Source organism: Pinus tabuliformis, chromosome X (genome assembly GCF_031772625.1).
Source record: "Pinus tabuliformis cultivar Carrire ecotype Pingquan chromosome X, CPIR1, whole genome shotgun sequence".
Lineage (NCBI taxonomy): Eukaryota > Viridiplantae > Streptophyta > Pinopsida > Pinales > Pinaceae > Pinus > Pinus tabuliformis.
The window spans coordinates 1025450417-1025585464 of NC_142308.1; the positions used below are offsets into that span (position 1 = coordinate 1025450417).

The 135048-nt window shown below is 37.0% G+C and overlaps 4 protein-coding genes and 1 pseudogene across 4 annotated transcripts; 1 reads left to right on the forward strand and 4 right to left on the reverse strand.

Annotated features, from left to right (window-relative positions):
- Window positions 1–25451: 25451 nt before the first annotated feature.
- LOC149143245 (glyceraldehyde-3-phosphate dehydrogenase A, chloroplastic-like) lies at window positions 25452–51011 on the reverse strand (annotated as a pseudogene).
- A 10098-nt stretch (window positions 51012–61109) lies between these two features.
- On the reverse strand, window positions 61110–70143 carry LOC149143246 (glyceraldehyde-3-phosphate dehydrogenase A, chloroplastic-like). The gene is made up of 9 exons (XM_089451738.1): window positions 70030–70143; window positions 63611–63733; window positions 63356–63517; window positions 63046–63231; window positions 62778–62938; window positions 62408–62472; window positions 62112–62161; window positions 61480–61901; window positions 61110–61245 (listed from the first exon to the last, which is right to left on the reverse strand). The coding sequence occupies exons 1-9, from the start codon at window positions 70141–70143 to the stop codon at window positions 61110–61112; spliced, it is 1419 nt and encodes a 472-aa protein (XP_089307864.1).
- A 15238-nt stretch (window positions 70144–85381) lies between these two features.
- On the forward strand, window positions 85382–86619 carry LOC149143247 (zeatin O-glucosyltransferase-like). The gene has a single exon (XM_089451739.1). It carries the CDS (start codon window positions 85382–85384, stop codon window positions 86336–86338), a length of 957 nt encoding a protein of 318 aa, XP_089307865.1. The 3' UTR covers window positions 86339–86619.
- Window positions 86620–107405: 20786 nt separating this feature from the next.
- On the reverse strand, window positions 107406–108436 carry LOC149143248 (zeatin O-glucosyltransferase-like). Its single transcript, XM_089451741.1, has one exon. The coding sequence runs from the start codon at window positions 108434–108436 to the stop codon at window positions 107489–107491; it is 948 nt and encodes a 315-aa protein (XP_089307867.1). The 3' UTR covers window positions 107406–107488.
- A 463-nt stretch (window positions 108437–108899) lies between these two features.
- On the reverse strand, window positions 108900–117178 carry LOC149143249 (glyceraldehyde-3-phosphate dehydrogenase B, chloroplastic-like). The gene is made up of 7 exons (XM_089451742.1): window positions 116921–117178; window positions 110589–110711; window positions 110390–110491; window positions 110190–110287; window positions 109557–109621; window positions 109285–109334; window positions 108900–109091 (listed from the first exon to the last, which is right to left on the reverse strand). Exons 1-7 carry the CDS (start codon window positions 117176–117178, stop codon window positions 108900–108902), a joined length of 888 nt encoding a protein of 295 aa, XP_089307868.1.
- Window positions 117179–135048: the final 17870 nt, after the last annotated feature.

The following is a 135048-nucleotide window of genomic DNA, read 5'->3' on the forward strand; positions in this document are numbered from 1 at the left end:
AGAGAAGTACCAGGATCCTGCCGATCCTTGCAAGGTATAAGGGAAAAGCCTGACAACAACATCTTGTTCTGTCACTCCTTTTAAATTAACTACTAACATGAAATTGTTAATATGTTCTTCAGCTTGTGTTCCGTTATCTGGATTAAATTTAGGCAACCATTTTTCGGGAGCATCAGGTAGATCATGTAATGGTCCGGGCATATTGACTGCACCTGGCGTAGTCCATGGATCTTCCATTATGCTGGCGATAATAGTTGTTACTACTGTTGGTATTCCAGATGACTGAGGAGATGAAGTTGTTGGAGAGAGAGTAGCTTGAGATGCTGTAGTACTTATTCCCTGATGAACAACAATGTGTAACGGAGGAGTGGATGGTTGACTTCGCAGAGGAGGAGTTGAGATGGAAGATATGGAAGAAAGATCTTCACTATCAGAAACTTCAGTAATCTTCTTAGCCTTTTTTCTTTTCGGTAAAGGGAACTCAGTAGGTTCAATACCGAGTTTTTCGCTCTGAAGTCTGGTAAGTGGATGGGATAAGTTTAACTGCGAGGTCACGCTGCTTTGTGATACTTCAGATTTCTGAGGTGAAATCGAGAAGCTCTGAAGTTTATGGATAAGAGACTGAACTTCAGGGGATTCAAGACTTAAATGTTCTGAAATATGATGGGTATGAGCAGTGGTGGTTGATTCCTCTTTTTCTCGATTGTGTGCCGGAGAACCAGCATGTGATTGAGAAGGGGAAGAGGATTTGGAGGGAGAATTACTCTTAGAATGGTTTGCAGATTTGGACCTACTTGCCATTCACAGTTGAAGGCCCTCCTTCTAGCGCCAAAAATGTTGATGCCCCGAAATTCGTTGCAACAACATCGGGGAAACCACCCGGTCCGGAACTTAGTGCAGCTCCTTTTCCGTTTGGAATAGTGGCTCCGACTGGGGATAATGGGACCAGTTTCCCAAAGATTATAAGTAAACGGGATGGATGAATGATTTACGATATAAGGTGATAATAAATAAATAACTAAACTACAAAAGAAATATAATAACTATAAGCTAATCCCGGGACTTATCGATTCATTTGAATACAGCGTTTGATAATTTAGGCTTACTGGCAGGCATATAGATGACACTAAAAATAAGCATAAATGTTTAAATCATTTAATATTGCTCTGCATAAGTAGTTATGCAGAGCGATAATAGCGAATTACTGCACTCAGTCATTTATATCATTGTTACGCGCATGATTAAAAGAGATAACAAATCACAAAACATTCAATAGTGATATGAAATGCAGACTTGTTGTTATATTGCATACATGTAATCAACGATAGCAAAAGTAATAACACAACAATTCATATAATAGGAAAGAGAACAGATACAGATAATAGTACCATGCAAGCTGTTTGATCAATCCAATATATTAATCGCTATGTCGCGGTTCTTCCTTCAGACCAGAAAGCATTCCAAGCAAACGACAATAGTGCACAATTTACTTAAAACAACCTTCCAAGTAAAATTAAGAACCAGTGGTCGAGTTTCAAAAAGAATATAGACTGAAGCACAATAGTGCAAACTTCAGCCTTTAAGTATTTTACAAAATTTTACGACCCTTTCCAAAACAATGAAAGGGTCTATAAATACTATGCTAATCTAAATATCTAAATATCTAAAACTGAAAACTAATAAATCGGCATTAACAAATATCATTTTTGCATTTGGGTGATTCGGCAGTCGGCGGCGATGCTTCAGTCAGAGGTCTCTTTGCCTTTACTCCTTTGCTGACATATCGCCAGCATTGGCTCTACTTCTGGTGGAGTATTGAGGCGTGAAGTCAGCTGTGCATCATATGTGGCATCTCGAATATCGGCAATCAGGTATCGGAGAGCATCTGTTAGACAATTAAGAGCCGACCTTTGAGAATGTGGTTTAATCAGGAAAAGCCAGTATGCATCGGCGGTCAAGGTATTTACTCCAGTAATTAACTGCCCTTGTTTCTCCAGATCAGGGTAATTCCTGTGCTCCAGCATGTTTGCCGTTGTTATGTTTCCAGGTGTGCATTGTGAAATCATGTTTGCCAGATACAATGTATCATTGACTAGATTGATTATGTTACTGGCAATCATTTTGCATCTGGAGGCTGCTCTTTCTGCTTTCATCATCTGTGTGTTCCATTCCATGAAAAGTATGTCCTTGTATGTTACACAGATTCGGGAGAAATTTGCGGCTTGCCCTTCTGGAGTGTCTTGCCATTCAATATACTCTGTTATATCGTCTTCAGCCTGATCCAACTTACTTCTGGCTTTCTCGATTTGTTCACACACTGCTGTAGATGTTTCACACAGTGATTCAGCTTCAACAAGTTGTTGGCATAAGATCCTGATTTGAGATATCAGTGCACTGTTTATTCGAGTTGCCTCTGCTCTGAAATCATTGATACTCTTGGTGCTTTTAATACCTTCAAGCTGAGCTGATAGCTGAATTATTTGCTCATCTTTAGCTTGTATCACCAGCTCATTCGATGCCCTCAACTGGGATAATGCCTCTGACAATTCTTTTGCTTTCTGAATGTCACTCTGGTCTATCCTCAGTTGTTCAACTTGCTGGGTTAACAAATGATTCTCTTGTTGTTGGGCCAGCAATTGTTCCTCTGCCTGCGCTACCTTATTCCTTGCCTCTATCACTTCTGCTTGTAATGCGTATATCTCATGTTCTTTAGTCTTCAAAAGAAGACTTACTTCGGATGCTTTGTCAATAGTTGCCGCTGAATAAGCTCCCGTAAATTGCGATAGCTTTGTCAAATCTTCAGAGGGATCCAATTCTCTCTTCCAGACGACATTGCCCGTGACTATTTGCTCAGATGAAACCGAAGGTTGATCAAGCCTTCGCCTTTTCCTCGAGCGCCTTACAACGGCTCTATGCTTTGGGCTGTAGAAAATGTCTAGAGGAGGAATTTCCTCCACCTGAAGATCAATTTGATCGGATGGGTCTTGAGTGATTACCTCTACATTCTGTACCATGGGTGGGCCGCTGGTTCCTTCTAGAACCGGAGAAGAAGTAGTATCGGGAGTCTTAGAGGCGTCTGAGTCTTTGGAGGCTTCCTTACCACTTATAATGGAATCGAATTGGTTCCATTCTTTAATTAATTCAGAATCAGTAGAGATTTGCTCACTTTGTTCTGTGTGAGCTTTACTCTGTTCTTTCTCCCGTTGAATCCTCTATTGTTCCTCCAATGCCTTTCGCTGTTGCTCCTCTTGTGCTCTTTGCTGCTGTTCCTCCAATTCCCTTTTCTGCCTATTGTTATAGACATTTTTGTGCCTCGCAGCATGGAGCATGAAATGTCAATAATTACAGGGATCCTCAATCCCTAAACATGTTGTTCTTACCCCTAGAAGAACAAGGTCAGCAAACCACAGCACTTCCCATCAGTTCCCCACCTGAAAACACTCAGAAACGGGCTATTTTTGGATCATGTCAGCTGCTCCACTGAGCATCTGCGCTGGAATGCAACTGCTCCTCCTTGTACCTGCGCTGAAAGTCAAATCTAATGAAGGCTACCTACGCTGGGCGAGATTGGCCAAGTGGCACAGTCATTCTGCAAGGTGTCAATTGCCCAGGAAGCTTCCAAACTGACACTTGGTTCAAGAGATTCGCCCTGTGATGAGTAAGATGTACTTGATCTCCATGTGTAAGCAAGGATCTCCAAGTGGACTCAAGAACTGAAGATTAACTGAAGAGGGAGAGGACACAAGGCAGCTTTATGTCAGTCTCAAGCTGACTCATCCTCTCTTCTTCTTTCCTATATATAGAGCTCTTCTATGAGGTCTAAGGAGGCTGGGAATTTTGTGCAAAGCAAGGAAGTGTTGTTGGTTTACAGTTAGAGCTATTGGGTGATTGCTTTTATAGAGGTGAAGAGGAGATTTCTTGCTGTTGGGGAGGTGCTGCTGGATTGGAGCCATTGATGGTTGTAACCTTCTCAGAACCCTTTTACTTCTATCAATAAAGCTTTGAATGTTCTCCTATATACTTGTATTGCATTGATGTATTGTATTTACTTGTATATCTGATTCACTCTAATCCATGCATCAGTTATGAGTACATGTTTCTTGTAGTTTTCCTTCTCTTGTCTGTGCAGGATCTTTGTGTAGCTGGGCCGGCAAAGGGAGCAAGGAGCTGGGAACAAGAGACAAAGAGAGAGGACAGGATCGACAAAAGCGAAAGACACCGGTTGGTCAATCTTTTCTTCCTTCTCTGTACTTTCATAAAGGAAAATATCAAAGCTTTACTTTCAGTTGTTGCTAAGGACTGTCACCCTTAGAGTAGGGATAGGGTCATCCGAGTCGGATACTTTTCCCCACAACAAACTGGCGACTCCGCTGGGGAGCCTAGTATCTTTTTGGTGTTTGTAGTATCTTTGCTATTCATTTCCTGAACCACAGAGTACCGAATCGAAAAGCTTTTGACTATATCAAAAGCGAAGTAGAGGGACTGCTACTCTTGCTCATTTTTTAGCAGATTCATGATTTGAAGAGCTGATCTACAAAAGACTCTTGTACTCTTTGTGATAGCTTTTCATCCTCTTGATCATCCCTTGGCTTGTACTTGACCTATAGCTTTTTATTTCAGCAAAAACAGTGCATTTTTTAGCTTTTTATGACCCGAAAATCCTTGTAAACGCAACTCTCGTGTCTCAGTGCAGGCTGTCCACAGGCAGTCTGCATTCCAGCGCAGGTACTCCCTTCGTGAACTGCGTTGAGAGTCAATTTGACAGACCAGAGCCTGCACTGATCCAGTTAGGCTATGTCTTCCTGAGGTTTCCCACTGTGTCTTAGCCCTGTTTTCACTGTTGTTTTGCTGCTGATTGCTTGTCATTGTACTTGCTGTAAACCAATTTTCCTTGACATTATTCCGCCTCAGTTGTGTGATGAAACTGTGATTGTTCTTTCAGTATTTCTTGCTTCAGTTACAGTTTCCCATTGTGAAAAGCGAACCAGTATAGCTGTGGCCTCTTAGATCCTGAACTGTAAAAGTGTCTTTGTGATCTTAAGAGCTAGTTTTATTACTGTTCATGGCTGTTTGAGTTTGTTTGTCCTTCATTTTATGGTTTGAATTCATACATTTTTAGTGTCGAAACAAGTACCTGTAAAGCGTCTTTTGATTTTAGACAATACTTGTTTGTTTACGCTTCAAATTGAATTCGAAAATTACACGACAATTTCCTTTTGTCTACATCAACATTAAAGGAAAAGAAAAGAAATACATGCATCTTGCATTTGCATATTTTGATAAGTTTGCGTGATTGATCTAGGAGAAAGCACATTAGTTTGTGCTTTGTGCTCTGTGTGGAAAGATAATGTTTTTCTCTCCCCTCAGTAGTTAGGATTTTCAAAGCTAAAAAGATTGTAAAGCTTGCTTATCATTTTAGCTGCATTTAGGAATGTGTACCAATACATCTCGTGGTGATCCTGAAAGACAAACTGCTAAACAAGATCAACTTAAAATATATTGAATGAATCTAAAAACGCATTGTAACATAACGCTCACAATAGAGGTCTAGGTAGAGACGTGTTCCGGCGTCGTTAAACGTAGTGATTGTCGATCTCTACGAAGGTGGGTGATTCCTCCTGAGGGACGATAACACTAATACGGACTTGTGCTCCCGCGTACCGTCGCGTATATTGGGAGACCCCTATAGGCATTTATCCTTTATCCTTAGGAAGCCGTGTCGGCCGCCCTACTGATCGCGATGCAGTGAACACAGCATTCACGAAGATCGACCACCCGTACCGTAAAACGTATTCTGTGGTTTCGCGAAAGGTTTGGCACACCCTCTGCCTAGATCTCCAGAGCAGTTTCTTTTGGCCCTTTTCAAACTCTATAACTGAAAAGGTCCAACCGAGCATTTGTCACTTCGGGCTCGTTAATACATCGAAGGCGACTAGAGTCATCTTTAGCTTTTTCTCGACTCTTAAAACATGAAAAAGCAAAGTTGTGTCTACAAGCGTCTAATAAAATTCATTCAATACGGAAACATAATTCCCCTTTTTGTATTTTAGTTGATCAAGTAATCCGCAACCATGGAGGAAAGTCAATTAAAACTCCGTCGTTCAAGGAGACTCGCGAGTCAACCGTCTTTGTCTCCGGAATCGAGAGTAGTACGGACGAAGCGAACTCGCTTGACCGGGTCAAAATCTCCCATTAAAGTTAGAACAACAGTTCCGACGACATCTGAGATTCTGGTCACTCCTGATATTTCTCGAATCCCTGCCTCTATTGAAGAAGTTCAACAGCAACAGAGGGACAGTTGTACTGATCCTAGTCTGAAGACAAGTACTTGCATAACTGAACCAGTTCCATTTGAAACCGGTCCACAGAGTCTTGTTGTTCAAACACCTGTCGTTGTCGAAGCAACCCCTTCTTCGGCACCAGAAATCTTTTACAGACCTGACGGTCTTCCTCTTCCTCCTGGTCTGATTGCAATAGAGGAAATCGTAGAGGACCAGCAATCAAATACTCCAACTCATTTTGGAGTAGGCGCCACTCTTTTTCCTTCTGCATCAGAAGTTTGTCCATCGCCACTGGAAGTTCCTGTAGAATCGTTAGGCATTTTATTGGATAGACTTAAAATGTCTGAGCAACCGTCGACATCTAGGACTGTGCCAAATGACACAGCGACAGCAGAAGCTCCTGCTGTCAATCCAACGATGTTTGCCGGCATACCAGCTGTCCCGACTAGCTCTCATCAGCTAGAAGGAGTCCACCCAGGGACTATTACGACAACTTGGTCTGTTCCAGTTTGTTCTTCCGGTATAATACCCGGTAATTATTATGTTGAAACCAGACAAATTGATCCCTTTGGGAATCAGTTTGGACCATCCAGTCCTCAAAGGCAATCTATACCCTTGAGCTCCAGATTGTTACCGTATGGGGGGCAATATGCCCTTTCACTTCCCCTTCCAGGGGGATACCCATACGGCAGTTTTCAACAACATTCAGGTTTGACTGAAGTAACGACGAGTGGTTGGGTACCTATGTTACCCCAACAACCAAGAGTTGTATATTCTATGCAACAATGTGTACCTATGTCTAGTATCCCGACGACGCCAGCAATTGTAACCGTGTCGCAAGTTTAATCAATGCCTGTTGTATGTCAACCCCAAGTTGTAATGCAACAGCCCATTGACCCTGCAACACAACCACAATCGCCAACTGCCGGGACGACACAGATACAAACGGGAACCATAACCCCGCATCTTGGTCCGTCGGTTAGTGTCGCACAGCAAAACATGGCTTCACAACCATGGATGGTGCAATACCAACAACCTCAGTTTCAACAGGTGTACCAGGGATCTGAGCAACAGATCTTTGCAAATAGTGGGCAACCCTATATTCAGAACAGGTTAAATCGACCACTTTACAATGGCCAAGCCCACCAGCCGTATCAGTCATATCAACATCAGTTGCACTATGCTGGTATGCAAAGGCCTACTGCTCAGGCGATTCCATCGTATCCCGGGTATGCCTCGCCAAACCTGAATCAACAGTTGCCATTCGTGGCGACCCTAGAATTACCAGATTTACATCGATTGACGAACGATCCAATCGCCTATGCCCATTGGTGGCCAGTGATTCCTCACAAACTTCCTTCGGACATTCCTAAATTCAATGGAAATCCTGGCGAAGACCCGTCGAATAATGTGATGACATTCCATCTGTGGTGTTCGTCGAATACCTTGAATGATGATTCGATAAGGCTTCGCCTTTTCCAGAGGAAATTGACTGGTCCGGCGGCTAAATGGTATATTGAATTACCTAGAGCCTCTTTCGACAATTTTAGTTCCCTAGCCACGACTTTCTTAACACACTTTCAGTTACCTATAAGGTACGAAACTGGAACAGAGATCTTGACCAATTTCAAGCAAACAACAGCCACACATATATCAGATCATATACATGAGTGGCGTCGTCGTCGCAGAATGGTAAAGACCTATGTTCCAGATCAGCTATTAGCTGAGTGGTTTATAAAGTCGCTTCTTCCTGCTATAACAGAAGATGTGGCCAAGGGAGGCGTCGTAACAGAGGAGCAGGTTATTGCTCGTGCTCAATATTTAGACTTAGTATATACTCAGTCGGGCACGCTCTATGATAAGATACCTGACGCCCCCAGACCGGAATTTTCAATCCCTCCTCCTCCCGGATCGAATAGTGACTCTCATGCCGGCGATGGCGTGATTGGAACTGCAAACGCTAAGTCGACAAGGGATTCAAATAAGAAAGCCCGTAAGACTTCGAATCAAAAAGCAAATCAAGAGATTCTTGCTTCGGAGGTAAATGCTGTATCTACGGATAAAGGCAAAAACTCCAATCAACCAGGAAGCAAGAAGAAACAAAACAAAGGGAAGAAGAAGAAGCAGGGTGAGTCATCCCCTCAAAAAACTTCTTCAAACCCTCCTGGGCAAGGGAAACAATTTTATCCATGTCAGATATGCGATGAAAATCATTCGACAAAGAACTGTCCGTTCAAAGCTGAGTTAAAGAGGTTCTTTAAAAGTTCCCAAACTTCAGCAGTGTTGACTGATCCATTTCCCACCCCAGGTCAAAATATGGTTGATAGTGGAAATGCTTCCCCGTCTCAAGTGCTTATGTTGTCGGTTTCTAAGCAAAATGATGCTTTGATCTCGACCAGGAATAAAGATTATGGGAATCCGCCGGTGTCGAACGACAAAGGGAAAGATCAACCCAGTAGTTCGACAACAACTTCGGCAGAAGTTGTACCCCCCCTCACGCATGAATTAACAATAAAGCCACCTAAGGGAGTAGTACACAAGTCGACATTTAATCCTCATGCCAGAGCGGCGCAGCATTATAACATAGTGGAAGATTTGGCCCAATCGCCATCTGCTATGTCGACTCTTGAGGTACTACAAAATTGTCCATCCCAAAGGCAGGCATTGTTATCAGCAATTGGTGGAGTGGATCCTAAATATTCCAATCTTGTATCCTTTGATCACAAAGGATATAATCCTCAGTTACCAGCGCAACTAGCTTTCCTTATTCAAGTGAAAGCACTCAACAAAACTGTTCATAGAACGATTATTGATGAGGGAGCATCGACATGTATCATGTCGATGAATTGCTAGAAAACTCTTGGATCTCCAACCTTGTCGCGATCTTCGACGACATTGAAAGCATTTGACGGTAGGACGTACACTCCATACGGTATCCTAAATAACTTTAAGATTGAACTAGGAGGAAAGACAGTGGAAATTGATGTTGAAGTCATTGATGGAAATCTTGACTATAACATCCTACTGGGAAGACCATGGATATATGCCATGGCAGCTATAGTGTCGACATATTTTAGGAAGATCGCATTCCCTTTTGAAGGAGGGATTACGATCGTCGACCAGCAGAATTTCCTCCCTAATGGTTCACAAGTTACTGGAAGCATTCCCCTGATCCATGGGAGCGACCATTCAGTGCAAGATATCGGAGTAGGTTTGCTGAAAGATCCCACAATGATGGGAACTTTCGCATTGCCACCTCCTTTCCATGTAGGGAATATCCCGTTTGTAGCAACATGCAACATGGTATCTTCTTCGAAGGTCGCAGGAGACAAAGTCGTCATGGATTATCAAGTGGTTTTGCCACCTAGCCCTATAGAAATATTGTAGCAATCAATGTTTCAGGCATGGGAGGCGAGCCCAAATCAACGCTCGTCAAGCGTTTGGGTAGATAGGTCTGGAGAATATGGTACCCCATTAGATCCATGGTCAAAATTTCATGGGACTGACGAAAGAATCTTACAATCAATGATGATTGAGGGGGCACCATGGAATGATCACCACCATCGTTCCCTTCTTCCAGAGTGTGAAGAAGAAACTCATCACAACGTGTATCACCCTTCAGTGTTTGAATTCCTAGCAAATACTGTAAATACGGTGGATTCAGAGCGAAACCTATCCAATATTGAAGAGACCGTAGCCATAAACATCTCGACAAAATCTGATGTTGTAGAGAATATTCATGTCGGCAAAAGTTGTTCCCCTTCAGAACTAGAAATATATAGTGCTCTCTTTCGCGAATTTAGAGATGTATTTGCATGGTCATATGATGAAATGCCAGGCATTGACTCGAGCATAGTTGAACATGAGATTAAAATGTATCCTGATGTCAAACCAGTAAGACAACGGCTTCGGCAGGTGCACCCCAAGAAGGCCGCTGCCATTAAGGCAGGAAGTTGAAAAACTTCTCCATGCTGGATTCATCTACCCGGTTCCTCTAACCGATTGGGTATCGAATATTGTCCCTGTTATGAAAAAACAAGGGACGATAAGAGTGTGCGTCGACTATAGGGATGTAAACCAAGCTTGTCCAAAGGAAAACTACCCTACACCCTTCATCGACCAGATAATTGATGAATGCGCCGGATGTGAAATCTTTTCCTTTATGGATGGATTTTCCGGGTATAATCAAATAAATATCCGCCCACAGGACCAGTCTAAGACTGCATTTATTTGTCCGTGGGGCACATTCGCTTATTGAAAATTACCCTTTGGTTTAAAGAACGCAGGGGCGATGTTTCAGAGGGCAATGAATTATGCCTTCCATGACATCAAGAACATCGTTCAACCTTACCTCGACGATCTTCCGGCTCATTCGCGGAAGCGGACTGATCATCCGCGGCATTTGGGAGCAATATTTCTACGTTGCCGACACTACAAGATAAGACTCAATCCGCACAAGTGTGTGTTTTGCGTCGGTTCTGGTCGTTTACTTGGCTTTGTAGTCTCTAAGGATGGGATTCGCCTCGACCCTTGTAAGGTTCAGGCAATCATTAATTTGCCTCCACCTTCAAATTTGCTTCAGATTCAGAAACTCCAAGGGAAAGCAAACTTTCTGAGGAGGTTCATTCCAAATTACGCAGAACTTGCCAAAGGTTATACTCGTCTTTTGAAAAAGGATGTACCTTTTGTCTGGGACCAGGTTGCGCAAGCTTCCTTTGACGCTCTGAAAGATTCTCTAGTAAAAGCGTCATTAATGTACGCCCCGGACTATCAAAGAGATTTTAACCTGTATCTAGCTGCAGCAGATACGACCATTGCGATGGTCTTAGTGCAAGAAGTCGATGGAATCGAACATCCTATTTATTATTTAAGTAAAAACTTAAATGACACAGAAAGTAAATATTCCTATGTTGAAAAACTAGCGCTTGCTACTGTTCAAGCGATTCAAAGGTTTCGACATTATGTCCTCTTTAGGAAAACTACCATTCTGTCAGATTGCAACCCCATGACGTATATACTGTCGCGACAGTTGCTTGGGGGCAAATATTCGAAATGGATAGCGATCCTTCAAGAGTTTGATTTGGATTTTGTAAAATCCAAATCGAAGAAAGCTCTAGTTTTCGCGGAATTATTATGCGATCTCCCATCGTCGTCCAACGATGAAACATCAGAAGAGTCAATCGTGGATGAAAATTTGTTTTTGATATCAGTAAGCGATGAGTGGTATGGAGACATCATTGTGTATCTCCAAACCCAAAAATTTAGGCCTAATACCTCACACTCGGAACGGAAACGTATACGATACCAATCTAAAGACTACATGATCGTCGGTGATACGCTTTACCGTCGTGGTGTCGATACGGTTCTGAGGAGGTGCCTTACCCATGAGGAGGCAGAGAAAGTCCTGAATGATTGTCATTCAGGCGCGTGCGGGGGGCATCAATCTGGATATGCAACAGCACAAAGAATCTTACGAGCAGGATATTTCTGGCCAACTATGTTTAAAGATTGCATAATAGCTGTCAGAAGTTGCCATGCATGTCAGATCTTTGATAGCAAAACCAGGAGACCGCCCGCACCCTTGCAGCCTATAGTTGCTGTTGGGCCTTTCGCCAAGTGGGGCATCGATTTCATGCAATGTAACCCCACCTCGACCGGGGGGCATGGGTATATTATAGTCGCTGTTGACTATTTTACCAAATGGGCCGAGGCGATGCCTACATTGGATAACACTGGTGAAACAGCTGCCCTTTTCTTTTTTAATCATGTAGTCGCCAGGTTCGGCGTTCCGCAGGCTATAGTGACAGATCATGGATCGCATTTTCGCAATCACATGATGGTTGAGTTAGCTGCCAAACTAGGGCTATCGCACGACAGCTCTACCCCATATTATCCACAAGCCAATGGACAAGTTGAGGCAATCAACAAGGTCCTGAAGCGTATGTTGCAAAGGATGATCGGGGTTCACAAAAGAAGATGGCACCTACTCCTGTACCCAGCATTGTGGGCTTACCGAACCTCGGTAAAGAACGCCACTGGGTTCACACCATTCCAATTGGTGTATGGCCTGGAGGCAGTCCTACCGATCCAGTGCGAAATTTCGTCTCTTAAACTCGCAATTGACCTCCTCCCCGGAACCTCAGAAGAAGAGGCTTGTTTCTTGGAATTGATCCAGTTGGATGAAAACCGTCGTGACGCCGCTTTGGCGAATGAAGCCCATAAGAAACGAGTCAAAGCGCAGTTCGACAAGAATGTCAAACCTCGTATCTTCTCTGAGGGTGACTTGGTTTTGCTTTACGACCAAGAATCCGACAAATTAGGAGCAGGAAAATTTAAGTCCTTATGGATGGGTCCCTATGTTGTTAAAAGGGTGTTAGCAAAAGGAGCCTACGAGTTAATGGATTATGACGGGATACCACTGGCGCAACCCCGCAACGGGTTGTACCTCAAGCGTTACTATGCCTAAATAGTAACCTGAATGCTTTTGTTGTATTTTGTTTTCGCTAAAGTGTTTGTTTCGGTTTCGTAATCCACCCTCCTCATTTGTTGCAGATGTCGAATTATTCTGAGACATATGTGGGATATGCCGACGGAGCGAGTCGTAGTACGCGGAATTTGTCCTCCGCAGCCTGGGCCATTTTTTATCCAAGCGGCGAGTTAGTGAGTTTCAGAGGTGTGTGCATTGGACAGTCAACGAACAACATCGCTGAGTATAGCGCGTTGATTGAACTCCTCTCTGATACCATCGCTCATGGTATACGCCGACTAATTGTTAGGCTAGAATCACAACTTGTGATACTACAACTCACTGGTATATATTCAGTCCGCAATCCAGCCATTTATCGAATGTTTCTAAGGGTTAAGATTTTGGAAAGAGAGTTTGATTCAATTCAATACCAGCATATTTCCAGAAACTTGAACACATTAACAGATTCATTAGCAAACTATGTATTAGATAGACATTTGCAACATATATAAAAAGAGATGCATCGGTGCTATGCAAGTGGATCACAAATAAACCAAAATAAACCCCGAAAATAAAAATATATAAAGCTGTTTATAGTTTGTACATAATGTGCTGTAATCAAAACAAAATTGGTCGTATGACCTAGAACTCAAAAAGATGCTAGGGGGCACCCTAGCCTAGTGGTGCTCATGATAGTACGTCACGGTCTGTGCAATCATGCGCAAGAGACGAGTCCATCGTCTAGGCACGCCAATAGTGTGCCGCTGCAACTGTAAAGGTAACTCGTCAATCTGTACATCCGGAAGACCACGAGTAAGGCTCTCGACCTGCTCCTGCACAGCTGCAAGTATCTCAGTATCCCCAAGGTCGCGAATAACGACTCGCCTAGCAGGCTCTGCTGCTGGGGCAGCAACTGGCGATCGTGGACGAGCTGCTGGACGAACAGGACCAACATCTGCATGCACCCAAGAGTTTGATCAGTTTTGCACAGTAACATCATGAGTAAAAACAATAAACAGTAACATGGTCAGAGATTTTACCAATAGCGCCCCATTGCTCGCCATCCGGTAGCACCAAGTCCGGGTCACCTCAGTAGTCCATACCCACATATGGATACTCAGAAAACGCCATCTCCTGACGCTCGAACCACCTAAAGAAGGCCTCAGTGAAAGTAATCTGAGGTTGACCAGCATGTCGGGACATGTGGTCAACCCACCTCTGCATGCGTGGCTCGGTCGGAGAAGGCAAGTCAAGTATGATGTACTGAGGCTGCATCAATGGGATTTTCTCCAAGGCAAAGGTAGTCAGAATAGAACCAAATCCAAAGTTCTTCAGCCTCCCGTCCTTTACCTTGGTCAATTGACTTTTCATCTGAACAAGTACTGCATCACACCAGTTAAACACTTTCGGTTGGAGACACTCCAAGGCGTGCTGCATATAAGATCTGTTGGCAACATGTAAAGCTGCGCTACCGGCCATCCTACCAATAGTAAATAGAATGGACCTAAGAGACCTGTCAGTGATGTCACGGATATTGATCTTGCCGTCTTTGCTCGGCTGTGAACCTTCCCGGCAATACTGACGGATATAGTCTCTGGTGGAAGTAGTCCCTCGAGCCGTACCTGACAAAGAAATGGGGGCACCACGCCTTGACAACCCAGTCAAGAAGTACATGTCCTCTATGGTCAAGGGGATGGTTTTCCCCCTAATCTGGAATACTTGGTTAACAGGATCCCAAGCATCAAGCATATACTGCAGTAAAGAAATCTGTGCTGTCATGCTAGAGATACGGAAGAACTTCAGTAGGCCACAGTTCCGAAGCGCATTCACCGTGACCGGGTCATGGAGTGCAACCATGTCCTCTGCTTCATGTTCTCGTTCTCACCATGTAAGGGACATTTTGTTCAAAGTTCCCTGCAATCAAATAAGAGAAGGAGTAAGTTCCTAATTTTGATGAAAATCTGGCGAAAAATCATCAAAAATCACATGCAGGATCAGTTTTTCTAGGCCCAGCGCAGGCAGAGAGTCTCTCCCTTGCGCTGAGGCACAGTCTGCCTTAAGACCACCTAACATACAGCGCAAGTTTCGAAAGGAGGACCTGCGCTGATGCCAGGGCGCCCTGATGAAACCCCTAGGGCTCAGAAACCCTGAAAAATGTGCATGAAACTGAAAAAGGAAACCATGAAAGTGAAGGGCTAAGGTTTAGCTCCTACCTGGTCCAAACGGCGCCGAAAATCGTCCACAGAATCTCCCGAAATCAGCTGGTGAAAATCAAGGAAGAAGAGGCACCTCCAGAGCTCCAACAAGCAAAATGCAAATGAAATGGTAAATGAGAGGTAAAAACACCTTTTTATGACTTTTTACACAGTTTAAAGTTAAATATTAGGGTTATAATCTCATTTTCATGCAAATATTGTCCATTTCTAACAAAATCTGTTGCAGCAATTGATGGTGAAGTACTACATTTGAAAAGAGAAAAGCTAGTAAAAGTAAAAAATCAAATATGACCATGAATCGAGCAGTTTTACCATGGAATTTATGCTCGTTAAAAAACAGAAAAGTGTGAGCAAGAGTTTCCACCAGAGTTCAAGCTCATTAAAAAATGAACCTATCTCGGTAAATAACCATTGCGATCGTAAATTTATCAGCCTTAAAAGCCTTGGTCGTGTTTTCATCCATCACCTCCACTGTCATTTGGCCGGTCGTTCACCCCCATATGTGTGTTTACCCATTTTGAGGAGCATCTGCGAAGAGTGATTTCATCTAGCCATCCTTGTGACACTACCGTGATTGGAAAATTCCAATTTGTACCTGGAATCTGCTGCTATCTCTGTTTATCACTCGTTCCTCAAAAGACGAGTCTTCTTTGAGCTCTTTTCACTGACTCGTAAAATATGAAAAGTTTGTCGAGTTTTGGCCTTCCAGCTCATTAAACGACCGGAACACCATCCCTCCTCTAGATTTTAATCTTTTGGACCTGAGGGATTATTGCACAAAAAGATCGAGCGCTTGTTTTGTTTGGCTCGTTAAAGCAAATCGAAAATTCATCCCTTCTGTATTGTTTTATACTTTTTCGGACTTAAGGGATTAGATGACGAAAAAGGAATTCTGGAGTTGACTTTATGTACCTTTTCAGACTCTCTAAAAATGAAAAGGACCGAGTTTTCCTTGTCGTTAGACTCGTTAAAATGATTAAATAGCGACAAACTTGTCTTTAGACGAGAACGAGTTTCCCTATCGCTAAGCTCGTTAAAACATAGCGATGGGCTTGCCCGAAGGGCAGGTTATAGAACAAGCATATGTTATCCTCCTCAAGCTTGACAAAAATAAAGAGGTACTGGTCAGAAATGACTGGGGAAAAATTGGGAGAACATCAAAGTTTAATGGTAGCAAGTCACTCTTGAACATGACACTTTTCCTCCGTTCCACATCGGGTTGGGTTGTTTCATTCACCGGTCTCATCACCATGGTCTTCGCCAAACCATCCACATTTTGGGGTAATGCTACCGATCCATCACATCAGTGTCGTTATATGTTCAAGAGGGGTCATTCTGAAAGTGTCAACCGTGTCCCATCCACTGCCATACATTATCCTTCATCCATTCATGATCGCCACCCTGAATCATATGTCACAGTTTGTTTTCACCTCCACTAAAATCATTAGCTCCGTTCCGTGTCATTGATGTGGGATTCATTAAGGCCCTCCTTTGATGGATCGCTTCTTGTCGACTTCAGCTCATTATCCAAGAAGTTGATCTAGGAACAACCCCATCAGTACTTTGAAGCTTGCATGCCTCAATGGCAAGTTTCTCACTTCCGGCGACAGGTATACATCAATGACCTTCGACCAGAAGATTTTGCGTGGCGTTCGACGCCAAGTCCTTTATTCACGCCACGTGAATTGTACTGCAGTACCTTGAGGGTCATTATCATTATCGGTGATTCCTCTCGCGCTTGTTAACGGTTTTCATTATTGACCGGTAATCAAGCGATGTCTTTCCTGTTCGACTTCAGCGCAATTCTCACATGGATCGACTTGTACTTAGAGTGAAGATCGAACGAGTTTGAAGACCCCGGATCTAGTTTCATCCATCCGGGCTGCGATATATATTCAGGAAATATAAAAGCATTTGTCATGTACATCATTGCAGCAGATGATCATCCTATTCAAAGGATGATAATTTCAGCAGAAAATTATCAGTCTATCATCAGACGATCGTCTGTTATATGTACCAAAATGTATTTATAAAGCTGAGCATGGGAATGCCCGCCTCAGCTAGATCATGAAAAATAAAATGAAAAATAATGTATTGTATTGTATTGTATTACAGAGCGCCTCCTCAGCACTGGAATGAACTTCGGACCCTCTAGATAAAGCATTTCACCCGATAAACGGCCTCATACTTTAGGGGGCAACTGTTATAGACATTTTTGTGCCTCGCAGCATGGAGCATGAAATGTCAATAATTACAGGGATCCTCAGTCCCTAAACATGTTGTTCTTACCCCTAGAAGAACAAGGTCAGCAAACCACAGCACTTCCCATCAGTTCTCCACCTGAAAACACTAAGAAACGGGCTATTTTTGGATCATGTCAGCTGCTCCACTGAGCATCTGCGCTGGAATGCAACTGCTCCTCCTTGTACCTGCGCTGAAAGTCAAATCTAATGAAGGCTACCTGCGCTGGGCGAGATTGGCCAAGTGGCACAGTCATTCTGCAAGGTGTCAATTGCCCAGGAAGCTTCCAAACTGACACTTGGTTCAAGAGATTCGCCCTGTGATGAGTAAGAGGTACTTGATCTCCATGTGTAAGCAAGGATCTCCAAGTGGACTCAAGAACTGAAGATTAATTGAAGAGGGAGAGGACACAAGGCAGCTTTATGTCAGTCTCAAGCTGACTCATCCTCTCTTCTTCTTTCCTATATATAGAGCTCTTCTATGAGGTCTAAGGAGGCTGGGAATTTTGTGCAAAGCAAGGAAGTGCTGTTGGTTTACAGTTAGAGCTATTGGGTGATTGCTTTTATAGAGGTGAAGAGGAGATTTCTTGCTGCTGGGGAGGTGCTGCTGGATTGGAGCCATTGATGGTTGTAACCTTCTCAGAACCCTTTTACTTCTATCAATAAAGCTTTGAATGTTCTCCTATATACTTGTATTGCATTGATGTATTGTATTTACTTGTATATCTGATTCACTCTAATCCATGCATCAGTTATGAGTACATGTTTCTTGTAGTTTTCCTTCTCTTGTCTGTGCAGGATCTTTGTGTAGCTGGGCCGGCAAAGGGAGCAAGGAGCTGGGAACAAGAGACAAAGAGAGAGGACAGGATCGACAAAAGTGAAAGGCACCGGTTGGTCAATCTTTTCTTCCTTCTCTGTACTTTCATAAAGGAAAATATCAAAGCTTTACTTTCAGTTGTTGCTAAGGACTGTCACCCTTAGAGTAGGGATAGGGTCATCCGAGTCGGATACTTTTCCCCACAACACCTATCTTCAAGTTCTTTCTTTGCTTTCTCTTCTTCTTCTCTTTTCCTCTGTTCTTCTAACTCCTTCTGCCTTCTTTGCTCTTGTTCAATTTGTGCTTTTTGCTGTCTTTCTATCTGTTCCCTTCTATGCCTTTCTGCCTGCAGCTTGTTTTGTCTTTCCTCCTGTTCTTTAATCGTAATAGGAGGTGAATTTATTTCCTGCTGATCTGGCTCGCTTGAGGATGATGTTGGGGTTGTGGATAATAAATTTAGAGGCAAAGTTTGCAACCTTTGCTTTCTAAGTTTATTAAATTCAGTTAACTCCACATCTTCATATCTCAGTGAAGCAAGTTGTCTGACTTGGCTTATTGAATCGGCACTCATGAACAGGTCGTCAAACTGGTCTTCTTGATGAACAACCTTTGACAGCTTGGCTTGTTCTAAGGCAATAAAAGCAGTCTTTTTTGGATCATAGAGTCTATTTGGAATAGAAGCTAGAGATATCAATTGGAGTTTTGCTGCTTCCTTTTCTGCATGTTTGTAATTTAGCAGCGTATATACTCCAATTCTTAAAGGAAAAGAGGGCCATCCTCTCTTCTTCTCCTCCTTGAGAGTTTGTGTGACACTCTCGGACATAATCTGGTAGGAGATTTCTCGGGCTAACAGTTTATCTGGGACGTACAGGGGAAGGACATGTGGCCTAGCCTTGCTTCCAAAAACTCTAATATAAGTAAAATGCTCTTCGCCGAACCAATGGGCTACGGCTGGGAGGTCAAAAGAAGCTTCATAGGAAATTCTAGGGATAGGTCTGTCAAAAATAGAATAGTGAACGGGAATCATAAAACCATTGCAAATTTGATACAGATGGTCTTTGTGGGAAGGTTTCCACAATTTCCGATGGTACAAGTGAATGGGTGTTGGGTCATGGGTTTTCCATCTCCAACCAAGGACAGGAAACTCAGAATTAAAACAAAGGGTATCCATAATGTAAGCAGAGTAATAGAAGGGTGGGATTTTTCTCTCAGTGACTCTGGTTTTGGCCCTAAACTCACGAATAGCTATGACCGATTTATCAGACAAAATAGTGGCCCAATCCATGATTATACTATTGACGGCCGCTTCCATTAAAGGAACCATATCAATATGAATATTTGCAGAGTCATGAAATCCCCACAATCTACACATCATAATCCCGGCGTAGCAATAAGGTGAAGCCAAAGAAGCATTGGAGTACTTACCCGACATATCATGCTTGTGTTTAGCTGGATTCTGCCTCCAATCTCGGAGAGGTTCGGATGGCGATTCATTCTCCTTCGCGAATTTCTCTAAAAAGGCTCTATTATAAACTAGCTCGGGTTGAGGCAAATGATACATCCGTCTCAAGTCGTCAGGCTTGAAGGAACCGAAAATCCTTCCATCCTTAGTATGGAAGGTTCTATCAGTAAGAGTAATTTCTTCAATTGCCCAACGTACCACATCAGTATAAGGCAAGACTTGTTCTCTGGCTGCTATTCTGTGCAGAAAGGAATCAGCCAAATCTTTAAGAGTTGCCTCAGACTTTCTAAGTTCATCCACACTAGCCTCCGTTACTGTCTTTTCTGGTTGTTCTGCTTCTAGCAAATTGTATGTACCTTGCCATGTAGTACCAGGAAGACCAGTGCATGTAGTATCTGAGATTAAGCCTTTCTTTGAAACCATAGCAGCTTGGCCTGAGACAGGTGTCGGAGTAGAACCTGCCACCTTTTTGAACTTCTTTCCCATCATATTCAGACTTCTCTCGGTTGAATTCTACACAAATGCAAGAGAAATCGTAATCGAAGAAATAACAATGACGATCCATAACGGGATAGATATATAACTTGAAGCGTGGTGAAATTAATTCTAAAAGTGGCTGCGGATCTAATGATTTGAGAAGGCACCGCAGATGCAATGATGGTGATTTTACAGCCTGCAGCTCCATAAATGACTATTACTTAAGTTATTAAACCGAATGACCCCTTAAAGCGTGCAATAGATTTCTTCAAAGGTCTAATCGTAATTGCTCGTTAATTCGAAGGGGCAAAGCTTTAAATACGCATGCATTACCTTATCCCTTTACTTAACGGCATTTTGAAATTTGTGCTTTTGTCAAATCGGATTTAAATATAACTTTAATGCTTTGAAATAATCACCTTTGAGGAATTTAGGTCATCATTAAGCGTCATCGCATCGCATCGGGAGTGTGAGTGACATTATCATTTGGGAGAGATCTTGGCGAATGCCGATTGCGACATTGTATCATATTAACGCGCGAACTTAATCCCTAAATGCATATCAATTGATTTACCGACTACCGATAGCGATATCACATCGCATCGGGAAAAAGATCTGAACGTCTTATGAAGATGTATGGGATTCTGCCGACTACCGATAGCGATATCGCATCGGGTCGAGGCTTAAAAGACTTTTCATAAGAGGCAGCGCCGATATTTGATCACCGATATCGTATCGCATCGGGGAAAAGATATGTGCTTTTTTCTGTGTGTGCATTGGCTATCGCCGATGGCCGATAGCGATATCGCATCGGAAAGAACCAAGGTAGCAAACGATCTTGTGATTGCTTTTTCGGACTTAACCAAAAATTGCTTATTTATTTGTTCAAAAAGGCTTTTGTTAACAAATTCATTTGATTATCATACCTTTTTCGAACAAATTCATTAATGCCAATTAAAATTTTTAAAAGGGACCCATTTCATATGTTAATTGTTTGTGATAAAAATGTTATGAAATGGGGGGTTGTTGTAGGGCACAACAAGGAGGAAGAAACTACACCTCAAACTTAGAGGAGGTCCACCTGGAAAAGAAGACAATTACGATAGTATAATTATAGCCATTCTTAATTTTGATATATATTTTCTTTATGTAATAACATTAATGAGCCTATAACTATGAAAGAGAAAATGGAGATGGAAGACGAGGAGTTGTAGAGAGTAGCCATGGATGAGGAAATGGATGCAGAAAAAAAATGATACACGAGACTTAGTCCCATTGCTTGATGGAAGAAAACACATTAGATGTAAATGGGTGTTCAAGAATAAGATCAGTTTGGATGGCATTGTTGAAAAGCATAAAGTAAGGTTGGTTGCAAAAGGATATTCCCAAGTTGAGGGAATACATTTTGGTAAGATATTCCCAAGTAATATTAAGTTAACATCTATTAGTTTTCTATTATTTGTTGCATAAATCCTTGATTTAGAGATAGAACAAATGGATATGAAAATTGCATTCGTTCATGGTTACTTAAAGGAGGAGATCATCATGACACAACTAGAGAACTATATTGAAATAAGTAAATAATCATTAGTTTGCAAGTTAGAATAGTATTTATATGGTCTCAAATAGTATCCTAGAATGTGGTACAAAATTTTATTCCTTTGTGTTGAGGTTAGCTTTCTAAGGTTCAAATCAAATCATTGTGTGTATTACGAAAATGAAAGTGGTTGTTTTCCTATTATCATTCTATATGTTGATGATATGTTATTATTTGTTAATAATAAGGATGTGATTTCTAATTTAAAGTCTTGTCTTTCAACACAATTATAAAATAAGAAATTGGAGGTTGTAAAATGTATCCTAGGAATGGATATTAGTAGAGACAAAGGAAATAAAATAATTTGGTTGAGCCAAAATAGATCTGTAAAAGTTGTGCTACAATGTTTTTAGATGGTAGATGGAAAACCATTAACAACTCTAATTTATGTGGGTAGTAATGTTTCAATTGTGTAGTGTTCTACTACACCCATACATATGCAAGATATGAGTTTTATTCCAAGATGTTTGGAAATTTTACTAACAGCTATGGTGATACCTCTCTATCTACTTGTCTATAGTTGGATGATAAATTGGTCAATAAGTATGCTAGGTACCACAATAATGATGTTGTCAAAATAGTGTTTGACCAAATATTTACATGAATTATGACCTTCATGACAACATATATTGTAGGGTATAGGATGCTTGATGATTTCATATAGGATAACCATTATGCTACTCCTATTGTCAACATCAATTTTGAGCAATATCAATTTTGAGGAAACCATTTGTTAACCTATTTTCTTAGTACCAAAGAATTGAAGCTTCAAGACAAGCGTTTGACAAAATACCTAAAGAAAACATGAGGATTTTTAAAATATTGATGTAATCATATCAGGGTAACACAATCAATTTTCCATTTAAGTCATTGGAACATGTTTCCTCCATTAAGCTTACATTATATTAAAGTTGGGGATATCAATGACCCAATAGTTCCTTCTATATGTTGGTAAGTCATAAAATGACCCTTGTTTGCTTCTAGACTATGGTATTAGTATGAATTCAATGTTATATCTAGTGTTGCAACTTTATGGAGGATGAGGAAAGGCCATACCCTCGATATCTAAGGGCCACTCGTTTAAGGACACTGTTAATAATAAATTCATTGCATTAGTGTAGATCCTCAGTGCAATGTGTATATTGTCGAAAAAAATGAGGATCCAATAATGGAGGACAAAGGAAATATTTTTTACCTTTCCATACTACTAGTCCAAGGAATTAATATGCAAGCATAATGGTTTCTAAGTTTCAACGTTATTTTTGTACTAGTGACTATATTCATGTTGTACAAAGGATTTTGAGGCATATCTTATTTTCAGAGATCCTTTTAGTATCTAATATCACAATCATGTTGAGGATGTGGTAATGTTAAATCACTATTGCTCAGTGGATGTACATTGTGCAGTTCCAACAATCAGGAGGGAGAGCTTGATCTTTGAGACTACACAGTGCGCAGCTCAAGGAGGCTTGAAGGACAAGACTATGCAGTTTCTAAGGTAGTGGATTCAAGCTAAGGGAAAGGACACTAGAAAATCCAACTGTACAGTTTTGGATGCCAAGAGAGGTTGGGATTCTGCGCATTGTGCAATTCCAATAGCCAAGGGAAAAGCTTGAGGGTTGAAGATGCAAAATGCGCAGTTCATGCCAGTTCGTGGGACATAACTGTGCAATTCTAGGGGTCAAGGTGGGGAGCTGGGTACAAGAATTGCACAAAGAAATAGTCCTGGGGGACAGGGACTACGCATTGCGCAGTTTCAAGTAGAAAAGACACAACTTAGAGGGTTGATACTGCACAGTGTGCAATTTAGTTGGGGCCTGGTGAAGCTAAGTTGCTCGGTCATGAAGGTTTTCCAAAAATGGCTAAGTGTGGGATAGGTAATGAACTGTGATGAAGCTTGACTGTGATCACACACTTAGCATACTTTGATGACACGACAACATAGATCATCAGAACACATGAAAAAATCATTTTCCTTTATATGACTGCCTCATGACAAGATACAACAAGTGCGACACTTAATATATTTAGGACGACAGTGACGACACTTGTGCGATAGCGCTCAAGAATTTATGTATGAATGCAACATATTTTTACATTGTTAGGACACCTCATATACACAAACACCGACCTTTGAAAGCATTAAAATAGACTTGCTAACATTGCACGACAGAAAAACATGCCAAAACATAATAGTTAGCCCAACATGAAAAGGGGACCAAAGCACTACAAGAAAGCTCATGAAATGAGCTCTAGTGTTTGCAACAACAATATATAAGACCAAGGAAGGCTTCGAAACTGAGTGTAAGCCAAAATTTTGGAGGGTGTTGCAACAGCTACAACAGGTTCCTCCTACATTGAATGATGAAGAGGTTGGTGAGGTGTTCGAGAAGAAATATAGAACCTCTTCTTCTCCCCATTCCTATTTAGATGTGCTTACACATCAATTTTCTTCCCCATCGGTCATAAGAAGCAAGAAATATCATAGTATAGAGAACTTGGGTTCTGAGCCCTATCTTGCTTCATCAGTCCAGTTGTGGACCATCGCCTAGCAATTTGTAGAAATGCCTTGTTTCTACATTTTCTATAAGCATTTTCTTTAGGAATAAACATTTAAAGATTTAGTTTTCGGCCTTTGGCCCCATGTTCTTATTGGGAGGAGATTGGTTTTTAACCTTTCTAGAATTTTGTGAGGGAAAAGTAATCTCTTGATGTACTATTGATGTACTTGCCCCATTGAGGTGTTGGATTTTAATATAATCTATATACTCACTCTTACTATAAGAATAATAAAAATAAAAAAACAACAATATAATAAAAGAATTAATTAAAAATATTCTTTTTTAAATTTAAAAATATAATAGCACAATCATATTAATTAAATGATTTCATAAACATGAATTTATAATCAACATTAAAACACTTATTTCACTATATATTTCATATTGCCAAAATTTAAAAAATCATAAATACTAACTAAATTATAGTTTTATTTTAAATTATTTTTATTTTTATTAATTATAAAAGAATTAATATGACTTATTTCACTATATATTCCATATTGCCAAAATTTAAAAAACCATAAATACTAACTAAATTATAATTTTATTTTAAATTATTTTTATTTTTATTAATTAATATGTGAATTAATATATATATATATATATATATATATATATATATATAGATATAGATATATATTTAAAAATATTTTTAATAATAAAAATTCACTTCATTTTATTATAGATATTTTTAGTGCATCAGTATTTTTTATTAAAAAATACCACATAATTGATCAATAACAATCAAAATATTTTTTATATTTAATTTGGTAAATTTTTTAATTAAATTGAAATTTAAAATCTTACACGCCATAATCTTGCCTATCAAAGTCATCCATCTATTAATTGCGGATATTTGAAATAAGGTTTTACATTAAACGGTCATAATACCATCCTTGATAATGTGTTCAGATTTTTAAATAATAAATGTATTATTTATATGAAAATATATTATTATAAGCCTATATCAACGCTGCGTGACAATGGAGAGGAGCATCAAACATGTCTTTGGACGGTATCAAAACCATAAAACTAAAACGATCCCAGGGTGTAGAAAATCTCAGAATAAACTGGCACTTCAAATAACAGCTTTGTTACGGGTTTTTTCTTTCCTCCCACATGCACTTATTTCTAATTTCGCAGAGTAACTACAAAGATGAGGGAACATTAACAACAATGGAGAGGAAGGAGTATTACAAATATCTTTATCATCACACCGAAACAACACGAAAACATAAATTTATTTTATTTTCTTCCTCTTTCTTTTTTATTTTGCACTGTGACTAAAAGATATGGAACGGGAGGGTCGAAAGAGGGAGTAGCCAACGCTAGAATTAGATGTCGTATATTTTGCATTCAACGTCCTCTATATCGACCCTGCACATTTCCTCTACCTCAAGAACAAGAACTTTGCCCAAGGTCGCTGCATATTTTGCATGCACCGTGTGTGCAAACTCTACAACTCTTTGGCTGTTTATTACAATCAAAACCAAACAAATAATCGAAGTTAAATAAGCATTTATCTAAAAGTTGGGTAAATAAAATAGACTGAGAAGGCAATGCATAACAGATTATCTATCTATATATATATATATATATATATATATGTTTGTGTATATATCCAATGGTTTAATTCTCGACCTGTTTGAAACTTTCAGTTGTTTAAAATGATAAATGAGCAATATTTATTTAATACACTGCTGCTAAATCCATAATATTTGTGTTATGAGATGAATACCTGTAAGCCCATTCATTGTCAAACCAAGCGACCACTTTGATCATGTCCTCTCCCATGACCATGGTGAGTGTTGTATCTACAGTTGCCGAAGCGTGGGAACAGAGAGTCCACGGACACCAAGGGATTGTCACACACTGCAACAATACCTTGGAGGGGTCCATCCGAAGCAGCTTTCTTGAAGGCTTTCTTCACATCATCTACGGTGAACCCCTTATTCCCCACATTGACCACCAAGTCCACCACAGAAACGTTGGGGGTGGGCACGCGCATAGCAATGCCGTTGAACTTGCCCTTGAGATTGAGAGTGCTGGGCAGCACTCGAGAGAGTGTATTAATGGATATATCGATGTTTGTTGGAACTATGTTTAGCGTTGCCGCCCTTGCTCTTCTCTTGTCACAGTGTATTGCATCCAACAGACTCTGCATTGAGTCACCCAAATTTAAATGAAACCTTTCCATAACCATTCATCTAATTATATGAAACAATAAGAGTTGTCTGGTTCGAATTCTTTATTAACGTTAATAACATCAATTTAGTGGAACTAGATTTATTAAAATGTGATGAAGAACTGTGGAATCCATCTATTCAAAATTTGCCACTAGTTTTCTTTCAAAAGGTTTTACAGAATCCAATCACCTGATCGCTGGTGTATGAAAGTGTTGCAGTCACACTCCCTTTCGCTATACCTGCAACATCGACATGACACCATTCTTATGTTATATTGGTAAGCTCGACCGATTTCGACGACATACAATTATAACCATGTAAAATTTCCATGGATACCTGCAATATAGCTGGGCCGATTTTGTTCTTGTTTTAATCAATTAAGCACTTAGATAGATCTATGAAGCCCTTAGCGAAATATTTGTAGCCACCCTAACAGAATTAATCTCCTAAAACAAATACCATAAATCAGGAAGCAATTACTTACCACCGAACTCGTCGTTCAGTATTTTGATTAAGGGAGCAAGGCAATTTACTATGCCAGATCCATTACTGCAAAACGGAAGTTATGTTATGTCAAAATCAAGTGAGGATTCCTATTATTATCATTTAGTGTTTGTAAGGATTGGGAAAGAGAAAAAGATTTTGGTGAGAAACCAGAAATCAAATATCTTCTTTAACACACACACAAAATAATTCTACACAACTAAAATTTGAATCGGAACTATCTATGACGAATATTATTGGAACACGTTCGGGCCACCTGCAGATCTTTCTCCGTTTTTCCCTGGTAAAATCAATGGTCAAAAGATTATAAAGATTGATGAAAGTGACATGCCTCTGAGAAAGGAATGAAATGATGGTTTGCTTTTTTAACCTAATGAGGTTGCTCGTCGTGAGAGTATTCGCTGTCATTGATTCCCACAACATGTGTGGGAATATCGTCGCCCCTACCAGGTGCTGTAATGATCACCTTTTTAGCCCCCGCTCCAATGTGCTTCTCAGCTAGGGTTCTCTCTGTAAACTTTCCAGTCGCCGGCATCATTCGATTGCTTTAATTCAAGCTCAACCAAATCTTTGTCAACTATAGTTACTAAGTATTCGAAGCATATATATATATACATGAAAATATATATGCTCCTACCTCGATGACAAGGTCAACACCGAGGTTCGACCATGGCAATTGCGAGTGGTCTTTCTCAGAAAGAACATAGATTTGTTTCTCACCCACGTGCATGCTTCTGTACCCATTCACATCAGCTTTAAATACGCCCTCCACATCAGCATCAAATTTACCCAGTTTCATAAATTCAAAGTAAAACTATACACTCAGTTTCATAAATATGGAAAAGAAATGGCATCTAAACATATATATATATATATATGAACCACCTCCCCTCCCCTATTATAACCTACATTTTCAACACCAGTAATATCATTGATGGCGACGATTTCAAGGGGCAAGCGCTTGTGGCGAATGCGTCCAAATCCGTTGATAGCGACTTTCATCTTTGCAACGGTTTCTCACGGCTCCCGAGTTTCCAGCCTGATTATTTCAGTTACCAGATAAAAAAATAATCAGCAAATACGAATGGCGACGCGAGCTGTGATAAGTGGATACGATTGGGAATAGTATTGATTCACCTTAGCTACAACCTGTGTGGCAACCGCATCAAAGAGACTGAGGTTCTTCTCCCGTACATGTCTTCCATATGTGATACAACTAGATGTAGACTTCAGCCCCGCAAACTCTGATATTTCACCTCTCTGCAATGCACACAAGATATATGGTTGATAACAGATTTTAGTTTTTTAACTCTGATATTTCAGCTCTCTGCAATGCAAACAAGATATATGGTTGATAATAGATTTTAGATTTTTATGATTTATATTGATAATATAATTATTTTTTGGATTAATTATATCATAAAGATTTAGTGGACATTTTAAACTATTTAATATGATTTAATGTAATTTGATTTAGTGGACATTTTAAACTATTTAATATGATTTAATGTAATTTATCCTCGAAACAAAAATTTGAAACTCAAATCTTCATAATATAATTAAACCAAAAAAAATCGGTATGTGTCTCTATATATAGAGACGTGCAGAGAGTAGAGTACCCTAGGCAACCTACCATATGATATTGGATATGCTTTACTTCTGTTACAACGATATTCGATATTCGGTGTTCTTTTCTTTGCAGAAGGTTCTTTTGTTTGCAGGAAGCGTTATTCTCGGTTTCTTCCGCGCGACCGTGGAATTTTCTTTGATTTTTCCATGTGAGTGTCTATAAATGACACACTAAAGTAAAGCGTGTGCGTGCCTATAAATGGAAATTTAAAGTAAAAGTATGTGTGCGTCTGTAAATGGGACATTAAAGTAAAAGTCTGTTATCATCCTGAAGGTCGGACATCAAAGCGAAAGTATGCTCTCGGGCTTAAGATGGGAGGCTAAACTAAAAGTGTATTATTTTTATAAGGAAAACGAATAAGCAAAATATACAACTTTATCACTAAAGGTTGTCATTGAGATGATGGTGTAATAAAATATTATATAATAATTACCAATCATATTTAAAGTACGTTAGGATTTCAATGGAAGTCGATGGTATATAGAAAAAGTATATTATCGTGGTTTTTTTTAAACATTGGTTTATATAAATTTATTATCAAAATAAAATGATTTTACAAAACACACTTTCTTGTGCATTGGTAAAAGCAAAGAGTTGTTGAACAAAAGGTTTTTGGGTTCAATCCTTATCTGGATGTTGGTCTTCAAACTTTGCATAAAATCATATCTTTGGTCAGATTTACACTCCAAATATAAATTGCCAGCACTTGTTATTTCAAGTAGTTTGGTACCATGTTGGTTAAGTCTAAGGTGAGAGAGGTTGCATGGTTGAACCCGTTGACCTTGATAATTTTGTAGTTTGGTACCATGTTGGTTAAGTCCAAGGTGGGAGAGGTTAGTTTGGTACCATGTTGGTTAAGTCCAAGGTGGGAGAGGTTGCATGGTTGAACCCGTTGACCTTGGTAATTTTGTGGGCTAAATTGAGGTCACTTGTTTTTTCAAGTAGTTTGGTACCATGTTGGTTAAGTCCAAGGTCCAAGAGGTTGCATGGTTGAACCCTTGACCTTGCTAATTTTGTGGGCTTTGGTCAGATTTACACTTCAAATATAAATTGCGAGCACTTGTTATTTCAAGTACTTTGGTAGCATGTTAGTTAAGTTATTGGACTGTTGGTGGGAGGTCACACGGTCAAGGCCGAGGTTGGTCCATTTTGGGAAATTAGGTAAACTTTAAATATAGATCCTTTAAGCTCACTACCCAATTGTAACCATTGATGCATTAGTAAGTAAATTGGTTTGGACTATTATGAATCAAATGGGAGGAGTAGCAGGTTACACTTCAAATATAAATTTCCAGCACTTGTTATTTCAAGTAGTTTGGTAGCATGTTGGTTAAGTCATTGGATTGTCGGTGGGAGGTCACAGGGTCAAGCCCGAGGTTGGTCCATTTTGGGAATTTAGGTAACAATAAACTTTAAATATAGAACCTCCATTTTGGGAAATTAGGTAACAATAAACTTTAAATATAGAACCTTTCAGCTCACGACCCAGTTGTAACCATTGATGCATTGGTAAATTAGTTTGGGCTACTATGAATCAAATGGGAACAGTAGCAGGTTAGTATCATGTGGATATGATATGATATTATGTGCTTATGCTTTTGTTTATGTTATAGCCTGTAATGCTTAGGGATATATCAGCGGAATGATGACAGTGCGATCTGCGGCATGCTGGGATAAGCATAGATAGTGGAGAGATACTAGAAACAAGGTTGTTTGGTAGAGAGTGTGTGGTCTCTAGATGTGCAGTACTGGTGTACATATGGTGCTATGTACATGTTGTATAACCGGTACTGTGTACATATGGTGCTATGTACATGTTGTATATGCAGTGTTGTGTACATACGGTACTGTGTGCATGTTATATATGTGGCATCGTGTGCATGTGGTGATGTGTAGATGTGGTACATGTGTTGTTGCGTGCATGTGTTTTTGTGTGCACATTGTGCAAGTGGTGTTGTGTACACATTGCGCAAGTGGTGCTACGTAAATAAGGTGTTGTGTGCACATTTTGATGTAGTGTTATGTACATGTGGTACTTTGTTATAGGTATTGTGTAGTCATTATATCATGACATGTGTATTCATAGTATTGTATAGTGTGTAATTATATGTTTTGGGTTGTACACTAGTTGTAGGTGTATGTGTAGTGTTGTACACCAGGTGTAGTTGTATGTGTCGTGTTATGAAACGAGTGTAGGTGTATGTGTCATAATGTAGTGTAGGTGTATGTGTCATTTTGTGCACCAGGTGTAGGTGTATTGTTGTGTTATACATCAGGTATAGGTGTATGTGTTGTGTTGTACATTATGTATGAGTATGCATTTTACAATAATATGATGGGATAGGCATGTATGGGATTGTCTAGGCCCTTGTTGTTAATATTAAGGGTTGAGGTGGTTCAGTCTCTGGATGTCCTTGTTGGTATTAATGGTTGAGGTGGTTTAGTCTCAAGATACTCTTGTTGCTATTAAGGGTTGACACAGTTGATCCGAACTTAAACATAAACACAACAAATTATAGATATAACCATAAACAAAGAAATGCAACAGAAATAACATTTTATTTCATTAATATCAAAATACTAAAATATGCTTACAAACACAATGGAAATATAATAGCTCGAGCGATGGTAGCTTATCTCTTAGAAGAGATGTGGCATCTACATGCCTTTGAACTGTGTTACAGTGAGGCTCAAGGGCCTATTTATTATTGAACGACAAGGGAAAACCATAAACAACCAAAACCCTAACCCCAGGAGATGTAACACTAAGATTTTGTTGGCCCCATTGGGGTTAGTTGGGCAACCAACTTCCCTGGGTCATATCTTGGTCATATTATCTCCGTTTTGCGCGTACGATACCTTGTTTGAAAGGCCTCTTTGAGTACTACAAGATTTGTAGCAGGCCTCTAATTATGGTTATGGGCCTGTTGCGGACCTCAAAAAAATATCGTTTAGGGGGTCAAAACTGCTTCGGAAGTTCAAGACCTAAAAAACTGCTAAAAATACTAAATGTTAAAAGAAACAAGGAAATAGAGGAAACCAACTGGAGGGCTAGGTGGAATAGTTGGGTGGCCACCAATATCCACCTAGATCAGTCCTCCCCTCTTAGGAAGCAATGGTCCCCATTGTGTGCAGAGCCTCCATGAGGTGAGGAAATTTTTGTTGAACCTGGTCCCTGGTGAAGGAGTTGGCCTGCTTTAACAACTCGATATAGCTGGGTCCTTTGTTGGCATGATCCAGGTTCGGCTGTGACAAAGGACCCTTTCAAGACCTTTTACTTTCGTGATGTGTTAAATTTAATTTTTTAAAATAACATCAATGAATACATGTGCATGTTGTAAAGAAGAAGGAACATGACAATCATCAACACATGAAAACATAAACCATTGATAACAGAGTTTATCCAGGAGGGACTACGTCTCCGGGCCCCGGTGTTAAGATGGTGTAGGCTGCTACATTAAGTGTTGTCAATAGTGATGATTTACATAAGAGGTGATGTCGCTATCATACAAGGAAAATTCCCTCACGTAGGAGCGGCTCAAAGAGATGTTCCACTACAGGAACTCTCAATCAAAAGGACTCCTATCAGTATGACACAAAACTCATGCATGATGATCATACCGCCAACATGGCATAAAAGGGATCTCAATGCAAACATACATGGTGCCAACATGAGTATCCCATCAACATGACGACAAAGGGATCTCGAACAAAACATGACAAATCATGACAACAAGTACATCACACAAATGATTCCGCATTACATCAAGTAGGAATCATGAAAATGGGTAAGAAAGAAGACCCCACATCAAACGTCAAACAAGGATCTGTGCAGCACAATGCATAATAAAAGAAGTACATGAACATATTGCATATCCATCACATCCAGGGGCCATCTGAAGAAAAGGATGTCAAACTGTTAAATTTGTTTGTACCATCGATCTCACGTCGTCGAATCTCATGAAAATGGTTGCTCGCACATGAATGTTGACACCTGCACTCCACTTAGAAAAGTGGCCGAAAAATTAAATGAGAAAATGGAAAATCTGAACACACCATCAGATTTGTGGTGTCGAATAGTGCAAAATCGACTATCAAATTTTTGAATTCTGGGAAAGTGAAAATCTGGGGCTCAAGGAATCTTTTAGATTCCCCCTAGATTCCTCCAAGATTTCCTCCTCTAGGTCCTTTACAAATCGGCTGCTCAGATCAGGAAACTGACTGCGCCATCGGGTTTGTGTTACTGAGAGGTGTAAAATCGACATAAATTTTGCCCAATTTGGACACTGCAAAAATTTCACCCTCCTGGAAGTTTCGCTCAGTCATGGTCCACTTGCAATAAATTAATTAAAAAAATATCACCTTGATTTCCGTGCCCACTCCTATTTCCTCCATGCTACCTAGGCACACTATGCAAATGAGGTTTATATAAATTCTCCGACAGATTTCTCAACAAAGTAGTTTGGTGTAATGGTAAATAAGGCAATTTATTGAGGAGGGGTCGGGTGGTCAAACCCCGCCCCTCCCATTTTAATATATTGCAGTCTTTCTTAAATCCACAACATTATAGTTTTGGGGGGGCCGCCAGGGGGAGTGTCGGGCCTGCATTGGGTAGCCCACCCCATAACTCTCGCAATGTTGTTGGCACATTAAATGGGGCGTTGTCATATTAACTGTGGGTTCGTTGGTACATGGTTTTGGTGTTACATGGTTTAATGGATTTTGTGCCGTGGAGCCGGCCCTCCTGCCGGTCATGGGTTCAACTCCCATCGGCCTCCTCAATTTGATATGTATGGTGTATAATGGAGAGGCGTGGTTCAACTCCCATCGGCCTCCTCAATTTGATACGTATGGTGTATAATGGTCAGGATCGCGCTCAGTTATGGCTTCCTTATCAGTTTTGGAGGGGTTTGATTGTCTAATAGTTACTGAATGCTTTATGTTTGTCTTTTCAGCAGACCAAAATTGGAATCGAAAATAGGGCAGCGAAGCGCAATAGGCCCATGGATAGCAAAGGTATTTTACAGTATTCTATTGTCCAGACCCCATACCAAAACCTAATATCAACAAATATGTAGTACATGTTTATTAGTGTTTATATGAATATCGATGGCTCTATATGTATAGTGTAAAACAAATATCGATCTGATACAGGTTATATGCATCCTCTATGATGTAGTGGTGACACAGGCCAAAACGAGGCCTAGAAGGGTTTTATCAGAAATTGGGAACCTAGGGTGCCATGCTTCAAAACCCAATGGGGGTGATGAGATCAAGCTAGAGTAACTAGGCTTTTTCATTCCACAGGAAATCTAGGAAGAAAAATTAGCTTGTTGATAAGCAAATGCCCAGGTAGTTTCAGCTTCCCAATATGATGCTCTGGTCTTTTGTAGATATTTTGGGGTTTTTACCAGTTAGAGTTAACAATTAGAATTGGGTGTGTAGGAGGTTTGGTGTTGATGTTAAGAATACGAGTGCTACAATAAATTCATCGTCCATGGTATGTACATCATCCATGGTTCTATAGATTGTGTGTGATTAAATAGCCGTTTGATTTATTTATCATATATCGATCCCCAGATGTTAGTATGCAACATGAGGTGAATGATTTGAGTTCACTACTACTGGGATTTATACATTGGCCTCTGTTTCAAATCGGTAACTGTGTGTGGATATATTGAGGTCAATAACAGGGCTCTTTGCTTGCATATTTAGTTGGGATGGTTTACATGTATTTATGTTACTTCTGTTGGTTTTGTTTTGCTGCCATTCAACCATTGGGGCCACAGAGAAACAAATATGAAAAGGGAATCATTAGATCAACTTTGGTTTCAAAATCTAAGCATGTAGCAGGTTCAAGAAAAGCACCTGGTATTTCCAATGTTGGACCCTACATACACGTGAACCAATTTCAACGAAACTTCCCAGGGTTTCGAATGTTGAGGTCTCAAGTAATGATCCATCGAGTTCAAGGATACAACATAGTCCTTCTACTATTGGTCTCTCTGGTAAAAACATTTCAGCTTCAGGGAGGTCTTCTACTACGTAAACATTCTTCAGCTTCAAGGAGGCCTTCTACTACTGGCCTCTCTAGCAATTGTACTACAGCTTCGGGGAGACCACCAAGGCCTTCAAATGTTGACATCTCAGGTAAAGGTGCTTCAAATGCATCCAAGGCTAGGTTCTACCCACCTGTAGCTAAAGGTGTCTCAAGAAGAATGCCATTGCCTGATTCATCAAAAAGGAAAACAAGGCTTCCAGGAGCATTTGGTCCACTGCCCTTATTTTAACATGTGTAGATGGTGCTTTTTATTCACAAATTTTTACTTTGTTATTTTGCAAAAACAAGTGAAAATTTCCATCCAATGGTTTCTTTTAAATAGCTTACATTTGGAGCCATTAAGCGGGATGTCATGGAAGAGGAAGGGGAGTTTCCCAACATTGACAAAGGAGATAATGAAATTCAACTTGTTGTAGTTGAATATGTTCAAGACATTTACCATTTCTATTGGTATACAGAGGTACGTCCCTTTTGTCATGGGAGCCTTGTAAACTGTTTTTGTTCTATTCGAAATAACAACATCTTGTCTTGGAATAATACACTTCATTTAAACAATTTAATCAGACGCTATCTTTTCACCGCATATAGTATGCAGTGATTACATGTGAGTAGCGTGTGTCTATGCCATACATGAATATCTCCACTGGAGAATTAAAGTGCCCACTTAAGCATCATGGAAGGTTATAATTTATGAATGAGGACATTAGGTCAAGCATTGATGCAAGCCTTGATCCATGTCTATAGTTTAGATTCAACTCTGAATAAATAGTTGTATGTCTAATTTGTTTCTATTTTGGTCTATTATGTTTGTTGTATTACAGGCATGCAACAATCTCTCATCAAACTACATGTCAAGCCAAGTTGATATCAACCAGAAGATGTGAGAAATACTTATTGGCTGGCTGATTGATGTACTTGATTAATACATATTGATATCTACCCGTTCTTCTAATAATATTTTTTTTTGTACCTTTCCATTGATAATTTTCTAACATAAACAATTTGCAGTTACAGGTGCATCTAAAACTTGACTTAATGGATGAGACACTTTTCTCATGATTAACGTTATTGATAGATTTGTTTTTGTGGTGTACACTATTACAAGAAAGGATATTCAACTAGTGGGGTTGACTGCCATGCTAGTCGCTGCCAGATATAAAGAAATTTAGGCTCCCAAGGTGGTAAACAATGGCAAGAGGGAAAGTTCGTTGTTAAGATGAAATTTTGTATTGATTTGTTTTGACTAAAAACTTGTTTCTTGTGCCCTTGATTTGGCATATAGAACAAGGCTTCACATTCTAACTCATTTTCCTTAAGGGCTTTACAAGTTAAGGAACTGATTACAATCTCAAACAATTTTTACACATGTGGTGAATTTCTCTCCATGGTGAGATTTTGTTTTCTCACATTATTATGTCATACTTGTCTCCCATATTTCGAGCTTTATATTTCTAATTGTTTAAATAATTCATATTTGGAATTGTTATCTTTTCTCATGTTCATGGTATGCTTCTTTTTCTTCAGGAGAAATTGATGCTCAACAAATTAAGATTCAATTTGGCTGTACCAACTCCCTTTGTTTTCATGTAAAGGTTTCTAAAGGTTGCTCAGGCTGATAAACAAGTATTCTACTTTGCTTGAAATTTTGATGAATATTCAAATGGCATTGATCCTCACTTATGTAATGAAATGCATTGTATTTTCGATGCGTTACATGAGAGACATCATGCACTATTTTGTTCTAACTCTAATCTTCCATAAATGGGATCTTTATAAATTTAATGTTCTTTTGGGTTTGTTTCCATGGATCAGCTTGAGAAGCTGGCATTCTATATTCTTGAACTATGCCTGGTTGAGTATGAAGAATTGAAATGGAAACCATCTATGCTGGCAGCCTTAGCTATATAGATGGCACAATACATCCTGCAAAGAATGCCAGCTTGGACAAGACTGCTTCAGAAACATGCACACTATAGAGAATCTGAACTCAAGTAAATCTTGAATACCCATTTTCTTTTACATCCTAGTATTTCCTACATGATTTTATTCAAGTACAGGGTCTGTAATAGTTTATGGTGCATGCAAACACGCTAGAATTACATGCTTTCTTTTTATGCAGAAAGTTTTTGAACTTCTTGTCATTTGTTTTTTATATGATTTGATTCTCTCGTATATGAAAGAGGGTTTGAACATTTGCTTTTCTTTGGGCAGAGAATGTGCTAAGATGATTACAAGGTTCCATAAGAATGTAGAAGAGGGTATTGCCATGTATATTGGCATGTGAGGATATTGGCATGTATCTTTTAGAAAATATAATTTGACATTTTCTTTATAACATAGGTGAGGTAACACCAACAAGGATATCTTCAAGGATAAGTGAAAAAGTAAAGAAATCACCAGTCAAAACACCAGAAAGTGAATCGAAGAAAAAACCAAAGAGATCTAGAAAATCAAAAGGAGATTCAGAAGATGCAGAGAAACGAGAATCACAGGTAGAATCTAGTAAGGAAGAGGAAATGCATGATACCCATCATGGGGAAGATATGGCTGAAACAGGGGAAGATGCTGATCACAAAAATGAAGAAGAAGGGAAGGGAGAAGATGATCTTCATAAGAAGTAGGAAGCAGAAGAAGAGAGTGATGACAAAAGGGAAATAGAAAACAAAGAAAAAATACATGGGTCCAAAACTGAAGAAATAAATAAAATGGATGGGAAGGCAGAAGAGATGGCACCACAAGGGGCAGAAGGTGCCATAAAGAAAGATCCAGTACTGGGGTTTTGATGGTATAGGTACATTTTGTGGCCACCAGCAACCCCCTCCTTATTTAGTATTAGCAATAACACTATGTAAGTGGGGACCCTTAGTCAAAAAATTCAAAAAATCAATTAGTTCTCATATATGTCACTCCTTAAGAAATATCGCATCGCGCAAAGAATGATAGGGCATTTTCTTATGAGTCAAAATGATAAAATGCGAGATTGCAACGCGAACTGCATCGCATCGCATTCATTAATAAACACTCACATTGGAAGACCTTAAAAATCACCGATATGCGATATCGCATATCGCATCTCTCAAAATTTCATGGAAGACACATAACGATTAAACGATTAAGCGATCTTTGATCTTGCGATACTACGATCCGCGATCTTGCGATACTGCGATCTGCGATAGTGCGATCAAACATCCTTGCGATAGCGCGATCAAAGATCCTTGCGATAGCGTGACCAAACATCCTTGCGATATTGCGATCAAGCAACCTTGCGATAGAACAGCGCGATGAAATTGTGGTAATGCGATACAGTGAAATGCGATACTGCGATGCAGATCGCAGAAACATTCCATCGCAGATTTTCCTGGCTCAATATTCAAGAAAAAGTTTTCCATAAACCAAGAACTCGATACGCGCTTTAATGATAATTAATGAATTACAGGCCAGTTGTTAATAAAGTATGATTTTGTGTTTTTCAAAGAGCCAGTTCACATCATATGGCATGTTTTTGCATATCCGTGGCATTTAAATCTTTCCTGTCATTATTTATTATCATTACTCTCTCACTTGTGAACTGCAGGAACGAAAAACAAAAGTTACACAAAGCAATGTGCAGGAAGCTATGAGGAAAAAGGGTAGAGCTCCAATGTCTAAAGACAGAGAAAAGACGCCCTCATAAACAGATACCGCATGTGACAGAGCTACAGATTCACAAAATGCTGCCGAGCCATCCATTACAGGTCTTTCATATACAACCATGGTTAAATGGGTACTGAATGATGCTGATATCAATAGGCAGTTTAATGCTCAGGGTCAAGAGCTCACGAGGTCATTATTTTTACAAATTTTGAAGCTTTATACCCGATAAAGATGAAGAGGCACAAAAGGTGAAAAACACATCAGAGAAGCCCGGATCAAAGAACGGAGGCAGTTTCTGATGCACGATTAGCGCCTAGTGCTAATCGCGCATCGCTGAGAAAATTGCTCAAGAAGGAAAGCCTCTAACTGCTCAGTCACCTGTAAGCCCGAAAAATGCAAGAAAGCAATGGTAAAAAACAAACTGGAAACAGAAAGCTAAAGAAAAGGCAGAAGCAATCCAAAGGGTTAACCAAGTTGAACTAAGATTATTACTGGGCATACGCGGTAAAGCCACATAGTCAGAGGATGACTCTCAAGTATATCATCGATTTTCCTGAGAAGATGGTGCCAGCTCTTGCCAATTCTGTTTGCTTAGCTCAACCAAAAGCGGAAGACAGTCAACCGACTTCACTCAGGCAAACACTGAATTCTTGCAATGTTAAGGAGAAAATGAAGAAATAGTTAGATATTAGATTTAATTTTTATAAATAATTTTGTTTTATTTTTGCTTAGAAAAGGGCGGTCATTTAAACCGTATCCTGAATCTATGTAATTAAGTTATTTAGTTAGTAGTATTTAAACCCTTCTCATGCATTTAGAGAAGGGTCCAGAAATTTATCAAAAACTTGTCCTCAGAACATGCACTTTTGCACCCTTAGAGGAGGTTTTGGTGAATGAATGGAACAGGATTTGTTGATGTTTGCATTTGATATCTGCTACTGATGTTGCACTTCTGTACTCTTAGTTGATGTTAGAGCAAAGAGAGATAAATCATTGTCGCTTGAATCTCATGAGTAGGACTAGTCATAAATGGTACTTTTATCTTTTGACCATTTCTGCTTATGTGTTAAAGTGATATACAATTTTTAGATGTTTATGTATTATTGCATGAATGCATGAGTTATCATTTGGCACTTTTGTACGGTGATAGCTATTTATTTATGCTTAATGTATGAATAGCTCATTATGCGATATGTTTTTCACAACTGTTTTGTCTAACTTTTTATGTGAAGTGGTTCATCCTTATTGATTTCTTTTCTCATAATCGTTGAATGATATTTATTACCAGTTGTTATTTGAAATCTTTCTAGATCGCATAATAGAAGAATTACATCTCGGGTTAGTATAGACTTAGATGTTGCTTCTTATTAGATTATAATAGCATAGCATTAGATTAAATTTAGAATTAGAATATCTTAATTAGGAACTGTTAGATCAGGAACATCAAATTATACACACACACACTCATAGATTGGGAAACTGAACCCATATCCCCAGTCGGACACGCTATACCAAACGGATAAGGAGCTGCCAACCAAGGTCCGGACCGGGCGGGTATCCCCTTGTTGTAGACCCGATTTTCAGGGCTTCAACATATTTGGCGCTAGAAGGAGGGCCTGAACTATGAATGGCAAGTAAATCTAAATCTGAATACCATTTTGAGAGTAAATCGCCCTCACCATCTCCCCTGACTTCTCCATTACACTTAAATCGAGGGTTAGAAGTTGCTCGAGTATCAATCGCTACTACAAACTCTGACATTTCAGAACAATCTACCGTTGAACTTCCTGAAGTCGAATCTCTGATTCACAAACTTCAGCGATTTTCCATTTCTCCTCAAAGGTCTGATAAATCTCAAGGCAGCGTGACTTCGCAATATAACCCTACTCATCCCCTGACCAGGCTAAAGAGTGAAAAGTTTGGCGTTCAGCCAACCGAATTACCTCTTCCCACCAAGAAAAGAGCAAGGAAATAACCTAAGGAGTCTGATAGTTAGACTCTTTCGTCAGCATCATCCATCTCAACTTCTTCACCGCGAAGTCAACCATCCACTCCGCCACTTCAGATTATCGTCCATCCGTCCACTGGAACCCCCACAACTCTTCCTCAATCATCTACAATTGTAGTATCCTCATCTTCCCAACCACAGGGATCATCTTATGCACTTTCCTTTGTTAGTAGTTCAGCAATGGCCCAATCTCCATGGAATAACCCAGGGGCAGTCTTGATGTTTGCACCCTTGAGTCAAATACCGGCCCATCCTGAGAAATGGCTGCCTAAATTTAATCCTGAGGCAGGCATGCTAGCAGAAGAGCACATAAACAACTTTATGCTATCCATTAATCTCAATGGGGTTACTAATGAAGATGCTGTTGTTCGACTCTTTCCTTATACTCTGCAAGGAACAACCGGATCATGGTATTTTTCATTACCCTCCGGATCTATCACTAGTTGGGATATCTTCCAGGAGAAATTCCTGACCAAGTTTGGTGATGACAGGTCTACGGCAACATTAATCAATGACCTATCCAACCTTAGGGCCGAATCTAGAGAGCCTATCAAAGATTTCAATTTATGTTTCAATAAAATCCTAAACAAAATTCCTACTGCTTCCCAGCCTAGCGAAGAAGTACGAAGTGAATGGTATATCACTGCTCTACCATCAAACATAGCAATCTTCATGGACAGGGCTAATAAAACAACCTTAGCCGAAAACATGAAAGAAGCAATAGCAGTAGAGAAACATATAATAGCCCTGGAAAAGAAATCCGCGATAGAGGAACGTAAATCCAAGAAAGTCACCTTCAAGGAAGACTCCAAGAAGAAACAAGCAAAAGATCCATTCGATTTGGAAGGATTGCAGAAAGTTCTAAAGACCATGTCCAATGAAATGGTCGACATAAAAAAGAAAGTAGTAGAAACTTCTTCAAAAAAGCCCTACAGAGCTTTTAAAAGAGACCCTTCAACAGATTCAAAGCCACCCAATGCTATTTCAAATGCTGAATCCGAAGAAGAGGAAGAGGAAATTGCCACTGAAGGGAAAACTGATGAAGAAGAAGTTGTGGAATTACAAGGAATGTGGGATTTCATCCTCCCACAAGAAGAAGATCAAGAAGTATTCCCAGTTAGCACACGAAGTAAAAATCAGCTTGATCCTCCCTAAACTATCCCTAAGCCAAAGAGCGCAAGCTCTGAAATAAAGGATAAAGTTGCAACAAAGAAAACGACATCTAAAGTGACTCAAACCAGCCCAGTCCAAACAGATGAATCAACTCCATCTAAAACACTGATCGTGTCAGATGAAATGGAGTACAATATTATAGAAGATATGAAAAAGACTAGCGAAAACATCACCCTTTACGAATTGAGCAAGTTAAAGCATCAACAGAAGATAATGATGAAAGAATTACATGATGTGCTAGTTGCACCGTTGCCTGCCGTTGTACTTTCTCAAGCTTCTCATAACATGGGAAGACCTCCAACTAATGCGATCAATAAGATTAATCCAAATGACATCGCTCTAATTGGAGGAAGATCAAGATCTCATACTCCCCCGTTTCTCCTTACTTATGAAATTTTCAATAAAAATGTGCACAATTGTTTGGCAGGTTCTAGTGCTTCATCTAATATTTTACCAAAGTCCATATGTGACAAGTTAAACGTTCAACCACAAAAATCCGTTGTGCGCATAGTTCAGCTAGATCGATCTCGATTCGAAGTGATTGGCGAACTAAATCAAGTAACCATATGCCTGTCATCCAACACGAAGGTATGTCAAGTTATTGACATTTTAGTTGCTGATATTCCAGAATTTTATGGCTTAATTCTTAGCAGGGTTTCGTCAGAAAAACTTCATGGATACTTGGCAACCGACTGGTCGCACATGTGGCTGCCCTACAATGGTAAACCAAATCAAATAAAAGTTGAATGAGAACTACATCAGAAATACATAGTAACGGAGCTAGAGGGGGAAAATGAACCAGTCGCATATAACAATAGCATTATTGGCAATTACTCGGTAGATTATTTCCTCGGAAATTTCAATGCTCATGCATCACCCTATTTAGAACACTCTGTTTTGTCCCAAGTCGAAAATTTTTCTCGAACTGATAGTTTGAAATGTATGAATTTTTTAGATAGTCCTGTAAATAAATCTTTGTTTTGGAAATTATTTTTTGATGGTTCTAAATCTAACGAAGGAGTAGGAGTAGGATGCGTTCTAATTAGTCCAGAAGGGGATAAAATCATGCTAACATGCAAACTCGAATTTGATTGCACCAACAATACAGCAGAATATGAGGCTTTGGTCCAAGGGTTGTACAAAGCAATCGGGTTAAACATCAAGTACCTTCAAGTTTTCGAAGACTCTGAGATTGTGGTCAGACAGGTACGTAATACTATACATTGCTTATCAGGTCATTTAAAACATTATCAATCCTTAGTTCAAGATCTGACTGAGCATTTCATAGCATTTAATATCTCTTCAATTCACAGACTCCAAAATGCAAGTGCAGACCTTTTGGCTAACGTAGATTCTAAGCTTATTCCTTCAGAAGATTTTAGTCCAGATAGATTCTCAATAGAATTAATCTTTAGACCATCCATTCCTGATAACATCACAAATTGGAGAGTATTCAATGACAATCCTAATATTGCAAATTTCCTCACATCTGAAGGATCATACTCCAATCAAATAATTGATGAAGACCAACATGATCGACAATTGCAACAAGATAGCACTAACAATGTTATACCTAAGTCGGTAGTCAAGTTAGAAGACATGTACGATTTGAAGGATCGGTTTAAAAGGTCTACCAATTCAAAACTCCAAAGTTCAACCCTGAACTATGAATTAGTAAACCTAGGAACCGATGCTAAACCTCAAAACATTAATCTAGGTCTCGGCCTAGCCCCTAAAGAAAAATTAGCGTATATTCGTCTTTTGAGACAATATAAAAATATTTTTGCCTGGAATTATGATGAGCTCAAAACATACGACACTTCCATCATCCAACATACTATTCTCATGATCGATAATGAAAAAACTGTCCAACAAAAGCTGAGAAAGATCCATCCCAATTTAGAAAATCAGATAAAAACTGAGCTCAACAAGTTATTGAAAGCTAGAATAATCTTTCCCGTCAGACATTCTAAATGGGTCTCCAATATGGTACCTATTAGAAAGACAAACGGAGATATTAAAATTTGCGTTGAATTTCGAAACCTTAACAAGGCCTGTCAAAAAGATAATTTTCCTTTACCACCTATGGAACAGATATTGCAGGCAGTGGCGGGCTCAGAATTAATGTCTTTCTTGGATGGATTTTCAGGATACAATCAAGTGTTGGTACATCTTGATGATCAATTGAAAACCACATTCAGAACTAAATGGGGCACATATGCATATCGAAATATGCCATTTGGTTTGATTAATGCTGGTGCACATTTCAGAGAGCCATGGACATCGCATTCAAAGGTTTATTCAATAAATCTGTAGTAATTTATTTGGATGATATAATGGTGTATTCCAAGAAACGAAGCTACCATCTTAGAGACTTGAAACAAATCTTCCAATGGTGTTTAAGGTATGGAATTTCACTTAACCCAAAGAAATCTTTTTTCGCATTAAGTGAAGGGAAACTTCTAGGATTCATAGTGTCAAAATCTGGTATTCACATCAATTCCGATAGAATCAAAGAGATTTCTGAAATATCCTTACCTCACAACAAAAAAGCCATGCGATCTTTCCTTGGTCAGATCAACTTTGTAAAGAGATTCATTCCAGATTTTTCACGAATCATCTCTCCTTTGCAAGACATGATTAAAAAGAATTCAAATTTTAAATGGGGCCAAGATGAACACGAAGCATTCAACCTGATCAAACAAGCTATTATTAATTCTCCATCGTTAGCAACTCCAAATTTTTCAGAGCCTTTTATTTTATATACATTTGCCTCAGATAGGTCATATGCTGCAATACTCACTCAAGAAAATCAAGAAAAAGCGGAAGCCCCAATTGCGTTTTTCAGTTCAAATTTACAGGGCGCTGAATTAAATTATTCAAACATAAAGAAACAGGCTTATGCTGTTTTCAAAGAGGTCAAATACTTTAGAACTTTCTTACTCAAAACCCATACTAAAATTATAGTATCGTTTCCAGCGATAAGGAATCTTCTAGTACAGAAGGATGTGGGTGAGAAAAGGGCCAATTTGGTTACTGTCTTACAGGAATATGACATTGAGATTAAACCAGTAAACATTGTAAGAGGCCAAGGCTTTTGCAAAATGCTGGCTGGAGCATCGCAAATTTATGAAATTCCATCTGCAGAGGTACAAATGTGCGAGGTAAGCCTAAATGATGCAGAGTCATTATACATTGATATCATTTATTATCTTAAGAATGGGTATGCTCCTTCACACCTCGATCATACTAAGAAAAGAGCTCTAAGGTTGAAAGCCAAACAATATCAGCTCATAAATGATATTCTTTTTAGAATAAATTATGATTCTGTTCTTCTTAGGTGTCTTGAGAAATCTGAAGTTGAAAAAGTTTTGCAGGAACTCCACGATGGGCCAGCAGGCGGACACTATGCTGGAGATGCTACTGCACATAAAATCTTGCACGCAGGATATTACTGGCCCACGTTATTTAAAGACTCGCACAGTTACGTGAGGAAATGTCAAGTCTGCCAAACTACTGCTGGAAGACAAAAGAAGCCATCCTTGCCACTACAGCCGGTTAACATTGAGCAACCTTTCAGTCAGTGGGGATTGGACATAATAGGTGAGATTGTTCCTCACTCTTTTAAGCAGCATAGATATATCCTTACAACAACAGATTATTTTACTAAGTGGGTAGAAGCAGTTCCACTCAAGATGGCTAATGCTGAAAATATAATTGAGTTCATAGATCAATTTATAATCACCAGGTTTAGATTGCCTTCCACTTTAATGTTTGATAATGCATCATACTTTTTTGGAAATGCAATGATTGAATTTTCACTTAAAAGAGGATTCAAACTTAAATATTCGGCCAATTATTACCCACAAGGCAATGGGTTAGTTGAGTCCACAAATATAAACCTAATCAGGATTATCAAAAGAACAGTTGACCAAAATCATAAAAACTGGCATAAGGCTTTGATATATGCTTTATGGGCAGACCGAATAACGCAAAAATCTTCTATCGGCACTTCTCCCTTTAATTTAGTTTATGGAAAAGAAGTGGTTCTTCCGACTCATTTGGCAATTCCCTCTTTGTCTCTATTTCAATACATTGATGAAGTACCCACTTCCTCCTTACAGCTAAGGCAAATGGAAATAATCAAATTATAAGAACAACGGGAACAGGCTAAGAAAACCCATGCTCATCATCAAGCACTAGTAAAATCCTCTTTTGATTCAAACATAATGACCAAAAAAGATTTTCAGATGGGAGACTTAGTTTTAAAATGGGACAAGGCTCATGAAGAGAAAGGCAAACATACCAAATTTCAAATAATGTGGCTTGGTCCTTTTCAAATAGTAGAAGTCGTAGGTCCATCAACGTTTGTGTTATAGGATTTAGCAAGTAAGAGAGACTCTTTGCCTGTTAACGGACAAATTCTCAAGAAATATTTTCCATAGAAGATTATTCTTCTATTTTTGTAGAGTATTGGTTTTTATTTTTCATAATAAAACCAATTGTGAGTAGTTACATTAGGTATTTACGAAAAAGACACCAATTCTCTTTCAGATTTTTAACTTTTCGCTTGTATAAATAGTAAATCTTTTGGAAAAACTGATCTTTATTGTTGATAGATACAGTTAAAGACTCTAGCCTAGATATGATACTAGTTTCAAATTCAAAAAGTTTGATGAAAACAACCTTTAGTGAAGAAATTGTTTTATCTCAGTACAATGAAAGGTATCAATAACAAAATAAAGATTCTCTGTAGAACAGCTATTTCCAAAAACTCTATTATTGTCGTCCAGAGCTATCTTAAGGAAACAATGACTTCCTCCCTGCTAAGGAGATCACAACTTTCAGAGGAACAACCCAAGGATACACTTTATCTTGAAGAATAAGAGGTCTCATCACGAGCAGACTTATCATAATCATAGATATTATAACTTGCTAACTTTGCCAATACTGTACACCATAACAGGGCAATGACTCAAGATTGTTGCAATCAAAAGACAAGGGATCTCATCACGAGCCAGCTTGTTCAGCAAAGTTATAAATCAATTGAATGACTGTGTCATAATTTGGCTACCAAACCAAGACATTTTTCTTTAAGAGTAAAAAAGAAAATCAAAGCAATAAGTGTGGATATGGATTTTTCTTTGAAAGTTGTAGGCACAAGTAGGATACAGGATCATTGTTGGGTAACAGGTAACCCTGTCGAGGCTATAAACGCCTGCTGGCAGCAGAGGCTCTACCTATGGCAAATGAGCATATTTAAAACTGGATTACAGAGAAGACTTTGTTTTATCTTTACAAGACCAAGTAATGACTGATGTAAATACAAGGACTAGGCTGAGGAAGCAAACAATCAAAGTTGAAAATAGTTGAAACAAAATATCATTGACAGGTTAGAGAATAATGTACTTTATCTTTCCATAATAAAGTTTAATTTTCTAAACAAATTTTTGTTTTGGAAGTTTAGAAAATTCAATAGAAAAACAGAGATAACTGGTTCTTCCAAGTGAATCGCCAATTGTTATGGCCACCAACAACCCCCCTCCTTATTTAGTATTAGTAATAACACTACGTAAGTGGGGACCCTTAGTCAAAAAATTTAAAAAATCAATTAGTGCTCATATATGTCACTCCTTGAGAAATATCACATCGTGCAAAGAATGATAGGGCATTTTCTTATGAGTCAAAATGATAAAATGCGAGATTGTGACGCGAACTCCATCGGATCGCATGCATTAATAAACACTCATGTTGGAAAACCTTAAAAATCGCCAATATGCCATATCACATATTGCATCTCGCAAAATTGCATGGAAGACACATAACAATTAAACGATTAAGCGATCTGCGATCTTGCGATACTGTGATCCGCGATCTGCGATCCTTGTGATAGCGTGATCAAACATCCTTGCGATAGCGCGATCAAACATCCTTGCGATAGTGCGATCAAACATCCTTGCGATATTGCGATCAAGAAACCTTGCAATAGAACAGCACGATGAAATTGTGGAAATGCGATACTGCGATGCACATCGCAGAAACATTCCATCGCAGATTTTCCTGGCTCAATATTCAAGAAATTTTTTTCCATAAACCAAGAACTGGATGCGCGCTTTAATGATAATTAATGAATTACACACCAATTGTTAATAAAGTATGATTTTGTGTTTTCCAAAGAGCCAGTTCACGTCAGATGGCATGTTTTTGCATATCTGTGGCATTTAAAGCTTTCCTGTCATTATTTATTATCATTACTCTCTCCTCACTTGTGAACTGCAGGAACGAAAAGCAAAAGTTACACAAAGCAATGTGCAGGAAGCTTTGAGGAAAATGGGTAGAGCTCCAATTTCCAAAGACAGAGAAAAGACGCCCTCATAAACAGATATTGCATGTGACAGAGCCACAGATTCACAAAATGTTGCTGAGCCATCCATTACAGGTCTTTCATATACAACCATGGTTAAATGGGTACTGAACGATGCTGATATCAACAGGCAGTTTAATGCTCAGGGTCAAGAGCTCACGAGGTCATTATTTTTACAAATTTTGAAGCTTTATACCCGATAAAGATGAAGAGGCGCAAAAGGCGAAAAACGCATCAGAGAAGCCTGGATCAAAGAACGGAGGCAGTTTCCAATGCGCGATTAGCGCCTAGCACTAATCGCGCATCGCTGAGAAAATTGCTCGAGAAGGAAAGCCTCTAACTGCTCAATCACCTGTAAGCCCGAAAAATGCAAGAAAGCAATGGTAAAAAACAAACTAGAAACAGAAATCTAAAGAAAAGGTAGAAGCAATCCAAAGGGTTAACCAAGTTGAACTAAGATTATTACTGGGCATACGCGGTAAAGCCACATAGTTAGAGGATGACTCTCGAGTATATCATCGATTTTGCTGAGAAGATGGTGCCAGCTCTTACCAATTCTATTTGCTTAGCTCAACCAAAAGCGGAAGACAGTCAATCGACTCTACTCAAGCAAATACTAAATGCTTGCAACGTTAAGGGGCAAATGCAGAAATAGTTAGATATTAGATTTAATTTTTAGAAATAATTTTGTATTATTTTTTATTAGAAAAAGGGCGGTCATTTAAACCGTATCCTGAATCTGTGTAATTAAGTTATTTAGTTAGTAGTATTTAAACCCTTCTCATGCATTTAGAGAAGGGTCCAAAAATTTATCAAAAACTTGTCCTCAGAACATGCACTTTTGCACCCTCAGAGGAGGTTTTGGTGAATGAATGGAACAAGATTTGTTGATTTTTGCATTTGATATCTGCTACTGATGTTGCACTTCTGTACTCTTAGTGGATGTTAGAGCAAAGAGAGATAAATCATTGTCGCTTGAATCTCATGAGTAGGACTAGTCATAAATGGTACTTTTATCTTTTGACCATTTCTGCTTGTGTTAAAGTGATATACAGTTTTTAGTTGTTTATGTATTATTGCATGAATTCCTGAGTTATCATTTGGCACTTTTGTACGGTGATAGCTATTTATTTATGCTTAATGTATGAATAGCTCATTATGCGATATGTTTTTCACAACTGTTTCGTCTAACTTTTTATGCGAAGTGGTTCATCCTTATTGATTTATTTTCTCATAATAGCTTAATGATCTTTATTACCAGTTGTTATTTGAAATCTTTCTAGATCGCATAATAGAAGAATTACATCCCGGGTTAGTGTAGACTTAGATGTTTCTGCTTATTAGATTACAATAGCATAGCATTAGATTCAAATTAGAATTAGAATATCTTAACTAGGAATTTTTAGATCAGGAACATCAAATTCTACACACACACACTCATAGATTGGGAAACCAGTCCCATATCCCCAGTCGGACCCACTATACCAAACGGATAAGGAGCTTCCAACCAAGGTCCAGACCGGGCGGGTATCCCCCTTGTTGTAGACCCGATTTTCGGGGCTTCAACAGTACATTGGAGAAATGTTCCCAGGTCAAACATGCAGAGCCAGTGAAGGAAGTGCATGACCCGATGGAAAAAATACTTGAAGGTCAAGAAGGACAAATGGTAGACGAGATTGGTTCACTTTCCAACCACACTGCAGTAAAACAGACCCCTGATCCCCCACTTAATGCATCTAGTTGAACTTCTATGGTTTAAATTTGTGCATTGTTGGAGGTTAGCTTATTAATTCACACATTATTTATTGGGAGTTCTACCGCAGGTTTAGATTTTGAAGAGAGGAGGAAAACACTATGAGTGTTTCTTTAATATTGCAATGATAGCTATCCTACATATCATAGCGAAAATGGACCCTGGTTTTCGCAAAGACTCTTGCTACAGTTGCATAGTCACCGATTAGTTTCCATGGTTTTGGTTCTTTGACTTGCATTTCTTATCAATTTACTTTTTGTAAATTTAACTTATCTAGTTCCTTTTATAAATGTTCACTACAGTTTTTAGCTTCTTGCATATGATTTTATTAATCTTTTCTTTATGATGTAACAAATTATCCATGAATTGTTATGTAGCTATATTTAGTTCTCAATATATTCAATTTATCAGTAGTATTGAAAATGGTTAGGTTTAGATGCTTTGTAGTTCTTATTGCCTGTTATTCATTCTCTGAAGCAAGGAGATGCAAAATGTTATTTCTTAGAGTCCATTATATCTGTAGCTTTGAAAGCATAGAGGTGCTTGTGTGTACCCCCAATATTCTAATTTTCTTGTTCAAGATTTTGTTGATTTTAGTTTTTTAACCTAGACGAGGTCTCTATCTTGTTGCATCTCATGAAGTTTGAGACCTAAACAGAGCAGGATTCAGGAGCAAATCTCAAATGTAACATTGATGCAGAATCTATTTGGGGTGAGTCTTTCTGGGATTTATGTGTTGCTAATACCTTCTTGATTATGGTTCATTTGTCTTTATTATTCTACAAAGATAGGCTTCATTATATTTGTTTTAGCATCAATTTTAAGTTGTTGGATCATGTTCTTTGTTTTAATGAGATAGCTGATTTATTAGGAATTTTATTGGGAACCCTTAAAGCATCTTGAAAATTAAAAATAAACAATTCCCGCATTTTTTATATCTATTTTACTATTGGAGCGGGACCTAAAACTATTTTTTTGTGTTTAACCTTGAATGCTTTTGATTTAGTGGTGCATGATTTGTTGATTTGAAATCTAAAGCTACAAATTTTATGCCTCGAAACTCTTCTCCCTTAGAATTTTGGAATCTATTTACTTGTGACTTATTATACTATTTCAAACTGGTAAAAATTTGTGCTAGGCTTGCTCTTTCTCCCATTGATGAATATGTAGAATTTGATGAAAACTCTGTTTCCCGCTGCCTCCAAATGATCTGTCACGTTTTTTCATAGTTCTTCAATTCATGCATTTGGATTTTTCTATCCTTCCTGTAAAGTCATTCATAAGGTTTCCATCCTCATCCCGAATCACAATGACTTCACATCCACGTACATACTGGAGTCCAAACCTTTATGGGACACTTAATTTTGATGCTTCCTCACCACTAAGCGACTCTAAAAAAGGACATACATATAACAAAAAGAGAACATCATGTTCCGTGAGTTCATTCCATTCAAACCTTATCTGTGATGTGTTTCTTGATAACATTGTATGTAACCTCTGCAGTAACAGTAGATGGTTTCACCTCTCCAATGTTTGGTTGCTTTACTTCGGTGATTTTTAACTCCTTGATTGGAACATCCATCCTAGACCATCCTTGAAAGTGAGTTTCTCCCTCATTATTAAAATATGCTTCCAGTCAAGGAAACACGTCTTGGATATCTTCTTGAATTTCATATGTTGATTCCAAGCGAAAAAGATTGAAATTCTTAGGAGGTAGTCATGGAGAGTTAGAAATTGTAGATTACAATTTGGAAGAGGCAAGCATCCTTCACCAGTGTAATTAATGTTGGGTACAATGCTTTCATCACACATGACTTGTTCATTTGGATAAAGAGGGAGAGAATTTATCGCTTCCTTTTGATACTGTCATTTCTCAAAAGTAGAAACCATTGCCTCGGTAAGGAAATCCATTCTTTCAACACATGGATCAGTGTCCTTAAGCAATTTAAGCTTATTACAGACAACATCCTTAAGTTATTCTCCAAATAAAACAAAAAGCTTCTTACAAATTTCTTTACGTTTTTCAATGGAGCCCACATTAGCCAATGCTAGATCTTAGAGCTTAGGAATTTCCTTAAAAGCCAAAAGTTGAAAAGATTGCAGCTGAGAGAAATGAGCGAGAAAGAAATCATCATCACTATGTTGAGTGCCAACATGGTCATCTATCTATGTCTGTTTTGCAACTGTTGCAACTTTCCAAGCAGGTGTCAGTTGCTTTCCCCTTACAGATTGTCGAGAGCCATCATCCTTAATGTAAAAACAAAAGGAATCATGACCCCTTCTCTCTATTTTGGCTAGTACGCATACAAGAAGGATTGGAGGTGCATCTTTTGCAATACTCTGTAAAAGAGTACAATTGGCAACTTTCACAACAACAATTTTAATAAGCTGCATAAAATCACTATTGCCTCTTACAGTTGCTTTATCATTATGTAGATCACCTCCAATTTTATCTTCACCAGTAGTTTCATCATCCTTCTCTTTATTGAAATCTTGGATTAACTACTCAAAAACCCCTGAGATTATACTTGTGTTTTCCTGTTCTAGAGTCACAACTTTCAACACCTTGAATTTTAGGCCAGGCATCCCAACTTTAATAAATTTAAGAACTCATCTCAATCCCTCATCTCCCACATCTGCATCATCATTGTTCTCTGTGTCAGTATTTGAGTCTTTAGTAGCTTTAGGTGATACTGAAAAGGAAGCATATGGAGATTGTCCATTCCACTACAAGTAGACCACCTGCTCCTTGTATTTTTTATCACTGTCTTTTGTTAAAAAAAAATCAAACAAAGGAACGCCTGGATCTCCTGCAACCAACTGCCTTGCAGTGTAACCCTTGGCAACAAATCTCTCATGTTGAGAATCAATATGGATGGTTATGTCATATGGATCATTTGCACCCTATGCCAAACAAGCCCACCATCCAACGTCATCTTTAATCATTCATTGTAAACCTAGAGTACAATGATCATGTGATGGCACCATTATAGGATCTGAAATGCATGAATAGTTCCCTGAAACATAATTAGCCCAATTTGAAGAAGTGGAATGTTTCTCAATAATCTGTAATGCTTCCATTTGGCCTCCTATTTCCTTTGAATCTGGATGAAATCTTCCTTTCACCATATAATTTCTTCGCAACACCTCGAATCTGGATCAGAAGCCCAGAATTTTGGAAACAATAGAGCTCACCCAATGCAAGAGTTTCATTGGGTTGCAGTTAACATGATAAACTAAACCATGAGAGGTAGAAAGAATCGATGGTATCTTTGATGATCTATGTCGTGATTTGGAGTGTGGTCGAGAACTAGTAGACATGGGAGATAATTGCAAATTTGAAAACCATCATAATAATAATCATGTGTAAAATACTAAGAGAAAGTGCAACCTTAAACACCAATTTTTTTCCCATATAAATCATTTTTAACAAAAATCTATATGTGATAACAGGTCTGAGGTAAGGTTTGAGGGCCACAGGTGCAACACTACATGGAGGACTGTTTGAGGGTTGAGAGACCTATTGTAGGGCCTTCTCTTCAAGTTGCAGGTGCACAAATACTAGCGCAGGTGGAGAAAAGGATGTTAACCCTTGAACAAATTTTGGAGCTCTTGTTGTAGCAAAACCATGGGTTGTAGGGTGCCTTGTGTAGGTTTCCAAACACTAAAACAGTGAGTGGGAAGGTCTAGAATGGACAACAAAAGAGAGTCAGTTGTGTGGAGAAGGGTAACATAGATTTGGAGCATACTTTAGGGAGAAATTGAAGTTTGTGAAGCTTTGTTGTGAACACAGTGAAAGACACACATTTTCAAAGTAAATAGAAGGTCTTTGAGAGGAGACTAAGGACATGATCTTAGTAAATGCAAAACTCATATTTCAGTCATCAACATATTTTGGAGTTTTTCAGTACAACAGACCTGTAGGTTTTTAGTCTAACAGCAGTGAGCCCCAGTAGCCTTTGTCATCCTCTCCCTCTCCCTCTCTCTTAATACTCAATACTTATAACTCAATACTAAATAAGCAGTTATAAATCCATGCTAAGAACCAAACTATCATAGAATATTAAATAACTCTGCAATAAGATAAAGAAGGTGTTCCCAAGAAGGTATTGATGAAAATGGAGGTCTTTCTATAGACTAAGCTCAGAGCCCTTAAGGAAAGCAGTTCATAGGGCTTGAACTCTACAGTTTCTTAAGACAATCTTCACTCCAATGGATGCTTTCTTAAGCTAGTTTTTGAACCAAGGCTAGTAAGATGGAATATTGATATAGACGGGCTTGTCTCTTTAGGCTTTCCACTCTCTTTATTGTTCAAAGAATGGATATTATGTATTATGGCTAGTCACCTACGACTTAGGACTACATCAACAGGTCTATGCTTATTCTGCCATGCTCTAGGGGTCTATTTTACGGTTACAACGAAATTAAATTAGAGTTGTCAGAATCTATTAGCTCGGAATTATGTTTTCAACTTTTGCTTGAATTAGAGGCAACTAAGTTGGACTAAATCCTGTGTTTTACAGGCAAATAAGTTATACTAGAGTTGTTCAAAACCTTTTTAGTGTGGAATTTTGTTTCCAACTTCTATTTTTTTTAGATTGTACAACAAAGTTTGATCAAACGCTGCATATTTCTCCTGTCTCAGACTAAGTTCAGAGGTACTGAAAGAAAATTGTGTGCCTTCTCTTCAAATGATTCTGCCATAGCCATTTATTGCAACTTATTCTGACATATTGGTAAAATTATCATTATTATGATAAATAATTTGTGTTTTTAGAATCGCTAGCTGCTGCAAAATTATCTTTGGACATGTCAGTAGTTTCACAATTTCATGTAGCAAAATCAAGGACAACTGGTTTAGCTTTGAAGATTCTATAATATATGTCATGGAAGGTGATGTGAGTCCTACTGGTCCTGTCCAACTTGAGCTTCCAAGGTAATAAGAAGATTCCTACACTTGTTCTTTTAGAAGTCCTCAAACCTCATTGGCCTTTTATAACCTCTGGTCTACAGGTTTTCCATAGAAGCTTTGGGATATTTGTAGTCATGGTTGTATATAGCGAAAATGTTTTTTCTCTATTCTAATATTGACACTAAGAAGACAATATTAATTGAAGTGCTATGCAACAATATTAACTAAAGTGTTTATATGAACAACTGGCTTAATCCCCTGGGAAAGAACAGTGAAAGGATTATTTTCAATTTTTGGCAAAGATTTTCTCCTAGCATTTCCTCCTTGGATATTTAAGTCCATCTTGTGAGCACCTCAGTTCATGTAATCGTTATATAAAAACTTGGAAGTTTTTCTCATGCCTCTCAACTGGTTTTTGAATTTGAAAATCCCATATCATGCTTTTCAACTGATTTTCAAATTATTTCAAATTATAGATGTTTTCTCTAGCAAAATTGTGTACATGGATGTTCTCTGGCAGGTCTTTTTTGTAAATTTGATCTTGCATAGGTTGGTTCGTTATAGCGCGATAAGGATCTTGGTTATTGGTGTTCAAGACACTACTTTAATATTGTTTAGCTTAAATTTCCAAGTGATTCTTTGATTATAGAAATTCCAGGGTCATTCTGATTTCAAGGAAGCGATATTAGTTCTTAATATTGTTTCTAGGGTCATTTCTATTTCCTATATAATGTTAGTTCCAATGTAATCGCTCATTATTTAAAAGAGACCTTAAGGAGAAATCCACTATATCTAGCTTGAGTGGGCCTAATGGTTAAGAACATGTGTTTCCTCCTAAGAGGTCACAGGTTCAAAACCAGAGGGGGTAGAGTATGTATGCCTTCATTGACTTAGCAGTCAAATCACTGTGTGGAGGTGGGTCCCTTGTTGCACAAGTAAGGGGGTCTCATACACCAATATGGTGTTTGGCTTGGTTGTGACCTTAAAATTGGATAATCAAAATATCCTCTAGAAATTTTAGAATTGTATTTCAATGGTATGAGAGTGCAAGGAAGCCTTGTCTTTAGTGAGGTGCATGATAAGGTAATTCTTGTCTTCAACATGTAGAAAATCTTGTAAGTGTTTGGAGGTTTATTTTGGAATACATCACTATTTTGAGCTAGCCAAATGGAGCAAATCACCTCTACAGCCAAAATGTTGTCTTATGTTCTAGTTGTAGTCCATTCATTTAATGCCTATGTGTTATCTCCAATCCATTGTTTCATTTTACATGGTCTATGAGTGATACCCCATATCTCATTGGTGAGATGACAGTGAATCAAAATGTGATTTCATGCATTCGTGTTATTCTATTAAGAGCGCATGCATTGGGACTTGTCCGTCCTCTTCTTCTAAGCATGTCTAGGTTGGGATTGCACCCTTGATTTGAGATTTGGGGCCCCAAACTTGGTTGTAGATAGTTGTCTTGCATCTAGAGGGTCTAGACTTGTGCTTGAACACCTTATTTGGTACACACCTATTCATAAAGATTCATCAATTGATTTTTCATCATCCTATAGATCAATTTATATTTCATTTTATATGCATGCACATAATCAATCTTCCTAAAACATGGTTGATCTTTGTGTGCCTTAGACCATTAAATGCTACAAATCATAGTGAGATGTGCTTGAGTGTGGGTTAAGTAATTGCATTGTGGGAGAACTAATATGCATTTATAATGTATATCAAAAGAAGAAAGGTGCAACTAATATGCATTTAAAATGTTTATCAAAAGAAGAAAGGTGCATTGTAGAATGCATGTGGGGTCATAAGAGAGGCATCATGTCACTATACTAGGGATATAAAAATAAAAGGGTATAAAAAATGTGAATAAAAAAATGGATACATAAAATATTTAGTGAAAATAAGGATTTTTTACATTGGGAAGGTGTATTGGATATATATTGGTAGGGGGTTAAATAATGGGATTTTTAGAGGTATTTTCCAATATGTAGTCAAATTAAGGGTATTTTTTAGTATGCCACGAATGCACGTGCTATGTCATAGGTTCAGTGAGCGCAACCCCCATGATTTACATGGACCAAGATATGGATGCACATGCTTATGTCTAGTGCTTCCATATCGCTCTAATTTATGATTAGATATTGGCATTGTTGCTTAAAATGCATCAAGAGAAATGTGATTCTTGTTTCGTGGCAAGAATATTCAAAGACTTCTTCTAGCTTGTATTTTTTTTCTTGTTGGTTGGTTGGAAGTTTTCAAGGAACCCCCTGCCCCCTCCCTTGGAACTATGTTTGTATGTAAATATATTGGTGGCTTCAATATGATGTGAACTTTAACACCCAAGCATAGGGCTTTTGCAAATTTTTTCATCTTGAGAATCTTCTATCCTTTAATTTCAAGGAAGTGTTTCTAGCTCTTGAAACTGAGACATTAGAAAACAATCAAGAAATAGAAAATATGAAACATAAAGTTGGAATTAGACTATAAGAATTTATAGTAGAAAGAGTTAAAGATATTGGGTATTTTTTGAGTTTTAGAGAACTCCCAAAAAAAAATTACTAAGACCTTCGAAATCATAAGGGACATATCCATTACAAAATAATTCAATTCACATTTTCACATCGAAAAGGGAATATAAAACATCAAATCACACCATAAATAGAATCATGGGGTCTCTCACATAATTGAAGTAGTAGTTAGTATTTTTTTTTTGAAGCATAACACAATCTCCTATGCAATTTGGTATTCAAGTTGATTAGAAGACATCAGTCTATATTCTTTTAAAAAAAATTCATCCTAGATATAACATGTGGGAAACCAAATGAGAATGAAATGATGCACCAACTTAACGAGGAAATAAAGCTCGTAAACTAAGATCATAAAGCTCTCAATATAATTATTAAAATAGATCATCACTATATTTATTATTAATTACTATAGTTATCACTATATTTATTGTTAATTACTATAGTTATCACTATATTTATTGTTAATTACTATAGTTTCATTACTATAGTTTCAGGATTAGAAAATCCCTAGGCATGCCCTATTAAAAATATATATAATATTAAGATTAAATCCAAACATTGATTTCGAGTTGTAATGAAACATTTTTAAAACTGTGAAATAATAATAGCATACAATTTTTAATTGCAATATTACTCAAGTTTTATTAATATAATTTTAATAATTACATTTTATTTTTATAAAAACGAAATAAAATAATTAATATATTAATATATTATTTTCTTTTAATATATTATTATTAATGAGTGTTTTTTCCTAACATACTTAAAAGTCTTATTTAAGAAAAATTATATGGTTAGAAACCATATTTGAAACGCGTTTATATTATATATATATATATATATATATATATATATATTTGGTATTATATTTAAAATAAATATATTGCGTTTAATTATATTAAATTTAAAAAAAATATGAAAATTATTATTTTATTAAAGGAAAAAGTTAATATTGAGAAGATAATAAATTTGAATTTGTCTATTTTATAATAAAATTGGATATATATATATATATATATATATATATAATTTTGAAACACTTTTGTTTTAGAGAAATAAAATTATAAAGAAATTTTAATAAAACTTTAAAAAATATATTTTAATAATAAAATAAAAAATATATTTTAATAATAAAATTTTGATTAATTAATTAATTGGATATATATATATATATATATATATATATAACTTTAAAAAAATAAATATTTCTAAAATTTAACTAAGTAACTTCTCACTACACTACATTAAAAATTTAGAATTATTCAATATTCCTAAAATAACTTTATTATTTTAAGATTTTCATAATTCAACCAAATAATTTTGTGTTTATGATAAAAGAGTTTAAGTAGTTTTGTAGTTTGGGTTATTTTTATGGAGTTCTTGCTCCATTGCGGCTAGGGTTTCTCTAATGGTCTATGCTTGGCACTGAGCTTCCATAGAGATTCAGGAACTCGCATCATGAAAATTCGTTTTCCCTTGTTTCATAGCTATCCTCTACAAATGAAATGACTTACAAACTTTGTTTTCCTAATTCTTTAGCGTTGTTTTTTGCATTTTAAAGCCTTTTGTTAAGTCGCTATGTTTTATATGTATTTTTTTACTTTCTCAAAATGTCCAATATTATCCAAATTGGATCTCTGTGGGTCTGTTATGTCATGGCTAAGGTTTCCATAGCTACTTGAAACCTCGATGTTGAGCTTCCATGGAGACTCTTAGGGAAACTTCACTATCGATATCTAGTTCGTCATTGCTCATGGATAAGGTTTAAAGGATATCACGTGGGTGTTGGGTTTGTTGTTTGGTTTAATGCATGTATAATGACTTTTTGTCAATTGGGAAAATCATGAACCCTTGGGTGTTTTCTATTCTGGAAATTGGTATTACACATTCCTTTTTGAAAAGCAGGGAGATAGAGACCATATCTATAAGTCAGGGCCTTATTTCATGGGTAACAGAGGTTTGTTTCTCATTCATTGGTATATGGAATTTGATTCTATGATGGAAATTTCATCTGCACTTGTGTGGATCAGAATGTGATTTCTCCCTCTTCTTTGTTGGGGAGAACATATTTTTAAGGATATAGGAGATAAACTAGGTCAATATATTACTAGTGATGTGAGACATGGGAACAACTTTACATGTGTTGTAATTTGTGTTGAAATGGTTTTCTCAAAAGGCCTCCTTGAGGCGATTCAACTAAATCTAGATGGTTGGTCTCATAAACAGGTTCGTTTCAAGTGTAATATCTGTCATGAGTATGGACGCTTTGAGAAAAATTATACAAAAGCTTCATTTTATTGAAGTTCTCCAAATCCATTGCCCCCTCCTAAAGAAGAGGAATGAAAAAATAAGCAAGGATACATTCTAGTTAAAGGGAAACATAAGAAACATGGAAATAAGAAGCAACAAAGATGTATGGTTGAATCTCTGCATTAGCCCCTTCATAATAATAGCTTTGAAGTCTTAAAGGTCCTTGAGGAAGAAGGTGAGAACCTTGAGGTCCAAGCATATCAACCAGTACCAGATCATTTATCTTTAAAGAATACTCATGTTCCAAAGGTCCATCCTAACGAAAGATGAAGAAAATCCAAATTAAAACTCTCCAAAGAAAACTTTTGTGGTGGACAAGTTTTCGCCAAAGGTTCCTCCTACATTGAATGATGAAGAAGTTGGTAAGGTGGTCAAGAAGAAATACAAAACTTGTTCTTCTCCCCCTTCCTATTTAGATGTGCTTACAAGTCAATGTTCTTCCCCACTAGTCACAAGAAGCAAGAAAGATCATAGGATAAAGAACTTGGGTTCTAAGCCCTATCTTGCTCCTTGTGGGTCCAACTGTGGACCATCTTCTAGCAATTTATAGAAATGCCTCTGCATTTTCTGTAAACACTTTCTATAGGAATAAACATTTGAAGATTTAGTTTTTGGAATTTGGCCCCCATTTTCTTATTGGGTGGAGATTGATTCTTAACCTTTCTAGAATTTTATGAGGCAAAAACAATGTATCTCTTGATGTACTTGCCCCATGGAGGTGTTGATTTTTAATATAATCAATATACTCATTCTTGATATCATAAATAAAAATAAAAGAAAACAATATAATAAAAGAGTTAATTAAAAATATTCAATCTTGAATTTAAAAATATAATAGCACAATCATATTAACTAAATGACTTGATAAACCTCAATTTATAATCAACACTAAAACATCTCATCATACATCCCATATTGTCAAAATTAAAAAAATCATAAATACTAACAAAATTAAAATTTTATTTTAAATTATTATTATTTTTATTAATTATAAAAGAATTAAAAAAATCATAAATACTAACAAAATTAAAATTTTATTTTAAATTATTATTATTTTTATTAATTATAAAAGAATTAATATATGAATTAAAGATATATATTAAAAAATGTAAGAATATTTTTAACAATAAAAATTCACCTCATTTTACTATTGACATTTTTAATGTATAAATAAATGTTATTAAGAAATCAATACATCCCTTATCAATATCAATCAAAATATTTTTTTTAATTTTTTTTTGTTATTTTTTAAATTAAATTAAAAATTAAAATCTTAAATTAAGATTGAAAAAATATCAATATCAATCAAAATATTTTTTATATTTTATTTTAATTTAATTTTGTTATTTTTTTAATTAAATTGAAAAAAAAACTACACATCATAATCTTGCTTTTTAAAGTCATCCATTATTAAAATAAAGTTTTACAATAAACAGTGATAATACCATCCTTGATAAAGAGAAGCTACACACCGTAATAATGCTTTTTAAAGTCATCCATTATTTAAAATAAGGTTTTACAATAAACAGTCATAATACCATCCTTCAAAAAGTTTTCAGATTTTTAAATAACGAATATATTATTTATATGAAAATATATTATTATAAATCTATATCAACGCTGCGTGACAATGGAGAGGAGCATCAAACATGTCTTTCGACTGTATCAAAACCATAAAACTAAAACGATCCAAGGGTGTAGAAAATCTCAGAATAAAGTGGGACTTCAAATAACAGCTTTGTTACAGAGTGACTACAAAGATGAGGACCATTAACAACAATGGAAGGGAAGAAGTATCACAAATATCTTTAACATCACACCGAAACAACACCAAAACATAAATTAATTTTATTTTCTTCCTCTTTCATTTTTATTATGCAATGTGACTAAAGAGGGTCGAAAGAGGGAGTAGCCAACGCTAGAATTAAACGTCGTATATTTTGCATTCAACGTCCTCTATATCGACCCTGCACATTTCCTCTTCCTCAAGAACAAGAACTTCGCCCAAGGTCGCTGCATATTTTGCATGCACCGTGTGTGCAAACTCTACAACTCTCTGGCTGTTTATTACAAAACGAAACATACAATCAAAGTTAAGTAACCATTTATTTAATCTAAAAGTTGGGTAAATAAAAAATATGGACTGAGAAGGCAATGCATCAACATATTATCTATATATGTTTGTGTATATATCTAATGGTTTAATTCTTGACCAGTTTGAAACTTTCAGTCGTTTAAAATGATAAATGAGCAATACTGCTAAAAGCATAATATTTGTGTTACGAGATGAATACCTGTAAGCCCATTCATTGTCAAACCAAGCGACCACTTTGATCATGTCCTCTCCCATGACCATGGTGAGTGTAGTATCTACAGTGGCCGAAGCGTGGGAACCGAGAAAGTCCATGGACACCAAGGGATTGTCACACACTGCAACAATTCCTTGGAGGGGTCCATCCGAAGCAGCCTTCTTGAAGGCTTTCTTCACATCATCTAGGGTAAACCCCTTATTCCCCACGGTGACCACCAAGTCCACGACAGAAACGTTGGGGGTGGGCACGCGCATAGCAATGCCGTTGAACTTATCGTTGAGATTGAGAGTGCTGGGCAGCACTCGAGAGAGTGTATTAATGGATATATCGATGTTTGTTGGAACTATGTTTAGCGCTGCCGCCCTTGCTCTTCTCTTGTCACAGTGTATTGCATCCAACAGACTCTGCATTGAGTCACCCAAATTTAAATGAAACCTTTCCGTAACCATTCATCTAATTATATGAAACAATAAGAGTTTTCTGGTTCGAATTCTTTATCAACGTTAATAACATGAATTTAGTGGAACTAGATTTATTAAAATGTGACGAAGAACTGTGGAATCCGTCTATTCAAAATTTCGCACTCGTTTTCTTTCAAAAAGTTTTCCAATCACCTGATCGCTGGTGTATGAAAGTGTTGCAGTCACACTCCCTTTCGCTATACCTGCAACATCGACATGACACCATTCTTATGTTATATTGGTAAGCTCGACCGATTTCGACGACATACAATTATAACCAAGTAAAATTTCCATGGATACCTGCAATATAGCTGGGCCGATTTTGTTCTTGTTTTAATCAATTAAGCACTTAGATAGATCTATTAAGCCCTTAGCGAAATATTTGTAGCCACCCTTAACAGAATTAATCTCCTAAAACAAATACCATAAATCAGGAAGCAATTACTTACCACCGAACTCCTCGTTCAGTATTTTGATTAAGGGAGCAAGGCAATTTACTATGCCAGAGCCATTACTGCAAAAAGTAAGTTATGTTATGTCAAAATCAAGTAAGGATTGATATTATTATGTTTTAGTGTTTGTAAAGATTGGAAAAGAGAAAAAGACTTCGGTGAGAAACCAGAAATCAAATATCTTCTTTAACACACACACAGAATAATTCTACAGCACTAAAATTTGAATCGGAACTATCTATGACGAATATTACTGGAACACATTCGGGCCACCTGCAGATCTTTCTCAATGGTCAAAAGATTATAAAGATTGATGAAAGTGACATGACTCTGAGAAAGGAATGAAATGATGGTTTGCTTTTTCAACCTAATGATGTTGTGCTCGTCGTGAGAGTATTCGCTGTCATTGATTCCCACAACATATGTGGGAATATCGTCGCCCCTCCCAGGTGCTGTGATGATCACCTTTTTAGCCCCCGCTCCAATGTGCTTCTCAGCTTGGGTTCTCTCTGTAAACTTTCCGGTCGCCTGCATCATTGGATTGCATTAATTCAGGCTCAACTATATCTATGTCAACTATAGTTACTACGTATTCGAAGCATAATATATGTATTTCAAGATATATAAGCCCTTACCTCGATGACAAGGTCAACACCGAGGTTCGCCCATGGCAATTGCGAGGGGTCTTTCTCAGAAAGAACATAGATTGGCTTCCCACCCACGTGCATGCTTCTGTAGCCACTCCCATCAGCTTTAAATACGCCCTCCACATCAGCATCAAATTTACCCAGAATTGAGTCATACTTCAGAAGGTGAGCAGCCTGCATTCACAATTCAAAGTAAAACTATACGCTCAGTTTCATAAATATGGAAAAGAAATGCCATCTAAACATATGGAGAATATATATATATATGAACGGCCTCCCCTCCCCTATTATAACATACATTTTCGACACCAGTAGTGTCATTGATGGCGACTATTTCAAGAGGCGAGCGCTTGTGGCCATGCCAGCAACGCATAAAATTGCGGCCAATGCGTCCGAATCCGTTGATAGCGACTTTCATCTTTGCAACGGTTACTCCTCTCACGGCTCCTGAGTTTCCAGCCTGATTATTTCAGTTACCAAATAAAATGCATCAGCAAATATTGGCGGCGCGAGCTGTGATGAGTGGATAAGATTGGGAATAGTATTGACTCACATTAGCTACAACCTGTGAGGCAACCGCATCAAAGAGGCTGAGGTTGTTCTCCCGTGCTTGTCTTCCATATGTGATACAACCAGATGTCGTTTTCAGCCCCGCAAACTCTGATATTTCAGCTCTCTGCAGGGCACATAAGATGATTGTTAGTAGTATTATTATTATTTTTAAGGTGAAAGTTAACCTAAATTATTATTTTACTGGTTTGTAGGACCAGGGATTGTTAGAAATCTGCTATTGGAAACAGTAAATGCTTTTAACGTTAAAGCAATTTCTAATCTTAATGTGACCCGATCTAATCTTAAAGCATTTAGATCTTATCTTAAAGCAGTTTCTAATCTAAAGCATTAGATCTTAAGCGTTGAATTGGTATATGATGGACGTACCAGATTAGAGTTAAATAATATATAAAGGATTGGGTCCTCTCTCTCCCACACAAGAGTTGTATTCTTCTTCATCAAGAAACACATAAAGGAAGTGAGGGCAAGAGGAGAGAAACCGAATTCTGAGAAGAAGACAGAAGATGGCAGCCATTACATCTTCCGCTGTTAGTCAAGGTATGTCATCTTAAACAACATATTAAGTTCTGAATGTGAAATATTTGGTATTGATAATCTTTGGCTGTTAGTAGCTATATTTTACATTTGGTATCAGAGCCACAATCAATAACTGAATATTTCCTATGATTGCAATTGATCTGTTCTGTGCTTTACTCATGTGATTGAGCCTTCGGGAAACTGTGGGGGTTTCATGAAATGATCACGCATTCATGAGTCCTTTGACTATGCGCCTATTGACCCCTGTTTGCATCCTTTCGTTGTTAACCAAGTCCTGTGCATGCTTCACAAAAGGGGTTAAGAGCTTACCTCTAGGTTTTCGAATGAACCCATTTCACTTCTCGAAGATATTAGGCTGCTATTTAGTGGCTGTAACGTGTTGAATTTTTCTTTTGACCAAGAGACTTACGACTGGCACTTATACAAATCAAGGTCATCGCTATAATTATTATAAGAACAATAGGGGCGCGTATTAAAATACGACTCCAAATCCCACAAAATTATGAATCCCGATGGCTAGCCGTTTCTGTGGTTCACTTCGCTGTATAGCCTGTCCGGTTCCATTAAAGCTGCATGCACATAAAACCCCATACTCCATTTCCTTCATTATTGATTGGTGAATGCTCGAAAGCCACAATGACTGATCAGTATATGCTTGTTTCGAAAGTTATGTCATAAGCTTCTAGGATCTTCCCTCCTAAATAAAATAATTTTGGGTTTCTTTACATGCTACTCTTCACGCATGTCATGGATGCTATTCTTGGTTTATGATTAATATTATTGTGATGGCTTTGAAACAAACCGTGTCGATTCCAATTTTAAAATGTAACGCCCAATTGAAATTGAAACGCTGAATCTTTGCGTGGACAAAGGGCAAAAATCCCAAATACGAAACGTCCGAATCGTATACGATGCCTATACGGTAAAGCTTCAAAATTGACACTCGCTTGCACGCTTTTTAGAAGCTTTCCAATATGGGATTAGACCTGAGATATGGGATTGGTCAGAAACATTTTGATAAAGGGGATCACAAGGCAACTGTGTACGTCGTATGACTGGGAGGCGTGGCCTGTTCATTACTAAAATTTTCTCGCTTGCAAAAGTTGAGTAGAACTCCTGTAGGAAAGTTACAGTTTCGATTGACGTTTGAAATTTGGGCATAAAAGTAATTGCTCTATGACTGATTGTTTTGCATAAGGTATGTGTTATAAATTATTTATGCACATGAGATTTATGATTTTGTTAATCACCAAAGTGGTCAAAATCAGAATGTTGTTCTGCATAAGGTATGTGTTATAAATTATTTATGCACATGAGATTTATGATTTTGTTAATCACCAAAGTGGTCAAAATCAGAATAATCATTTAGTGCATAAATGACATAATGATTATTGATAGAAATTGCCAGTTATAATAATACCAATTAAAAACTGGCGTCACTAATGATAGAACCTGAGAACTTACCCAAAGGAAAGTCTTGTTCTATAACTAGTTGACATGATGAGGTTTGATAGATATTTTGATTAAATAAATATTGATCATCCAAAGATATCAGTTCTATTTAATTGAATATATGTATTACCTACTTATGTTTTGGTATTTAATTATGTTAAGTATAAGATAGTATCTACCCAAAGGAGTGCTATATTATACTATTATGTCTACATCTGAATCGCATTAGTTATGAGCTTATAGTTATTTCATTTTTGATTTGCAGGTTATCTATCTTTCGTATGTTTTGAATCAAATTTAGTTGAAGTTCCTATTAATACATGGTGGCTTGATACTGGTGCTACAACTCATGTTTCCAACAATATGCAGGGATTTCTTACAATCCGAACCATAAATCCAAATGAAGATCGTTTTCTCTTTATGGGAAATGGAATGAAATATTAAATTAAAGGCATTGGGACTTATCGTCTAATTCTAGAAAGTGAATATGTATTAGACTTATACAGTACCCTTTATGTACCTTCATTATCTAGAAACCTTATTTCCGCAAGTAAATTGGATATTTCTAGTTTTAGATGTATGATTGGATCTGGCTGTTTTGATTTATATAAGAATACTGATAATGTTGGTTCTGGTATTCTAATTGATGGTTTATATAAATTGAAACTGAATGACACTTATGCGAATTCCTTGTTGAATGTAGTAAATAATGTTGGATGTAAACATAGCAGGTTGAATGAAAATTCTGCTTTCTTGTGGCATAAAGGACTAGGTCATATATCCAAAGAAAGAATGATGAGATTAGTAAGTAATGAAATTTTGTCAAATTTGGACTTTAGTGATCTAGAATTATGTGTGGATTGTATTAAAGGTAAACAAATCAAACATAATAAGAAAGGAGCCACTAGAAGCAGCCAGCTTCATGAAATAATACACACTGATATTTGCTGACCTATGGACACTCCAGCCTTTAATGGAGAAAAGTATTTCATCACTTTCATTGACGATTTTTCTCGTTATGGTTATGTCTATTTGCTTCATGAAAAATCTCAATCTGTGAATGTCCTTGAGATGTTTGTAAAGGAAGTTGAGAGGCAATTAGATAAAAAGGTGAAAATCATAAGGTCTGATAGAGGTGGTGAATATTATGGTAAATATAATGAGTCAGGCCAGTGTCCAGGTCCATTTGCAAAATTCCTCGAAAGTCATGGCATATGTGCGCAATACACAATGCCAGGTACACCACAGCAAAATGGTGTAGCAGAAAGGCGCAATAGGACGTTAATGGATATGATTAGGAGTATGATGTCAGATTCTACACTACCTAAGAATTTGTGGTCGTATGCTCTCAAAACCGCTAACTATTTATTGAATAGGGTTCCTAGTAAAGTTGTTCAAAAGACTCCTTTTGAGTTATGGACTAACAGGAAACCTAGCTTAAGACACCTGCATGTTTGGGGTTGTCCAGTGGAAGCGAGAATTTATAATCCACATGAAAAGAAATTAGATTCTCGAACGATCAGTGGGTATTTTTTAGGTTACCTTAAGAAATCTAAAGGGTATGTGTTTTACTGTCCTAATCATAGTCCAAGAATTATAGAAACTGGTAATGCAAGATTCATTGAGAATGGTGAAGTCAGTGGGAGTACTAGAAGAGAAATAGTAGAAATAAAGGAAACAAGGGTAAATGTTACATTGCCTAGAATAGTTCCTCCATCTACTATTACTCCAAATGTTGTTCCAGCTGTTGTAGAACAACATGATGATAATGAACAACATATAAATGAAGAAGTATTTCCTGAAGGAAATGACTTACATAATACTGATATGCATGAACCACAACAAGTAGCATTAAGAAGACCTCAAAGAAATCGTAGGTCAGCTATTTCTGATGATTATGTGGTTTATATGCAAGAATCAGATTATGATATTGGAATCAATAAGGATCCAATTTCGTTTTCACATGCTGTAGAAAGTAAAGAGTCAAAGGAATGGATTAATGCCATGAAAGAAGAAATGAAATCCATGCAACATAATGAAGTTTGGGATCTCGTTGAGTTACCACATGGCTGTAAAAGAGTCGGATGCAAATGGATTTTTAAAACCAAACACGACTCTAGTGGTAATATCGAACGGTATAAAGCTAGACTTGTTGCTAAGGGTTACACTCAGAAAGATGGTGTTGATTACAAGGAGACATTTTCTCCTGTTTCGAAAAGGGACTCACTAAGAATAATAATGGCATTAGTAGCTCATTATGATTTGGAGTTACATCAAATGGATGTGAAAACAACCTTTCTGAATGGAGATCTTGATGAGGATGTTTATATGGATCAACCTGAGGGTTTTTCTGTAGAAGGTAAAGAACAATTGGTGTGTAAACTTAAGAAGTCAATATATGGGCTTAAACAAGCATCCCGGCAATGGTATATTAAGTTCAATACCATTATTACATCTTTTGGTTTTAAGGAAAATACGGTTGATCACTGTATATACCAAAAGATCAGTGGGAGCAAGTTTATTTTTCTGGTCCTTTATGTTGATGACATCTTGCTTGCTGCAAATAATTTAAGTATATTGCATGAGACTAAGGAATTTCTCTCAACGAACTTTGAAATGAAAGATATGGGAGAGGCATCCTATGTGATTGGAATAGAAATATTCCGTGATCGATCACAAGGAATATTGGGATTGTCTCAAAAAGGATATGTCGAAAGGATTCTAGAGAGATTTGGAATGAGTAAGTGTTCACCTGGAATAGTTCCTGTACAGAAAGGTGATAAATTCAATCTCATGCAATGTCCTAAGAATGATGTTGAACGAAAAGAAATGGAATCAATTCCATATGCATATGTTGTTGGTAGCCTAATGTATGCTCAAACCTGTACTAGACCGGATATCAGCTTTGCGGTCGGTATGTTAGGGAGGTATCAAAGTAATCCAGGAAGGGAACATTGGCAAGTTGCAAAGAAAGTTTTGAGGTACTTACAAGGCACGAAAAATTACATGCTCATGTATAGAAGATCCAATGAATCAGAGGTGATTGGATATAGCGATTCAGATTTTGCTGGATGCATCGATACTAGAAAATCGACTTTTGGTTACTTGTTTATATTTGCTCAAGGCGCCATATCATGGAAAAGTGCGAAACAGACTATCGTTGCTTCATCCACTATGGAGGCAGAATTTGTGGCATGTTTTGAAGCCACAATTCATGCATTATGGTTGCGGAACTTTATTTCAGGACTTGCGGTTGTCGACACCATTAGCAAGCCGCTAAAAATTTATTGTGATAACTCTGCAGCAGTATTTTTCTCAAAGAACGACAAGTACTCTAAAGGTGCCAAACATATAGAACTGAAGTATCTTGTTGTGAAAGATGAGGTTCAGAAACAAAGAGTGTCAATCATGCACATCAGAACAGAACTTATGATTGCAGACCCTTTGACGAAAGGGTTACAACCAAAACAATTTAAGGAACATGTTCAAAGAATGGGTCTCGGTTGTATTAAGGAACATGTTCAAAGAACGAGTCTTGGTTGTATTAATAATAATTGATGTGTGACATTCTGAGCTCTTTTATGTGTTTCTGATATACAATTATGTGTCTCTTGTTTTAATGTAGTAGTACTTATTTTATGTAATTTTAAACAAGAAAGAGTCTTATAAAGATATTATGTTTAATCATTATGATATAAGACATTATTTGGACCATTATGCTGTTTTATATAAATTATGAGTATGAATTGATGGATTGCTAGTATTGTAGTATATGGAAGGGAATGCATTGAATTAATAGTGCACAACCGCCATAACTCTCAGCAATTTATCATAGTATGATGTTCAACACTTAATATTATGAATAGTCGGGTCAAGTGGGAGAATGTTAGAAATATGCTATTGGAAACACCAAATGCTTTTAACGTTAAAGCAGTTTCTAATCTTAATGTGACCCGATCTAATCTTAAAGCATTTAGATCTTATCTTAAAGCAGTTTCTAATCTAAAGCATTAGATCTTAAGCGTTGAATTGGTATATGATGGACGTACCAGATTAGAGTTAAATAATATATAAAGGATTGGGTCCTCTCTCTCCCACACAAGAGTTGTATTCTTCTTCATCAAGAAACACATAAAGAAAGTGAGGGCAAGAGGAGAGAAACCGAATTCTGAGAAGACAGAAGACAGAAGATGGCAGCCATTACATCTTCCGTTGTTAGTCAAGGTATGTCATCTTAAACAACATATTAAGTTCTGAATGTGAAATATTTGGTATTGATAATCTTTGGCTGTTAGTAGCTATATTTTACAGGGATTTATTAATCTTAAACTTGTAATTTTTTTAAAGAGAAAACACATCATTCAAACTATATTAGAAACTGAAGAAAATATGAATAGTAAAAAAACAAACCTTGAAGACAGAGGGAAGTGAGCGGGTCAAAGATGAGGATCTGGCAGTTGCAGGGCGATGCGCAGGAGGGGGAGCTGCAATGTTGGCTACTTGGGCGGATGAAGGTAGCGCCATTCTCGACGTCATGTATGCTATCAGGGATTGATGGCAATAATTCCTTGCAATGACTGATCGATCGATCCGTCTGTGTCTATATATATAGAGACACAGAGAGTACACTACCCTAGGAACCCTACTATATGGTATTGGATATGCTTTACTTCTGTTACAACAACATTCGATATTCGGCGTTCTATTTCTTTGCAGGAAGGTACTCGATAATATTCGCAGGTAATTCTCGGTTCCTTCCGCGCTACCGAGGACTTTCATTGTTTTTTCCACTGTAAATGTGCCACTAAAGTAAAGCGTGTGTGTATATAAATGGAAAAGTATGCGCGCCTGTAAACGGGACATTAAATTAAAATTATGTTATCATCATGAAGGTCGGGCATCAAACCGAAAGTATGCTTTCAGTCTTAAGGGTGTAATAAAATATTCTATAATAATTACCAATCATATTTAAAGTACGTTAGAATTTCAATGGAAGTCGATGGTAGGTAGAAAAAGTGTATTATCGTGGATTCTTTTTAGATATTAGGTTATATAAATTTATTATCAAAATAAAATGATTTTAAAAAACACTTATATAAAATAAAAGTAAGGGAAATTTTTAATTTCCAAAATTATTTTAAATTCAAAAATTAATAATAAAATATTAAAATAAATTATAATGTTTTATTAATATTTTTTTCGAAGATTAGTGTTTAATAAATAATAAAATTTCAATTAAAATAAGAACTTTACAAAGGAGTTATGGCTACAATTTTATCTCAATGGTGACCAAGGTGGATTAAATAGTTGATCTGATACATGCTAAAGTGATAATGGATGTATAGGCATCAAGATAAACATATATATAAATATATATATATATATTTTAAATAATGTTATTTAATTAGTATAATATTTTTGTTTTAAAAAGTAACATTAATTGTTAGGAAAAGTGCTTATACCTTGTAATGGTTTGGAGAAATTATCTCAATACAATATTGTGGAGTATTTATGCAACATTGTAGAGAAAATATTATAGTGTTAGAGAACTTTTGTAGCACCTATAAGAATTCTATAATCTTGCGAATAACTTATGTAGTGCTAATGAGAATCTTATAATATTAAAGAGAACTTTTGTAGCACCAGATAACTTTTATGGTTATGCACCTGAATGCATTTAATACTATTGTGACCTACTTTATCTTAATTAGATTGGAGATAAACAAGGAGGATCTATCTATGATTATTTTGTGGTCCTTAACTATTAAAGGGATAACTTGGTAATGACCATTCATAGTACTATAAAAAATTAGTGGTTGATGAGGTGGTAATTGCCTTATTATCATAGGAGGTTAGGTGAAATCCTTTGAATCCATGAATGAAGCTTTGACCATTTTTTCTTAAAATTACACTCACGAATTCACAATAACTTAAGTGTGAATTCATTTATCATAAATTCAAAATGTTATTGAGCAATTAAAAAGTAGAATTCAGAAATGAATAGTAAGAAGAAAGACAGAGAGACACATCTTGATAACATAGTTCACCCAATTTGGGCTACATCTTTGGGCCCACTCATTTATGCATTTGATCCATTATTATAATGTGAATCATTTCATTTCCTTCAAAATTACACAGAGAGCTAATAGCCCAAAAACTCTTGGTAAAAAACATTTCCACAAAACACACTTTCTTGTGCAATGGTAAAAGCACAGATTTGTTGAACAAAAGCTCTTGGGTTAAATCCAAACCTTCCCATTGTTCAGTCTTTGGTATTCAAACTTTGCGTAAAAGAATACCCCTGCAATAATTTTTAACCTCAGACATCCTTGGAGGAATGCAAAAAAAATCCTCAACAACGTATTAACCTACGGCCTCCTTGGTGGAATGCAAAAAAAATCCTATTATATATACACCAAGTTGCAAGGTTGAACCTGTTGACTTTGGTAATTTTGTGGGCTTTCGTAAGATTTACACTTCAAATATAAATTACCAGCACTTGTTATTTCAAGTAGTTTAGTAGCATGTTGGTTAAGTCACTGAACTATCGGTGGGGAGGTCACAGGGTCAAACCTGAGGTTGGTCCATTTTGGGAAATTACGTAACAATAAACTTTAAATACATAACCTTTCATCTCACTACCCAATTGCAAACATTGATTCATTGATAAATTGGTTTGGGCTATTAGGTCAACGTCGTGGGGTCGATCTCGCCCAATCCCATTTTGAATACAATATAGTTTCACGAACTTTAAATAAAATTTTGTTCCATAATGCTTGTAATAGACGACAATTTGTGTTGTGGTAAATTGTTTGAGTTGTACCAATTAGGTCGAGGGTTTGATCTTCCTACATGGTCCTTCCATGGTCAATAAGGCCCTTTTTGTTCAATTCAAGCTACCACATTGCAATGAATGATTGGACCACATGTGAGTATTCAATTGGACCATGTGTATGCCACATAATTAGCCCACTCACTCTCCACATTAGCACCAAATTTGTGCCACATTAGCTCTGTCATGTGTCACGTTCTGGTGCTTCCACCTATAAGTCATGTCAACACACCTTCCCATGTGTCACACTCTAATTTTTCCACCTATCATGTCACATCATCATATGTGCAATCCAGTAATCATTCCATTTGATCTGAACTTAAATAGGAATGCAACAACTTATAGATATAATCATAAACATAGAGATGCAACAGAAAATACTTCATTTCATTAATAGAAAAATATTGAACTATGCTTACAAACAGAATGGAAATAAGATAGCTCGAGCGATGGTAGTTTATCTTTGAGAAGAGATGTGGCGACTACATGCCTATGAATTGTGTTACAATGAGGCTCAAGGGACTATTTATTATTGGAAAACATCAGAAAACTGTAAACAACCAAAACCCTAACCCCAGGAGATGTAACACCAAGGGTTTTGGGTCCCGTTGGGGTTACTTGGGCAGCCAACTTCTTGGGGTCATAACTTGGTCATATTATCTTCATTTGGCACATACAATACCTTTTTTGAAAGGTCTCGCTGAGTACTACAGGTTTCACCGCAAGCCCCTTTGTATGGCCATGGACTTGCCGTGAACCTCAGAAACGTCGTTTAGGGGATCAAAATTGCTCCAGAAGTTTAGGACCTGAAAAACTACTAAAAATAGTATATGTTAAAATGAACCAAGAAATAGATGAAACTGACTGGGGAGTCTAGGTGGAATAGGTCGATGGCCACCAATATCTACTTGGATCATTCCTCCACCCTTAGGAAGCAATGGTCCCCATTACATGCAGAGCCTCCATGAGGTGAGGAAATTTCTATTGAACTCGGTCCCTGTTGAACCACTTTCCCTAGTGAAGGAGTTAGCCTACTTTGATAACTCAGTATAACTATATCCTCTGTTCGCAAGTGTTCTTCATCTGTGTGTCCATGATCCGATCAGTTGTGGCCTGTTGCATGTAGTTCGGGTTGAGCTATGTTTTTGTGAGCTATTTTGTAATGTCGCATGTCCAACAATGGTGGAAAGTATGGCCGAGGACGATCTGCATTGAAAACTGGGTGCAAACCAAGGAATGGTGGGATGTTGATCTTGAAGGCATTGTCACCTATGAACTTGGTGATGGTGTATGGACCATATCGGAACGGGTGAAGCTTACGATGGGTTACAGCAAGGCTCTCCTTCTGCAAATGTAGCCAAACTTTGTCACCCAATTGGAACTTGTGCGACACTCGATGTTAATCATGGTGCTGCTTTTACTTAGCATTGGCTCTGTCCAATATATCATGGACCTGTTGGTGGATGTGTTGAATGCACTCAATGAAGTTGTTAGCCCTTTCATCCTCGGATTGAACGTGAGTCGAATCTACCTGAGTGGCTGCAAATGGTATGGCCACATCAATCGAGCATAATGGTTGAAATCCTAGCCCTACCTAAAAGGGGATGTGGCTTGTTGAGTTATGGAGAGCTTTGTTATAGCTGTGTTGGACATAGGAGGGACTTTCATCCCACGTGCATGGATGCTTTGAGTTGTACATGCGCAGAATGTGTATAATCATCTTGTTGACAACCTCTATGTGGCCATCATTTTTGGGATGGAAAGTCATGGAATTCTTAAGTTTTGTATCAAGAATTGACGAGAGACATGACCGCAATGCACTCGGGAATTTGTTGACTTGATCTGAGACAATGGACTATGGGATCCCAGAGTGTACCCACACTCGCTCAAAGAAGAGTTTAGCAGCGGCCTCTACTGTGATACTCTTCTTGTATGCTGTTATGATGGCCATCTTAGAGAATCTATCTTCGACCATGAAAACACAATCGTTACTGTGCTTAGTAGAAGGAAGGCCCGACATGTAATCCATGGAGATAGGTTCCCAAGGTCAATTAGGAGTAGGTAGAGGAGTATACAAGCCTTTCTTCTTAATGGTTGATTTGGAAATGGCACAGGCGGTGCAGGACCTAATGTACTTCCCAACATCCTAATGAAGTTTCAGCCAATAAAAATGCTTCTGTAATACCGCCACTATTTTCTCTACTCTGAAATGTTCAGCGACCCTATTGTAGTGCACATCCAAAATTATCTTGGCACGCTCACTTGAAGGAACATAGATGTGTCCTAGGTGTCATAACAGTGCATCCTGTAGGTGAAAATTTGGAACTTTCTTCCCTTCCAGAAGTGTCTGGTATATGTTGTCAAATTCTGGATCGCTCTTGTAAAGATATTGCCACCCCGATGTCTCATGCCCACAATGATTAGCACAATGACCAATGGTCGATTGAGGCAAGTAGCGACGTTATTGGTGCTACACTTCTTATACTTAATGTTCAAATGGAAGTGTTGCAAATAGGTGGACCATTTCTGATGGCGATTATTCTGCAACTTCCCTTGTGTCTGTATGAACTATAGAGATCAGTGGTCTATGTGGATGACCGTTTCCTTCCCTATAATTTAATGCTTCCATTAACGGTAGGCCCACATAATGGAATAAATTTAATTTTCGTAGGTGGGGTACTTTCGGACTGTCTGAAAGTGTCTCACTGTGGTAAGCCATTGGATGCCCATGCTCAGTAATAACCACACCAATAGCATAGTCAGAGGCATCCATCTCAATCTCAAATGGTTGTTGTAGGTCTGGTAATGTGAGGACTGGTGCAAAATAGAGGCGATTCTTCAAGGAGGATAACACTTTTTGTTGGGTTTCCGACCAAAAAACTTTGTTTTCGCTCCTCCCTTGGTGAATTTACTTAAAGGCCAAGTGATATGAGAGAACCCCAACACAAACCTAGTGTAGAAATAGGCAAGACCAAAAAAGTTGCGGAGCTCTGTTAAAGTGGTTGGGGCTAGGAAATCCTGAATGACTCATATCTTGGATGGGTCCACATGTACACCTTGCTCATCAATGATGTATCCCAGATATTTAACCTGGGTCGGGCCAGAGGTGCATTTCTCCATGTTAGCACACAGCTTGGTTTGTCATAGGGTTTGAAGGACCTTTGAATATGGTGGAGGTTCTCTTCCCAACTTTGGCTGAAGATCAAGTTTTCATCTAAATACACCACCACGAATGCATTGGTGAAGGGTCGCAAGATGTCCTCCATTAGTCTCACGAAGGTTGGATGGGCATTCGTCAATCTGAACGACGTGACCAACCATTAGAAAAGGCCCTCCTTGGATTTGAAGGTAACCTTCCACACATCGGAGGGTTCGATAGGCACCTTGTGATAACCTGAATTCAAGTCAATCTTGCTAAAATATTTTGCCCCTTTAAGTTAGTCCATAAGGTCATTAATCCGCGAGTTCAAGTACCTATTTTAGATAGTGATCTTGTTCAGCACCCTGATAGTCAATACAGAGCCTCCAGGTCCCATCCTTCTTCTGTACCAATACAATCAGGCTCCCATAAGGTGGCGAGATTGGCCTGATGTGCCCTTTCTACAATAGTTCCTGAATCGACCTCTTGATCTCATCATTCTCCAGAACAGACCATGGATAGATCATTCCATTGGGCTTTGATGCTCGAGCTCAAATCGATGGAATGCTTGATGTGACAATGCAGAGGTACCCCTGTGGGTGAGGAAAAAATATCCTTGTACTCCTCCATGACCTTGTCCATCTATTGTTGCTATACAAAGGAGCCCTGCCTGGATTCCATGGAGACAACCTTCTTCTTGCCCTAGGGGTGAATCATAAGGAAAACAAATTTCCTGGTCTAAGAAATGATCTCACTGCATTGCTTTGCAATGATCAAAGAGATGGCGGTAGGCAGGGCTACCTCCAGTATCCTGTACAACTTATTAGCCAAAGTAATAATCATAGAGCGAGGTCTAGACTCATATACAGCATGTCGCTTACCGAAGTATGGTTTTCCTAACAATACATCACAAACTTCAAGAGGAGCAACATCACACAGTACCTCATTTGTGAAGGGCTTGATGCTATAGGGAAGGCGACATTGTTGGCTGACGCGAAGATCTCGTCCTTGATGAAGCCATCTGATGGTGTACGGCTATGTATGTGTTGTAGTCTTTAGGCCCAACCACTTCACGACCTCTACTGAAATGAGGTTCTTTTGGCTCCCACTGTCAATAATGAACTGCAACAGAGAAACATTCACCCACATCTGTGATTGGAAGAGGCGTTCCCCCTCCTTTGGATCTTCAAGCTCAATCTTTTGGATCTTTGTGGTGGTCATAGTGGCACTGGGCTCCACATCAGTGATCTGTTTCCCTTTGTCATTTCTCTTATGGAGTTTTGATTTAGAGTCGAAATTTGTGTCTTATTCAAAATCCTTCAGCTTGGCCACCAATGACTACTTGGCCCGACACCCACTTGTATTTTGAGTGGAGCTCTTATGGAACTCAGACCATTTTCCCGTGTCCTTTGTCTTCATGGCATTGTTCTTTGCTTACGGCTTTGGTGGAATGTCATGGGTAGCCCTGCCTTGGCTTGGTCCTTTGTTCTATGGTTTGTGGGCACATTTTCCATGCTTTAGATTTGTAGATCCAAAGTCCCGCTTACTTTTTCTAAACTTCTACTCAATCTTGACAGTGTATCAATATGCCGTGTCAAGCGAGGAAATGTCCAGGAACTCCATCTCATCCGGGATGTACTTATGTAGGTAGTTACGGTATTTGAGCACCAAATGCTGCTCAGTATCCTTGATACCCAGCTCTGTGCGAAGGGTATGGAAAATATTTGTTAACTCTAGCACATCTTGGTCCCTTCCCTATCGTAGCATGATCCAATTTATGTATTTGTCTTCATAGCTCTTGATAGGGTAATATTGTTCCTTGATGGCGTCTTAGAAAGAATGCCAAGTGGGTGCAGCTGAAAACAACAAGGGTTCACCCTCATCCTTTTGTTCACAGTATGTTTCCCACTAGTCCTTGACATGTGGGGCAACTTTTAGAAGTGCAAAAGTAATCCTTTCCCGATTGGAAAAGTTTTGAACTTAAAAATATCCTTCCAATAGATTTAACCATTTATCTACGGTGTCTACATCTATCAAGCCTTCAAATATGGGAATATCAAAGTTAAATTGTACCTTAAAAGGACTGTTGCCTCCAGAGTAGCTTTTGGATGAAGATGCATCACCTGTGGGTAGCCCTCGTAGGATCTGGGAAAAGTTATCCATCATCGGGTCCCTCTATCGCTCGAGGGCTTCCTCGAGCAACATTTTGAAAGGATCTCCTGCCCCTCGTCTTTCTTTTCTTCCACCATGGGAGGTCGTCGGGTTTTGCAAGGTTGATCTTGCAATAGTTCAACTAGATCAAGCCCTAACTCCTTATACCTTGACCTCGTTGGGGACATGCAAAGAAAAACAAAGAAAGAGAAGACTGCTCTAATACCACTAATACAAACTTATATTGGAATGCAACAACTTAGAGATATAATCATAAACACAAAGATGCAGTAGAAAAACAGTTCATTTCATTAATAGAAAAATACTAAACTATGCTTACAAAAAGAATGGAAATAAGATAGCTCAGGAGATGGTAGCTTATGTCTAAGAAGAGATGTGGCAGCTACATGCCTCTGAACTATGTTACAATGAGGCTCAAGGGCCTATTTATTATTGGAAAAAATGAGAAAACCCTAAACAACCAAAACCCTAACCTCGAGAGATGTAACACCAAGATTTTGTGGGCCCTGTTGGGGTTAGTGGGGCAGTCCACTTCCTGAGGTCGTAACTTGGTAAAATTATCTTCGTTTGGCATGTACAATACTTTTTTGGAAAGGTCTCACAGAGTACTACAAGTTTCGCCACAGACCCCAAAAAAACATCATTTAGAGGGTCAAAACTACTCCGGAATTTTAGGACTTGAAAAACTACTAAAAATAGTAAATGCTAAAATGAACCAGGAAACAGATGAAACTGATTAGGGGGTCTATGTGGAATAGGTGGGTGGCCACCAGTATCCACCTGGATCAAAATTGCCACATCATCACCATATGTACTGTCATGTCAATATCTGTACAGTCCACCTCAATATCATACTTCCACATGTCATCCTATCATATTTCCGTATCAGCATCCATACAATGTCGGTACATAAACATGACATCTCCTAGTGATTCCATGTGTCCCACATGCACATCTTTATTTCATGTTTTTCTAGGGCTTCAACAGGCCATAACTTTCTCTTATGACACTATTTTAACTCTATTTAAGCATAATTGGAAATATCTCGAGAAGCTCTTTGATAAGAGTACATTTACATTACAAATTGTTTCCATCAATTTCAATTTGTTTTAGAGATCCTCCTGGATCACCATTCATTGAAGATAAAAGGATAAAGGAAAGAAGAGAAAGGAGTATATCCAAATTATGTGGGAGATGAAAGTCTCATAGAAATTCAAAGGAAAATTTTTGTAATTGCAACAAATTTTGTCACTTTAAAAGGGACTGCAAAGAAGAAAAGAAGGAAAAGATAAAGAAAAACAATGATTTTGATAATGATTCAAGAAAATATTCTCAAGAAGATGATGAAGATGTATTTTTTACAACTTTGGCAACTTGTGCATGCCATATTGAATGGGAGATAAAGTCTAGAACTTCCTTTGATACGAATTCTCATCAATATTGGTTTTGAGCATACGAAAAACATGATGTCAAATTTGTATACATTATTAATGACTCTCCTATCAGAACAGTTGGATGTGGTAAAGTCTTCATTAGATTCCATGATGGCAAAGTGAAGTGGATCAATAGAGTTATGCACTTTTTTGTATTTAACATGAAATATAGTATCAATAAGAACACTTAATGATGTAGGTGTGAAAATTGTTTTCTCTAACAAAGGGTGAAAAATAATTCATGGAGCTATCGAAATTGTTTTCTCTAACAAAGGGTGAAAAATAATTCATGGAGCTATCGTATTCACTAAGGATGTTCATGTGGATAGATTGTTTCATCTTAATGAATGCACTATTAAGAGTAATTTTTTTTGTAGCAAATAAATCTATAGGATCTACTTTTTTACAATCAAAACCTCCTAAGAAAATTCTTAATTTAGAAATCGAATTAATTCCAAAGAAGACAACGTTATCATGAAACATATTGGTTATATAAGTGAGAATGTTCCATGGTCCTTGAAAGAAAAATATTATTGATGGATTGAATGATTATTATTTTGAATTTGATTTCTGCCAGTCATTGTATATATGTAAAACATAACCACTTTTAGTTTTATTCTACTTCTCATAAATCTTATGTGTTATTGCAATTAATTCATTTTAATGTTTTATTCTAGTTAAATTTCCTTCAGTTTTCTAAGGCTTTATATTACGTGTCATTTGTTGATGATTATTCTAAATGGACACATGTATACTTCCTTAGAACTAAATATGAGGTTTTTAGTCAATTTAAGGAACTTAAATATTTGTTGGAAACTAAAATATGTATGAAGATTAACGTGTTGAGGACTGCTAATGGCGGTGAAATTCGTTCTGTAGAGTTTGATCATTATTTCAAGGAGAGTGGCATTGAAATACATAAGACAACTTCATGTAAACCTTAGAAAAATTGAGTTGCAAAACAAATCAACAGAAGTTGTTGGAGAGAGCAACGAGTATGCTTAATGGATTTGTCCTGGAGAAGAAGTTTTTGGTTGAAGCATTTTTTATTGCATGTTACTTTATTAATAGTTCTCCCACATTAGCTAATGTGGATAAGAGCCATATGGATGCTTCGATGGGAAAGAAGCACTATCTTCGACATCTTTTGTCTTTTCTTGTGAGGCCTATTCTCTTGTAGCTAAGGAGAAACAATATAAATTGGATAACAACACAGTGAAATGTGTCTTCAATGGATATGGTATTGGTGTGAAAGGGTACAAGCTTTGGGATCCTTTGGTTTGAAAATTGTTGTATAGAAAAATGTCATTTTTGGAGAAGTGGTCCCTTCTCCCATAGTTGAGCAACCTAAAGAGGATGAGAAGAATTTAGTCGTTCAACTACCATCAAAGAACAAGAAGGTTGAATTTAACTGGAAATTGAACAAGAAGTTAGTGAAGGACAAGATAAGTAGGAAGGTTCAAAGAGTCCAAAAGAGGAGGAAGAAACTACACCTCAAACTTAGAGGAGGTCCACCTGGAAAAGAAGACAATTACGATAGTATAATTATAGCCATTCTTAATTTTGATATATATTTTCTTTATGTAATAACATTAATGAGCCTATAACTATGAAAGAGAAAATGGAGATGGAAGACGAGGAGTTGTAGAGAGTAGCCATGGATGAGGAAATGGATGCAGGAAAAAAATGATACACGAGACTTAGTCCCATTGCTTGATGGAAGAAAACACAATAGATGTAAATGGGTGTTCAAGAATAAGATCAGTTTGGATGGAATTGTTGAAAAGCATAAAGTAAGGTTGGTTGCAAAATGATACTCCCAAAGTTGAGGGAATACATTTTGGTGAGATATTCCCAAGTAATATTAAGTTAACATCTATTAGTTTTCTATTATTTGTTGCATAAATCCTTGATTTAGAGATAGAACAAATGGATATGAAAATTGCATTCGTTCATGGTTACTTAAAGGAGGAGATCATCATGACACAACTAGAGAACTATATTGAAATAAGTAAATAGTCATTAGTTTGCAAGTTAGAATAGTATTTATATGGTCTCAAATAGTATCCTAGAATGTGGTACAAAATTTTGATTCCTTTGTGTTGAGGTTAGCTTTCTAAGGTTCAAATCAAATCACTGTGTGTGTTACAAAAATGAAAGTGGTTGTTTTCCTATTATCACTCTATATGTTGACGATATGTTATTATTTGTTAATAATAAGGATGTGATTTCTGATTTAAAGTCTTGTCTTTTAACACAACTTTAAAATAAGAAATTGGAGGTTGTAAAATGTATCCTAGGAATGGATATTAGGAGAGACAAAGGAAATAAAATAATTTGGTTGAGCCAAAATAAATCTGTAAAAGTTGTGCTACAATGTTTCTAGATGGTAGATGGAAAACCATTAACAACTCTAATTTATGTGGGTACTAATGTTTCAATTGAGTAGTGTTTTACTACACCCATACATATGCAAGATACGAGTTTTATTCCAAGATGTTTGGAAATTTTATTAACAGCTATGGTGATACCTCTCTATCTACTTGTCTATAGTTAGATGATAAATTGGTCAATAAGTATGCTAGGTACCACAATAATGATGTTGTCAAAATAGTGTTTGACCAAATATTTACATGAATTATGGCCTTCACGACAACATATATTGTAGGGTCTAGGATGCTTGATGATTTCATATAGGATAACCATTATGCTACTCCTATTGTCAACATCAATTTTGAGCAATATCAATTTTGAGGAAACGATTTGTTAACCTATTTTCTTAGTACCAAAGAATTGAAGCTTCAAGACAAGGGTTTGACAAAATACCTAAAGAAAACATGAGGATTTTTAAAATATTAATGTAATCATATCAAGGTAACACAATCAATTTTCCATTTAAGTCATTGGAACATGTTTCCTCCATTAAGCTTACATTATATTAAAGTTGGGGATATGAATGACCCAATAGTTCCTTTTATATGTTGGTAAGTCATAAAATGACCCTTGTTTGCTTCTAGACTATGGTATTAGTATGAATTCAATGTTATATCTAGTTTTGCAACTTCATGGAGGATGAGGAAAGGCCATACCCTCGATATCTAAGGGCCACTCGTTTAAGGACACCGTTAATAATAAAATCCATTGCATTAGTGTAGATCCTCAGTGCAATGTGTATATTGTCGAAAAAAATGAGGATCCAATAATGGAGGACAAAGGAAATATTTTTTACCTTTCCATACTACTAGTCCAAGGCATTAATATTCAAGCATAATGGTTTCTAAGTTTCGACATTATTTTTGTACTAGTGACTATATTCATGTTGTACAAAGGATTTTGAGGCATATCTTATTTTCAGAGATCCTTTTAGTATCTAATATCACAATCATGTTGAGGATGTGGTAATGTTAAGCCACTATTGCTCAGTGGATGTACATTGTGCAGTTCCAACGATCAGGAGGAAGAGTTTGAGCTTTGAGACTACACAGTGCGCAGCTCAAGGAGGCTTGAAGGACAAGACTATGCAGTTTCTAAGGTAGTGGATTCAAGCTAAGGGAAAGGACACTACAAAATACAACTGCACAGTTTTGGATGTCAAGAGAGGTTGGGATTCTGTGCATTGTGCAATTCCAGTAGCCAAGGGAAAAGCTTGAGGATTGAAGATGCAAAATGCGCAATTCATGCCAGTCCGTGGGACATAACTGTGCAATTCTAGGGGTCAAGGTGGGGAGCTGGGTACAAGAATTGCGCAAAGAAATAGTCCTGGGGGACAGGGACTACGCATTGCGCAGTTTCAAGCAGAAAAGTCACAACTTAGAGGGTTGAGACTGCACAATGTGCAATTTAGTTGGGGCCCAGTCAAGTTAAGTTGCTCGGTCAAGAAGGTTTTCCGAAAATGGCTAAGTGTGGATAGGTAATGAATTGTGATGAAGCTTGACTGTGATCACACACTTAGCATACTTTGATGACACGACAACATAGATCATCAGAACACATGAACAAATCATTTTCCTTTATATGACTGCGTCATGACAAGATACAACAAGTGCGACACTTAAGATATTTAGGATGACAGTGACGACACTTGTGCGATAGCGCTCAAGAATTTATGTATGAATGCGACATATTTTTACATTGTTAGGACACCTCATATACACAAACACCGACCTTTGGAAGCATTAAAATAGACTTGCTAACATTGCACGACAGAAAAACATGCCAAAACATAATAGTTAGCCCAACATGAAAAGGGGACCAAAGCACTACAAGAAAGGTCATGAAATGAGCTCTAGTGTTTGCAACAACAATATATAAGACCAAGGAAGGCTTCGAAACTGAGTGTAAGCCAAAATTTTGGAGGGTGTTACAACAACTACAACAGGTTCCTCCTACATTGAATGATGAAGAGGTTGGTAAGGTGTTCGAGAAGAAATATAGAACCTCTTCTTCTCCCCCTTCCTATTTAGATGTGCTTACAAATCAATTTTCTTCCCCACCGGTCATTAGAAGCAAGAAATATCATAGTATAGAGAACTTGGGTTCTGAGCCCTATCTTGCTTCATCAATCCAGTTGTGGACCATTGCCTAGCAATTTGTAGAAATGCCTTGTTTCTACATTTTCTATAAGCATTTTCTTTAGGAATAAACATTTGAAGATTTAGTTTTCGGCCTTTGGCCCCATGTTCTTATTGGGAGGATATTGGTTTTTAGCCTTTCTAGAATTTTGTGAGGGAAAAACAATCTCTTGATGTACTATTGATGTACTTGCCCCATTGAGGTGTTGATTTTTAATATAATCTATATACTCACTCTTACTATAATAATAATAAAAATAAAAAATAAAAAAACAACAATATAATAAAAGAAATAATTAAAAATATTATATTTTAAATTTAAAAATATAATAGCACAATCATATTAATTAAATGATTTCATAAACATCAATTTATAATCAGCATTAAAACACTTATTTCACTATATATTCCATATTGCCAAAATTTAAAAAATCATAAATACTAATTAAATTATACTTTTATTTTAAATTATTTTTATTTTTATTAATTATAAAAAAATTAATATATATATATAATTAAAAATATTTTTAATAATAAAAATTCACCTCATTTTATTATAGATATTTTTAGTGCACCACATAATTTATGAATACGAATCAAAATATTTTTTATATTTAATTTTGTAAATTTTTTAATTAAATTGAAAATTAAAATCTTACACGCCATAATCTTGCCTTTCAAAGTCATCCATCTATTAAATTCGGATATTTGAACTAAGGTTTTACATTAAACGGTCATAATACCATCCTTGATAATGTGTTCAGATTTTTAAATAATAAATGTATTATTTATATGAAAATATATTATTATATATCTATATCAACGCTGCGTGACAATGGAGAGGAGCATCAAACATGTCTTTCGACTGTATCAAAACCATAAAACTAAAACGATCCAAGGGTGTAGAAAATCTCAGAATAAACTGGCACTTCACATAACAGCTTTGTTACCGGTTTTTTCTTTCCTCCCACGTGCACTTATTTCTAATTGCGCAGAGTAACTACAAAGATGAGGGAACATTAACAACAATGGAGAGGAAGGAGTATTACAAATATCTTTAACATCACACCGAAACAACACGAAGCCTGGGAACAGAGAAAGTCCACGGACACCAAGGGATTGTCACACACTGCAACAATACCTTGGAGGGGTCCATCCGAAGCAGATTTCTTGAAGGCAAGTCTTATTTCATACCCTATAGCATCATTAATGCACCTACCTGACACCAGATTGACGTCACTCGGAGAGCCGATCATGGGATGCATCCATGCATCCACATCTCATCACTCAGCTCCGGCAATGTTCCCGGGCAGCTCCGTAGCTCTGACTCCCATTAATGCACATCGCCTGGATATTTGTTGCGGCAACAGTCCCTCTATTTCAAATTTCAGATTTGAGTTTTGAGCGGGATGCACCTTTGTATATGATACATATACGATTGAATTTTGAAAACCCTCCAAACTTTGAAATTTGAATTTCAATGCGCGCTCAAATTTTTGGAATGAACTGATGACAGAACCATTGTTGGGTTTCCACCATGGTTTTTGTGTTACATTCGCCCAGCGCTGACGTTTCATGAATTTTGTGGTGAAAGTATCAAAACGTTTCTGAACGAATGCCTCCGCCTCCTCCTCCTGATTTGAGGTCCCAATGCCCACCGTGGATGAACGGGGTCGAGGACTGCGTGGAAATTTTGGTCAACACACGCTGGGAGCTGGAGTTTCCGTTCATCGAATACACAGAAAAGGAGATAGAGAAGCCCATCTGGGCAGCAGGGCCTTTTCTGCCCTTCTCCTCTTTCTGGAATCAGTCAGAACCATGTACTGCTATAACGCATGATAGCGCCATCCGCAACAGGAAGAGCAGTATCGATGAAGACCGATGTCTGGAATGGTTGAATTCCAAGGCGCTTGTTTCAGTTCTCTACGTTTCTTTCGGCTGCATAGTCTGTCCCTCCGATGAAGAGATGACAGAGCTCGCTCTTGGATTGGAAGCTGCCCAGAAGCCATTCATTTGGGTTTTACAGAACCATCGCCGTCCTCCTCCTCCTCATCCTGATCATCGTCCTCATGATCATCAGGTTAGTAATGGCGGAGGAGGAGAGTACGTAGTTCCAGAGGGCTTCGAAGGTCGAATCGAGGGATTGGGTTTGATAATCCGTGGTTGGGCGCCTCAGCTGCTCATACTCTCTCATCCCTCCACGGGAGGATTTCTCTCGCACTGTGGATGGAATTCCACTGTCGAAAGCATCATCCAGGGCGTTCCTATCTTGGCATGGCCCACCAGAGGAGATCAACATTACAATGCCAAAATGCAGGTTAATCACCTCCAGGTTGCTGCCATGATCGACCGGCCAACCCAGGATGGACGGATGAGCAGGAAGGAAATTGGCAATGGAGTGACGTTGTTGATGGATAGCGAGCATGGAGTCCAAATGAGAGAAAGAGCAGCGTCTCTTAAACTCAAGTTGGGCTCTAGCTGCCCCTCATCTTCTGAAGCAGTATTAGACACGTTTGTTAATCACCTTTTATCGAATCAGTCTGAAGTTCTTGAAAGGAACATAATTGTGTAGTGCTGAAGTTATCACAATGAAATGAGCGGAGGCCCTAGAATAAAATGCCCAACGTGCAGGTGCAGAAATTGGGAAAACAATGAAATGGGAGGAGGCCATATATTGTTCACCCATTTTACTGATGTAAAGGTTGTGATGTGGGACCTGCATCATAATGCCCAGATGATTTTGCAATGAAGTTTTGGTTGCGAATTCAACTTAAAGAGGCTTTACAATTTCATTATATGACCGAAGAATGTGATATTATGTTTCTCAATTTCATTATTCTACAGAACGATGTGATTTTATTGTGCATCATTCTTGACGTTTAACCTCTACACAATTCTATTTTTCGAAGGCATATCTCTTCCTCGACGTACCCAGCAATATGGTTTCATTCAATCCTATAGATTTTGATTAAATATGCGGTGAAAATGAATTGTATTAGTTTCACTAGTACAAGGATTGATTTGAATTATTCAAATCGATTTATTTCTCTAAACCTCTCAAAAACACTTAAATTGAATTTAGTTATCTATTATTTCTCTAAACCTCTCAAGTGTTCACGTCTTCTGAAGAGGAAGACGCTTTCCCTAATGCCATTCAATTTGAATTTCTATATAAATAAATGTTTTCTTTAGCTGTTTTTGTCCTCTACTCCAATTGTAAATAAAAATAGCAATAGGTATGATAGCAATCAGTTAAACCATAAAAAGAAGTTTCTTATTTTTCAAGTTTTTAATTTAAGTTTAAATTGTTTATAGGGAAGAAAGTATTATTATTATGTTATTGGTCTGATTATCAGTTAAACCATAAAAAAAAGTTTCTTATTTTTTAAGTTTTTATTTAAAGTTTAAATTGTTTATAGGGAAGAAAGTATTATTATTATGTTATTGGTCTGATTTCTCATGAAGTAGGTCGGTAAGCATAGCTAATATTGTAAATATTTTTTCAGTAAAGTAATGCTAATGCTATTGCCTGAATTATTAAAAAAAACAAAGAAAAAACATTTATGTTGAAGCAACAGTTTATAGGTGTGATGTTTGAATTTGTGGAAATAGTTATGGACTTAGTTGATTTAAATAAGTTTTTATGGTCACTTATAGTTATATAAGGTACTATTGGTACACTAAATTAATAAGTTTTATGGTCACTTATAGTTATATAAAGAACTATTTTTACACTAAATTAATATTGGGGAATGACATAATTTAATAGATTTTCTACTAAATGAGGGAAGTTATGGAGATATTTATAGAGTTGGTTGAAATGATAACCTATAGTTATATAAGGGACTATTTGTAGACTAAATTAATATTAGGGGAATGATATAATTTAATAGATTTTCCCCTTAGAGGGTTTTCTTGATCCCTTTGTTCCTTCATATTTTTTTGTGTAATCTTTTTCATGTTTTTGTTGTGGGCTATTAAAGCCAACAATGGTATTAGAGCATTGGTAAGGAGTAATAGAGGAAGCTGGTGAAAGACTCGAGAGATTGCTATGAACCAAGGGTGTTGTGGATTGAGGGTTTGTAGAAAGAGAACAACATATTTTGCACAAAACCTTCGAAAAAATAAATAAGAAGTCATCACTACCTACAAGGAAGGTCGTGAATGCAAGAACATGGAAAACCATTGTCCAACATTTGGGCAGTGTGCAAGAGTTGTTTGGAAGTAGTTGTAAACTTTCTTTGGCATTCAACTATGAATGCGAGTGGATTAAGGAGATGTAGTCACCATAGTTAATACTGAAGATCCTAATATTATGAGCTTAATAGCCCTAACCAGGAACAATCATATTGGACGAGTATCCACTATGTGGAACTATGATCAATTGTCCCAAATTATATACTTGTTTCCAGGAAATATGCAAGACTCACCATCGGCATTCAAAACATAGATAACATTCAACACAATTGGTGCCTCTACAATTCGAAAAGAGGACTGAGAAATTTTTTTGAAAACAAACTGATCTTCTCCAACACCTTTAAGTATGAATTCAACAATGATTTTGATAAAGATTTAAATGATAAATGCAAAACCATTCAATGGACTTGGCATTAGTTTTGCAATTCATATTTATTGTTTTGTATTTCTTTGTAGTTGTAGCAATAGTCGTATTTGAGTGTTATTTCATTCTCTTTGATTAAAAAATTGTTAGTTTGTTAAAAGCAAATTTGTAAATTAAATGGGAAGGAACTCATAAAAAAGAGGAGGCACTCACAAATAAAGAAGCCATTATTCTTAAATTAAATGGAAAGGAACTCATAAAAAAGAGGAGGCAATCACAGATAAGGGAGCCATTACTCTCTCCTTCACGCTAAAGAAAATAGCAATGGAGAAGTTAGATGAGAGAAAAATTGGAAAGAATGAAAGAAAAAGAAACAAAAGAAGAATGAAATAAGCAATTTTCACAAGTCATTTTTAGAATTTGGTAATGTTTTAAATTTTGTTGAAAAAATTTTATGGGACTCTATATCGAAGAGAGTAATGTATTATACATTTCAAGACTTGTAGTGAAATGCAGAGTTTTTTCATGGTTTATGTGGATTCCTCTTATGGATATTTTATAATATATAATTTGTTTTAAATTATTTTCTAAGAGTGGTTTAAATAAGGAGTCCTCATAAAGTAGAGTTAAAGTTGACAAGTCCAATCAAATTTAGACTGAATTAAAGTCAAGTGAAAATTAAAGTTATTGATTTATTTTATTGAAAAGAGAAAAGAAGAGGGTTGCATGATTGATTATACCCAACATTCCAAAGAGTTGGTCCAAGCTGTAAAAGTCTAGCCATAATAAGGTGGATTTCCCTAGGTATTTCGTAAGAACCGTTGATTCAAGCCTACATGCATTATTGTGGTAGCACATATAATTATGTAGCATGTATGCTCTTATGCATAGAGAGGACGCAACATCAAGTTGTGGAATGAACCACTAAGTAGTTATGAAGGTGGAAAGTGTACTTGTATGCTATCTTTATGTGCAATAAAAGAACTTGAGTCTTGACTAAGGAATGAATGTCAGATGGAGTAATATTATAATGTGAGAAGGTTGGGCTCAAATTATGATTAAGAAATTTTAACATGTTGATGAGCCATGTGGGTGAAAAGGATTCTTAGAGAATTGGTGAGTACATTAGATGTCACTCATGTATCTTAGTAGATTGAATTCTTTTTTATTGACATCAATTATCAATTGTTTGCGGGAAGAATCAGAAAGCTCATGTAATAATCAATTTAATGTAATGATTGTAGTGAAACATATAGATGAAGAATTAAGAAGAAGATGCAATTCCAAATGAATGAAAAATTTGTTACAAGTGTAAATCAAAGAAGAAGACTTCATGAATGAAGTATCCAACGAAGAATCATGAAAAAATGGATGAATCCATGAAAATAGAAGATGATAGCCAAAGAAGACTAATGAAGAGACATGAAGAAGCAGATGACATGACAAAATAAGATGATAGTTAAATAAAGAAAATGAATGATGAAGTGTAGTAGAAAAAGTAATGATAGGATGAAAGAAGATGATGACAAATATAATGATGTAGTAAAAAAAGGAATGCCATGGGAAAATGAATGATCAAGACATAAAGAAGAAAGAAAGATGGTGAACATGTGTGAATGAAGAAGAAACTAGTGAAGCTGTATGTTCATGAAAAGAAGTGTATCCATGAAAATTTAATCTCTAAAAAGCTTAATGGTTCCTAATGTTTTTGGATCATGGAAAGAAAATTATCTTGATCCAATGTTTGTATAAGTGATAGATGACCTAAATAAAAAATTCAATTGAATGTACATGAGTCAATGTTAATCTAAATCTAATGAGGCAAGTCCATCCATATTGAAAAATTTGTAGTGCTCTAAAAACCATTTTTTAGGGAAAGGTTTGTAGTAATCTAAAACCACTTGTCATGACAATGCAATGTTTTGTGGTAATATGAAACCATTTGATGGTTTGTGGTCATCCAAAACCACTAATGTTTTTCGTAAAAAAAAATCCATTTGATGTCATGTATTATTTGTGGTAAGAAAAAACCACTTGAGGGTTGTAATAGTTAAGGGTAAGCCAATGTAAAACCTTGAGATGTGATGGTTGAGGGTCATCCACAAAATCCCATAGGTGTAATAGTTATAGGTTAGCCAAATAAAACTCAAGATGCAGATACTAGTAATCTAAAGAAAACCCAAGATGATAATTGGTCATGATGTAGGTAAATATTTTTGCAGGTACAAGATGAAAATTGAAGAATATCAAGGCTGAATAATGAAAAAGACCAAATATCATAGAATACTTAAGATGAAAAAAAGAGCATAAGATATGAAGATGAATAAAGGATCACTTCAAAAATACTTGAATAATACATATTGATATCATAAGCACTCATTAAAGGGGAATATAAAGAGGTCACTCCTACATGTGTTATTTAATAAATCAATATGATGGATTTGTAATGTGTTTTAATAATGTAGACCAATTCTAAAATTATGTGGGAAATGAGGGAAGTTATGGAGATATGGATTTGGTTGAACTAAATAAGTTATTATGGTCACCTATAATTGTATAATGGATCATTTGTACTATGAATGCAATATGGGTGGAATAATATAATTTCATAAATGTTTCTTTATTGATCTTATGTCCCTTGCTTCATACCTCTTTTATGTGTTTGCATATGTTTTTTATAGGCTATTAAAACCAACACACTCTACTTCTAGTCATATAGCTTTCCTATTAAGATATGTAGCAGCAACTCTACAAAATTTGAGCCAACATATTTGCATGGAGTCCTCCATAAAACACATCGGAACATTCAAAATTTAGATAGTTTGGAGTGTATCTGATTGAACACATTGAGAAGATTTTAGTCCAATATTAATGAAGTATAATTTAGAGAATTCAAATTTTGAGACATCTCATAGAAATAAACTATAATTGCAGATCTTAAAATTAATTTGAACATTGGTTAGAATGGCTTTTTGGACTTTAAAGAAAGCTTCGTCTAAGTAAATGATAGCCTTGGAAAAAAACATAATCCATTTTAAAGATGCCAACTTTATAAATTGAAGCATAATCTATGCATCTTCAAAGTTGTTCCATCATATCACTCACCAACCGATAGGTCTATAGTTAATGCAATGATTTAAACCTCTAAGGTGGCTCACTAGAAAGCAGAGGCAATTTTTCAAAAATACGGAATGTTAGGTTGTATGTACATGAAAACTATGGATTTCCTCTTTTATTATTAGGATATATGTATGTATATATTAAACGTTGCTATTAAATTTTTGAACAAAGGTTCAATTGGTGGCAATCTCGAGGAGGGACACGTATCAATGACCGTTTAACTTTGGGCAAGTCCTATTTCATACCCTATAGCATCATTAATGCACCTACCTGACACCAGATTGACGTCACCCGGAGAGCCGATCATGGGGATGCATCCATGCATCCACATCTCATCACTCAGCTCCGGCAATGCATGTTCCTGCCCGCGTCCGGCGCCGGTGTCCCTGCCCGCCTCCGGTTTGAGGACTTAATGAGGTTCACCAACCTACGCATTAATGTTCATAAACTCTGTCGGGATCCATAGTTTACCCGCCTCCGTAGTTTACCAACCCACGCATTAATGTTCGTAAACTCTGCCGGGATCCATAAACTCCATACACCAACCGGACTGAAGGCAATACGCTATCGGATTCAGACCCTGCAACCATCGAAGAAGAGCACGACAGAGCAGCGGCGAACAGAGATTGGTGATCCCCTGCAGCCGTTGGAAACCGGTAACGCTCTACCACCATGCATGCTAGTACTGTTACACTTCTGTACTTCAGAATTTGGTTTTATGAGGGTGTCTGATAAAAATATTCTATAGGATATCTATCTTTGTAGGACGATAAATATACTGTTAACTCTGCACTCTATAATATGTTTTCCAATGGCTCCATTTACAATATTCTCCGTTTTTCCAAGTCATAAATTGAACTTTCTGGCTGCCATTACCGAATTGCATTGAACAAGTTAGAGATTTATTAATGAGAAAACCATGGGAATTAATTTTAATATATTTATTGGATGTTTGTTGACCATTAATAGGGATAATGACTATCTTATCTTAGTTGTGGATCACTTCAATGAAATTATCATGATGATACCATATAAAAAAAATACTTTTAGTCCATTATGTATAAAAATATACTTTTAATGCATTACGTCAAATACTTATTCTATGATAAGGTGTGGATGTATTTTTGTTTACCATTAATAACTGTAACATGATTATGAGAGTAGATGACACAACTAGATTTCACTAACATTGTTGTCATTAAATAACACCAATAAGAAGAAGTGTATCACATGTGAGAAATACCATTACACCAAATACTAATAATAAAAAATATAAGAAAGAAAAAAAAATGGTTTGAAGAACTTGCTCCACAAGTAGGAATGACTTAAAAGTATTAAAAAAGTGGACAAATCCATGTTCAAAACGGTATTTAAATGTGTAATTATATTTTATTTTTACTAATAGAAGGATGATACGAGTTAAGGGGAACACCCTATCGATTTAGATGAAAGAGGGATACTAAATCCATAACTTGTACTCCAAATTGATTCAATGGGTAGTGAGGATTTATTACACTAATTAAAATACTAAACATGGAAATGATCTATTTGAGGTCTTATGTAATAAAAATTTATTTATAAGAAATATCAAATGATTAAAAATAAATATTATTGTTGAAAATATGAATCGATATACAAAATATCTAATCATAAACTTACTTTTATACATCACTCTCCTAATAGATCCTTGCCTCTAAATCTTGAGGGAAAAAGAGTAGCTCATGCTATATGGGGTCCTTTTCCTACTTTTTTCAAATTTTGTTTGTGTATGACCAATTGCACTTAACTTTAATGGATAAAAGGTTTTAAGATGACCATCAGTAACGAGGACAAATAACTCAGTATCATATTATATTGAAGATGCTTAATATGGTGATAAGAGTAAATATTGCTCAATGCACATACTAGGAATCATATGATTAGTAATTCCATCCCACATAAATGAAAAATATAGTTGTAACAAAGAAGATAAATTTTCTTATAGAGAATGTTCAAGTTGAAAAATCTCAAACAATCCGATTCATGGATTTCCTCAATGATTTATACTTGCATTTCCACTCACAAATAGTCATGAAAAGTGTGGATTTAGATTGTGATATGAAATATATATATAATATACACAATCATAATCCCCTTATTCTTGTTGCCAAAGATTTTTATTAACTATATCTATAAGGTCATCAGAATTATTGTTTCATAGTTAGCATCAACACAACAAATGGAGTGTTATCACCAAAAAATTGATCATCTAGCCTAATTTACTAGATGGATCGAAGTACACCATGTAAAGCCAATTTTACCATAGTAAAATTGCTTTCGCTGTGAGAAATTACTTAATAAACCTCATTTGTTAAGTAATTTATAGTTAAACTAATGAAGAATAATTAAATAAATTACTACTTATTTGATTTTATTCTAGGAATAGTTAATTAAACCATTTTTCAATTATTATTCGTTGTCATACTTGACCCAATCATGAAAAATTAATAGATAAATCATAAATTATCTTATTTTTCTCTAAGAATAATTAATTAATCACTAATTAATTATTATTCTTTGTCAAATTTAACTAAAACCCTTAGGAATAATTAAATAAATCCTTATTTTTTTATTATTCCTCAACTAATTCCTCGAGATGATAAATAATTTATTTATTTATTTATTATTTCTAAATAAAAGTTTAAACACTTTTTCCCTCCTAACCAAATATAATAAAGTATTTCAAGTGGTTATTCTAAGAATGGGGTTAATAATTTTTTATTATTGCTCATTATTCGAGAATAACTCAATATTTTATTATAAATAGAAGGGTTTTCCATTCATTATTCACTTCTGATTATTTTCATTGTTGCACTCATTGTTGTAACTCTAACTATTTTCATTGTTGCACACGATATTTTTGTCGGGTTTACACATTATAGAGGAGAGAGACTCTATACAAGTTGAAGATGTTTGAGGACAGCCACGAACCCATCCCATAGAGGGGGATTGGCAACATTTATTTGTTCCCTTCACAGGTGTTATAACAAAATTATTCTTTGTATATCTAGTTTCTATTGGATGATTGGAGTTATTACTATTTATTTTTGTTGTTTAACTATGATTGTGGCATAGATCTGAATTTTGGTAGGATTTGCTTCTATGAGTTGTTGGAGATCTATAATGTTTAGCAACCATTTATGTTGTTGAGATTGTTTGTCATCCACAATCTTAAGTGGGTTCTTTTTGTACATGTTTGAGAAGAAAACACTACAACAAAATTGGTGACTCCACTGGAATTATACTTCAGATCCAGAAACCTTGGTGACCTTCAGTTTTCAGCTTAGAGTTTCATCTTTTTTAAGTCTCGTAATGTTTCCTAGCTTTTTAATCTTATATATGTTAAAATTTTTAGTTTCACAAGCTTTCTGCTCTTTTCCGCAGGTCACAAGAACTAGCTGCGGTAGAGAAGACAATTTTTTCTGAGATTCTTTGAATGAGAATCAAGGAGCAGAAATTGCACTTTTTAGCCCAAAAAGTGGGAACTAAAGTCTAGAGTGCACCTTTTAGCCCAAAAAGTGCAATCTCACTTGAAAACAGGTTAGTACTTGTGATTTTTGGGTTTCTGGTTTTTTTCCGTATATGCCCAGTTTCCATATATGTGCACATCTTCCGTATATGCCCAGTTTTCGTATATGCGCACATCTTCCGTATATGCCCAGTTTCCCTATATGCACACAGCTTTCGTATATGCCCAGTTTCCATATATGCGCACTTCTTCCGTATATGCCCAGTTTCCATATATGCGCACATCTTCCGTATATGCCCAGTTTCCGTATATGCGCACAACTTCCGTATATGCACAGTTTCCGTATATGCGCACATCTTCCGTATATGCCTAGTTTCCGTATATGCACACATCTTCCGTATATGCCCAGTTTCCGTATATGCGCACATCTTCCGTATATGCCCAGTTTTCGTATATGCGCACATCTTCCGTATATGCCCAGTTTCCGTATATGCACACATCTTCCGTATATGCCCAGTTTCCGTATATACGCACATCTTCCGTATATGCCCAGTTTTGGTATATGCACACATCTTCCGTATATGCCCAGTTTCCGTATATGCGTAGTTTTTGTATATGCACACATCTTCCGTATATGCCCAGTTTCCGTATATGCGTAGTTTTTGTATATACACACATCTTCCGTATATGCCCAGTTTCCGTATATGCACACATCTTCTGAAGATGTGTACAAATTCCATATACAAAAATTGCGCATATATGGAAACTATGTGCATATACGGAAACTGGGCATATACGGAAGATGTGCGCATATACGGAAACTAGGCATATACGGAAGATGTGTGCATAGACAAAAACTGCGCATATACGGAAACTATACATATACGGAAGATGTGCGCATATACGGAAACTGGGCATATACGGAAGATGTGCGCATATACGGAAACTGGGCATAAACGGAAGATGTGGGCATAAACGGAAACTGGGCATATACGGAAGATGTGTGCATATACGGAAACTGGGCATATACAGAAGATGTGCGCATATACGGAAACTGGGCATATACGGAAGATGTGCGCGTATACGGAAACTGGGCATATACGGAAGATGTGTGCATATACGGAAACTGGGCATATACGGAAGATGTGCGCATATACGGAAACTGAGCATATACGGAAGATGTGTGCATATACAGAAACTGGGCATATACAGAAGATGTGCGCATATACGGAAACTGGGCATATACAGAAGATGTGTGCATATACGGAAACTGTGCATATACGGAAGATGTGCGCATATACGGAAGATGTGCGCATATACGGAAACTGTGCATATACGGAAGATGTACGCATATACGGAAACTGGGCATATACGGAAGATGTGCGCATATACGGAAACTGGGCATATACGGAAGATGTGCGCATATATGGAAACTAGGCATATACGGAAGATGTGTGCATATACGGAAACTGGGCATATACGGAAGATGTGTGCATATACGGAAACTGGGAATATACGAAAGATGTGCGCATATACGGAAACTGGGCATATACGGAAGATGTGTGCATATACGGAAACTGGGCATATACGGAAGATGTGCGCATATACGGAAACTGGGCATATACGGAAGATGTGTGCATATACGGAAGATGTGTGCATATACGGAAACTGGGCATATACGGAAGATGTGCGCATATACGGAAACTGGGCATATACGGAAGATGTGCGCATATACGGAAACTGGGCATATACGGAAGATGTGTGCATATACGGAAACAAGGCATATACTTCAACCGGGTTGCCCGACGACCTCATCCGACTCTCCCGAACAACTTCACCCAAGTCGTCCGAACAACTTCACCCAGGTCACCCGACGACCTCGCTCGATTCGCCCGAACGACCTCACCCGAGTTTTCTGCCCGACGACCTCGCCCGACTTTCCTGCATGAGTTTCTTGCACAAGCTTTTCGCCTGAGTTTCTCACCCGAGTTTTTCACCCAACTTTTCTGAACGAGTTTTTCACCCGAGTTCCGCCTGTTGTGCGGGCTCATCCACGCACCGCAAAACTCCTTGTTCGAACTCGTGTTGATCGAATGATGATCGAATGATGGTTATTTGCCTCCAAACGCCCTCCAATATATACGGGCGGGTGGTGGGTTATGTCACTCGGCCGACCCACACCCAACGCCCAAGCCGACTCGTTCAACATGTTTCCTTCACCCTAGTGGAGGGTCGGCCTGCCCAACTCGTGGGACCGCCTTCTCAACTCGCCCAACATCATATAAACTCGTCTCTTGGTCATTCACTTCGCATTTCGAATGTCCTTCGCATGGTGGAGTCTCCATGCCCGTCGCACGTACCGCAGGTCGTTACATCCTCCCCCACTTGAAGTCATTGTCGTCCTCGATAATATCTCATCTCGGCAGCCATCTGTCACCAAGATATCCATACCAAGGCATACACCCCATCGATATGTCATACATCGGAAAATCATCTCAATCCATGATCATCACCACCTTGTCATAGTCTCCTCATGCTGCTTCCCATCATGGAAGGCTGGCCCCTCCATCTCAAGCTACATGCTTCCTGCAACATATCGTGTCGACCTCATCATGTATCATCATCATGTGAACTGCTGCCATGATACTCCAACAATGCTAACACATCTCTGCACACCGCAAGCCCCCATAGCTTGAACTAGTTGGGTAGCTAATCCAACTGTCACGCTCAAACCATGAGAATGCACATCCTCATGCCACCATCAATTGTTTCTCTGATCATCCCATCACATCATCAACTCAATCAAGAATTCATCTCCATATAAGTAAGCCATGCTCAGTTCCATGAAGTAGTCTCCATCTCATCCGCAACATGTTGTCCATGATGTTTGGTACTAATGTGCTACATGAAATCAGCCGCATCTACCCCAACATCATCATCCATATGTGTATCTCCTCAATATGAAGAGATCATCTCATTAAACTCTGACTCTCGATGTGCCAAATCCAGGTCTATGAAGCAACCTCCATCATATCTGCAATGTGCCATCCATCAAGTCTGCCATAGAAAAAGGTATATACCTGTCTCATCGTTAAGGGTTTTACCTTTGGTCTCATTTATTTCCTACTCAATTTTGTCCTAAAGAAACTTACATGTCGATGCATCATATCCATCTCTATTGAAACGTATGAAATGAAGATCAGACTTTTCTCCTTGAAATTGTCTGCCACCCCTGCCTCTAAAATTTCTTCTTCCTTTACCTCTTCGGCCACCTATTCCTCTAGAAGAATCTTGAGTATGATTCTTCTCTTTATCTTCAATACACACAACTTCTTTAGAAGACTAAGGATTTGTCTTCTTCCTAGAAACCTTCTCTCTCTTAGCAAACTTCTTCTCAAGGGAGGCAAAGTTAATCTCCTTGAAGTTTCACTTGCTTGCAATGACTCAAGATAATTTGAATAAGTGGGATATAGTGCATTGACATAAGCTATAAGAGGAATTTTTATTTGAACACCAGTGGTTTTGATATCATGCATAATAGATCTTACTTTTGATGCTAAAGCAATAGGATCATCATTTTTCAATTCAATACTGAATAATTTAATCATCAATTGGACAACTTCAAGTTGAGAGAGTGAGTCATAAAGTTCCTTCAACTTATGTAAGGCTTCAAAAGAATTTGAAAATGGTGCATTATGACGACTCACCTCTTCATTTACAGATGATGCAATCAAGGCATAGGAATTTTTGTTCTTGTTTTCCCAAATGGTAATCTTCTTATCCGAGGTGGCCTTTGCAGGTTCATTCTCTCCTTCTCCTATACACACTCCTTTCCACAACTCATTGAAAATGAGAGTTTGTTTTATCTTCCTTGACCAATCAGGATAGTTCTCTTTTCCCAGCAGAACTACTCCAACAATAGATATCAATGAATGTATTAAAAATGTACTTTGCTTCCAATATATCAAAAAATTGTACTTCTGGTGGAAAATATATGCAGTTCTAGTGGCAAAAAATGCACTTTTGGTGTAAAAATAGTAAAAATTGCACTGATATATAGGAAAGAGGTATTACTTAGGGGAGGTTGTATATGGGGGAGAATGATGTGGGGGAGGTTGAATTGACCCAAGCTCGAGGGAGAGGTCCGAGAGGACAAGGCTCTGAGCAACTGTTGAAAATGTGCGTAGGAGGGTGGAGGGGAGGAGTTGGGTTGTGCGGTAACGAGGAGCCACAATGGGTGACCAGTGGAGATTGTGTACAGTGTAGGGAATCCTGAGGTCGATCTTGGGACAAGTGTGTGGGAGGTATCACTGTAGGATGCCATGATCCAGGTGGATGTTGGTGGCCACCCACCTATCCCACTTGGACCCCCACAACTGTCTCTTTTAGTTTTTCAGTTTCCATAATTTTAGCACAATTCACTATTTTTAGCAGTTTTTCGGGTCCTGACTATGCTATGGTTCGCTGCAGTGACTCGAACGAAGGTTGTGATGGTCGAGGGTGTTGTGGGAGTGAGGTGAGGAGTCACCTATGTGGGGAGGTAGCGAATTCAAGTGTGGTATGCCAAGGGAACAGAGCGCAGTTGGAAGGAGAAACCGTTGTGAGGAGCACAGTCGAGGACAAAGACCGTGTATGCCAATAATTGAACTTGAATACCTGGTATATAGTACTCATAAACTTACAAAATTCATAAACCAAAGTCTATAATCTTGCACCAGAACGACCTAGAAAACACTATAGGAGTCAACTGTGCAGTGAGGGAGAACGTCTTACACTGGTTTATCTCAATGCTTAGTAATTCAAGAAAAAATCACAAACCATCTTAGCAGTTTCGACTGAATTCCACGCCCACAAAAATGATTCTTGAATAATCACAACACATACTAAATATCTATAACAAGAAAAGTCATGTAACAAAAGTAAATGTTACCTCAATAGACATAAGGGTAGAACCATTCCCCGCAGACTGCAGAAATAGAAGAAGGGAGTTACAAGGGCATAAAAGCTAAAAATGGAGTTGACTCTAATACCATGTCAGGCCAGGAGGTAACTCCATAATGCGAATTGTGTTTTTGCATTAAGATTGCTCATGGATATATACATGGAGGGAGAGACTCTTGGGCTTCACCTCCCAGTGTCTCTTCATATTCCCAATCTCCTTATTTTTTATTTACATTATTTACATGAATTTCCTAATCCCAAAGATTGATAGGGAATAATACTATGCTGCAGTAGTCCTTGTCGTGCCTTTAAGAAAGGTTGATATGGACATTGTCAATGAGCGAGTAACTTGTAAGTAGGGCGATACGTCGACTCTTTAATTTGGAATAGAATTTTCTTAATTTAAATATAATTATTAAATATGTATGTATATATTAAACGTTGCTATTAAATTTTTGAACAAAGGTTCAATTGGTGGCAATCTCGAGGAGGGACACGTATCAATGACCGTTTAACTTTGTACATTTTCCAAATAAACAAAATAGGGTTTCTGATGTGAGGTTTTAATGCACTTTAATTATTTCGCCCTGCCCTTTGTACTGGCCTTGGTTTTGCAAATGCAGTCATTTCACACCTGCCGAGGGAAACTAGGAGTTGGTCTCCATTCTTGCATCCGCTGTTGATCTGGTACGGCTCTGTGTGTGCGTTGTGCCTTCGCTTGTCTCTTGTGGTGGTTTGTTTGCTGGTTCTCGGAGGTTTTAGGTCGACTTTCAATCTGCAAGTTGTTTCATTTATTCTTTGTTACCGAGGCTCATGCTTCGTCTTTACTCTGCTCGTGGTGATTTTCAATGCTGGTTCTAGTGTTGATCTGGCTCTGTGTAACCACAGGTTCTTTCCTTGCTACTGCGGTGGGCATCTCAGCAAACACTACTTCAGGTAATTTCTTATTCCAGTTTCATTCCTGCATCTCGTTTTTGTGATTCTAACCCTCTGGCTCCTTAGTGAGCAGGTAAACTTTCCTCTGGTGAACCTACTAAGAGAAACCCTCTGGCGAGAGACTTGGTTCTCATCCTCTGGCTCAGAATCAGGCCTTTTCTAGGTAAATCCTTGCTCCTCCCTTCTTTTATATGATTTTTGTCACTTTGTTTTGTCTGCCCTTCTAGTTTCTTGACTACCCGTATTTTTTTTGTGGTGGTGTGTAGGTCGTGCCTGGAGAACGCTGCTCCATGGCCTCATCCTTGGGAGTCTTTGCAAGCTTGGGAAAAAAAATAGGGTAGGATCCTTCTGTGATTGTATTGTGGTTTTTTTCTTGCGCTATTCTTAGTTGGGCATATCCCTTGGGGTTTCGCTTTCTCCGTAAGTTTGTATGGTTTCGTCGGTTTCACACCCTTGCTTTTTGACTAGTCTTGGCCTACAAATCGTTGTTTTTCGGTGTTCGTGGGTTTCAGAACCCTCGACTGTTTTGGTTGTATATATGTATATTGAACGGTTAAATTTGGAACTATAACAAATGCACAGGTGTGCTTGAATACTAAATGTAAATGTACTTGGGTTTTTGTTGAGAAAGGATTGTTGGTTTTGCCTTTGTCTGGTTCCTGGTCTGAGATGCCTTCAGTCACGAGATTTTTGTCGATGTCATTAGGCCTCTTAATGAAATATTTCACTCTTTTGCTTTAAAACAATATCTGAAACATTAATGCATAGGAAAAGAAGAAATTGTATTTCTTTCTTAATGACAGAGGTTTTAGATTCATTTGCTTTCATGTATATTCAAGAAAATTGTAATTTCAATTTCTGTGTCCTCTCTTCTCTCTGGATGGAAAACTCTCCTTAATGAGGATCTGGTTTTTCTTTTAATGCCTTACTAGCAGTCTCTTACACTTGAGGAACTGTTCCTCAGTTACCTTTCAGTTATCTAACAGTTTCTTCAAACATACTCTTAACTAATCCTACTTTATGATCTGAATTGGATCCTAAAACACTCTCTAAGTTTTCATGAACTCTATAAAATTCATGCCAAAGTTTCCAAGTCTTATAAAGATCGAGCTTATCAGAGATATCCTTGTAATAGTTAAAATTTGTGATCAGCGCGGAGCAACGAGGACCCTCGGTCAAGCGCGCAGACCATCGGCCCATGGTAACGTGCACTGTCACGAATTAGCGACATATGCGATTAGCGAAATAGCAACGTTTAATATATACATACATATATCCTAATAATAAAAGAGGAAATCCATAGTTTTCATGTACATACAACCTAACATTCCATATTTTTGAAAAATTGCCTCTGCTTTCTAGTGAGCCACCTTAGAGGTTTAAATCATTGCATTAACTATAGACCTATCAGTTGGTGAGTGATATGATGGAACAACTTTGAAGATGCATAGATTATGCTTCAATTTATAGAGTTGGCATCTTTAAAATGGATTATGTTTTTTTCCAAGGCTATCATTTACTTAGACGAAGCTTTCTTTAAAGTCCAAAAAGCCATTCTAACCAATGTTCAAATTAATTTTAAAATCTGCAATTACAGTTTATTTCTATGAGATGTCTCAAAATTTGAATTCTCTAAATTATACTTCATTAATAATGGACTAAAATATTCTCAATGTGTTCAATCAGATACACTCCAAACTATCTAAATTTTGAATGTTCCGATGTGTTTTATGGAGGACTCCATGCAAATATGTTGGCTCAAATTTTGTAGAGTTGCTGCTACATATCTTAATAGGAAAGCTATATGACTAGAAGTAGAGTGTGTTGGTTTTAATAGCCTATAAAAAACATATGCAAACACATAAAAGAGGTATGAAGCAAGGGACATAAGATCAATAAAGAAACATTTATGAAATTATATTATTCCACCCATATTGCATTCATAGTACAAATGATCCATTATACAATTATAGGTGACCATAATAACTTATTTAGTTCAACCAAATCCATATCTCCATAACTTCCCTCATTTCCCACATAATTTTAGAATTGGTCTACATTATTAAAACACATTACAAATCCATCATATTGATTTATTAAACAGCACATGTAGGAGTGATCTCTTTATATTCCCCTTTAATGAGTGCTTATGATATCAATATGTATTCTTCAAGTATTTTTGAAGTGATCCTTTATTCATCTTCATATTTTATGCTCTTTTTTTCATCTTAAGTATTCTATGATATTTGGTCTTTTTCATTATTCAGCCTTGATATTCTTCAATTTTCATCTTGTACCTGCAAAAATATAAACAATTTCAGTTTACCTACATCATGACCAATTATCATCTTGGGTTTTCTTTAGATTACTAGTAACTGCATCTTGAGTTTTATTTGGCTAACCTATAACTATTACACCTATGGGATTTTGTGGATGACCCTCAACCATCACATCTCAAGGTTTTACATTGGCTTACCCTTAACTATTACAACCCTCAAGTGGTTTTTTCTTACCACAAATAATACATGACATCAAATGGATTTTTTTTTACGAAAAACATTAGTGGTTTTGGATGACCACAAACCATCAAATGGTTTCATATTACCACAAAACATTGCATTGTCATGACAAGTGGTTTTAGATTACTACAAACCTTTCCCTAAAAAATGGTTTTTAGAGCACTACAAATTTTTCAATATGGATGGACTTGCCTCATTAGATTTAGATTAACATTGACTCATGTACATTCAATTGAATTTTTTATTTAGGTCATCTATCACTTATACAAACATTGGATCAAGATAATTTTCTTTCCATGATCCAAAAACATTAGGAACCATTAAGCTTTTTAGAGATTAAATTTTCATGGATACACTTCTTTTCATGAACATACAGCTTCACTAGTTTCTTCTTCATTCACACATGTTCACCATCTTTCTTTCTTCTTTATGTCTTGATCATTCATTTTCCCATGACATTCCTTTTGTTACTACATCATTATATTTGTCATCATCTTCTTTCATCCTATCATTACTTTTTCTACTACACTTCATCATTCATTTTCTTTATTTAACTATCATCTTATTTTGTCATGTCATCTACTTCTTCATGTCTCTTCATTAGTCTTCTTTGGCTTTTCTTTATTTAACTATCATCTTATTTTGTCATGTCATCTGCTTCTTCATGTCTCTTCATTAGTCTTCTTTGGCTATCATCTTCTATTTTCATGGATTCATCCATTTTTTCATCATTCTTCGTTGGATACTTCATTCATGAAGTCTTCTTCTTTCATTTACACTTGTAACAAATTTTTCATTCATTTGGAATTGCATCTTCTTCTTAATTCTTCATCTATATGTTTCACTACAATCATTACATTAAATTGATTATTACATGAGCTTTCTGCTTCTTCCCGCAAACAATTGATCATTGATGTCAATAAAAAAGAATTCAATCTACTAAGATACATGAGTGACATCTAATGTACTCACCAATTCTCTAAGAATCCTTTTCACCCACATGGCTCATCAACATGTTAAAATTTCTTAATCATAATTTGATCCCAACCTTCTCACATTATAATATTACTCCATCTGACATTCATTCCTTAGTCAAGACTCAAGTTCTTTTATTGCACATAAAGATAGCATACAAGTACACTTTCCACCTTCATAACTACTTAGTGGTTCATTCCACAACTTGATGTTGCATCCTCTCTATGCATAAGAGCATACATGCTACATAATTACATGTGCTACCACAATAATGCATGTAGGCTTGAATCAACGGTTCTTACGAAATACCTAGGGAAATCCACTTTATTATGGCTAGACTTTTACAGCTTGGACCAACTCTTTGGAATGTTGGGTATAATCAATCATGCAACCCTCTTCTTTTCTCTTTTCAATAAAATAAATCAATAACTTTAATTTTCACTTGACTTTAATTCAGTCTAAATTTGATTGGACTTGTCAACTTTAACTCTACTTTATGAGGACTCCTTATTTAAACCACTCTTAGAAAATAATTTAAAACAAATTATATATTATAAAATATCCATAAGAGGAATCCACATAAACCATGAAAAAACTCTGCATTTCACTACAAGTCTTGAAATGTATAATACATTACTCTCTTCGATATAGAGTCCCATAATTTTTTTCAACAACATTTAAAACATTACCAAATTCTAAAAATGACTTGTGAAAATTGCTTATTTCATTCTTCTTTTGTTTCTTTTTCTTTCATTCTTTCCAATTTTTCTCTCATCTAACTTCTCCATTGCTATTTTCTTTAGCGTGAAGGAGAGAGTAATGGCTCCCTTATCTGTGATTGCCTCCTCTTTTTTATGAGTTCCTTTCCATTTAATTTAAGAATAATGGCTTCTTTATTTGTGAGTGCCTCCTCTTTTTTATGAGTTCCTTCCCATTTAATTTACAAATTTGCTTTTAACAAACTAACAATTTTTTAATCAAAGAGAATGAAATAACACTCAAATACGACTATTGCTACAACTACAAAGAAATACAAAACAATAAATATGAATTGCAAAACTAATGCCAAGTCCATTGAATGGTTTTGCATTTATCATTTAAATCTTTATCAAAATCATTGTTGAATTCATACTTAAAGGTGTTGGAGAAGATCAGTTTGTTTTCAAAAAAATTTCTCACTCCTCTTTTCGAATTGTAGAGGCACCAATTGTGTTGAATGTTATCTACGTTTTGAATGCCGATGGTGAGTCTTGCATATTTCCTGGAAACAAGTATATAATTTGGGACAATTGATCATAGTTCCACATAGTGGATACTCGTCCAATATGATTGTTCCTGGTTAGGGCTATTAAGCTCATAATATTAGGATCTTCAGTATTAACTATGGTGACTACATCTCCTTAATCCACTCGCATTCATAGTTGAATGCCAAAGAAAGTTTACAACTACTTCCAAACAACTCTTGCACACTGCCCAAATGTTGGACAATGGTTTTCCATGTTCTTGCATTCACGACCTTCCTTGCGGGTAGTGATGACTTCTTATTTATTTTTTCGAAGGTTTTGTGCAAAATATGTTGTTCTCTTTCTACAAACCCTCAATCCACAACACCCTTGGTTCATAGCAATCTCTCGAGTCTTTCACCAGCTTCCTCTATTACTCCTTACCAATGCTCTAATACCATTGTTGGCTTTAATAGCCCACAACAAAAACATGAAAAAGATTACACAAAAAAATATGAAGGAACAAAGGGATCAAGAAAACCCTCTAAGGGGAAAATCTATTAAATTATATCATTCCCCTAATATTAATTTAGTCTACAAATAGTCCCTTATATAACTATAGGTGATCATTTCAACCAACTCTATAAATATCTCCATAACTTCCCTCATTTAGTAGAAAATCTATTAAATTATGTCATTCCCCAATATTAATTTAGTGTACAAATAGTTCTTTATATAACTATAAGTGACCATAAAACTTATTAATTTAGTGTACCAATAGTACCTTATATAACTATAAGTGACCATAAAAACTTATTTAAATCAACTAAGTCCATAACTATTTCCACAACTTCCCTCATTTCATGTAAACTTGTAAAATTAGCAAATAGTATAGCACATTACAAATTCATCATATTAATTTATCAAACATCACACCTATAAACTGTTGCTTCAACATAAATGTTTTTTCTTTGTTTTTTTTAATAATTCAGGCAATAGCATTAGCATTACTTTACTGAAAAAATATTTACAAGATTAGCTATGCTTACCGACCTACTTCATGAGAAATCAGACCAATAACATAATAATAATACTTTCTTCCCTATAAACAATTTAAACTTTAAATAAAAACTTAAAAAATAAGAAACTTTTTTTTATGGTTTAACTGATAATCAGACCAATAACATAATAATAATACTTTCTTCCCTATAAACAATTTAAACTTAAATTAAAAACTTGAAAAATAAGAAACTTCTTTTTATGGTTTAACTGATTGCTATCATACCTATTGCTATTTTTATTTACAATTGGAGTAGAGGACAAAAACAGCTAAAGAAAACATTTATTTATATAGAAATTCAAATTGAATGGCATTAGGGAAAGCGTCTTGCTCTTCAGAAGACGTGAACACTTGAGAGGTTTAGAGAAATAATAGATAACTAAATTCAATTTAAGTGTTTTTGAGAGGTTTAGAGAAATAAATCGATTTGAATAATTCAAATCAATCCTTGTACTAGTGAAACTAATACAATTCATTTTCACCGCATATTTAATCAAAATCTATAGGATTGAATGAAACCATATTACTGGGTACGTCAAGGAAGAGATATGCCTTCGAAAAATAGAATTGTGTAGAGGTTAAAAGTCAAGAATGATGCACAATAAAATCACATCGTTCTGTAGAATAATGAAATTGAGAAACATAATATCACATTCTTCGGTCATTGTAAAGCCTCTTTAAGTTGAATTCGCAACCAAAACTTCATTGCAAAATCATCTGGGCATTATCATGCAGGTCCCACATCACAACCTTTACATCAGTAAAATGGGTGAACAATATATGGCCTCCTCCCATTTCATTGTTTTCCCAATTTCTGCACCTGCACGTTGGGCATTTTATTCTAGGGCCTCCGCTCATTTCATTGTGATAACTTCAGCACTACACAATTATGTTCCTTTCAAGAACTTCAGACTGATTCGATAAAAGGTGATTAACAAACGTGTCTAATACTGCTTCAGAAGATGAGGGGCAGCTAGAGCCCAACTTGATTTTAAGAGACTCTGTTCTTTCTCTCATTTGGACTCCATGCTCGCTATCCATCAACAACGTCACTCCATTGCCAATTTCCTTCCTGCTCATCCGTCCATCCTGGGTTGGCCGGTCGATCATGGCAGCAACCTGGAGGTGATTAACCTGCATTTTGGCATTGTAATGCTGATCTCCTCTGGTGGGCCATGCCAAGATAGGAACGCCCTGGATGATGCTTTCGACAGTGGAATTCCATCCACAGTGCGAGAGAAATCCTCCCGTGGAGGGATGAGAGAGTATGAGCAGCTGAGGCGCCCAACCACGGATTATCAAACCCAATCCCTCGATTCGACCTTCGAAGCCCTCTGGAAGCACGTACTCTCCTCCTCCGCCATTACTAACCTGATGATCATGAGGACGATGATCAGGATGAGGAGGAGGACGGCGATGGTTCTGTAAAACCCAAATGAATGGCTTCTGGGCAGCTTCCAATCCAAGAGCGAGCTCTGTCATCTCTTCATCGGAGGGACAGACTATGCGGCCGAAAGAAACGTAGAGAACTGATACAAGCGCCTTGGAATTCAACCATTCCAGACATCGGTCTTCATCGATACTGCTCTTCCTGTTGCGGATGGCGCTATCATGCGTTATAGCAGTACATGGTTCTGACTGATTCCAGAAAGAGGAGAAGGGCAGAAAAGGTCCTGCTGCCCAGATGGGCTTCTCTATCTCCTTTTCTGTGTATTCGATGAACGGAAACTCCAGCTCCCAGCGTGTGTTGACCAAAACGCAGTCCTCGACCCGGTTCATACACGGCGGGGATTTGGACCTCCAACCAGGAGGAGGAGGCGGAGGCATTCGTTCAGAAACGTTTTGATACTTTCACCACAAATTTCATGAAACGTCAGCGCTGGGCGAATGTAACACAAAAACCATGGTGGAAACCCAACAATGGTTCTGTCATCAGTTCATTCCAAAAATTTGACTGCGCATTGAATTCAAATTTCAAAGTTTGGAGGGTTTTCAAAATTCAATCGTATATGTATCGTATACAAAGGTGCATCCCGCTCAAAACTCAAATCTGAAATTTGAAATAGAGGGACTGTTGCCGCAACAAATATCCATGCGATGTGTATTAATGGGAGTCAGAGTTACGGAGCTGCCCCGGAACATTGCCGGAGCTGAGTAATGAGATGTGGATGCATCCCCATGATCGGCTCTCCAAATAACGTTAATTTAGTGTCAGGTAGGTACATTAATGATTATGAAATAAGACTTGACTTTCTTGAAAGCTTTCTTCGCATCATCTATGGTGAACCCCTTATTCCCCACGTAAAGAAACGTTGGGGGTGGGCACGCGCATAGCAATGCCGTTGAACTTGTCGTTGAGATTGAGTGTGCTGGGCAGCACTCGAGAGAGTGTATTAATGGATGTATCGATGTTTGTTGGAACTATGTTTAGCGCTGCCCCCCTTGCTCTTCTCTTGTCACAGTGTATTGCATCCAACAGCCTCTGCATTGATTCACCCAAATTTAAATGAATCCTTTCCATAACCATTCATCTAATCATATGAAACAATAAGAGTTGTCTGGTTCGAATTTCTTATTAACGTTAATAACATCAATTTAGTGGAACTAGATTTATTAAAATGTGATGAAGAACTGTGGAATCCATCTATTCAGAAGGTTTTACACGATCCAATCACCTGATCGCTGGTGTATGGAAGTGCTGCAGTCACACTCCCTTTCGCTATACCTGCAACATCGAGATGACACCATTCTTATGTTATATTGGTCACTTCGACCGATTTCCACGACCTACAATTATAACCACGCAAAATTTCCATGGATACCTGCAATATAGCTGGGCCGATTTTGTTCTTGTTTTAATCAATTAAGCACTTAGATAGATCTATTAAGCCCTTAACAGAATTAATCTCCTAAAACAAATACCATAAATCAGGAAGCAATTACTTACCACCGAACTCGTCGTTCAGTATTTTGATTAATGCAGCAAGGCAATTTACTATGCCAGATCCATTACTGCAAAACGGAAGTTATGTTATGTCAAAATCAAGTAAGGATTCCTATTATTATCATTTAGTGTTTGTAAGGATTGGAAAAGAGAAAAAGATTTTGGTGAGAAACCAGAAATCAAATATCTTCTTTAACACACACACAAAATAATTCTACACAACTAAAATTTGAATCGGAACTATCTATGACGAATATTATTGGAACACGTTCGGGACACCTGATGAAAGTGACATGCCTCTGAGAAAGGAATGAAATGATGGTTTGCTTTTTTAACCTAATGATGTTGTGCTCGTCGTGAGAGTATTATCTGTCATTGATTCCCACAACATGTGTGGGAATATCGTCGCCCCTCCCAGGTGCTGTAATGATCACCTTTTTAGCCCCCGCTCCAATGCGCTTCTCAGCTAGGGTTCTCTCTGTAAACTTTCCAGTCGCCGGCATCATTCGATTGCATTAATTCAAGCTCAACCATATCTTTGCCAACTATAGTTACTAAGTATTCGAAGCATATATATATATATATGAAAATATATATGCTCCTACCTCGATGACAAGGTCAACACCGAGGTTCGACCATGGCAATTGCGAGGGGTCTTTCTCAGAAAGAACATAGATTTGTTTCTCACCCACGTGCATGCTTCTGTACCCGTTCACATCAGCTTTAAATACGCCCTCCACATCAGCATTCATAAATTCAAATCATAAATATGGAAAAGAAATGGCATCTATATATATATATATATGAACCACCTCCCCTCCCCTATTATAACCTACATTTTCAACACCAGTAATATCATTTATGGCGAGGATTTCAAGGGGCAAGCGCTTGTGGCGAATGTGTCCAAATCTGTTGGTAGGGGCTCCCGAGTTTCCAGCCTGATTATTTCAGTTACCAGATAAAAAATAATCAGCAAATACGAATGGCGACGCGAGCTGTGATAAGTGGATACGATTGGGAATAGTATTGATTCACCTTAGCTACAACCTGTGAGGCAACCGCATCAAAGAGACTGAGGTTCTTCTCCCGTACATGTCTTCCATATGTGATACAACTAGATGTAGACTTCAGCCCCGCAAACTCTGATATTTCACCTCTCTGCAATGCACACAAGATATATGGTTGATAACAGATTTTAGTTTTTTAACTCTGATATTTCAGCTCTCTGCAATGCAAACAAGATATATGGTTGATAATAGATTTTAGATTTTTATGATTTATATTGATAATATAATTATTTTTTGGATTAATTATATCATAAAGATTTAGTGGACATTTTAAACTATTTAATAGGATTTAATGTAATTTATCCCCGAAACAAAAATTTGAAACTCAAATCTTCACAATATAATTAAACCAAAAAAAATATCCGTCTGTGTCTCTATATAGAGACGTGCAGAGAGTAGAGTACCCTAGGCAACCTACCATATGATATTGGATATGCTTTACTTCTGTTACAACGATATTCGATATTCGGTGTTCTTTTCTTTGCAGAAGGTTCTTTTGTTTGCAGGAAGGGTTATTCTCGGTTTCTTCCGCGCGACCGTGGAATTTTCTTTGATTTTTACATGTGAGTGTCTATAAATGACACACTAAAGTAAAGCGTGTGCGTGCCTATAAATGGAAATTTAAAGTAAAAGTATGCGTGCGTCTGTAAATGGGACATTAAAGTAAAAGTCTGTTATCATCCTGAAGGTCGGACATCAAAGCGAAAGTATGCTATCGGGCTTAAGATGGGAGGCTAAACTAAAAGTGTATTATTTTTATAAGGAAAATATACAACTTTATCACTAAAGGTTGTCATTGAGATGATGGTGTAATAAAATATTATATAATAATTACCAATCATATTTAAAGTACGTTTGAATTTCAATGGAAGTCGATGGTATATAGAAAAAGTATATTATCGTGGTTTTTTTTAACATTGGTTTATATAAATTTATTATCAAAATAAAATGATTTTAAAAGCACAGAGTTGTTGAACAAAAGGTCTTGGGTTCAATCCCAACCTTCCCATTATCTGGTTGTTGGTCTTCAAACTCTGCATAAAATCATATCCTTGGTCAGATTTTCACTTCAAATATAAATTGCCAGCACTTGTTATTTCAAGTAGTTTGGTACCATGTTGGTTAAGTCCAAGGTGGGAGAGGTTGCATGGTTGAACCCGTTGACCTTGATAATTTTGTAGTTTGGTACCATGTTGGTTAAGTCCAAGGTGGGAGAGGTTAGTTTGGTACCATGTTGGTTAAGTCCAAGGTGGGAGAGGTTGCATGGTTGAACCCGTTGACCTTGGTAATTTTGTGGGCTAAATTGAGGTCGCTTGTTTTTTCAAGTAGTTTGGTACCATGTTGGTTAAGTCCAAGGTGCAAGAGGTTGCATGGTTGAACCCGTTGACCTTGGTAATTTTGTGGGCTTTGGTTAGATTTACACTTCAAATATAAATTGCCAGCACTTGTTATTTCAAGTAGTTTGGTAGCATGTTGGTTAAGTTATTGGACTGTGGGTCAAGGCCGAGGTTGGTCCATTTTGGGAAATTAGGTAACAATAAACTTTAAATATAGATCCTTTAAGCTCACTACCCAATTGTAACCATTGATGCATTAGTAAGTAAATTGGTTTGGACTATTATGAATCAAATGGGAGGAGTAGCAGGTTACACTTCAAATATAAATTTCCAGCACTTGTTATTTCAAGTAGTTTAGTAGCATGTTGGTTAAGTCATTGGATTGTCGGTGGGAGGTCACAGGGTCAAGCCCGAGGTTGGTCCATTTTGGGAAATTAGGTAACAATAAACTTTAAATATAGAACCTCCATTTTGGGAAATTAGGTAACAATAAACTTTAAATATAGAACCTTTCAGCTCACGACCCAATTGTAACCATTGATGCATTGGTAAATTAGTTTGGGCTATTATGAATCAAATGGGAACAGTAGCAGGTTAGTATCATGTGGATATGATATGATATTATGTGCTTATGCTTTTGTTTATGTTATAGCCTGTAATGCTTAGGGATATATCAGCGGAATGATAACAGTGCGATCTGCGGCATGCTGGGATAAAAATGGATAGTGGAGAGAAACTAGAAACAAGGTTGTTTGGTAGAGAGTGTGTGGTCTCTAGATGTGCAGTACTGGTGTTGTGTACATGTTGTATAACCAGTATTGTGTACATATGGTGCTATGTACATGTTGTATAACCGGTACTATGTACATATGGTGCTATGTACATGTTGTAAATGAAGTGTTGTGTACATACGGTATTGTGTGCATGTTATACATGTGGCATCGTGTGCATGTGGTGATGTGTAGATGTGGTACATTTGTTGTTGCGTGCATGTGGTTTTGTGTGCACATTGTGCAAGTGGTGTTGTGTACACATTGCGCAAGTGGTGCTACGTACATAAGGTGTTGTGTGCACATTGTGTATGTAGTGTTATGTACATGTGGTACTTTGTTATGGGTATTGTGTAGTTATTGTATCATGACATGTGTATTCATAGTATTGTATGGTGTGTAATTATATGTTTTGTGTTGTACACTAGGTGTAGGTGTATGTGTAGTGTTGTACACCAGGTGCAGTTGTATGTGTCGTGTTATGAAACGAGTGTAGGTGTATGTGTCATTTATAGTGTAGGTGTATGTATCATGTTGTACATTGGATGTAGGTGTATGTGTCATTTTGTGCACCAGGTGTAGGTGTATGTGTCATTTTGTGCACCAGGTGTAGGTGTATGAGTATGCATTTTACAATAATACGATGGGATATGCATGTATGGGATTGTCTAGGCCCTTGTTGTTAATATTAAGGGTTGAGGTGGTTCAGTCTCTGGATGTCCTTGTTGGTATTAAGGGTTGAGGTGGTTAAGTCTCAAGATACTCTCGTTGCTATTAAGGGTTGACACAGTTGATCCGAACTTAAACAGGAACGCAATAAATTATAAATATAACCATAAACAAAGAAATGCAACAGAAATAACATTTTATTTCATTAATATGAAAATACTAAAATATGCTTACAAACACAATGGAAATAAAATAGCTCGAGCGATCGTAGCTTATCTCTTAGAAGAGATGTGACATCTACATGCCTCTGAACTGTGTTACAGTGAGGCTCAAGGGCCTATTTATTAGTGAACGACAAGGGAAAACCATAAACAACCAAAACCCTAACCCCAGGAGATGTAACACTAAGATTTTGTTGGCCCCATTGGGGTTAGTTGGGCAACCAACTTCCCTGGGTCATAACTTGGTCATATTATCTCCGTTTTGTGTGTACGATACCTTGTTGGAAACGCCTCTTTGAGTACTACAAGATTTGTAGCAGGCACCTAGCTATGGTTATGGGCCTGTTGCGGACCTCAAAAGAATATCGTTTAGGGGGTCAAAACTACTTCGGAAGTTCAAGACCTGAAAAAATGCTAAAAATAGTAAATGCTGAAAGAAACAAGGAAATAGAGGAAACCAATTGGAGGGTTAGGTGGCCACCAATGTCCACCTAGATCAGTCCTCCCCTCTTCAGAAGCAATGGTCCCCATTGTGTGCAGAGACTCCATGAGGTGAGGAAATTTTTGTTGAACCTGGTCCCTGGTGAAGGAGTTGCCCTGCTTTAACAACTCGATATAGCTGGATCCTTTGTTGGCATGATCCAGGTTCGGCTGTGACAAAGGACCCTTTCAAGACCTTTTACTTCCGTGATGTGTTAAATTGCATTTTTTAAAAGAACATCAATGAATACATGTGCATGTTGTAAAGAAGAAGGAACATGACAATCATCAACACATGAAAACATAAACCATTGATAACAGAGTTTGTCCAGGAGGGACTACGTCTCCAGGCCCCGGTGTTAAGATGGTGTAGGCTGCTGCATTAAGCACTGTCAATAGTGATGATGTACATAAGAGGTGATGTCGCTATAATACAAGGAAAATTCCCTCACGTAGGAGTGGCTCAAAGAGATGTTTCACTACAGGAAATCTCAATCAAAAGGACTCCTATCAATATGACACAAAACTCATGCATGATGATCATCCCGCCAACATGGCATAAAAGGGATCTCAATGCAAACATACATGGCGACAACATGAGTATCCCATCAACATGACGACAAAGGGATCTCGAACAAAACATGACAAATCATGACAACAAGTACATCACACAGATGATTCCGCATTACATCAAGTAGGAATCATGAAAATGGGTAAGAAACAATATCCCACATCAAACATCAAACAAGGATCTGTGTAGCACAATGCATAATAAACGAAGTACATGAACATACTGCATATCCCTCACATCCAAGGGCCATCTGAAGAAGAGGATGTCAAACCGTTGAAGTTGTTTGTACCATCGATCTCACATCGTCGAATCTCATGAAAATGGTTGCTCGCACATTAATGTTGACACCTGCACTCCACTTAGAAAAGTGGCCGAAAAATTAAATGAGCAAATAGAAAATCTGAACACACCATCAAATTTGTGGAGTCGAATAGTGCAAAATCGACTGTCAAATTTTTGAATTTTGGGAAAGTGAAAATCTGGGGCTCAAGGAATCTTTTAGATTCTCCCTAGATTCCTCCAAGATTTCCTCCTCCAGGGCCTCTTCAAATCGGCTGCTCAGATCAGGAAACTGACTGCACCATCGGGTTCGTGTTGCTGAGAGGTGTAAAATCGACATAAATTTCGTCCAATTTGGACACTGCAAAAATTTCACCCTCCTAGAAGTTTTGCTCAGTCATGGTCCACTTGCAATAAATTAATTAAAAAAATATCAGCTCGATTTCCATGCCCACTCCTGGTTCCTCCATGCTTCCTGGGCACACTGTGCAAATGAGGTTTATATAAATTCTCCGATAGATTTATCAACAAAGTAGTTTGGCGTAATGGTAAATAAGACAATTTATTGAGGAGGGGTCGGGTGGTCAAACCCCGCCCCTCCCATTTTAATATATTGCAGTTTTTTTAAAATCCACAATATTATAGTTTTGGGGGGGCGGCTGGGAGGGGTGTTGGGCCCGCATTGGGTAGCCTGCCCCATAACTCCCACAATGTTGTTGGCACATTAAATGGGGCGTTGTCATATTAACTGTGGGTTCGTTGGTACATGGTTTTGGTGCTACATGGTTTAATGGTTGTTGTGCCGTGGAGCCGGCCCTCTTGCCGGCCGTGGGTTCAACTCCCACCGGCCTCCTCAATTTGATATGTATGGTGTATAATGGAGAGGCGTGGGTTCAACTCCCATCGGCCTCCTCAATTTGATACGTATGGTGTATAATGGTCAGGATCACGCTCAGTTATGGCTTCCTTATCAGTTTTGGAGGGGTTTGATTTTCCAATAGTTACTGAATGATTTATGTTTGTCTTTTCAGCAAACCAAAATTGGAATCGAAAATAGGGTGGCGAAGCCCAATAGGCCCATGGATAGCAAAGGTATTTTAAAGTATTCTATTGTCCAGACCCCATACCAAAACCTAATATTAGCAAATATGTAGTACATGTTTATTAGTGTTTATATGAATATCGATGGCTCTATATGTATAGTGTAAAACAGATATCGATCTGATAGAGGTTATATGCATGCTCTATGATGTAGTGGTGACGCGGGCCAAAACAAGGCCTAGAAGTGTTTTATCAGAAATTGGGAACCTAGGGTGCCATGCTTCAAAACCAAATGGGGGTGATGAGATCAAGCTAGAGTAAGTAGGCTTTTTCATTCCACAGGAAATCTAGGAAGCAAAATTAGCTTGTTGATAAGCAAATGCCTAGGTAGTTTCAGCTTCCCAATATGATGCTCTGGTCTTTTGTAGATATTTTGGGGTTTTTACCAGTTAGAGTTAACAATTAGAATTGGGTGTGTAGGAGGTTTGGTGTTGATGTTAAGAATACGAGTGTTACAACAAATTCATCGTCCATGGTATGTAATCATCCATGGTTCTATAAATTGTGTGTGATTAAACAGCCGTTTGATTTATTTATCATATATCAATCCCCAGATGTTAGTATGCAACATGAGGTGAGTGATTTGAGTTCACTACTACTGGGATTTATACGTTGGCCTCTGTTTCAAATCGGTAACTGTGTGTGGATATATTGAGGTCAATAACAGGGCTCTTTGCTTGCATATTTAGTTGGGATGGTTTTCATGTATTTATGTTACTTCTGTTGGTTTTGTTTTGCTGCCATTCAGCCACTGGGGCCACAGAGAAACAAATATGAAAGGGGAAGCATTAGATCAACTTTGGTTTCAAAATCTAAGCATGTAGCAAGTTCAAGAAAAGCATCTGGTATTTCCAATGTTGGACGCTACATACACGTGAATCAGTTTCAGGGAAACTTCCCAGGGTTTCGAATGTTGAGGTCTCAAGTAATGATCCATCGAGTTCAAGGATACAACATAGGCGTTCTATTATTGGTCTCTCTGGTAAAAACATTTCAGCTTCAGGGAGGTCTTCTACTACTGGCCTCTCAGGTAAACATGCTTCATCTTCAAGGAGGCCTTCTACTACTGGCCTCTCTAGCAAATGTACTTCAGCTTCAGGGAGACCACCAAGGCCTTCAAATGTTGACATCTTAGGTCAAAGATGCTTCAAATGCATCCAAGTCTAGGTTCTACCCACCTATAGCTAAAGGTGTCTCAAGAAGAACAAGGAAAACAGGGCTTCCATGAGCTTTTACATCAACACTGACTACTAGAAGTGAGGTTAGGAGCATTTGGTCAACTGCCCCTATTTTAGCATGTGTAGATGGCGCTTTTTATTCATAGATTTTTACTCTGTTATTTTGCAAAAAAAAGTGAAGGGTTTATCTAAGCCATAACTCCAATTTCCATCCAATGGTTTCTTTTAAATAACTTAGATTTGGAGCCATTAAGCAGGATTTCATGGAAGAGGAAGGGGACTTTCCCAACATTGACAAAGGAGATAATGAAAATCAACTTTTTGTAGTTGAATATGTTCAAGACATTAACCATTTCTATTGGTATACAGAGGTATGTCCCTTTTGTCATGGGAGCCTTGCAAACTATTTTTGTTCTATTTGAAATAACAACATCTTGTCTTGGAAGAATACACTTCATTTAAACAATTTAATCAGACACTAGCTTTTCACTGCATATAGTATGCAGTGATTACATGTGAGCAGCGTGTGTCTATGCCATACATGAATATCTCCATTGGAGAATTAAAGTGCCCACTTAAGCATCATGGAAGGTCATAATTTATGAATGAGGACATTAGATCAAGCATTGATGCAAGCCTTGATCCATGTCTATAGTTTAGATTCAACTCTGAATAAATAGTTGTATGTCTAATTTGTTTCTATTTTGGTCTATTGTGTTTGTTGTATTGCAGGCATGCAACAATCTCTCATCAAACTACATGTCAAGCAAAGTTGATATCAACCAGAAGATGCGAGAAATATTTATTGACTGGCTGATTGATGTACTTGATTAATACATATTGATATCTACCCGTTCTTCTAATAATATTTTTTTTTGTACCTTTCCATTAATAATTTTCTAACATAAACAATTTGCAGTTACAGGTGCATCTAAAACTTGACTTAATGGATGAGACACTTTTCTCATGATTAACCTTATTGATAGATTTGTTTTTGTGGTGTACACTATTACAAGAAAGGATATTCAAATAGTGGGGTTGACTGCCATGCTAGTCGCTGCCAAATATAAAGAAATTTGGGCTCCCAAGGTGGTAAACAATGGCAAGAGGGAAAGTTCGTTGTTAAGATGAAATTTTGTATTGATTTTTTTTGACTAAAAACTTGTTTCCTGTGCCCTTGATTTGGCATCTAGAATAAGGCTTCACATTCTAACTCATTTTCCTTAAGGGCTTTACAAGTTAAGGAACTGATTATAATCTCAAACAATTTTTACACATGTGGTGAATTTCTCTCCATGGTGATATTTTGTTTTCTCACATTATTATGTCATACTTGTCTCCCATATTTCAAGCTTTATATTTCTAATTGTTTAAATAATTCATATTTGGAATTGTTATCTTTTCTCATGTTTATGGTATGCTTCTTTTTCTTCAGGAGAAATTGATGCTCAACAAATTAAGATTCAATTTGGCTGTACAAACTCCCTTTGTTTTCATGAAAAGGTTTCTAAAGGTTGCTCAGGCTGATAAACAAGTATTCTACTTTGCTTGAAATTTTGATGAATATTCAAATGGCATTGAGCCTCACTTATGTAATGAAATGCATTGTATTTTCGATGTGTTGCATGAGAGACATCATGCACTATTTTGTTCTAACTATAATCTTCCATAAATGGGATCTTTATAAATTTAATGTTCTTTTGGGTTTGCTTCCATGGATTAGCTTGAGAAGTTGGCATTCTATATTCTTGAACTATGCCTGGTTGAGTATGAAGCATTGAAATGGAAACCATCTATGCTGGCAGCCTTAGCTATATAGATCGCACAACACATCCTGCAAAGGATGCCAACTTGGACAAGACTGCTTCATAAACATGCACACTATAGAGAATCTGAACTCAAGTAAATCTTGAATACCCATTGTTTTTTACATCCTAGTATTTCCTACTTGATTTTATTCAAGTACAGGGTCTGTAATAGTTTATGGTGCATGCAAACATGCTAGAATTACATGTTTTCTTTTTATGCAGAAAGTTTTTGAATTTCTTGTCATTTGTTTTTTATATGATTTGATTCTATCGTATATGAAAGAGGGTTTGAACATTTTCTTTTATTTGTACAGAGAATGTGCTAATATGATTGCAAGGTTCCCTAAGAATGCAGAAGAGGGTATTGGCATGTATATTGGCATGTGAGGATATTGGCATGTATCTTTTAGAAAATATAATTTGACATTTTGTTTATAACATAGGTGAGGTAACACCAACAAGGAGATCTTCATTGGAGAAATGTTCCCAGGTCAAACATGCAGAGCCAGTGAAGGAAGTGCATGACCCGATGGAAAGAATACTTGAAGGTCAAGAAGGACAAATGGTAGACAAGATTGGTTCACTTTCCAATCACACTGCAGTAAAACAAACCCCTGATCCCCCACTTAATGCATCTAGTTGAACTTCTATGGTTTAAATTTGTGCATTATTGGAGGTTAGCTTGTTAATTTATACATTATTTATTCGGAGTTCTACCCCAGGTTTAGATTTTGAAGAGAGGAGGAAAACACTAGGAGTGTTTCTTTAATATTGCAATGATAGCTATCCTACATATCATAGCGAAAATGGAACCTGGTTTTCGCAAAGACTCTTGCTACAGTTGCATAGTCACCGATTAGTTTCCATGGTTTTGGTTCTTTGACTTGCATTTCTTATCAATTTACTTTTTGTAAATTTAACTTATCTAGTTCCTTTTATAAATGTTCACTACAGTTTTTAGCTTCTTGCATATGATTTTATTAGTCTTTTCTTTATGATGTAACAAATTATCCATGAATTGTTATGTAGCTATATTTAGTTCTCAATATATTCAATTTATCAGTAGTATGGAAAATGGTTAGGTTTAGATGCTTTATAGTTCTTATTGCCTGTTATGCATTCTCTGAAGCAAGGAGATGCAAAATGTTATTTCTCAGAGTCCATTATATCTGTAGCTTTGAAAGCATATAGGTGCTTGTGTGTACCCCCAATATTCTAATTTTCTTGTTCAAGATTTTGTTGATTTTAGATTTTTAACCTAGACGAGGTCTCTATCTTGTTTCCTCTCATGAAGCTTGAGACCTAAACAGAGCAGGATTCAGGAGCAAATCTCAAATGTAACACTAATGCATAATCTATTTGGGGTGAGTCTTTCTGGGATTTATGTGTTGCTAATACCTTCTTGATTATGGTTCATTTGTCTTTCTTATTCTAAAAAGATAGGCTTCATTATATTTGTTTTAGTATCAGTTTTAAGTTGTTGGATCATGTTCTTTGTTTTAATGAGATAGCTGATTTATAGGAATTTTATTGGGAACCCTTAAAGCATCTTAAAAATTAAAAATAAACAATTCCCGCATTTTTTATTTATGTTTTACTATTGGAGCGGGACCTAAAGCTATTTTTTTGTGTGTTTAACCTTGAATGCTTTCGATTTAGTGGTGCATGATTTGTTGATTTGAAATCTGGAGCTACAAATTTTATGCCTCGAAACTCTTCTCCCTTAGAATTTTGGAATCTATTTACTTGTGACTTATTATACTATTTCAAACTGGTAAAAATTTGTGCTAGACTTGCTCTTTCTCCCATTGACAAATATGTAGAATTTGATGAAAACTCTATTTCCCCCTGCCTCCAAATGCTCTATCACGTTTTGTCATAATTCTTTAATTCATGCATTTGGATTTTTCTATCCTTCCTGTAAAGTCATTCATAAGGTTTCCATCCTCATCCCGAATCTCAATGACTTCACATCCACGTACATACTGGAGTCCAAACCTTTATGGGACACTTAATTTTGATGCTTCCTCACCACTAAGCGACTCTAAAAAAGGACATACATATAACAAAGAGAGAACATCATGTTCCGTCAATTCATTTCATTCAAACCTTATCTATGATGTGTATCTTGATAACACTGTATGTAACCTCTGCAGTAACAGCAGATGGTTTCACCTCTCCAATGTTTGGTTTCTTTACTTCAGTGATTTTTAACTCCTTGATTGGAACATCCATCCTAGACCATCCTCGAAAGGGAGTTTCTCCCTCATTATTAATATATGCTTCCAGTCGAGGAAACATGTCTTGGATATCTTCTTGAATTTCATATGTCGATTCGAAGCGAAAAGGATTGAAATTGTTAGGAGGTAGTCATGGAGAGTTAGAAATTGTAGATTAAATTTTGGAAGAGGCAAGCATCCTTCACCAGTGTAATTAATGCTGGGTACAATGCTTTCATCACACATGACTTGTTCATTTGGATAAAGAGGGAGAGAATTTATTGCTTCCTTTTGAGACTGTCATTTCTCAAAAGTAGAAACCATTGCCTCGGTAAGGAAATCCATTCTTTCAACACATGGATCAGTGTTCTTAAGCAATTTAAGCTTATTATAGACAACATCCTTAAGTTATTCTCCAGACAAAACAAAAAGCCTCTTACAAATTTCGTTACGTTTTTCAATGGAGCCCACATTGGCCAATGCTAGATCTTAGAGCTTAGGAATTTCCTTAAAAGCCAAAAGTTGAAAAGCTTGCAGCTGAGAGAAATGAGCGAGAAAAACATCATCATCACTAAGTTGAGTGCCAACATGGTCATCTATCTATGTTTGTTTTGCAACTGTTGCAACTTTCCAAGCAGGTTTCAGTTGCTTTCCTCTTACAGATTCTCGAGAGCCATCATCCTTAATGTGAAAACAAAAGGAATCATGACCCCTTCTCTCTATTTTGGCTAGTACGCATACAAGAAGGATTGGAGGTGCATATTTTGCAATACTCTGTAAAAGAGTACAATTGATAGCTTTCACAACAACAATTTTAATAAGCTGCATAAAATCACTATTGCCTCTTACAGTTGCTTTATCATTATGTAGATCACCTCCAGTTTTATCTTCACTAGTAGTTTCATCATCCTTCTCTTTATTGACATCTTGGATTAACTGCTCAAAAACCCCTGAGATTATATCTGTGTTTTCCTGTTCTAGAGTCACGACTTTCAACACCTTGAATTTTAGGCCAGGCATCCCAGCTTTAATAAATTTAAGAACTCATCTCAATCCCTCATCTCCACATCTGCATCATCATTTTTCTCTGTGTTGGTATCTGAGTCTTCAGTAGCTTTAGGTGATACTAAAAAGGAAGCATCTGTAGATTGTCCATTCCACTACAAGTAGACCACCTGCTCCTTGTATTTTTGATCACTGTCTTTTGTTAAAAAAAAATTCAAACAAAGGAACGCCTGGAGCTCCTGCAGCCAGCTCCCTTGCATTGTAACCCTTGGCAAAAAATCTCTCATGTTGAGAATCAATATGGACGGTTATGTCATATGGATCATTTGCACCCTCTGCCAAAAAAGCCCACCATCCAACGTCATGTTTAATAATTCATTGGAAACCTAGAGTACAATCATCATGTGATGGCACCATTATAGGATCTGAAATGCATGAATAGTTCCTTGAAACAGAATTAGCCCGATTTGAAGAAGTGGAATGTTTCTCAAAAATGTGTTATGCCTCGATTTAGCCTCCTATTTCCTCTGAATCTAGATGAAATCTTCCTTTCACCATATAATTTCTTCGCAACACCTCGAATCTGGTTCAAAAGCCCAAAATTGTGGAAACAATAGAGCTCACCCAACGCAAGAGTTTCATTGGGTTGAAGTTAACAGGATAAACTAAACCATGAGAGGTAGAAAGAATCGATGGTCTCTTTGATGATCTATGTTGTGATTTGGAGTGTGGCCGAGAACTAGTAGACATGGGAGATAATTGAAAATTTGAAAACCATCATAATAATAATTATGTGTAAAATACTGAGAGAAAGTAAAACCTTAAACACCAATTTTTTTTCCCATATAAATCATTTTTAACAAAAATCTATATGTGATAACAGGTCTGAGGTAAGGTTTCAGGGCCACAGGTGCAACACTACATGGAGGACTGTTTGAGGGCTGAGAGACCTATTGTAGGGCCTTCTCTTCAAGTTGCAGGTGCACAAATACTAGCACAGGTGGAGAAAAGGGTGTTAACCCTTGAACAAAGTTTGGAGCTCTTGTTGTAGCAAAACCATGGGTTGTAGGGTGCCTTGTGTAGGTTTCCAAACACTAAAACAGTGAGTGGGAAGGTCTAGAATGGAAAACAAAAGAGAGTGAGTTGTGTGGAGAAGGGTAACATAGATTTGGAGCATAATTTAGGGAGAAATTGAAGTTTGTGAAGCTTTGTTGTGAACACAGTGAAAGACACACATTTTTAGAGTAAATAGAAGGTCTTTGAGAGGAGACTAAGGACATGATCTTAGTAAACGCAAAACTCATATTTCAGTCATCAATATATTTTGGAGTTTTTCAGTACAACAGTCCTGCAGGTTTTCAGTCTAACAGCAGTGAGCCCCAGTAGCCTTTGTCATCCTCTCTCTCTCTCTCTTAATACTCAATACTCTATAACTCAATACTCAATAAGCAGTTATAAATCCATGCTAAGAACCAAACTATCATAGAATATTAAATAACTCTGCAATAAGATAAAGAAGGTGTTCCCAAGAAGGTATTTATGAAAATGGAGGTCTTTCTATAGACTAAGCTCAGAGCCCTTAAGGAAGGAATTTCATAGGGCTTGAACTCTACAGTTTCTTAAGGCAATCTTCACTCCAATGGATACTTTCTTAAAGCTAGTTTTTGGACCAAGGCTAGTAAGATGGACTATTGATACAGACATGCTTGTCTCTTTAGGCTTTCCACTCTCTTTATTGTTCAAAGAATGGATATTATGTATTATGGCTAGTCACCTACGACTTAGGACTACATCAACAGGCCTATGCTTATTCTCCCATGCTCTAGGGGTCTATTTTACAGTTACAACGAAATTAAATTAGAGTTGTCAAAATCTGTTAGCTCGGAATTATGTTTTCAACTTTTGCTTAAATTAGAGGAAACTAAGTTGGACTAAATCCTGTGTTTTATAGGCAAATAAGTTATACTAGAGTTGTTCAAAACCTTTTTAGTGTGGAATTTTGTTTCCAACTTCTATTTTTTTTAGATACAACAAAGTTTGATCAAACGCAACATATTTCTCTTGTCTCAGACTAAGTTTAGAGGTACTGAAAGAAAATTGTGTGCCTTCTCTTCAACTGATTCTACCATAGCCATTTATTGCAACTTATTCTAACATATTGGTAAAATGATCATTATTCTGATAAATAATTTGTGTTTTTAGAATCGCTAGCTGCCGCAAAATTATCTTTGGACATGTCAGTAGTTTCACAATTTCATGTAGCAAAATCAAGGACAACTGGTTTAGCTTTGAAGATTCTATAATATATTTCATGGAAGGTGATGTGAGTCCTCCTGGTCCTGCCCAACTTGAGCTTCCAAAGTAATAAGAAGATTCCTACACTTTTTCTTTTAGAAGTCCTCAAATCTCATTGGCCTCTTATAACCTCTGGTCTACAGGTTTTCCATAGAAGCTTTGGGATATTTGTAATCATGGTTGTATATAGTGAAAATGATTTTTATCTATTCTAATCTTGACACTGAGAAGACAATATTAATTGAAGTGCTATGCAACAATATTAACTAAAGTGTTTATATAAACAACTGGCTTAATCCCCTGGGAAAGAACAGTGAAAGGATTATTTTCAATTTTTGGCAAAGCTTTTCTCCTATCATTTCCTCCTTGGATATTTAAGTCCATCTTGTGAGCACCTCAGTTCATGTAATCGTTATATAAAAACTTGGAAGTTTTATCTCATGCCTCTCAATTGGTTTTTGAATTTGAAAATCCCATATCATGTTTTTCAATTGACTTTCGAATTATTTAAAATTATAGATGTTTTCTCTAGCAGAATTGTTTACATGGATGTTCTCTGGCAGGTATTTTTTGTAAATTTGATCTTTCATAGGTTGGTTCGTTATAGGGCGACAAGGATCTTGGTTATTGGTGTTCAAGACACTACTTTAATATTGTTTAGCTTAAATTTTCAAGTGATTCTCTGATTATAGAAATTCCAAGGTCATTCCTATTTCAAGGAAGTGATATTAGTTCTTAATATTGTTTCTAGGGTCATTTCTATTTCCTATATAATGTTAGTTCCAATGTAATCGCTCATTATTTAAAAGAGACCTTAAGGAGAAATACACTATATCTAGCTTGAGTGGGCCTAATGGTTAAGAACATGTGTTTCCTCCTAAGAGGTCACAGGTTCAAAACCAGAGGGGGTAGAGTATGTATGCCTTCATTGACTTAGCATTCAAATCACTGTGTGGAGGTGCGTCCCTTGTCATACAAGTAAGGGGGTCTCATACACCAATGTGGTGTTTGGCTTGGTTGTGACCTTAAAATTGGATAATCAAAATATCCTCTAGAAATTTTAGAATTGTATTTCAAATGTATGAGAGTGCAAGGAAGCCTTGTCTTTAGTGAGGTGCATGATAAGATAATGCTTGTCTTCAACATGTAGAAAATCTTGTAAGAGTTTGGAGGTTTATTTTGGAATACATCACTATTTTGAGCTAGCCAAATGGAGCAGATCACCTCTACAACCAAAATATTGTCTTATGTTCTAGTTGTATTCCATTCATTTAATGCCTATGTGTTATCTCCAATCCATTGTTGCATTTTACATAGTCTATGAGTGATACCCCATATCTCATTGGTGAGATGACAGTGAATCAAAATATGATTTCATGCTTTCGTGTTATTCTCTTAAGAGTGCATGCATCGGGACTTGTCCATCCTCTTGTTCTAAGCATGTCTAGGTTGGGATTGCACCCTTGATTTGAGATTTGGGGCCCCAACCTTGGTTGTAGATAGTTGTCTTGCATCTAGAGGGTCTAGACTTGTGCTTGAACACCATTTTTGGTACAAACCTATTCATAAAGATTCATCAATTGATTTTTCATCATCCTATAGATCAATTTATATTTCATTCTATATGCATGCACATAATCAATCTTCCTAAAACATGGTTGATCTTTGTGTGCCTTAGACCATTAAATGCCACAAATCATAGTGAGATGTGCTTGAGTGTGGGTTAATTAATTGCATTGTGGGAGAACTAATATGCATTTGCAATGTATATCAAAAGAAGAAAGGTGCAACTAATATGAATTTAAAATGTATATCAAAAGAAGAAAGGTGCATTGTAGAATGCATGTGGGGTCATAAGAGAAGCATCATGTCACTATACCAGGGATATAAAAATAAAAGGGTATAAAAAATGTGAATAAAAAAATGGATACAGAAAATATTTAGTGAAAATAATGGTTTTTTAAATTGGGATGGTGTATTGGATTTATATTGGTAGGGGGTTAAATAATGAGATTTTTAGAGGTATTCTCCAATATGTAGTCAAATTAAGGGTATTGTTTAGTATGCCACGAATGCACGTGCTATGTCATAGGTTCAGTGAGCGAAGCCCCCATGATTTACATGCACCAAGATATGCATGCACTTGCTTATGTCTAGTGCTTCCATTTCGCTCTAATTTATGATTAGATATTGGCATTGTTGCTTAAAATGCATCAAGAGAAATGTGATTCTTGTTTCGTGGCAAGAATATTCAAAGACTTGTTCTAGCTTGTATTTTTTTTCTTGTTGGTTGGTTGGAAGTTTTCAAGGAAACCCCTGCCCCCTCCCTTGGAACTATGTTTGTATGTAAATATATTGGTGGCTTCAATATGTTGTGAACTTTAACACCCAAACATAGGGCTTTTGCAAACTTTTTCATCTTGAAAATCTTCTATCCTTTAATTTCAAGGAAGTGTTTCTAGCTCTTGAAACTGAGACATTAGAAAACAATCAAGAAATAGAAAATATGAAACATAAAGTTGGAATTGGACTATAAGAATTTATAGTAGAAAGAGTTAAAAATATTGGGTATTTGTTGAGTTTTTAGAAAACTCCAAAAAAAAATTACTAAGATCTTCGAAATCATGAGGAACATATCCATTACAAAATAATTCAATTCACATTTTCACATCGAAAAGGGAATATAAAACATCAAATCACACCATAAATAGAATCATGGGGTCTCTTACATAATTGAAGTAGTAGTTAGTATTTTTTTTTGAAGCATGACACACTCTCCTATGAAATTTGGTATTCAAGTTGATTAGAAGAGATCAGTTTATATTCTTAAAAAAAAATAAAAAAATCATCCTAGATATAACATGTGGGGAACCAGATGAGAATGAAATGATGCACCAACTTAACGAGGAAATAAAGGTCGTAAACTAAGATCATAAAGCTCTCAATATAATTATTAAAATAGATCATCACTATATTTATTGTTAATTACTGTAGTTTCAGGATTAAAAAATCCCTAGGCATGCCCTATTAAAAATATATATAAGATTAAGATTAAATCCAAACATTGATTTGGAGTTGTAATGAAATATTTTTAAAACTGTGAAATAATAATAACATACAGTTTTTAATTGCAATATTACTCAAGTTTTATTAATATAATTTTAATAATTACATTTTATTTTTATAAAAACAAAATAAAATAATTTTCTTTTAATATATTATTATTAATGAGTGTTTTTTTCATAACAAACTTACAAATCTTATTTAAGAAAAATTATATGGTTAGAAACCATATTTGAAACGCGGTTTAATCAATTAAATATCATTTTAGAAAAATAGTATTAATCCAATTTTATTTTTTATATATATATGAATTTGGTATTATATTTAAAATAAATATATTGCGTTTAATTATATTAAATTTAAAAATATATATATATATATAATAAGAAATAAAAAAAAAATAGTATTTATAAACAATTAATTAATTTTATATTTTAAAAAAAATATTAAAATTATTATTTTATTAAAGGAAAAAACTTAATATTGAGAAGATAATAAATTTGAATTTCTCTGATTTTATAATAAAATTGGATATATATATATATATATATGTATATAACTCAATTACTTAAAAAAAAAAATATGGCTAAAATTTAATTAAGTAACTTCTCACCACACTACATTAAAAACTTAGAATTATTCAATATTCCTAAAATAACTTCATTATTTTAAGATTTTCATAATTCAACCAAATAATTGTGTTTATGATAAAAGAGTTTAAGTAGTTTTGTAGTTTGGGTTATTTTTATGGAGTTCTTGCTCCAATGCGGCTAGGGTTTCTCTAATCGTCTATGCTTGGCACTGAGCTTCCGTAGAGATTCAGGAACTCACATCATGAAAATTCGTTTTCCCTTGTTTCGTAGCTATCCTCTACAAATGAGATGACTTACAAACCTTGTTTTCCTGATTCTTTAGCGATGTTTTTTGCATTTTAAATACCTTTTGTTAAGTCCCTATGTTTTATATGTATTTTTTTTTGTTTCTTAGAATGTCCAATATTATCCAAATTGGATCTCTGTGGGTCTGTTATGTCATGGCTAAGGTTTCCATAGCTGCTTGAAACCTCGATGTTGAGCTTCCATGGAGACTCTTAGGGAAACTTCACTATCGATATCTAGTTCGTCATTGCTCATGGATAAGGTTTAAAGGATATCACGTGGTTGTTGGGTTTGTTGTTTGGTTTAATGCATGTATAATGACTTTTTGTCAATTGGGAAAATCATGAACCCTTGGGTGTTTTCTATTATGGAAATTGGTATTACACATTCCTTTTTGAAAAGCAGGGAGATAGAGACCATATCTATAAGTTCGGGGCTTATTTCATGGGTAACAGAGGTTTGTTTCTCATTCATTGGTCTATGGAATTCGATTCTATGATGGAAATTTCATCTGCACTTGTGTGGATCATAATGTGGTTTCTCCCTCTTCTTTGTTGAGGAGAACATATTTTTAAGGATATAGGAGATAAACTAGGTCAATATATTACTAGTGATGTGAGACATGGGAACAACTTTATATGTGTTGTAATTTGTGTTGAAATGGTTTTCTCAAAAGGCCTCCTTGAGGCAATTCAACTAAATCTAGATGGTTGGTCTCATAAACAGGTTCGTTTCAAGTGTAATATATGTCATGAGTATGGACGCTTTGAGAAAAATTATACAAAAGCTTCATTTTATTGAATTTCTCCAAATCCATTGCCCCCTCCTAAAGAGGAACACTGAAAAAATAAGCAAGGATTCATTCTAGTTAAAAGGAAACATAAGAAACATGGAAATAAGAAGCAACAAAGATGTATGGTTGAATCTCCGCATTAGCCCCTTCATAATAATAGTTTTGAAGTCTTAAAGGTACTTGAGGAAGAAGGTGAGAATTTTGAGGTCCAAGCATATCAACCAGTACCAGATCATGTATCTTTAAAGAATACTCGTGTTCCAAAGGTCCATCCTAACGAAAGATGAAGAAGATCCAAATTAAAACTCTCCAAAGAAAACTTTTGTGGTGGACAAGTTTTCTCCAAAGGTTCCTCCTACATTGAATGATGAAGAAGTTGGTAAGGTCGTCAAGAAGAAATACAAAACCTGTTCTTCTCCCTCGTCCTATTTAGATTTGCTTACAAGTCAATGTTCTTCCCCACTAGTCACAAGAAGCAAGAAAGATCATAGGATAAAGAACTTGGGTCTGAGCCCTATCTTGCTCCTTGTGGGTCCAACTGTGGACCATATTCTAGCAATTTATAGAAATGCCTTGTTTTTGCATTTTCTGTTGACACCTAATCCGAAACAAATGGGTGAAGCTGGACAGTCATCTAGAAGATGAACTGATCTGTTTTATGTATGTATAAATAATAGTTGGCTAATGAATAAAATCATCAGTTCTTTCTTGCGCTCATTAATTTCTGGAGTTAACCTGGCCTGACATGGTATCAGAGCACAGGTCCCAAAATAGTGTAACTCCTGCTGAGCGCTGCATCATCCTGAGCGATTCCCTGACACTGAGCACCCTCTGTCCTGAGACTGAGCACCTCTGTCCTGAGACTGCGTGCTTCTGGTGGTGTCCTAAGACTGCGTGCTTCTGGCGGTGTCCTGAGCGCCTCTGGCATGACAGAATATGGTGCGGTGAGCGTGGAATGCGCTGTTGAATGTAAGCTTCGTTACCTTATGTGTTGATGCGTTTCTGCTGTCATAACCATGACTGCGTTTTTGGTGAAAATGCAACTGCGTTTTTGTAATGGTGATTGCGTTTGTGGTATCGTTTTATTGTAAGAACTATGGTATCGCTCAGTTTTTTTAAGAAGATACCTCAGTTTTTCGCTCGGTTTTATTGTAAGAATTGCTCCAATTGATATCGATTCTCTTCTCTCTGCTATTCAAATTGAATAACATCACTTTCTGCTCCATTCTCCTATTATAAGGAATCTTACCGACCAGTTGTTGATTTGTATGATTTAATGGATGCGAAAAGATCATTCGTCGATAGAGCCCAATTGAGGTGAAGGTAAATATCATGACCTGTTTATATAGAAGCAGGAACATTCACATCTTGAAAACATCTTGTGGTTTGTCCTGAGGTTCTCATTTACCATCACCAGGTTTCCATGCAATCAACTCACGGCATGGTACACGTTTTTTCCCTACTTGCTCCTCATCGTCCATATTGACAATTCCGCGACATCTTGGGAACCCACAGTAGCAAGCTAACTGTTCATCTATTGAGAAAAACCTGTAATCATATGTTAGCCCTTCCCATTGCTCTATATCCCTTTTGGCATATATAATGATATGATCTTCTCCACTGGAAATTGCGAGGTACTGTTGTATGAGCCAGAGATCTTGTTGAATTTGCTATATTACTGCTTGGTGTAGGGTTTCTTGAGTTTGCTAAGTTATCAGTCGTTGAAGGATCTCTTGTCCACTGGAAATTGGCAGAAGATTGAATATGTTCTCGTCCTGTTGTTATCTGAGACAGGGATTTTGGCGCAACCTGACAACATAATTTGTTGGAATCATTTTATACGAAGTTTTGACTGAATTCATCCAATTTATGTTGCAAAAGCATTATGACATATTATAGTATGTGACTCATATTATAGTATGCAATATCATGCTTATACTTGGAGCGGAGTTTTATATATTGCGCTGTTTTCTTAACAGTTTTTACATTGATATATATTGAAGTGATATATGTTGAAGAGATCCCTTAGCGCCTTTTTTTTCTCAAAACATAGTAATATTACTAATATAAGAAATGTTGATATGCTGATGCAAATGTTAGAAGAAAATAAAGTGCATAAGGCTGTGGCATAAGGATTTTTTTTTTCTCCAGCAGAAGTCTTTTATCAACAGAAGTTTTTTAGCAGAGATATTTTTTACAAAATGCATTCAATCATTTCTATGGTCGGAATAGTTCTCACTGGCAAGGAGAACTATTTTGAATGGTCTCGGATGGTAAAACACACCCTCATCTACAATGAGCTGTGGAAAGGAGTGTGTGTCGGAGAAGAAGACAGAGACCCTGTGCAACCCACATCAGACAAAGAACTCACCATTTGGGAAAACAAGAACAACGAAGCCTATGCATTAATCACAGCATCTGTAAATGAGGAAGTAAGTCATCATATTTCATCCTATTCCACTGCCTTTGAAGCTTTACAAAAGCTGAAAGAACTCTATGATACACATTCTGCACTTGAAGTTGTTCAGCTCATGATTAAACTCTTCACTCTTGAACTAAAAAATAATGATCCTCTTGCTCTTGCATCTGAAATAAAGTCTATAATGCATGATATTAAATCCACTAAGGTTGAGCTGGATATCTCTCTTATTGCCTTTCTCAAAGCACTCTATCCTACCTACTCCAATTATCTTGAGTCTTTACAAGCAAATGGAAACCTTAAAGATATAACTTTTGACTCTCTTGTGAAAAAGTTTGCTGAAAGAGAAAAAGCCTTTGGAAAGAAAACAGTCCCTGAATCTTCTGAAGAGACTGTTTGCCTTGCTCACAAAGAAAAGCATCCTGCTCAAGATTCTACAAGAGGAAGAGGTGGACGAAGAGGAAGAGGAAGATACTTCAGAGGCAGGTAGGCAGACATTCTCAAGCAGAAAAGGCAGATCTGCATTGCATTCGCTGCAAACGAAATGGATCACATGATGCTTCTACATGCAAGCTACCATGGGACAAGGTTGAGCAAAGAAGAAACCAGCAGAAAGGTAAAACTGATGACACAGACAAAGGTAAAGCACCTGAATCCTCTCACTATATTGAGGCACAATGTAACATTGGAGTAAATTAAGATTTGTTTAATGCTTCACTTGCTTCTTCGAAAAATGACTGGTTGCTTGATTCAGGAGCAACCTGTCATATGACTCATAGGAAAGAATTTTTTGAAGATTTCACTGACAATGTTGATGGAGCAGTATACTTTGCAGATCAGTCAAAAATCAAGCCATCAGGGCTTGGCACAATCAGGCTTAAACTGCCTGGTCTTCTAGATTTTCTTCTGGATCATGTTCTATATCTCCCACAGCTCAAGAGAAACTTGCTATCCCTGGTCCACATCCGCCAGCAAGGTGACTCCATTCATATGTTTGATGGAAAGCTTGAGGTAAGAAAGGCATCTGACCATTCACTTGTCATGAGAGGTATAGAAGAAGAAAGACTTCTTAAACTGCAAGGAACCTCTGCTCATGCACAACATTTTTCATATATTTCTCATCATGATGAAGGTACACTCCCATCAAGTTTATTATGGCATGCTAGATTTGGACATTTAAACTATGATAGTCTCCGCTTGTTGAAGAAAAATGGTGTTGTTGGTTTGCCTACAATTCCTAGAAAACATAAACAATGTGATGCTTGCATTCTAGGAAAGCATAGCAAACAATCTTTTCATGATTCACATTCAAGAGCACATAGGAAGCTTGAACCTATTCATTCAGATTTATGTGGTCCAATGCCTGTTCCTTCTGCAAATGGAAATAAATATATCATGACATTTATTGATGATTACACCAGAATGTGTTGGGTTTACTTATTGAAGAACAAATCTGATGCTTTTCAAACATTCAAGAATTTTCATAAGTGGATTGAAAATGATGCACAATCTCATATTGTGTCTATTCGCACTGATAATGGAAAAGAATATACATCAAATGAATTTGAACACTATCTTCGCCAACATGGGATTAAACATCAAACAACTATACCTTATAATCCTCAACAGAATGGTGTAGCTGAAAGAATGAACAGAAGAATTTTGAATATGGTACGATCCATGCTTTTCTTCAAAAATGTAAAGACAATGTTTTGGGCTGATGCTGTTCTATGTGCTGCATATATAAAGAATAGATGTCCATCTAGTGCTATAAGAAACAAGACTCCTTATGAATTGTGGTATGGACATGTTCCTTCGGTAAAACATCTCAGGATATTTGGTTCCACCTGTTATGCTTTAATACCAAAGGTACATAGAAACAAACTTGGTGCTAGAAGTCGTAAGTGTATCTTCCTGGGGCATTCAAACACATCTAACGCATACCGCCTTTATGATGAAGTAAATAAAAAGTTTGTTTTATCTAGAGATGTCATTTTTCTTGAATCATCCAAATCTGACAGTGTTGTTGAGCGGCAACTTGATCGCTTGGATAGATTCACAAAACCGAAATCATTCCAAGAGTTTGATAATTAGATTCCACATCTTGAAGGGGGGATTCCTATACTAGATCAACATGTGGAATCTCCTTCTGAAGAACAATCTCCCCTGCATGACACTCCAACAACGGATGATGCTTTAAGTGATGTAATTGATAGAATTTGGAGACTCAATCTTGATTCAGACCCAACTCAATCAACAGAATAGCCTGGACCATCTCAGAAAGGTCCCCCAAAGTGGCTGACAAAGACACTTGAAAGTGTTCATCCTGATGAAATTGGAAAAACAGGAACCAGAAATTCAAACCGACAAGATGGAGGTGATGTAGATAACTCTAATTCACCTGTTGATATGGATGTTACTTATGATTGTGAATTGAACTTGTCTACAGATTTTGAACCAACTTCCTTCAAAGAAGCTTCTTCTCATGATAAATGGAAAGAAGCGATGCAGAAGGAGTATGATGCCCTCATAAAGAATGGCACTTGGAAGCTGGTTGATCCTCCATTTGGAACCAAACCAATTGGCTGCAAGTGGGTCTACAAGAACAAGTACAAAGCTGATGGCTCACTAGACAAGCACAAAGCTAGGCTTGTGGCAAAAGGTTTTGCACAGAAGGAAGGGGTTGATTATGAGGAAACTTTTGCTCCCACAGCAAAATGGGCCACCATCCGGACACTCTTTGCACTAGCTGCTCAGAACGGTTGGAAAGTCCATCAAATGGATGTAAAAACTGCATTCTTGAATGGAGATCTAAAAGAGAATGTTTTTATTTCCCAGCCTGAAGGATTTGCTGTGAAAGGACATGAACACAAAGTATGCAAACTTGTGAAGTCCTTGTATGGCCTCAAACAAGCACCACGAGCCTGGTATGAAAAACTAACTGAGCATCTTCTGAAACTCAACTTCAATCATTTTGATCTTGATGATGCAACTTTATTTGTCAAGAAAGTTGGCAAAACAATTGTATATCTTGTGGTATATGTAGATGATCTTTTAATGGCAGGGAACAATGAAAGCTATATTGCATCCATAAAGAAAGAATTAGGAAATTTTTTTGAAATGACTGATTTGGGCTATGTTCATTACTATCTTGGCATTGAAGTAACCCAACACCCAAAGTCCATATTTCTTTCTCAAAAGAAATACATTGGAGATTTGTTAAACAGATTTGGCATGACAGAGTGCAATCCCCTTTCTACTCCAATGGAACAAAACTTGAAGCTCACATCTATTGAAGGAAAGGAATTTGAGGATGCAACAAAGTATAGACAACTTGTAGGA

Coding starts and splice junctions, on each gene's coding strand:
- LOC149143246 (XM_089451738.1), bottom strand. CDS start 70,143: ATGGCGCTACCTTCATCCGCCCAAGTAGCCAACATTGCAGCTCCCCCT. Junction 63,734..70,029: donor CACTTCCCTCTGTCTTCAAG/GTTTGTTTTTTT, acceptor TGTGCCCTGCAG/AGAGCTGAAATATCAGAGTT. Junction 63,232..63,355: donor ACACTACTGGTGTCGAAAAT/GTATGTTATAAT, acceptor TTGTGAATGCAG/GCTGCTCACCTTCTGAAGTA.
- LOC149143247 (XM_089451739.1), top strand. CDS start 85,382: ATGCCTCCGCCTCCTCCTCCTGATTTGAGGTCCCAATGCCCACCGTGG.
- LOC149143248 (XM_089451741.1), bottom strand. CDS start 108,436: ATGCCTCCGCCTCCTCCTCCTGGTTGGAGGTCCAAATCCCCGCCGTGT.
- LOC149143249 (XM_089451742.1), bottom strand. CDS start 117,178: ATGTCAACATTTGAAGGCCTTGGTGGTCTCCCTGAAGCTGAAGTACAT. Junction 109,335..109,556: donor ACTGAACGACGAGTTCGGTG/GTAAGTAATTGC, acceptor TCGATGTTGCAG/GTATAGCGAAAGGGAGTGTG. Junction 109,092..109,284: donor TTCCATACACCAGCGATCAG/GTGATTGGATCG, acceptor GAATCAATGCAG/AGGCTGTTGGATGCAATACA.